The sequence below is a fragment of the Pseudoliparis swirei genome, chromosome 3 (genome assembly GCF_029220125.1).
Source record: "Pseudoliparis swirei isolate HS2019 ecotype Mariana Trench chromosome 3, NWPU_hadal_v1, whole genome shotgun sequence".
Taxonomy (NCBI): Eukaryota; Metazoa; Chordata; class Actinopteri; order Perciformes; family Liparidae; genus Pseudoliparis; species Pseudoliparis swirei.
The window spans coordinates 24946892-25091070 of NC_079390.1; the positions used below are offsets into that span (position 1 = coordinate 24946892).

At 46.4% G+C, this 144179-nt stretch overlaps 8 protein-coding genes, 1 long non-coding RNA gene and 1 pseudogene across 9 annotated transcripts in view; 4 read left to right on the forward strand and 6 right to left on the reverse strand.

Annotated features, from left to right (window-relative positions):
• Window positions 1-787, forward strand: part of LOC130210054 (olfactory receptor 52N2-like) — a 954-nt gene extending 167 nt beyond the window's left edge. Inside the window, exon 1 of the mRNA XM_056440049.1 lies at window positions 1-787. This exon is cut by the window's left edge and continues 167 nt beyond it. Within this exon, the coding sequence (XP_056296024.1) occupies window positions 1-787 (787 nt within the window).
• A 2861-nt stretch (window positions 788-3648) lies between these two features.
• Window positions 3649-13988, reverse strand: LOC130210064 (olfactory receptor 10H4-like). The gene is given in 9 exon segments (XM_056440055.1): window positions 3649-3936; window positions 4354-4530; window positions 10565-10631; window positions 10633-10717; window positions 10720-10849; window positions 10983-10994; window positions 13229-13232; window positions 13455-13928; window positions 13930-13988. Coding segments are annotated over 9 exon segments (1296 nt in total).
• Window positions 13989-16162: 2174 nt separating this feature from the next.
• Window positions 16163-17113, reverse strand: LOC130191268 (olfactory receptor 52N5-like). The gene has a single exon (XM_056410951.1). It carries the CDS (start codon window positions 17099-17101, stop codon window positions 16163-16165), a length of 939 nt encoding a protein of 312 aa, XP_056266926.1. The 5' UTR covers window positions 17102-17113.
• A 4315-nt stretch (window positions 17114-21428) lies between these two features.
• On the reverse strand, window positions 21429-31090 carry LOC130210075 (olfactory receptor 52N5-like; annotated as a pseudogene).
• Window positions 31091-37577: 6487 nt separating this feature from the next.
• LOC130191097 (neuronal acetylcholine receptor subunit alpha-9) lies at window positions 37578-46878 on the reverse strand. Its single transcript, XM_056410771.1, has 6 exons — window positions 46810-46878; window positions 39834-39979; window positions 39606-39760; window positions 39285-39531; window positions 38923-39208; window positions 37578-38284 (listed from the first exon to the last, which is right to left on the reverse strand). Exons 1-6 carry the CDS (start codon window positions 46865-46867, stop codon window positions 37578-37580), a joined length of 1599 nt encoding a protein of 532 aa, XP_056266746.1. The 5' UTR covers window positions 46868-46878.
• Window positions 46879-48349: 1471 nt separating this feature from the next.
• On the forward strand, window positions 48350-59208 carry LOC130210085 (E3 ubiquitin-protein ligase Siah2-like). The gene is made up of 2 exons (XM_056440070.1): window positions 48350-49054; window positions 58660-59208. The coding sequence occupies exons 1-2, from the start codon at window positions 48656-48658 to the stop codon at window positions 59206-59208; spliced, it is 948 nt and encodes a 315-aa protein (XP_056296045.1). The 5' UTR covers window positions 48350-48655.
• A 6335-nt stretch (window positions 59209-65543) lies between these two features.
• Window positions 65544-68071, reverse strand: rbmx2 (RNA binding motif protein X-linked 2). The gene is made up of 6 exons (XM_056410894.1): window positions 67983-68071; window positions 67097-67212; window positions 66970-67021; window positions 66752-66881; window positions 66194-66389; window positions 65544-66114 (listed from the first exon to the last, which is right to left on the reverse strand). The coding sequence occupies exons 1-6, from the start codon at window positions 67985-67987 to the stop codon at window positions 65744-65746; spliced, it is 870 nt and encodes a 289-aa protein (XP_056266869.1). The 5' UTR covers window positions 67988-68071; the 3' UTR covers window positions 65544-65743.
• A 200-nt stretch (window positions 68072-68271) lies between these two features.
• ap4m1 (adaptor related protein complex 4 subunit mu 1) lies at window positions 68272-113540 on the forward strand. Its single transcript, XM_056410989.1, is given in 14 exon segments — window positions 68272-68526; window positions 68812-68873; window positions 81301-81386; window positions 81477-81586; window positions 81671-81767; window positions 83736-83846; window positions 100809-100886; window positions 101205-101267; window positions 101340-101406; window positions 103382-103428; window positions 103920-104028; window positions 110119-110212; window positions 110851-110895; window positions 113171-113540. Coding segments are annotated over 13 exon segments (1020 nt in total). The 5' UTR covers window positions 68272-68526; window positions 68812-68815; the 3' UTR covers window positions 113226-113540.
• Window positions 113541-113936: 396 nt separating this feature from the next.
• On the reverse strand, window positions 113937-114873 carry LOC130191332 (uncharacterized). The gene is made up of 3 exons (XR_008831175.1): window positions 114744-114873; window positions 114351-114702; window positions 113937-114178 (listed from the first exon to the last, which is right to left on the reverse strand). It is a non-coding gene; the product is annotated as an uncharacterized LOC130191332 (long non-coding RNA).
• Window positions 114874-126482: 11609 nt separating this feature from the next.
• Window positions 126483-144179, forward strand: part of LOC130210096 (arrestin red cell) — a 38089-nt gene continuing 20392 nt past the window's right edge. Inside the window, exons 1-5 of the mRNA XM_056440080.1 lie at window positions 126483-126487; window positions 141480-141510; window positions 141977-142037; window positions 142187-142231; window positions 143697-143794. Coding sequence (XP_056296055.1) covers window positions 126483-126487; window positions 141480-141510; window positions 141977-142037; window positions 142187-142231; window positions 143697-143794 — 240 coding nt within the window. The remainder of the gene's footprint in view (window positions 126488-141479; window positions 141511-141976; window positions 142038-142186; window positions 142232-143696; window positions 143795-144179) is intronic.

The following is a 144179-nucleotide window of genomic DNA, read 5'->3' on the forward strand; positions in this document are numbered from 1 at the left end:
CCAGCCCATGTACCTGCTGTTCTGCAACATGAGTATAAACGATGCGTTCGGGGCGACGGTCATGGTGCCTGGCTTGTTAGCTGATGTTTTTACTCCGATCTCAGAGCGCTACATCCACTATTATGAATGTGTCTTTCAGGCCTTCTGCGGTCACTTGCACGCCGGCGTCGCCCACACGGTGCTCATGATCATGGCCTTCGACCGCTATGTGGCCATCTGCAGCCCCCTGAGGTACGCCACCATCATGACCGGCCGGATGGTGGTGGCGCTGTCGGTGGCGGCCTGGATGGTGATTTTCTTCTTGGTGCTGGTCCTGGTGGGCCTGAGCGTCCGGCTGTCGCGCTGCAGGCGGGTCGTTCTCAACCCGTTCTGCGACAACCCCTCCCTGTTCAAGCTGTCCTGTGAGAGCCTCCTCGCCAACCACATCTACGGCCTCGGCTACACGGTGGTGCTGCTGGGCTCCTCCCTCGGCGGCGTGGCGCTCACCTACCTGAAGATCGCCGTCGTGTGTCTGAGCAGCAAAAACAAGTCTGTGAACATCAAAGCGCTGCAGACCTGCGCCTCCCACCTCGCCGCCTACTTCATCCTGATCTTGTCCGGCTTCATTGTCGTTAGTCTCCATCGGTTCCCTCAGCTGGCGGACCACAGGAAGTTGGCGTCCATCTTGATCCATGTGGTTCCTCCTTCCATGAACTCTGTTATCTACGGACTGCAGATTAAAGCAGTCAGGGAAAAGATTATGATCATATTTAAGAAGAATAAACCAAGAGTGTCAATTATAAAATGAGGTTATAAAATGTGAGGATGCGTCAATAAAACAAGCTTGAACGTCAGTATGTGTAGGATTGAAAATCCTTAAGTTAAATCTGGTGGTACAATAAAGAAAGACCTAAACACGTGAGTCTCACTTTTTTTAAATTTTAAAGAAGGTTCCCACAAAGCAGTGAAGAGGCTCGCTTGCAATACCTTTGCCACTGAGCAACAACATTTTATTATAGGAGCGTATATATATATATAGATACTTTATTCATCCCCAGGAATGTTCTCCTGTGTCCATCCTTGTCAAGCGGAGCTGAAGCAGTCTGTTGGAGAACGTCCCCCGCTCTCCCTGCAGTCGATGGTGGACCACCTGTTTAGGATAGTTCTGTTTGCAGCCAATGATGAAGCCGGCCGTCCTCACTAGTTTAGTGAGTCGGTGTCTCCGGATCCAATGCTGCTCCCCCAGCAGACTACGCAGAAGTACAGAGTGGTCTCCAACGTCTTGCTGCACACATCGAAGGATCCAAGTTTCCTCGAGAAAAAGATTTGATTCATCCCCTTCTTGTCCACAGCGTTGATCAAACTTGGACAAATGTATACAACATTCAGCAACAGGGGTTTTGTCTTTAAAAAATTGATATTCAAATGTCCAGCATCAAATTGATTTTCTTTACTTTAATGTTCTTAATGTGCAGCTTTATTATCTTAACATCCGATCGAAACACTGATGGCGACATCATCTGGTTATGTCACATATGTGGACACAATGTGCAAGATTAGCTGGAATAAAGATCAAACTAAAATAAATAACAAGATGCTTTTGATTATTTCATTTCATAGTTTTAATATACAAGTCTAACAAAAACAAGTGTGTAACATTTAAAGAAAACTTTGACATTAAACAATTAAATTTCGTGTGAGTTCTTTACTTCATGGTTCTCACTGGATGAGAACATTCAGAGCAAGGAACATCCATGGTAGTAGAACATATTATTCCATTTGATCACATAAACACCAAACTAAGAGGACAGGAGGAGTGCATGAAATCTTCTTTTTACATGTGATTATTTAAATTAACAGCTTATCTCTTGCATCAAAACAAGTAACATTCCTACTTTTTACAGTTTAAATGGTTACGGTCGGCTCAATTATTGCGATTAAAGTAGTCTTGGATTCACTTTGTTCTTCAGTTCCACAGAGTTCCCTCCAGCATAAAACAACGGTGCTCCTTCTTTCAGGTGCAATATGTAGCGCCCTGCTGGTCTCTTTACCGGCGTTTTGTTGTCACGTCTGTTTAACAAGTTAAAAGAAGTATATGTAGTTTGGAAAAGTGTGCAAGTGTCCTACAGTTTAAAGTTGCCCTTGAACCTCTCGTGTCTCGACCCATTCATTGCTCAGGTTTCAAAATGGTTGGCAGCCAATCAGAACAAGTCTGAAGAACTTTTGGGTAACCTGCCGGTTCTGAGGGAAGAGGGGGAGAGAGGCAGGAAAAGAAAGAGGAGAAGGAGAGAGGAGGACAACAGAGACGTGGAGGGACATCTACAACCAGACGGTGAGCAACTCGGGGTGCTGAGGTCAGTGGTCTGGTTCTAGAGGCTAACAAGCTAGCTACTAACAAGCTAGCGGCTAAAGCGCTAGCGGAAGCTAGTGGCTTACAAGCTAGTGGAAGCTAGCGGCTTACAAGCTAGCGGAAGCTAGTATCTTACAAGCTAGTGGAGGCTAGTGGCTTACAAGCTATCGGAAGCTAGTGGCTTACAAGCTAGTGGAGGCTAGTGGCTTACAAGCTAGTGGAAGCTAGTGGCTTACAAGCTAGCGGAAGCTATCGGCTAACAAGCTAGCGGAAGCTAGCAGCAAACAAGCTAGTGGAGGCTAGTGGCTTACAAGCTAGCGGAAGCTAGTGGCTTACAAGCTAGTGGAAGCTAGTGGCTTACAAGCTAGCGGCTAACAAGCTAGCGGAAGCTATCGGCTAACAAGCTAGCGGAAGCTAGCAGCAAACAAGCTCGCGGTTTCTCTGGACCTGGCAGGAGGGAGTCTCCTGTTGTCCCAGCGCCTCCTGAAGACGACCACTCCCTAAGGATGGATGAGTACCGGCCTCTCTTTTCTGTGTAGGATTTAAACAGTGGCGGGCCGTCAGGGCCAGCAAGGCCTTCTCTGCTGGCCTAAACATCATCAGAATATATATTTGTTTCTAAATATATTTCCCCACAAATATGTATTCAATTATTTCCCAGAGTAAGAGTTATTCTCTTAATTTCATAGCGTTCCTCTTGGTTGCGCTGCTGCCAGCGCCAGGTTGAGATTTGGAGGGCTGGTCTTTATGTTAGATCTTTTATCCAATCATATTCAGCCATCGTGTGTTGCCAGGGGGCTCAAATCTGCCCGTAGGCCTTCAGAATCAACATTGCGGGCGCTGGTAGCTTCAAGTGAATGGGAATGACGATGTTGTGTCAACCAATCTGTTACGACTCCGCGGGGAGAGACACAAAAGGAGAACCCGCTATGCAGAAACACTGGGACGGAGACTTTGGGTGGAGTGTAACCAAAAGAGCTGGATTTATTAAGTCCACAAAAACAGGCAGGAGAAAAAACAAAACTCTGAGCTGAGTAGGAAAAACCCGGGAGCAGCAGCTGAGATGGAGGTTGGCTTGGACGTGGCAGGCAGGATGGAGTGGATGTGGATCTCACTGAGAGTAGACGTAGAACTGGCGAAGTCTGATGGTCGAACCGGGGTCTTAAGCAGCTGTAGGTGAGTGGTGTAATCAGTGATGATGAGAAACAGGAGCGGAGGTGAGTTGATGGAAAAACGGAATGTAGGTCAACCACGCCCATCCAGGAAGACAGACAGATAGACAAACAAACAGAAAAAAGGAGGAGGAGATACTGCAATCCTCACAGTACCCCCCCCTCAATGGGAGCCACCTGGCGACCACCAGGCTTGTTCGGATGGTCCCTGTGAAAGGCCCTGACCATGATTGGGTCCATGATACGGGAACGAGGGACCCAACATCGCTCCTCGATGCCATAACCCTCCCAGTCCACCAGGTACTGGAAACCCCTGCCCCGTCGTCTGACGTCCACAAGGCGGTGCACCGTATAGACAGGGTGATTGTCGAGAATCCGGGCGGGAGGAGGGGGTAGAGCCGGAGGGCTCAATTCACTGGTGTGAACCGGCTTAATCTGGGACACGTGGAAAGTGGGGTGAATTCTCAGAGTTCTAGGAAGCTTCAACCGGACTGCGGAAGGGTTAATGATCCTAACGATGGGAAAAGGACCAATGAAGCGTGGGGAAAGCTTCCGGGACTCTGAGATGAGAGGAATGTTGCGGGAGGACAACCAGACTGACTGGCCTGGGGCGTAAGGAGGAACAGCCCTTCTGTGACGGTTGGCAGACCGCTGGTTCCGTACAGAAGTCTGGAGGAGGGCAGATCGTGTATCTCTCCAGATCTTCTGACAGCGACGCACATGCTGCTGGACTGAGGGGACAGCTAATTCTCGCTCCTCTTCGGGGAACAGGGGTGGCTGGTAACCCAAAGAAGCCTCAAAGGGGGAGAGACCAGTAGCGGAGCAAGTGAGAGCGTTGTGGGAGTACTCTACCCAGGTGAGATGCGAGCTCCAAGTTGAGGGGTTCTTGTCGGTGATGCAGCGGAGAGCTGACTCCATGTCCTGATTGGCTCTCTCTGTTTGGCCGTTTGATTGGGGGTGATATCCCGAAGTCAGACTGACTGAGGCTCCCAGGGACTGACAAAACTCCTTCCAGACTCGAGAGGTGAACTGGGGACCACGGTCAGAGACAATGTCAGAAGGGATACCATGCAACCGGAAAACATGATCCGTGAGGAGTTGGGCGGTCTCCAGAGCTGACGGGAGTTTAGAGAGAGCTATGAAGTGAGCCGACTTGGAAAACCGGTCAGCCACCGTGAGGATAGTGGTGTTGCCCTGGGAGGGGCAGGCGGTAACAAAATCCAGGGCGATGTGAGACCAAGGACGACTAGGGATTGGAAGGGGCTGGAGCAACCCTGCAGGTAACTGGTGGGAGGACTTACTCCTGGAACACGTGGGACAGGCAGAAACGAACTCCAGAGTGTCCCTGCTGATCGTGGGCCACCAGAAATGTCTTTTCAGGAGAGAAAGAGTACGGTTTCCTCCAGGGTGAATTGAGAACCGGGAATTATGGACCCACTGCAGAACCTTGGAGCGGGCAGCATCAGGAACAAACCGACGGTTCGGAGGACCATTACCCGGGTCTGGTTGTTCTCTCAATGCCTCCAGGATGGTGTCATTAATCTCCCAAGAGAGGGCGCCTACAACACAACTCTTGGGAAGGATTGGAGCCTCTGGAGGCTCGGGAGAGTCAGGGGAGTATAGCCTGGACAGCGCATCGGGCTTGACGTTCTTGGACCCAGGACGGAAAGTGAGGCAAAAGTCGAAACGACAGAAAAACAGAGCCCACCTGGCTTGTCGGGAGTTCAGTCGCTTCGCAGACTGGATGTATGAGAGGTTTTGGTGGTCCGTCCAGACCAGGAAGGGCTGCTTGCTGCCTTCGAGCCAGTGTCTCCACTCCTCTAGTGCCAACTTAACGGCAAGAAGCTCCCTGTTACCAACGTCATAGTTGCGCTCCGCTGGAGAGGCGACGTGAAAGAAAAGCAACGGGATGAAGGATGTTATCAGGACCAGCCGTCTGAGACAAAACTGCTCCTACTCCCGTATCAGACGCGTCCACCTCCACAACAAACTGTCTCTCTGTGTCTGGCTGAATGAGGATGGGAGCTGAGGTGAACAGGGACTTGAGTTTGATGAAAGCTCTGTTAGCCTCCGGAGTCCAACAGAACGAGATGTTAATTGAGGTGAGTTTGGAAAGAGGTGCAGCAACCTTACTGAAGTTCCGGATGAAGCGACGGTAAAACTGGCAAAACCCAAAAACCTCTGAAGCTCCCTCCTTGTCGTTGGAACCGGCCACTCCACCACGGCGCTGATCTTCCCAGGGTCTGCCTCCACCCTTCCCTGGCTGATGATATAGCCCAGAAAGGTGATCCGGTCTTGGTGGAACTCACATTTCTCCGCCTTGACGTGAGCTTGTTCTCCAGCAGTCTCTGTAGGACCATACGGACATGGTTCTCGTGTTCCTCCTGACTCCTGGAGAAAATCAGGATGTCGTCTAGGTAGATGAAAACAAAGCGGTTTAAAATGTCACGTAAGACATCATTTATCATAGCCTGGAAAACGGCTGGGGCGTTAGAGAGACCAAAAGGCATGACCAGATACTCAAAATGACCTAATGGAGTGTTAAACGCTGTCTTCCATTCATCCCCCTGTCGGATGCGGACCAGATGGTAGGCGTTTCGAAGGTCTAATTTGGAAAACAGGGTCGCCTCCTGGAGAGGTTCAAAAGCCGAGGTGAGGAGAGGTAAAGGATACTTGTTTTTTACCGTGATATTATTTAACCCCCGAAAGTCTATGCAGGGTCGTAGTGACTTGTCCTTCTTGACTACAAAGAAGAACCCGGCACCGACAGGAGAGGAGGAGGGACGAATAATACCAGCAGCCACAGAGTCCGTGATATAACGCTCCATCACCTCCCTCTCAGGACGGGACAGATTGTAGAGGCGGCTGGAGGGTAGAGGAGCTCAGGAAGCAGATCTATTGGGCAGTCGTAAGGTCGGTGGGGAGGAAGAGAGAGAGCCCTCTCCTTGCTGAAGACCCCACTCAGGTCGTGGTAGATCGCAGGGACACCAGTCAAATCTACAGATGCATCAGAGCAGACAACAGGAACTGGAGAAACTGATGGAGATGGTATAGCAGAACACAGGCAGTTAGCGAGACAGAAATCATCCCACTCAATTATCCTCCCCTTAGCCCAATCTATGTGTGGATTGTGTGTACGTAGCCACGGGTAACCCAAAACCAGAGGTGTGGAAGGAGAGGATATTACCTTAAACTGAATGAGTTCACGGTGGTTTCGGAGGTGATTAAAGTCACCAGGGGTGTCTGTGCTGTGACTGAGGAAATGATTTGGCCATTAAGAGCATAAGCTGTTAGCGGTCTTTCTAGAGGCTCCAGGCATAGTCCCAGCTGCTCAGCTAGCTCACGGTCCAAGAAGCTATCCTCCGCCCCAGAGTCAATGAGAGCCTGGAGAGGCAACGTCATAGAGCTAACACAGAGTTTGGCGGGAATTAGGAAACGAAGTAATGATGGGGAAAGAGAAGGTTCTAGTGGACTCGTCAGGGACCCCAATCTCACTGACGAGCCTCCCAGTTTGGGCGTACTGAGCAGTTGGAAATAACATGCCCAGTCTTTCCACAGTACAGGCATTGGCCTGCATCTATCCGGCGCTGACGTTCCTCCAGAGAAAGTCTAGCTCGACCCAGTTGCATGGGCTCCTCCTGAGAAGAGGTGCGCACGCTGGACGGCGGAGAAAAAGATGGAGGTCTAAACACAGCGTTAGCAGGAGAAAAAGAAACACTAGGCTTACTGTGTGGAGCTGGTGAACCCCTCCGTGTTTGCTCCGCTCGGTGCTCCCGCAGGCGACAGTCCAGGCGAGAAACCAAAGAAATCAGCTCAGTGAGATCCGATGGAATGTCTCGCGCTGCTAATTCGTCCCGAAGCTGGTCACTCAACCTCTCAAAAACACCGCTTTGAGAGGCGCCTCGGTCCAACGAGCCTCTGCAGCGAGTGTGTGGAACTCTATGGAATAGTCCGCCACTGTCCGGCCTCCCTGTCGTAAGCTGAGCAGCTTATTCTCCGCGGAGCCCGAGAAATTGGGGTGGTCAAAAACGGACGAAAACCGGGCAGCAAAGTCCTCAAAAGAAAAAGTGTCGAAGTCCACTGAAGAGTCTAAGGCCTGAGCCCAGGTTAGAGCTCTTCCGCGGAGCAAACCCAAAATAAAATTAATCCTTGTTGCATCGGAAGAAAAAGCAACAGGACGCTGGCGAAACACCTTTCTGCACTGAAAGAAAAAACCTCTACATCTCTCCACCTCTCCGTGGAAAGGCTCAGGGTCGCAGATTGGAAAATCCTGGCGAGGAGAGGGCAAAGGGGGTGAACGGGAAATAGCCCGATCAGCTAGCGTTGATGTGGTAAGAGCGGCGACCTGGCAAGCCAACTCGGAGACGTGGTGAGCCATGGATCGATTGCTCTCCACCAAAATCTGGAAAAGTTTCTCATGCTCACCCAGGAGAGTCCCCTGACTGGAGAGGGCATGTAGTATTGGAGTGGATTCCGTTCCAGATCCTGCGGGGTTCATAGTTGGCCAGTTCTACTGTTACGACTCCGCGGGGAGAGACACAAAAGGAGAACCCGCTATGCAGAAACACTGGGACGGAGACTTTGGGTGGAGTGTAACCAAAAGAGCTGGATTTATTAAGTCCACAAAAACAGGCAGGAGAAAAAACAAAACTCTGAGCTGAGTAGGAAAAACCCGGGAGCAGCAGCTGAGATGGAGGTTGGCTTGGACGTGGCAGGCAGGATGGAGTGGATGTGGATCTCACTGAGAGTAGACGTAGAACTGGCGAAGTCTGATGGTCGAACCGGGGTCTTAAGCAGCTGTAGGTGAGTGGTGTAATCAGTGATGATGAGAAACAGGAGCGGAGGTGAGTTGATGGAAAAACGGAATGTAGGTCAACCACGCCCATCCAGGAAGACAGACAGATAGACAAACAAACAGAAAAAAGGAGGAGGAGATACTGCAATCCTCACACAATCAGCTTTAGAGTTGGCTCCTCTAGGCCTTCTAGAAGGCCCCGGAACCGGCACAGGAGCAGCAAGCAGGCGGAGTGCTGCACGTCTTTTGATTGGATTACCAATATTGAGAGGCGGGTCCTATGGGCAGGTATATGCAGAACCTTAGAACTAGGAAACTGAATTTGATAAAGGAATTAATTCGCGGACTACAAAGCTGTTTTTTCAACCCACAATGGCGGAAGGAGGAGAAGATGTCGATTTGGTCGAGCATATACTTGGAATCTGCTTTGGGAGCGACAATGCCCTGTTTAGTGAACAAACGAGTGCAAGTGACTTTTTTCTTCTTCTTTTTCTCCGTCCCGATGCGCGCATTCTGCAGCGCGAGACGGAGAGCCGAGAGAAATGACATGCTGTTGTGTAGATACGATCAACATCAGACGGCTGTTTAGTTTAATAAATGAACAAAGACGTGCTATAGAGAAAATGACGGGGCGGGCCAATTTTTTTTAATGTCATGCGATCTACCAATACTACGCCGCGATCGACCAGTAGGTCGCGATCGACGTATTGAGCAGCCCTGGTCTAGAGCCATGGCATCATAATGAGAGGAATAAGAGGTGGATTAATTCGGGTGGGACTGTGTAGGACCTCACTGAAGGCCCAGGCCCCAGGCCCACGGCCCGCCACTGGATTTAAATGAGCTCCAACAAGCGTGCTAACGTATGGTACCATCGCACAGACTATTAAATCCCGGATATTATTGTGTTTGTTCTTTTTACAATCTGTGGGTTATTGTTTTGTGTTTTATATGTAGCACCCCAACACTTTGAATTAGAAAGATGGGGTGGTTGGGTTCATGTCTCCATTATTATTGAGCATAATTTTAGTGATCAATTGGATCGACCATATAGGAAATTACCAGACTGACCCCAGATGACCGCTTTTAGTGAACACCATTTGTTTACTGATATAAATGATATATCCAACAATACAAACAAAACAAATCAAACTAAGAAACCGGATTTCTCCAAACAAATTGCTAACATTGATGATGGTGGTTAATGACTCAATGTACCCCCATTGGGCCCACATACACGCGCACACACACTCACGCTCCCCAACACGTGGCAGGCCTGTTGCAGCGCCGCCCTTCCAGCGCCGTCCTTCTTTCGGGTGCAGTGTCTTTCTGCAGCCGTGTCTTTCCGCAGCCTTTTAACTTCTAAACCCCACCCCACCAGGTGAGACCAATTGACACCTGTGTGCCCAGTCAATCAATCAAGACAATATATATATATAAATATATCGATCTTTGTGGCTTATTTTTAGTCTTATTATTATTCTAACAGACTCCAACAGACAGTCAGGTCTGCAGAGAAGATCATCGGTGCCAACCTGCCCACCATCCAAGACCTGTACACCTCCAGAGTCAGGAAACGGGCAGGAAACATCACTGCAGACTCCTCCCACCCCGGACACAGACTATTCAAACTCCTCCCCTCTGGTAGTCGCTACAGATCACTGCTCGCGAAAACCTCCAGACACAAAAACAGTTTCTTCCCCCTCGCCGTCTCACGACTCAACAATAACCCACTGGAGCATATATATTTATCCCTTCTCTTCTCGCACTCTCCACTTCTTCTTGTATATACTTAAGTCACTTTACTTCTTAGACCGTTGCACTGTTTTGCACTGTTTGTTCTGTTCTGCACTACTTGTTTTTGTTTGTTCTGTGTTGTAATGTACATTTTGTGTAAGCACAGAGACACTTTACCGAGACAAATTCCTTGTTGTGCAAACTACTTGGCCAATAAAACTGATTCTGATTCTGATTCTGATTACCCCCCAGGGATACATATACTAAGTGTTGACCGTGTTGTTTTCAATTTGTGGAGTTGAAATTAATGTTTTAAACTAATCCTATTAAATAATAACGGTTTAAACAGGGCTTTGTATTAATGCATGGGCGTTTGAGCTTACACTGACAATATAGCAGCACAATTAAATTGGGCTAGTTTGAGACACATTCTTAAAAACAATATTTTAGTAGGCCCTCTCCATTTAACCGCCCAAGCAACAGGAATATGTTATGAGGACCCTGACTAGAACTGCTATTGAGAAGGTGGGCTACAAATATATTTGATAAACACTTTCCACTTATTTCTCGGGGCTGCAGCCCGTAGATAACCGACTTGAACAACGTTGAAGAGAATGGCTAAACACTTCCTGTACTGGAAGGCGATGAGGATCAAGCCACTGACCAGCACGATGAGATACTGGACAGGTCAGTGCAGGTCTTCAATGTTTTACTGATCAAAGACTTACTCTTGCAGGTCAGGCAGGCGACTGTGATTTTAGAACAGGTGATGATTATGCTGCCGATGGAGGATGAGAGCAGGACAACAGTGAAAGTTAGCTTTATTGTCAATTTCCCGACATATATTCATTTGAATAAATGTGTCTCTAGTCAAACCAGCTTTGCAAATACAAAAGGGCAACATTGAACCTAAGAAATATTATTTTGCCCCTAATATCATAAACAATAAAGCCCCCATAATGTTCTCTAATAATATGATAATTTAATGAACTTTGAAGTTGTCAAACGTTGTGGCCTATATGACCTAGTCCAGTTGCCATATCATGTATTTGATTTTCGCTGTGATGTTGGGTGAAGAACCAAGTGGAGCGCTTCCTGATCAGACCTGTGAGTGTGAGGGGAAATGAAGATCAGCCAACAGTCAGCGTCAGCATCTCGGGTTTAAAAGAAACAATCCACACACCCAGCCACCATCGAAAAAGAAATTGGCTTGAGGTGCAGGAAGACGACGAGGAAAAAAAGACACACATTTTTTGCAAGGCACGTCGATCTTGTGGACAACGAGTTGCCAAAGCTGTTGTCAACCGAACACAGGCCAATTCTGCTGCGGGGAGCGAACACGTCAAGAAATACATCGCCTTTCATCACCAGGCAACATGCCATCGTCGATGGTGAGTCATAACTAGTAAGAATTACTTTTACATTATTAGTTGGCTTCAGCTAGCTAATGTTAGTTAGCTAACATTAGCTAGCTCTGAAAGGCTTGCTTGCATGCTAGCTAACGTTAGACGGAGTGCACTCAGTGAATCATAGAATCTGCTGTGAGAAAGCCAGGCGGCCACATAAAACCCTCTGGGAAAAGGCAGCAGGTCAGACCAGCAACTGCTCCAATGGCTGACATTAACACAGATGATGATGAACTGGTGCTAGTTGACAAATAAGCTACCCATATATGTATATGTACATATTTATCATTTGTCTACACCAGCATCGGAAATACACGAGGGCAAAGGGCAAAACCGTCCCTAAGAAATTTCATTTTGCCAGTGATATCACGAGGAGAGGGGCAAAAAATGCCTCCATAATTTCCTCTAATAGTTTAAATAATTGAATGTCCTTGTCAAAAACATCCTAGCCTATGTGACCCGGTCCCATTGCCATATCATGTCTTGATTTTCACCGTGATGTTGCGTGTGCGTGAAGAACCGAATGAAGCGCTTCTTTATCAGACCTGCGAGTGTGAGGAGGAACTTCAAGGGGAGAGAAACCGTCAAGCAATGCGTGCCTTTTCGTCAGCAGGCGACCAGCAACACGCCATCGCCGACGGTGAGTGATAACTAGTCATTACTTTGACAATACTTAGTCTGCTTTAGTTAGCTAACGTTAGCTAGCTCTGATGGTGCTTTAGCTGCAAGCTAGCTCACGTTAGCCAGAGTGCAGTCAGTGAATCCCCCCCTCCCCATAAGCTAATGACATCTTATGGTTCACAACCAATCCTCTAATTGGGTAAATACAATTAGTTGAGATTGCAGTTGACTGGGGGTTTGAAGTTTTACATGTTTAGATTAAGTCCCTTATCATATGTAACATAACGATGCTTGTGGGATGTACACAACAAGTATAACGTAGAAATAGTCGTTAATTCTTTCGTGGTGGATGTCGTAAATGATAACCGTTTCCATGGAGCAAAGCAAAGGAGATAAGCCACGCCCCCTCACCATCGTGAATGACGCGATTAAACCACAAATACTCAAGTAAACTCCCGCGAGTAAAGCGTTGTCAGTTCTGTTTTTTCTGTTTTTTTAAAATCCCATTCAGCGATTTAATAAAAAAAATAATCGACACATTAATCATGATTAAAATAATCGTTAGTTGCAGCCCTACTGTCCACGAAGGGTCCTCACTGATGTCCACTGCCAGGAATGTTATGCTGCTCACTGTATATCAGCACCATTGATGGTCAGTGTTGGGTGTTCAGTGTGGCCTCTCCGGAAGTCAACAACAATCTCCTGGGTCGAGCTGATATTCAGAAGGAAGGTGTTGTCTCTGCACCATGTGGTCAGAAGGCTCCTTCCTGTCGTGATCCCTAAGATGATGAGACTCACCAAAATTGTGTCGTTTGCAAAGTTGACCATGTGTTTGGTGCTGTAGGTTGAAGAGCAGGGGACTGAGCACGCAGCCTTCATGAGGCATGATGGAACAACAGCGAGCCTCAGAAGTATTAAAGAGATATTTGATGACATCCAACCCGTGCCGCCTAATTGGGGTGAAATTTAGACATTGTGGTTACATTGTAAAACATAATAAACATGATCAAATATATTGATGTTGTACATCAAATTAAAGACCACAACTTGGGCTAGAATTAGTAAAATGGCTTACAATTAGTAAGACATTTCAACTCAACTCAAACGCCAACTAAAAGCGTTTATAAAATATCAAAATCATAATTTTGTCAGGAGTCAGCCCACTCATCACATTTCTAAAACAAGCGACATGTAGCTGGGTGCTATTGAAAAAAACTTGACAGCAAAATGCAAAAGGACTCCACACAGATTCTTAGCATCAAATGCCCTCGTTTTGGGGTTCATAACATCACCCGTAGGCTCACAGAGCCTGGGGAGTTCCACCGACTGTCTGGATAACAGCCGCTTGCTGTGCTACTAGAGTAGCAGCAGCCAGTTAGATTCACCAACGACACAACATCAGTAATGACTGGCAGAGTTTAAACAGTGAGGCATTGTCACAGGAAGGCTTCATGATCAGCAGAGTCCTACATCGGTTCAGCCGTATGGTCAGACTGAGTAGAATCCCCACCAAAACAAGAGCTACTCCCCAGGCAGATACCGTCAGCTTCATCACCATTCCGTTGGTCATTATCGTATTATATCGCAGAGGTTAACTGATGTCCACGTAATTATCAAAGGCCATAATCATGAGTATGGTCTGTGATGCTTGTCGGTGTGTGGTGCTGAGGCGCTCGTAGGAGGTCACCAGGAGGTCTGCCAGCACCCGCGGAACCATGAGAGAATTCCCCATGACGTAATTTATGGAAATGTTATAGAAGAGGAGATGCAGCGGCTGGTGGAGGCTTCTCTCTGTCCATATCAAGACCACAATGCTCACCTTGGTAATTAAGATGAACATGTATCCAAAGAGCAGGAATATGAAGAGAGTACTCAGTGACCCTCAATTCCTCGAGTTGAAAAGTGAGGTTGTTGTACATATAGTTCTCCATGTGAGCAATGGAGAAATCAAATGAGAGAGGAAGGAAACGATTAATAGCAGACGTGTGAACAAAAACAAATCTTACAAGAAAATAAAAAGATACTTCTATGCAGAAAAATACTCTGGAAGGATGACTGCTTTTTAACATGCAACAGGACATAGCCAAAGTAAGCTTTACATAAGTGGAGGCAGTGACCCTAAAATGAAAAAAATTAAAATGAGTCGTAGCTCCACAACACTTTCACTGTGTACATAATTTCCTTTCATCATTGCAATCTTTACATTATATCATTAAAATCCATTTGAGTTGAGCACCATAATAAATGACATGGATGTAAAAGCAACACGAGGGGGGAGTCGACCTCATACAGCGCAAAACACCTGACTCAAGAGGAATACGGAATTCTTTGCTCGGTTCGGCGTGAGCGCAGCCCCGCGAGCAGCGAAATGGGTTGATGAAGAGATTTCTTACGTAAGAACCAGTACGTTTGTTCTTTGATGTCTTCCTTTTGTTAACATAACTTAAATAACAAAGACTAGTTTATAAAACCATAGTATAGACCCTTGTTTATACTATGGTTAAGAAGGACAAATTACACCATTCAAAAACAATGTGCAAACGAACAGAAAATGAAAAAAAGAAATGTCTTTACAGTTTATTTCTGAGTATAAAACTGAAAGGCTTTGATGGTTCTGAAGCAGGTACTAGTGTCTTCTTTTCCACAACTATTGCGTAACCTCCAGCAGAGGGGGCCGGCCGACAGGGTGAAGACGCCAAATGGGAAGAGCTGTCAATCAGGATTACCTCCACTGAGACTGACGCAACAATTTGTTAACTCCGTTGCCTTTTACCATGGCAGTGTTTTGGGTAACTGCATTCTGGCTTAAGTTTGTAGCCAATATATTTTAAAAAGTGTTGTTTTATGCAATAAATAGAGGTGCTTGCTCAGTGCCCCTCATCGACTGACACAAATGTAATGCCATCCAAATCATTATGTCAAGTAACTGCCATGTTAAAGAAAAACAGAAGGTTCGTTGTGTAAAACAAAAGCAGGACTTTTAGCAAGGAGACGGCTGTTTGTGTTCTGTGTGTCACAAAGCCAACGTTGACTTATTTTATCATAGTTTTGTTGAGTAACTTCCAAATGTAATGAACGCCAGTTATGTATTAAACTTCGTTATTTTAACCCAAGCTGTGTTTTTTTCCGAAGCCTTACAAAGCATTTAGTGTTGCCTTAACCAAAGAGAAAAAAAATCATTCCACAGACATAATTGTTGTTCAGCAAAGAAAATTCAAACAACAATGAATATTCTTTCCGTTTAGTTTTGGATTTAACAAATGCTTATAATAACTTATTGTCATTATAGCTGCAAATGAGCTGCTCTCATAATTACTCTGTAATTATGTCATCAAGACAACAAAATACATTTAGATGGATTTATTGGTGTTTGACTTTATTAAAATTTGAGTTTGTAAAATAGTTTAGCTTGCAGTAAGAGTACAACATAAATTGGTCTTATCCAATACATTTTGAATGAACGCTCAACCCTGCTCCTCTGTAATATCAACATGTTGTCTATTTTCTTTCACATGTATAACATATCATCTGTGAAAATAATTTGCATTTGCACAGATTTAGAAGCACTCTGTCAACTGCCTAATTCAAGATGGTATCCTCAGTCATACGGTCTGAACTCAGAACCTTTTAAAACTAATCTGCAAACCAGTTTATTCACCATGGTAGTTTCCCCTTGTTTATTTTGGTTGTTGTTTCCATCCTCAACCTAGTGCTAGTGAGAGATGACAAGATCACTAACGTGGAGCACAAACAACCAGGCTCCCTTTTCTTTGTTTCTGGGGACTTTAAATCATACTCACACAAGTGCCTCATAACTGCGTACATAACATATTTCAGGAAAATAGCATCAGCTCTTTAATGGTCACAAGCGGTCCAGTGTTGCCTCTACATAACATGGCCTGGAGGGCTCCAGCCCTGTGAAGCTGGAAAAGACAAGCTGGTGTAGATAATGGCTGGGTGCAGTGTGCCTAAGATAATTGAATTTCATAGTTTTAGTCAACATTTACATCAAACACCAAAGCTTTGGTTAAATGTGATTTTTTTTTTCTTTTTAAATCTAAACCTATTTTGTCAGGAAGTTTAAATACTATCTTTAGTTTTTAACTCAGAATAACGGCATAACTGGTTTGGATCTAAACAATTTTGACAAGGATTTGCAGATTTCTGCAGACTGCACGCCATAAATAATGGGGTTGAGGCTGCCAGGGATGATATGAAACAGAATGGCAGAAAGTTTCCTGTAGTCTGAGTACTGAGGGAAGCGATGCAGAATTATGACAGTAAACCCACTGATCAGCATGATCAGATACACAACCAGATGAGTGCTGCAGGTTTTTAAGGCTTTACTGTTCAAAGACTTGCTATTACTGGTGAGACAGACGACTGTAATCTTTGTATAAGTGATGACCATGCTGCCGATGGAACATGTGAACAGGACGACTGTAAAAGTGAGGCCATAGACATTATTAATCAACACGCTATCACAGGAGAGTTTAAACAGTGAGGCATTGTCACAGTAAGGGCTTTCAATCAAAGTCCTACATCGGTTCAGTCGTATGGTCAGACCGAGTAGAATCCCCACCAAAACAAGCGCCACTCCCCAGGCAGACGCCGTCAGCTTCATCACCATTTTGTTGGTCATTATGGCAGCATAGCGCAGAGGATAACAGATGGCCACATATCTGTCAAAGGCCATAATCATGAGCACAGTTTGAGCAGCGGTACCAAACATGTGTGAGATGAAAGCTTGGACCACACATTCATAATAACTGATGAAGAGCTCAGAGGAAGGCTTCATCATGTCTAAAAGCAAACGGGGCATCAAAATAGAATTTCCAAGGATGTCGTTAAAGGGCAAGTTGCAGAAAAGGAGATACATGGGCTGGTGAAGGTTCTTGTCAATGAGAATCAGAACAGCAATGCCAACATTCAAAAGCATTATAAAAATGTAGGAGAGAAAGAGAAAGACAGTGAAAACTGAGTCTTTTGAGACCTTCAGTCTCTCGATCTGGAGGGTGAGGCTGTTAAATGTGTAGTTATCCATCAACCTGAAAAGAGAAAAAACACTTTAAAAATACCCACAAGAAATATAAACATTTTTTACTGGAAAAGGCTCTTTAACAAATAAGAAATACAGTTAAAGATAATTGCCTGTTTGTTGTTTCGGAATACCTGCTGGAGTCTTCTGGTTCATCCGCCTGTAGGCTGATCTTTGGTAGCTAACAACAAAGTTCCCCTCCATTGCAGTTTAATAGTCGCAGTTCAATTCTCAGTGTAAAACGTGTTATCGAGTGATGATTAACAAGCAAGCCTTTTTTGGCCATTTGAGAGAACTTTCCAAGACACATATATTTTGACTTTACATTACACCAGCTCGGAGCACTTTTCACCAGTATGTAACATGTAGTTTTTCTGATATATATTAATTATCCTTATATTTTTGTTTTATAAATTCATTCGGGTTGTTTAGGGTCATGTTAGACTGCAGGGCTGGGTAGGTTGGGGTCCAGTTAAACTGCATTGCTAGTTAGGCTACATGATTGGGCTCCATTTAGGAGTGGGTACAACATGGAAAAGAAAGCTAAGCTCTGACATGTTCAGAACAAAAGCTCAAGTCAGTCCAATTTCTTCAGGGGGTATCAGGTTTGCTAAGCCTGACACGTTTTTCAAGTCCTTGATTTCAGACAGCCAATCTACTCTTGTGTGTTTTTTGGAGGGAACATCATCCCGTAACCTTATTGTACGCCTTGTCCTGAGTGTCTGTGAAAAATATGGGATTTCTAAGACTAATAGTTAGGAGATTATGTCCATTTTTGCATTTGTTAAAAAATACAGAAGGATAGAGAATTAGGGTCGAACTTCAGACTTTGGATCTGTTTTTGGAATCCTTAACTTGCAGAAATTGTCCCCATATTTAAAATAATTTATGTTCAAAAGCTCCTCTTTGAATTTGTAAAGGATCCATAAGGGGATTTCACTAACTTTGACCCCAAGAAGGTGCGTTTAGACCTGGGTGTAGTGAGACCTTGACATGCTATGGAAGTTATGTTCCACCCGGTGTCAGTTACTGTCCTCCCGGTGTCCCTGGTACTTTGAGTGGGGGATTTCACTCACTTTTACCCCAAGAAGGTGCAGTGAGCTATGGTACTAAAGCGGTGTGAAGTTTCAAGGAACTTGCATGGATTTAAAAATTCCTCCAGGAAGGAGGTTATTTTGTGGAAAGTTAGTATCCTTATGATTACTACTTTTGATGAACGGTGTACACTCTGGTTGTATAAACTCAAAAGTTATGATGTAATGGTCAGACAGAAAATGGTTTGTATGGCAGGGTTCACATGGCAGTATTGTGGCAGTTCTACAAAAATAACCTTGTCAGTTTTAAGGGCTAAACTTCATAGAAACTGAAAATTCATAAAGAAATTCTGAATATGGACCTGATGGCCAGTACAGTATAACTGCTGAAAACTCGACTCCGACACAGCCCACCAAAAGCCAGACAGGGTCCAACAGAATGGTTCGGGTGCTCAGGAGTCGAGGAAACTCCAGGAGTCCAGATGAGGCAAGAGCAAAACAACCTTTCATAGGCAAAGTCCTAAAAACATGGAAATCCTGGAAATAAAAACTGATACTAGAAAACTACAGCTTAAAGGCGATCTAAACATGGGTTTTTTACAAAGGTTCCAAAGACAATCCCGCACTGACGAGGGAAACAAGGCAGTATATATGAGGGGAAACCACAGATGTAAGGAATGAACTGTCTTAGATATTCTGTTCATTTACTAATTTATTTATTTTATTATGAAATATTTGTTTATTTATAATAAAAGTTCATTTTATTTCTCATTAATGACTCAGCAACATCATGAAAGAAAAAAACAAATGTAGAGATTTTTGCAGATTTATTAAAAAAGTGAAATATCACTTGGTCATAAATATTCAGACCCTTTGCTGTGACGCTCATATTGAACTCACATGCTGTCCATTTCTTCTTATCCTCTTTGAGATGGGTCTACTCCTTCATTGGAGTCCAGCTGTGTTTAAATAAACTGATTTGACTTGATTAGAAAAGGCTCACACCTGTCTCTATAAGACCTGACAGCTCACAGTGCATGTCAGAGCCAATGAGAATAATTAAATAAGAATCATGAGGTGGAAGGAACTGCCCAAGGAGCTCAGAGACAGAATTCTGGCAAGGCACAGATCTGGACCAGTTCACACGAATGTCTGCAGCATTCAAGGTTCCTCAGAGCACAGGACCTCCATCATCTTTACATGGAAGAAGTTTGGGACCACCAGAACTCTTCCGAGACCAGTCCAGCCAAACTAAGCCATGATGGGAGAAGAGCCTTGGTGAGAGGTCCAGAAGAACCAAAGATCCCTGTGGCTGAGCTCCAGAGATGCAGGAGGGAGATGGAGAAAGTTTCACAAAGTCAACTATAACTGCAGCCCTCCACCTGAGGGCTTTATGGCAGAGGGGCCCGACGGAAGCCTCTCCTCAGTGAGACAGATGAAAGCCTCATAGAGTTTGTCAAAAAACACACGAAGGACTCCCAGACTATGAGAAATAAGATTCTCTGGTCTGATGAGACCAAGATGGAACTTTTTGGCATTAATTCTAAGCGGTATGTGTGGAGAAAACCAGGCACTGCTTATCACCTCCCAATACAATCAAACAGTGAAACATGGGGGTGCAGCATCATGTAATAGGGGTGTTCTTCAGCTGCAGGGACAGGACCACTGGTTGTAATTGAAGGAAAGATGAATGCGGCCAAATACAGAGATATCCTGAAGAAAAGCTCTTCCACAGTGCTCTGGACCTCAGACTGGGCCGAAGGTTCACCTCCAACAAGACAATGACCGTAAGCACATTTCAATTCAATTCAGTTTATTTGTATAGCCCATTTTCAAAAATTACAAATTTGTCTCGGAGTGCTTTACAATCTGTACACATAGACATCCGTGTCCCAAAACTTCACATCGGATCAGGAAAAACTCCCAAACAACCCTTCAGGGGGAAAAAAGGGAACCAGAATGTGACCAGAAGGAATCATTACACACAAATTAAAACACAGTAACAACACAATCAATGAATATGACAGTGGATGAATAGTTGGTAGGCATATTCCACGATTCAGACCTCGATGATCCATAAGGCAGATGGAGGTAGAGAGGAGGAGTGGGCACAGCATCAGCAGGGCCATGGCATGACCAGGGCAAACCTGATTCAGCCCTAACTATAAGCTCTGTCAAAGAGGAAAGTATTATGTCTACTCTTAAATGAGGTGACTGTGTCTGTCTACATAGCTCAAAGAACAAAGGAGTGGCTTTGGAACAACTCTGTGACCAATGTGGACTGGCCCAGCCAGAGCCCTGACCTAAACCCAATGGAGCATCTTTGGAGAGACCTGAAAATGTCTTTCCACCAACGTTCACCATCGAACCTAACGGAACAGGAGAGGATCTGCAAGGAAGAATGGCAGAGGGTCCCCAAATCCTGCTGTGAAAAATGCGTTGCATCATTCCCAAGAAGACTCATGGCTACGAGCTCAAAAGGCTTCTACTTAATACTGAGCAAAGGCTCTGAATACTTATGACCATGAGATATTTCTGTTTTTATTTTTTAATACATTTTCAAACATTTCTACCTTTCAGTTTTTTTCTGTCAAGATGGAGTGTACATTAATGAGAAATACAAAATTAGATTTTAGCAAATGGCTGCAATGAAATAAAGAGTGAACATTTTAAAGGGGTCTGAATACTTTCCGTACCCGCTGTATATGAGGCATTGTCCAAGGGTTGTTTTATTGACCCAATAAGGTCTCAGCTGCCGATATTGTTTTCATACATTAATGAGTTATTTTTTACATAGATTACACAAGGTTCTTGTATTTGTAGCTATGTTATAAAACAGTTGTCAGAGAACATCACTTATTGATGAGCTGTCCGGGGAAAATAAAAAGTAATCATAGATTCTCATTACATTTTGTTTTATTCAGTTTTATTTGATTAGCTCAACATCCCAAATTTGCCCCAGAGGGCTTTCCAATCTTTCCAATATACAACATCCTCTGTACTCGCACCCTTGCACAGGAAAATATCCCCAAAAAATAATTAAAAGGGGAAAATGTCAGGGAGAGCAACTGAGGAAAGATATCTCTCCCAGGGTGAGCAGAATGCAATAGATGTGTAGAGAAAAAAACATTATAAAATGACAACACAAGTCAATCCATATAATACAAAATATACATTTAATTAGAGTAGTATTAGCACTAGTAGCATTAATGCATTCACACTAATAAGGGACAAAGCACACAGTGGACAAGATATATGTTGCGGTAAAACATATATATAAAGAAAAGTGGAAATTCTCTTTACAATGATGGCAAAGCTTTCTTTGAGTCAAAGAACTTGGTCAAAAAAATCCGTATTTCTTTAGACTGCACTCCATAAATAATGGGGTTGAGGCTACCAGGAACAACATGAAACAAAATTCGACTGAGCTTTCTGTAGTCTGTGAACTGAGGGAAGCGATGCAGAGTAATGTTTGACATAGCACTGAACATCATGATCAGAAATACAACTAGATGAGTGCTGCAGGTTTTTAAGGCTTTACTGTTCAAAGACTTGCTATTACTGGTGAGACAGACGACTGTAATCTTTGTATAAGTGATGACCATGCTGCCGATGGAACATGTGAACAGGACGACTGTAAAAGTGAGGCCATAGACATTATTAATCAACACGCTATCACAGGAGAGTTTAAACAGTGAGGCATTGTCACAGTAAGGGCTTTCAATCAAAGTCCTACATCGGTTCAGTCGTATGGTCAGACCGAGTAGAATCCCCACCAAAACAAGCGCCACTCCCCAGGCAGACGCCGTCAGCTTCATCACCATTTTGTTGGTCATTATGGCAGCATAGCGCAGAGGATAACAGATGGCCACATATCTGTCAAAGGCCATAATCATGAGCAGTGAGACTAGTTGTACCAAACATGTGTGTGGCGAAAGCTTGGACCACACATTCATAATAAATGATGAAGAGCTCAGAGGAAGGCTTCATCATGTCTAAAAGCAAACGGGGCATCAAAATAGAATTTCCAAGTAAGTCATTTAAGGGCAAGTTGCAGAAAAGGAGATACATGGGCTGGTGAAGGTTCTTGTCAATGAGAATAAGAACAGCAATGCTTGCATTTGCAACCATTAAAAACAGGTAGGAGAATAAAAACAAAAGAAAGACTGGGTAGAAAGACGCCCTTGAGACATTCAAAGCCTCCAGCTGGTGCATGGGGCTGTTATAGGTGTCGTTTTCCATCAACCTGAAATAAGAAAACTGTTAAGGTCACAGATCTTTTTAATCTATACATGCAATACAAGGCTGTGGAAGTAAATTGTCTTCATTTGACATTGATAAGAAATTGAGAATAATTTATGAATATTATGTATAGTTTACCATCAACCTGAAAAAACACCATTATTTTAAAGTCACAGAGAATGTCCGTGTATTCTCAATGTTAGATATGTATTAGTAACATTAAAAGCTACAAAAGTGAATATACTTGATTCAACATTGATCTTAAATCAGGAAGAAACCCTCACTTGGAGATACGTAATGCCACCTTGAAGTGTCTATTGTTTCTTAATCTTTCATCTTCGCCCTCTTCACTCGCTGCTGACACTATCTACCTATGAAGAGCTACCCACCCAAAGCTATTGTAGGGCGGATTATTAATCATTACGTCAGATGATGCAACATTCGGAAATCCCAAAGCAAATGTTAAAAAGCTGGCTGCAAGTTCTGTCAAGAGGAAGAAGTAACCGTTTTCATATTTTCTAAAAACTGAAGCATTCTTCTGACTGTTTCTCAGCTTGAATTAAAACAAAAGATACAGAGAAAATGCCTTTATTAACAATTACATTTGATTGACATTTATATTTTATTAATGAGCACAGCAAACAAAAATCACAAATTGTTGTATTCCTGGTTATCAAACATACAGCCCATAAAAAGACATACAGTTTGTCTTTCACACAGAAAACATTGTCCACCTATTCACTTCACTGTATTTCACATTCCAAATTTACCTGAAATGACAACCTTAATAATCTGTGTATATTGTGTGTACCTAATTAACATATATTGTTGTCATTATATTTGTAAAACTTCTAGAAATTTGAGCTTTATACTTTTTTCTACAATAAGTTACCAGCGATTATTCTGAGAAGTCAAAACCAAGACAGTATTGATAGTAAGAAAAAGAAATGGGGAAACAACTGGACCACTAGGCCACTTGTGTGCCTAAAACCTAAATAATCTCTCGGACTGAAACATGCAAAGTTATTGAAAACTTTACAAGCAGATAAAATGAAATTTAAAAACTATCAGGAATACAAAGACGTTAAGAAGTTAAACCCCTCGAATGTTTCTGATGGACATGTAAACGGATCAAATGCTTGATGATGCTATGACATATCTCTTTACTGACAAGTCCATATATGATGGGGTTGATAGCTGGTGGAATGATGATGAACAGGATGCTGACAAACTTCTTGATATTTGGTGACAGTGAAGGAAATCTGTGACTTACAACAATGACCATTATAGCTATTTGGTAGAGTACAAAAATAATAAGATGGGGTGCGCAGGTCTGAAAGGTCTTACTCCGGACGCCACTGCCAGCTCTGCCTTGTTTCACACAAGTATGCAGGATTCTGAAGGAGGAAAAAGCAATGATGAGGAAGATGCTTCTATTCACAGTCCAGAAAATGGACATACCTAAAGAAAAAGAAATGTACAAGTATTCCGTGAGTCAGGTATCATGAATACAGTGCAACATGTTACATTTGCTGAACACCTCTTGAGGCCCCAGCTTCAACAACATATCTTATACAGGGCTCTCAAGTTTTGAAGACAGGCAAGCGTGAGATTTCCATCAGCACCCGATACAGCTGACCATTGCGCGCGGCGGCATCGAGCCGAAAAGAGTTGTTGACGGGGGGGGGTGCTAATTACTATTTTTTTGCTCCATCCCAATGCGCGCAGACCGGCGTCAGAGCTCTGCAGCGGAACAATCGATCGGCGGATTGAGCACCCCTGCATTCAAGCATTAAATAGCCGAGAGGGTTTTTCAGCGTGAGGAATTCGATGTGTGGCGGGAGTGCGTGAGATAAGACCGAAATGCGTGAGTCTCACGCTCAATGCGTGAGACTTGAGAGCCCTGCTTATATTTGCTCCGTTATTCTCAATGAATGCACCAACCGTCGATATTATTTATGGGGGTGGGACTGCATGCCAGATTCAGGATAGCACGGTTGCTGCAGTAGATGTGTTGGATGGTATTGCCACACAGTGGGGAATTCATGTGTAGGATAAAGAGCACAAAAATAAGCAGCACAGCGATGAACCAGGCCACGGCGCAGCAGGAATGTAGCCGAGCCGATGTCACGATGGCATGATACCTGAGTGGTTCACACACAGCGATGTACCTGCAGAGGGAGAGCACTGTCAACGACATTACATTTAGCTGATGCATTTATCCAAAGCGACTTAAAATCATACACCGTCGACACAGCTACTGGGAGCAGCTTCAGGGTTAAGTGTCTTGCTCAAGAACACATCGACTAGGGCCTTGAGCGGGGATCGGACCGCTGATCCTCTGATTGAAACATAACATCCATATCTTTTTGTTACAGGTTAATTATCTTCAGGGATCTTAGCCAGTCAAATTGTGTGCATCTGTTTCTGTATGATACCGGTGTATAGGCTTTGCTCACATATAAACAAGTAAATACAATAGAGTTTATGGCTGCCAATTCCAGTCTACAAAGAAGCAAAAAATAACCTTCTGCTCCATTTACTACCATAACGCCACCAATGCTTTTCTCGAAAGTTCCGATATTTTCAATATATGGTGTTTGGAGCAGCGGCACAAGAAAGTAAAGGTGGTCAGCGCAGGCATCCTTATTGGTAACAATTAATAAATTACTAGCACTTTTTAGAAACTAAGACCTATCTTATATTGAGATACAGACTGGATAACTGGGAGGAGGGCAAGGTGTGCTCACGTGCAGAAGTCCATGACCAACATGTTATAACTCAAGTAAGAAAACATCATCCTGACATGAAAGTGAACAACTAAAATCATCATCTGAAAGGCTAAAGTCATCAGAGTGAAGCTGCACTATTTGTGTAAAAGAGTTGAGTATTTGACTAATTGTCTTGATGTGCAGATGCGTTTCTATACCTGTCATAGGCCATCCCTCCCAGAAGAGTCTGTACTGCCACGCCGTACACGTGCACAGAGAAGGCCTGGGCGAGTGCCGGGATATAGGCGATCTTCTTCTGGCCCATCAAGAAGTGCATCATAAGGCTCGGCAGCACTGCCGTGGCCCCAGCAGATCACAGACTACAAGGTTACAAACCATTATGAACATGGGCCTGTGCAGGTCCATGACAATAATACACAGCACCACACCATTGGCCAACAGCTTTATTATGAAGTCCAACAGAGCCAGGCAGAAGAAGAAAGCGCCGTAGCCTGGTGGTACAGAGAAACCCTCCAGCTGGAACACGATAGGCTGTTTGAGAGCTGTTACCATCGTTACGTTCTCCATCCAGAAAAGTGTGGTGCTGTAAAAATGTGTTTATTAAAATCGTCCAAACTTTTCACACATCACAAAGTACCTGCAATTAAAACTGACAAGTATCAGAGCAATTCAAAATGGCATCAAATAAATAAAAGTAAAAAAAGTAATGTCTAACGATCAGAGCAATATTCATGTCTTTCCGCCCTCCCATCAGAACTGATGATGCTCCTAGTGTTGAGGAGAGTGGGTTTGCTATGAATGACTTTACTTGGTGTTGTGTATGTCCAATAGGAACGCCAATCCCTCATCTCAACGTTGCCATCGACACATGAACTCCACCCCCTGCATCAAGTTTAGTTTAGTACAAAAAGTATCTCCACAGAAAACTGAGAGTTGGATTTAAAACACAAATCTGAGCAAAAATATTATTTTGGTGTCTCTTTTTCAGAATCTTACAACTTTAGTGATTTTATTGGATTATGTGACAATCTTTATAGTTTTGACCTGGAAATTAGGCCAGGTGTTGGGGTTCATGGTTGAAGTCTAAACCTGTAGACGACCACTACATCGCCATATATCAACTTATATTACTATAATATTAAGAAAAAAGAAAGTCTCTACAGCAGGCCTATTCAACTTAGGGCCCGAGGGCCGGATACGGCCCGTTTGAGTTTAACTACGGGCCGCAAGACTGCCTGCAAATCAGTATAGCTTGGTAAGAAAAAATAAAACTGATGGACACGCCTCTTTTATACATTGAGACATCTAACCCAGAGCCATTGAGTTTCACTGTTGCCTCAACCAAACCTGTATGGTTACATCTTTATGTTACGCACCGTGTTGGTTGCCGGTGTTACACCCCTACTGGTTTTCAGACCTACTGGTTTCCCTGCGCGTGTGTTGTGTTCTCTTCACATCTGCAGCGGGGCTCTGTCTCGCTCACCAGATTCGTCACACATTCACAAACATATTGCTGGAGATCTTCAAGCCACCGTTCATATCCATGTCGGCGATTACGATTGTATAAGTGAGCAGCGCAGCCACGATGAAGAAATACATTTTCTAAAAAATAAAAATAAAAAGATCGCCCGACCTGGTTTCGATCTCTTTCACGCAAAAGGAGACTGCACTCAAAGGCATGCAGTCTGGGCGCTGCGTCACCAGATATTAGATTCTGCTCAAGTAATTTATATATTGATCCATTAAGTCACATTTCTTATGTTTTCATGGGAACAGTTTGGTTGAAGGGATCTGAAACAACTGGTTACCTTGAGCTTTGAAACATGTTTATAGTGATGCTTGTTCGCAACACTTTTGCCACACAATACCGACGCATTTTCGTGTGTGACTGTTTACCTGTGGAAATATACATTACTGTTTTTCATTTTTAGCCATTATTTGATCAATATTCTGTGCGGCCCTCACACCCCCCGTGATTTTCTTATTCGGCCCACTTGCTACTGAAGTTGAATAGCCCTGCTCTACATCTTCCGCCGGAAACTAAAAACACATCTTTTCCAACTATATCTGGAGTAAAACACAGATTAGCACTTTAGTGGCTCTTAAATATCTCTTATTGTGGTACTTTTGTAGATCGACTATGTTGAGGAAATGTTACTTCCTGTATTCTTGTTGTTCTTATAGTTTGTACTCTAGGTTGAAATGCACTTATTGTAAGTCGCTTTGGATAAAAGCGTCTGCTACATGACATGTAGTGTGATGTAATGTAATGTAGCTCACAATTATTTGTTGAGTTTGCTCTCAACTTGTCTCAACAATAAATTTAATAAAATTAATTTAGTTTATAATATGAGATCAATAATGTGTATGTATACATTTATATAAATGCATGTACAATAGTTTTACACTCAAATAAACAATAATCAAATGCAAAGACAGTTATTTAACAATATGCTCCAGAGTAGTTACATTTATACAGCATTACAGTTACAACCCTTTGAGGGCAGCCATGATGGTGATGTGGCCCATGGAGAAAATGAGTTTGACACCCCTGGTGTAGAATCTGACTTGTTTCAGCATAATAAAGAATTGCTGTGTGGAACAAATGTAGATATTGAAATACTATAAGATCAGTCAAATTGAATCAGCAGCACTTCAAAGAGCTTGAAAGTTCTCGAAGAACTTTCCTCAAGTAATATAAAACAGTTTTTTTGCTGTTGCAGCATTGTCAATAATGGGTTCATTAGTGGTTACCATGGAGATGGGAACCCTGAAGGGACCTTTTCTTCAACTTATCACACAAAGTTAAGATGAGGTCACAGATTCAACTTAATTACTCAATACATCTGTAGGTGGTGAACATATTAATATAGATATTGATTTTTCAATCAGTGGACATAATATCTCATCAAACCAATATGGCTTTTTTGATTGTTTTATTTTGTCCAATTTCATTGTTCCATCCAAGAGTTTTATGAGAGAAGTTTCTCTCAAGCGTTTCTTGCTGTAAAACAATTTGCTATTAATATTCATGACTCAGCATCCTGTTTGAATACTTTCTTGCTAGCACTGCACTGTATGCATTTCCTGTATACAGTTGAAGTCAAAACTTCAACTGTATACAGGAAATGCATCAGTCTAATTCTTAGATTGTCATACAAGTTAGACATGATACTGAAATGTCTTTATCTTTCAACCAGAGTGGATTCATCTCAGTTGTTGTATTGTTTGTTGTGGTGTATCTGTGTTATACTTATTGGGCTGTAATGAGTGTCCTGGAGGCCTCTGAGCTCCCAGCTGTCTCAGTGACCAGCAGGTTAATAGAATTAAAAGCTGCAGTGAGGAGTTCAGGCGATGGACAGGGAAAGGCCCTCGAGAGCCTTCAGTCTGCAGACCTTGTTTTCATCTGCAGGAGTGTGAGTTCTGGAAACAACAGCCCTCAATGTTCTGGTTCAGACCTATGGTCAGGGTGTGTCAATTCAGGAACCCCATGTCATTGTGGAACTGCAACAATAATTATTATAATAATAATCATTTATTTTATATAGCGCTTCTCAAGACACCCGAAGTCGCTTTACAGAGTCCAGAGTCCAGTAGTCACACACACAGTCGTCCCGGTGGTGGAGCTACATCAGGAGCCACAGCTGCCCTGGAGCAGACTGACGGAAGCGTGGCAGCCAATCAGCGCCTCCGGCCCCTCCCCCACCACCAACACTCATTCATTCTTATCCATATGATGTGGTGCATGTCTTTGGTGGGGGAAACCGGAGTACCCGGAGTAAACCCACGCAGGAGAACACGAGGAGAACATGCAAACTCCACACAGAAAGGACCTGGAACGACGGGGATTCGACCCCAGAGCCTTCTTGCTGTGAGGCGACAGTGCTAACCACTGAGCCACCGTGCTGCCCAATGCACAATGAGATCAAGACATGTTTTATGTGTAAACAACGGCACTAGAGTACGGGGTTGTTTAGGACTATGAATGTCCCAATTTTTTTAAAACTGCCATTTAAGTGCTTAGTTTTCTTACTATGGACCAACACATTTTGAAGCATCAGCAGCCAAAGGTTAGTGGTGCATTGACAGTAAAGATCGTCCCTGTGGATCCCGGGGGCTTTCATTAGTGCCTGAGTCAGTGTTGTGCTCTGATAGACTTCCATCACTGAGCATCTCAGAGGGCTAATTACATCTGAGGCCGCTCACAGTGGACCTCATTAATGATCACGTTTGTTTCAGAGACATTAACACTCATTACTGCCTGCCGTGGAACATTAAGGGGCAGTGTAGTCCCCAGAGCTCCCCGCATGCAACAGTTGATAGTTGTTGTTGCTGTTCATAACAAAGTTGCAGAACTGTGGAACTTACTATTCATTCCACGTTTGACTGGTTTATAGTGTTGAGCCGGTCCTGAGCCTGACGATCACATGTTTCACGATGTTTATTGGTTAGTATTCTGATGCTTCATACCGTCTACAAGGTAACACGCTGACATATGAGGTCTGATGGTTTCCCAAGTCCATTTCTTCTCTTGCTTATCGAGCCTGGCTTATCTTTATCTATTTATCATTGTAGCCTGAACCAGTACACACAGGGCATGAGGATGAGTACACCTGGACAGTTCACCATGTCATTACCCACAATGCACCTAGAGACCAACCTACCATTAGACAAGATAGGGTCTCCAATTTTTTTAACATTCAGGTTTCAGCTCCTGTAGGGGACCAATTCAACCAGGTCAGTGTGTGAACAGTGCTGTCCAGGTGAACCCTGTCCAAGTAAACCATGTCCAGGTGAACCATGTCCAGGTGAACTATGTCCAGGTGAACCATGCCCAGGTGAACCATACCCAGGTGAACTATGTCCAGGTGAACCATGCCCAGGTGAACCATGTCCAGGTGAACCATGCCCAGGTGAACCATGTCCAGGTGAACCATGTCCAGGTGAACCATGTCCAGGTGAACCATGTCCAGGTGAACCATGTCCAGGTGAACTATGTCCAGGTGAACCATGTCCAGGTGAACCATGTCCAGGTGAACCATGCCCAGGTGAACCATGCCCAGGTGAACCATGCCCAGGTGAACCATGTCCAGGTGAACTATGTCCAGGTGAACCATGTCCAGGTGAACCATGCCCAGGTGAACCATGCCCAGGTGAACCATGTCCAGGTGAACCATGCCCAGGTGAACCATGTCCAGGTGAACCATGCCCAGGTGAACCATGCCCAGGTGAACCATGCCCAGGTGAACCATGTCCAGGTGAACCATGTCCAGGTGAACCATGCCCAGGTGAACCATGTCCAGGTGAACTATGTCCAGGTGAACCATGCCCAGGTGAACTATGTCCAGGTGAACCATGCCCAGGTGAACCATGCCCAGGTGAACCATGTCCAGGTGAACCATGTCCAGGTGAACCATGTCCAGGTGAACCATGTCCAGGTGAACTATGTCCAGGTGAACTATGTCCAGGTGAACCATGCCCAGGTGAACCATGTCCAGGTGAACCATGTCCAGGTGAACTATGTCCAGGTGAACCATGTCCAGGTGAACCATGCCCAGGTGAACTATGTCTAGGTGAACCATGCCCAGGTGAACCATGCCCAGGTGAACTATGTCCAGGTGAACCATGCCCAGGTGAACCATGTCCAGGTGAACCATGTCCAGGTGAACCATGTCCAGGTGAACCATGTCCAGGTGAACTATGTCCAGGTGAACCATGCCCAGGTGAACCATGCCCAGGTGAACCATGTCCAGGTGAACCATGTCCAGGTGAACCATGCCCAGGTGAACCATGCCCAGGTGAACCATGTCCAGGTGAACCATGTCCAGGTGAACCATGCCCAGGTGAACCATGCCCAGGTGAACCATGTCCAGGTGAACCATGTCCAGGTGAACCATGCCCAGGTGAACCATGCCCAGGTGAACCATGTCCAGGTGAACTATGTCCAGGTGAACCATGCCCAGGTGAACTATGTCCAGGTGAACCATGTCCAGGTGAACCATGTCCAGGTGAACCATGTCCAGGTGAACTATGTCCAGGTGAACCATGTCCAGGTGAACCATGTCCAGGTGAACTATGTCCAGGTGAACCATGTCCAGGTGAACCATGTCCAGGTGAACCCTGTCCAGGTGAACACAATGTCAACTGCCCTTGGCTCCATTGCCCTAAATAGGTTAAGCGGTTTGGATGATGTATGACGGATGTTAAATGATTAATTTTTTTTTGGGAGCACCGAAGACCCATTTTGACCCAGGAAAAACCCTGGATGGATGATAAATGGTGGATGATGGATGATAAATGGTGGATGATGGATGATAAATGGTGGATGATAAATGGTCGATGGTGGGTGGTGGATGATGGATGATAAATGGTGGATGATAAATGACGGATGGCGGCTGATGGATGGTGATGGCAGATGATGGTTGACGTATGATGAGTGGTGAATGGTGGATGACGGAAGGCGGGTGACAGATAGTGGATGATGGATGATGGATGACGGATGTTGGATGATTGGTGGTTGATGACGGATGGCGGAAGGCGGGTGACTGATGATGGATGATGGATGACGGATCATGGATGATGGACAGTTGATGACGGATGATGCTCTTATTGTTATGATCACTTTGTATGATTTGTTGGTGAAATGTTCCTCATGTTTTACATAAAGTATAAACAGTCTTTAAATGTTTAAGTGTCAAACACAAAAGATTTCTCAATGTGTTCCCGTGCTCGAGCCCGGTTGGTTGTACTTGGTCACATGATGCAGTGGATACCTGTCATTGTTGACGCTTGCTCTCAACATGTGAACAGGTGATTTTATTATTGCATCACAGTTCTGTAGACTCTCCGCTCCAAAAGTCAGCTGCAGGATAAATAAAGATAAGGGAGGAGGAATGAAGGATCACCCAGGAGACTGGAACTCGTCTTTAATGATGTTTCTGGTGAGTTGTGATTGAAATAGAGCTTGTTGAAAACCAAAAGTCCCGATCAGTAGAACCACAGCAGCCGCCATCACACGTGTAGAGAAGTGCTCTCTAATAGCTGATAGAATAACTTGTTATCTAATCAGCGAGGGTCCAGAACGTCACACTGGAACACTTCATAGAGCAGGAAACATCCATTGAACCATGATGGGACCTTCAGGGCCCCCGCAGCAGTCAATCACGAAACACATGGACACACGAATGTTTTTAATGTTGCGTCATAGACAAAGCAAATAAATGAGACATGTTCACTTGACAGCTCTTTAGCTCCATCTGCTGCAATTGTTGTGCTATTGCAAAGTAAAGTTCCTTCTAGAAAGCGATATTTGACAGTGAAGTGTGTGTTTATGTCTGTGATGACAGTGAAGTGTGTGTTTATGTCCGTGATGACAGTGAAGTGTGTGTTTATGTCTGTGATGACAGTGAAGTGTGTGTTTATGTCCGTGATGACAGTGAAGTGTGTGTTTATGTCTGTGATGACAGTGAAGTGTGTGTTTATGTCTGTGATGAAAGTGAAGTGTGTGTTTATGTCTGTGATGACAGTGAAGTGTGTGTTTATGTCTGTGATGACAGTGAAGTGTGTGTTTATGTCCGTGATGACAGTGAAGTGTGTGTTTATGTCTGTGATGACAGTGAAGTGTGTGTTTATGTCTGTGATGACAGTGAAGTGTGTGTTTATGTCTGTGATGACAGTGAAGTGTGTGTTTATGTCTGTGATGACAGTGAAGTGTGTGTTTATGTCCGTGATGACAGTGAAGTGTGTGTTTATGTCCGTGATGACAGTGAAGTGTGTGTTTATGTCTGTGATGACAGTGAAGTGTGTGTTTATGTCTGTGATGACAGTGAAGTGTGTGTTTATGTCTGTGATGACAGTGAAGTGTGTGTTTATGTCCGTGATGACAGTGAAGTGTGTGTTTATGTCTGTGATGACAGTGAAGTGTGTGTTTATGTCTGTGATGACAGTGAAGTATGTGTTTATGTCCGTGATGACAGTGAAGTGTGTGTTTATGTCTGTGATGACAGTGAAGTGTGTGTTTATGTCCGTGATGACAGTGAAGTGTGTGTTTATGTCCGTGATGACAGTGAAGTGTGTGTTTATGTCCGTGATGACAGTGAAGTGTGTGTTTATGTCCGTGATGACAGTGAAGTGTGTTTATGTCTGTGATGACAGTGAAGTGTGTGTTTATGTCCGTGATGACAGTGAAGTGTGTGTTTATGTCTGTGATGACAGTGAAGTGTGTGTTTATGTCTGTGATGACAGTGAAGTGTGTGTTTATGTCTGTGATGACAGTGAAGTGTGTGTTTATGTCTGTGATGACAGTGAAGTGTGTGTTTATGTCTGTGATGACAGTGAAGTGTGTGTTTATGTCTGTGATGACAGTGAAGTGTGTGTTTATGTCCGTGATGACAGTGAAGTGTGTGTTTATGTCTGTGATGACAGTGAAGTGTGTGTTTATGTCCGTGATGACAGTGAAGTGTGTGTTTATGTCCGTGATGACAGTGAAGTGTGTGTTTATGTCCGTGATGACAGTGAAGTGTGTGTTTATGTCCGTGATGACAGTGAAGTGTGTGTTTATGTCCGTGATGACAGTGAAGTGTGTGTTTATGTCCGTGATGACAGTGAAGTGTGTGTTTATGTCTGTGATGACAGTGAAGTGTGTGTTTATGTCCGTGATGACAGTGAAGTGTGTGTTTATGTCTGTGATGACAGTGAAGTGTGTGTTTATGTCTGTGATGACAGTGAAGTGTGTGTTTATGTCTGTGATGACAGTGAAGTGTGTGTTTATGTCCGTGATGACAGTGAAGTGTGTGTTTATGTCTGTGATGACAGTGAAGTGTGTGTTTATGTCTGTGATGACAGTGAAGTGTGTGTTTATGTCCGTGATGACAGTGAAGTGTGTGTTTATGTCTGTGATGACAGTGAAGTGTGTGTTTATGTCCGTGATGACAGTGAAGTGTGTGTTTATGTCTGTGATGACAGTGAAGTGTGTGTTTATGTCCGTGATGACAGTGAAGTGTGTGTTTATGTCCGTGATGACAGTGAAGTGTGTGTTTATGTCCGTGATGACAGTGAAGTGTGTGTTTATGTCTGTGATGACAGTGAAGTGTGTGTTTATGTCTGTGATGACAGTGAAGTGTGTGTTTATGTCTGTGATGACAGTGAAGTGTGTGTTTATGTCTGTGATGACAGTGAAGTGTGTGTTTATGTCTGTGATGACAGTGAAGTGTGTGTTTATGTCCGTGATGACAGTGAAGTGTGTGTTTATGTCTGTGATGACAGTGAAGTGTGTGTTTATGTCCGTGATGACAGTGAAGTGTGTGTTTATGTCCGTGATGACAGTGAAGTGTGTGTTTATGTCTGTGATGACAGTGAAGTGTGTGTTTATGTCTGTGATGACAGTGAAGTGTGTGTTTATGTCTGTGATGACAGTGAAGTGTGTGTTTATGTCTGTGATGACAGTGAAGTGTGTGTTTATGTCCGTGATGACAGTGAAGTGTGTGTTTATGTCCGTGATGACAGTGAAGTGTGTGTTTATGTCTGTGATGACAGTGAAGTGTGTGTTTATGTCTGTGATGACAGTGAAGTGTGTGTTTATGTCTGTGATGACAGTGAAGTGTGTGTTTATGTCCGTGATGACAGTGAAGTGTGTGTTTATGTCCGTGATGACAGTGAAGTGTGTGTTTATGTCTGTGATGACAGTGAAGTGTGTGTTTATGTCCGTGATGACAGTGAAGTGTGTGTTTATGTCTGTGATGACAGTGAAGTGTGTGTTTATGTCTGTGATGACAGTGAAGTGTGTGTTTATGTCTGTGATGACAGTGAAGTGTGTGTTTATGTCCGTGATGACAGTGAAGTGTGTGTTTATGTCTGTGATGACAGTGAAGTGTGTGTTTATGTCTGTGATGACAGTGAAGTGTGTGTTTATGTCTGTGATGACAGTGAAGTGTGTGTTTATGTCTGTGATGACAGTGAAGTGTGTGTTTATGTCCGTGATGACAGTGAAGTGTGTGTTTATGTCTGTGATGACAGTGAAGTGTGTGTTTATGTCCGTGATGACAGTGAAGTGTGTGTTTATGTCTGTGATGACAGTGAAGTGTGTGTTTATGTCTGTGATGACAGTGAAGTGTGTGTTTATGTCTGTGATGACAGTGAAGTGTGTGTTTATGTCCGTGATGACAGTGAAGTGTGTGTTTATGTCTGTGATGACAGTGAAGTGTGTGTTTATGTCCGTGATGACAGTGAAGTGTGTGTTTATGTCTGTGATGACAGTGAAGTGTGTGTTTATGTCTGTGATGACAGTGAAGTGTGTGTTTATGTCTGTGATGACAGTGAAGTGTGTGTTTATGTCTGTGATGACAGTGAAGTGTGTGTTTATGTCCGTGATGACAGTGAAGTGTGTGTTTATGTCTGTGATGACAGTGAAGTGTGTGTTTATGTCTGTGATGACAGTGAAGTGTGTGTTTATGTCTGTGATGACAGTGAAGTGTGTGTTTATGTCTGTGATGACAGTGAAGTGTGTGTTTATGATACCACAGGGAATTGACCTATCAACATTTTACCTTCATGCCCAAAGGGTCAGAACCGTGGTGGTGGTTCTTGCCCATTTAACCTACTGTGGCCCAACTGGGACCCTTTGTTGTGTTCATGGGGTCAAATGTAGACAAGCCATAAATTCACAACAACAACACAAAAGTGTTTGGAAAGGGAATTTCAGAAGTTACATAATCTCACTTAAGGGGTTTGAAAATGTATCCATCAATTGATCCATTGAATAAACACATTTCCAATTTAAAAATCAATCAATGGAAACAGGTGCAGAGTTTTATACTTTAACACTATTAAATTCCAGGTGAAATCTGTCAGGTTTTACAGTTGAAGGGATTGATGATCCATGAAGAGTTACTGGCACTGGAAGCACCGACCGAGAGGACCGACCCGGAGGACCGAGTAAGAGGACCACCAGGTAGGGACAGACTGAGAGGACCAACTGGAACTGGAAGAACCGACCCGTAGGGACCGACCGAAAGGACCGACTGGGAGCCGGCTCAACCCAGATATCCCCACATTTAGGAGTTTTTACATTTGAGCTGGAAGTATGCTTTTCTTAGCTACACTCATTGGCCTTATATTGTATTAAAGATGATTTAATGAATGGAAAAACAACATTCATAGTGACAATCACACATGTCAATCATATCAATGTGATTGATGAGTTAAAAAGTCAAAAAACACTCTATGTATGTAACAAACGTGTTGCAAACATGTTTTTAGACCAGTGATAGTAATTTCGTGTGTGGGAGAAGCTCTTTAATTAGATGGAGGAAACCTTTAATTAGATGGAGGAACCCTTTAATAAGATGGACAAAGAGGACCAACAGGAAGGACCGACCAGAAGGAGTGACCGAGAGGACCAACTGTGACTGGAAGGACCGACCGGAAGGAAAGATGAATTGATGAAAAGGAGAAACAATATTCAGTGACAATCACACGTCAATCATATCAATGTGATTGATGATTTAAAAAGTCAAAAAAACACTCTATGTATGTAACAAACGTGTTGCAAACATGTTTTTAGACCAGTGATAGTGAGTGTGTGTGTTGGAGGAACCCTTTAATAAGAGGGAGGAACCCTTTAATAAGATGGAGGAACACTTAAATAATAAGATGGAGGAACCCTTTAATAAGAGGGAGGAACCCTTTAATAATAAGATGGAGGAACCCTTTACTAAGAGGGAGGAACCCTTTACTAAGAGGGAGGGACCCTTTAATAAGATGGAGGAACCCTTTAATAAGAGGGAGGAACCCTTTAATAATAAGATGGAGGAACCCTTTACTAAGAGGGAGGAACCCTTTACTAAGAGGGAGGGACCCTTTAATAAGATGGAGGAACCCTTTAATAAGAGGGAGGAACCCTTTACTAAGAGGGAGGAACCCTTTAATAAGATGGAGGAACCCTTTACTAAGAGGGAGGAACCCTTTACTAAGAGGGAGGGACCCTTTACTAAGAGGGAGGAACCCTTTAATAAGATGGAGGAACCCTTTACTAAGAGGGAGGAACCCTTTAATAAGAGGGAGGAACCCTTTAAGCTTTCTTTCCACCCGGAGCCGGTTTGAATGTATTTCGCGTCAGTTCTCCTTACACATGTTGCTTTGTTCACACTTCTGTTCATTGAGGTTTTTATTTCACGCCCTGCCATCCTGCTCCTCACCCGAGTGCTTTAGGGTTGGGCTTAGGGTTACGGTTGGGTATGTGACGGGTTGATAACGTTGGTTCCTGTGGTTTAAAAGCATTTGTTCACTTATAACTCAAATAACACTTTCATAATGTTGATAACGTGCTACCAGATGGAGAATACATTAAACCTTAAACTATAAACCATCTGAAATTCATGACAAAAAACTATGAAAAAAAATAATAATTGTAATTGTATCGGCGTGCCAACTTGCTACCGAGACCCTCTCATATGGATTTTCAAAACCGGATCTCCATCAGATAGCCTTTCCCAGGATTAGGATGCTCATGAAGAAGACCATGATGAAGAAGAGCCACATGAAGAAGCGGTCCATGACCTTGGCGACCTTCCTCCACTCACCGATGCGCAGCTGCCCAGCCCGCTGGTCCTGGTACGAGTTGGCAATGTACTCAACGTCCCTGCGCAGCCCCATGTGCTGACAGACGCACAGGGTCTTCACCAGCATCTCCTTCCTGCTCCCTCTGGCTCCGCCTCCCCACTCTCCTCCGCTGTTGGCCTCCTCTCTTTCCCCCTCACCACCTCCAGCAGCTCCTCCCTCCTCCGAGTGGTCGATGGTCACGAACAGATCCTCTTTCCATTCCGTCTGGGTGGTCAGATCCCGGCCCGGCTTCAGAGGCTCCCCGGCGCCCTCCTCCTCCTCCTCCTCCTCCACCCTCCCCGCCATCACTTGCCCGTTCGCGTCCCAGTTGGTCCTCTTGGTGTTGGCCGGCGAGGCGTCCGACTCCTCCTGCGACGGAGGCTTCTTCCTGGACGGCGTCCTGCCGAGGCAGTTCCCGTCGACCTCGTAGATGAAGCAGATGCGGGCGAGGTAGTTGAGGATGAAGCGCTGGGCCCACCGGGGGACGGGCCGACCCTCGGGGCCACAGTGGTGGATGTTCATGATGAAGATGGTGAGCGCTGTGGATGCAGTGACCATCGTCATGGTGGCAATGTAGTACTTTCCTGTGGAGAAAGATAAATAAAGATCATTTGAAACAGTTAAATGGTTAACGTCTCAAAATGGCTAAATAGTTTCCTGATTCCTGCACCCTGGCCTGGACCTGGCCTCCTTCCCAATGGCCCTGCCACCTCCTTTATGACTCCTGCCACCTCCTTTGTGTTTCCTGCCTCAAAGGCCTGGACTCATTGGTCAGGCCTCTTTCATGATGCCTCCTGCCATGATGTACGTTTGGCTGTTTTTATATTTAAAGCCCATGTCACTTTTTACCAAGTCGTCCAACCACAGTGTAGAAGAGGCGGGACAAGTATCACAAAGACCAACTATCACATTATGATTGAATAGAACTGCTGAATAACGACAACAACAATAGAGGATAAATTGGAAATTACATATAATCGGAATCAGAAACATTTATTTGCTGCGTGTGTTAGACAATCAAAGAATTAGACTTGGCGGCTGGTGTTTACATTAGACAGACAAACAAAACAACAACAATCAACAGTCAACATAACCCCATGATACCCTTCCCCCTGATGTGCGACATTTTTAGATAACAGCAACCGGACGCAACCAAATAATCTCAGTTGAAAATGGTTGCACCTCCCAAGAGCTTAAAAGGTAAGAATCAGAGTGGTCTCACCTATCAGTGGGACGCTCTCCGAGGGCGGCATGCTCTCAGCCACCAGCAGCTGGAACACGGTGAGGGCCAGCAGCACCGTGACACCCAGAGAGACCTTTTCACCAGAGTCTGCCGGCAGGTAGAAGCCCAGCGGAGCCAAAAAGGAGATCATCATGCAGGGAATGAGGAGGTTAAAGATATAGAAGGAGGATCGTCTCTTCAGATTGAGGCTGAAGGTGATGTCTGGGTACGGATCTGAACAGCAACCATACTGGATGACGTTCTTCTTTGCCGGCATGCCCAGAACCTGGACAGAAACACAACTAGAGGTACATTCAGGGATGAGGTCTCGCTTCGAGCACGTGAACCTGGCCAACACTCACCTCCCACTCCACATTGGGGACGAAGTCGGCCAGGTCGGCGCTGTCCAAGGCATTGGACAGGTCCATCTGGTGGCCGTTGTGAGTCCAGGACCCAAAGGTGAGGTGACACTGCTGCAAATCAAAGGGGAAGAAGGCTACATCCACGGAGCAGGAGCTTTTGGTGATGGCCGGCTGGTCCCACATGACCTGGCCATCGTTACGGAGAACCACGTTGGTCTCCATGGAGCTGGAGAACTGGTCGTCGGCACTGCAGGGGAGGAAGTGCAGGAGGTCGCGTGGAGGCCGACAAGGGAAGGAGCACAATGTGTTTGCCACGCCTACCTGTTGTACAGGACGATGTCCGGTCTCCAGACGTAGCTACTGGGGATGCGGATGGTGTCCAGGCCATCGTAGTCCTCCTTCTTCCAGGTGAGGTAGGTGTCCATCCACACCTGGCGGATCCACAGGTAGGTGGTCAGGATTTGGTTCCGCTCGTCCTGGTGAAAGGACACACCCACATCAAGCACGAGCACCGATACACACACCACGAACATCTGGATCGGCGGTCACCATGTCGATGATCTGGGAGAGCGTGATCTGCAGCGTGACGTTGATGATGTGGTTGGTGTCCTCCACCGGGCGCAAGGCGTTGGTGTAGTTGGAGAACAAGTCACTCAACAGCTTCTGGGCGTAGCGACCATGAGCGGCGAGGCAGCCTGCAGGGGGAGGAGCATCTTCATGAAACCAGGACAACTCATGGCCCCATTCCTGCTCCCAGAGGACCTTTGGATGTTAGACAGAGTAAAGCTCCACTAGTGGTAAAACACACACACAATCAGAACACAAACTCAGAAACACATTTCCCAGTACAATGAACCTGCCGATCTCCAGTTTGACACTTTAGTCGTTAGCGTCTGCAGAACAGCGAGGAGGAGGGGGAGGGGGTGCACATGAACCAAGTCCAATACTGTTCTTTTTAAATATCGAAAGCATAAACTGAAACCAAATAAGGTAAAAGGTGTTTATATTAGGGCTGTCAATCGATAAAAAAAAATTAACTAATTAATCGCACAGTTTGAAATTGCGATTAATTAATCGCGATTAATCGCAATTAAAAGTTAAAAGTTAAAAGTTCATTCTTTTTAAAGACAAAACTTCACACAGAGCTGTGTTTTCAAAGAGGCTCCTACCTATAAAGTGCCAGCGAGGTATTTAATATCGTGGATGATAAATTGTTTCTTCAGTGAAACATCAGATTAGTAAAAAAAAAAGAAGTATATTGAGACCCCATTGGTCCTGTCATCTTTAACATTGAACACAGCAGAACCAGTGGCCTTGATAACTGACTGACATTCAAATATGTCACGTTAACCCTCTGGAGGCTGGGCTCATTTTATACATTTTACAAAACAAACAAAAAATTCACCGTTTAACCCTTGTGTTGCCTTCGGGTCATTTTGACCCGAATCAATATTACACCCTCCTGCCGCCTTCGGGTTAATTTGACCCCATTCAATGTTTAATGTCGGTGTTCTTTCGGTAGTCAACAAACAAACATAAAGTGCCTCACACTTAAACTTGGAAAACAATATTAATTCTTATAATTTTCTGGAGGTTTTAATTGCTGGCCTCAAATTGAACCCAAAGGGTAAAATATGTTAGTAAATATAAAGGTAACAGGAGGGTGAAACATTGAATCGGGTCAAAATGACCCAAAGGCAACACAAGGGTTAAAAGTGTTTCCCTTCTTTTTAAACACAAAACTTCACACAGAGCTGTGTTTTCAAAGAGGCTCCTACATATACAGTGCCAGCGAGGTATTTAATATCGTGGATGATAAATTGTTTCTTCAGTGAAACATCAGATTAGTTAAAAAAAAGAAGTATATTGAGACCCCATTGGTCCTGTCATCTTTAACACTGAACAGCAGCAGAACCAGTGGCCTTGATAACTGACTGACATTCAAATATGTCACGTTAACCCTCTGGAGGCTGGGGGCATTTTATACATTTTACAAAATAAATTAAATTCACCGTTTAAAGTTTTTTGCATGTGACACACCCCCACGTGTTATACATCAAACATTCCAGAACAATCTCAGCTCTGAAATGAGCCTCATTGTCCTCGCGCCGTGTTCTCTGCTCTCTGACTGACAGGCTGCTAAATGAGCCTAACCTGTGAGGTGGGAGGTCCTTTGTGATTTACTGAGTGTTCATTGGTTTCTTTTCCCCCGAAATGTTGACAGATAAACGGATTGACCAATCACGGTGAAGGTTTCGTGTGACGAGTTCTTTCCGCGCCGCGTGTCCCGACACGTCGCCCTCCGTTCCTCTGTGGATCAGAGGGGGAGACGGGAGGAAGGAGGAGCAGGAGGAAACCCGACTGATTCATCCACCAGTTAAACTGATTTATGATCCTTATCTTCGCGGAGAAATAATTGTTTTAAAAACGGAAACAGTGTCAAACCGTACTGCTACGGTTAAAAAAAAAAAAAACTTGCGTTAATTGCGTTACAATATTTTAGTGCGTTAACGCGGCCAAATTAATCGCATAGATTAACGCGTTAACGCTGACAGCCCTAGTTTATATAGATGTGTATATATGTGTATATATAGATGTATATATACACATATATGTATATATATGTGTATATATATACATATAAATACACATATATACATATATATAAATACACATATATATACATATATACAGTATAAATACACATATATATACATATATATAAATACACATATAAATACACATATATATACATATATATAAATACACATATATATACATATATATAAATACACATATATATACATATATATGAATACATATATATTTATATACATATATATGTGTACATAAATATATATATGTCTATATATATACAGTATATATAAAACATTCATGCCCCCCTATGTTGAGCTGAGTCCTTCCACAGATTAATTCGATCTTTTTTTAGCAAACTAGTAAATACAATAATAATGTAAATGAATATAGTAAACACAAAGGGGCGTACTCACAATGTGATGGACAGTGTTCATGAAGTGTAAATCATCAACAGTGCTCTTGAGCGTCTCTTTGATCTGAATATGTTCCTATCAGCTGGAGGCAGCAGACCACAGGCTGAGGCCTTATAAGTAAATATGAGCCTGTTTATGAGCCCTGAATCTTCATAGCAGAAGGTCTCGGGAACATCTGAGATTTATGGTGTCAGGGTCTTCTGAGGAGCCACACATTCATCACTGAGACTTCATTCTCATCATTAAGACTTGAAGAGTGATTTCATATATTCAGGTTTCGCTTCAAAGATGCTTTTCACTTTCTTCTTAATAACCGTTTGATCTCTAAATGAAGAGTTATGAGAAGAGGATCATAAGTTCTGCTGCTTCATGTTCTAACTGATGGACTCGAGCCGGAGATGAAGACTCTCGGGTTTCATGATGTGCTTTGCACTAAAAAGGAAGCGCACAAGACCACGCCCACTTACGAGACCACGCCCACTTCTGACCGTCAGAAGTGAGATATATGACTGAACTGTGACATCTGGACTCAAAGTTGGAGCCATCAGAGACCTCACGAGGAGACCTGGTCCTCCTTGTGAGGTCTGATGTTTAAGGCAGATTAAATGTCACAGTTCATGCCTCAATCAGGTCTTCAGACGTCCTCCATTCTGTTGGTTTTATGGTCCATCACGTGAGACGGTCCTCCAGTCCTCTAGTCTCACTAGAGGACTGGAGGGCTGATGGGCTAGAGGACTGGAGCACTAGAGGGCTAGAGGACTGAATGACAGAAGGACTGGAGGACTATAAGACAGGAGGTCTATAGGGCTGGAGGTCTAGAGGACTGGAGCACTAGAGGGCTAGAGAACGGGAGGACGAGAGGACGGGAGGACTAGAAGACAGGAGGTCTATAGGGCTGGAGGTCTAGAGGACTGGAGCACTAGAGGGCTAGAGGATAGGAGGACTAGAAGACAGGAGGTCTATAGGGCTGGAGGTCTAGAGGACTGGAGCACTAGAGAGCTAGAGGATAGGAGGACTAGAAGACAGGAGGTCTATAGGGCTGGAGGTCTAGAGGACTGGAGCACTAGAGGGCTAGAGGATAGGAGGACTAGAAGACAGGAGGTCTATAGGGCTGGAGGTCTAGAGGACTGGAGCACTAGAGAGCTAGAGGATAGGAGGACTAGAAGACAGGAGGTCTATAGGGCTGGAGGTCTAGAGGACTGGGGCACTAGAGGGCTAGAGAACGGGAGGACGAGAGGACGGGAGGACTAGAAGACAGGAGGTCTATAGGGCTGGAGGTCTAGAGGACTGGAGCACTAGAGGGCTAGAGGATAGGAGGACTAGAAGACAGGAGGTATATAGGGCTGGAGGTCTAGAGGACTGGAGCACTAGAGGGCTAGAGGACTGAATGACAGAAGGACTGGAGGACTATAAGACAGGAGGTCTATAGGGCTGGAGGTCTAGAGGACTGGAGCACTAGAGGGCTAGAGAACGGGAGGACGAGAGGACGGGAGGACTAGAAGACAGGAGGTCTATAGGGCTGGAGGTCTAGAGGACTGGAGCACTAGAGGGCTAGAGGATAGGAGGACTAGAAGACAGGAGGTCTATAGGGCTGGAGGTCTAGAGGACTGGAGCACTAGAGAGCTAGAGGATAGGAGGACTAGAAGACAGGAGGTCTATAGGGCTGGAGGTCTAGAGGACTGGAGCACTAGAGGGCTAGAGGATAGGAGGACTAGAAGACAGGAGGTCTATAGGGCTAGAGGACTGGAGCACTAGAGGGCTAGAGGATAGGAGGACTAGAAGACAGGAGGTCTATAGGGCTGGAGGTCTAGAGGACTGGAGCACTAGAGAGCTAGAGGATAGGAGGACTAGAAGACAGGAGGTCTATAGGGCTGGAGGTCTAGAGGACTGGAGCACTAGAGGACTAGAGGATAGGAGGACTAGAAGACAGGAGGTCTATAGGGCTGGAGGTCTAGAGGACTGGAGCACTAGAGGGCTAGAGGATAGGAGGACTAGAAGACAGGAGGTCTATAGGGCTGGAGGTCTAGAGGACTGGAGCACTAGAGGACTAGAGGATAGGAAGACTAGAAGACAGGAGGTCTATAGGGCTGGAGGCAATGAGAAGAGTCCTCATGCCTCCGTGTCCAACACCTTCGTCCTAGGAAGGATCTCCTAACAACTCCGAAGCAGATTACCATTTAAATTGACGCTGTGTATTCGGACTGCTGATGAATGGAGGTTGACCCAGCTCTGAGCGTCTTGGTATCTGTTGAGAAGGACTTCAGTGTTCCTAGTCACAGACCACATGTGGATCTCTGATGGATAGATGAACACCCTCCTTCCACTGGTTTGGTTTTATTCCCTTATTTGGTGTTCATGCTGCACACATGATATGACATGTAACACCGTGTCTCATTATCAGAGCTGCCTCCATAGTTTAGAAAAAGAAACACACAAGCAAAGAAACGTGGACTGAAGCGCAGCAACACATTACAAGTAATACGCATGATACACAAACAAATAAGTTGTGTAAATAATTGCATAACTTGAAACTGCCAAACAACAGCAAACACCCAAAGGACCCATAGAATCATCTAAGGGACCCATTGAACCACCTGTTGGACCTCTAGAATCACCTTCGAAAGGACCCATATAACGACCCAAATGAACCCTAAGACCACTTAGAGGACCCATATAATTCCCAAAGGGACCTCTAGAACCATCTAAAGGATCCAGAGAAACAGTCTAAAGGACCTATAAAACCACCTCAAGAATGTTAATGTCCCAAACACCTGCTTGAACCACTTCAGGACATTTAGAGTCCATCGACTGTCCTGAGTGATGACTTGAAAGAGAGACCCAACTTTCACTAACATATTGATGACACTTTTTGCCACTGAAGAGCTCCTAACAGTAAAGATCTGCGTTATGACGATGTACTTCATCCCATCTACTAAACATGATGACTTTGAGCTCATTTCCTGTCATGGGATCATCTCAGCCCTGAAGTCAATCTGAAGCTCTGCCTCCTATTGTCTCCGTCCATCGTTGAGACGTCTTCATGGTGAGATCATGACTCAGCAGTTTGTAAGATAGTGAAGGACTTAAAGTGTGAGCGCTAACAGCTGAGAGCCAGCTGCACAAACACACACATACACACTCACACTTACAGTCACACACACACACATACGACCTGAGCTGTGTGTGTGTGTGTGTTACAGCTTCCGTCTTCACATTTAGAGTCAGTTTTAACTTAACTAGAAGGACAGCTGGTTTTATGTTTATTTTGGTGATTTTGATTAAATATATACATATATATTTATACATACATATACATATATCTATATATTTTATTGAAGCATCCGGACGCTGTGGGTTGATCGAAGGTTGCATGAGAACCCGTTGGTTTGTGGACCAGAACTCAAGTTCTGCAATGTGGCCGCGCCATCTTGATTTTTGGCTGTTGCCATCTTGATTTTTGCTTGTTACCATTTTGGTTTTTATAAAAATACTTTTTGTGTCTTGGTGTTTAGACCATTTTGACATTTGACATCTCAGTCTCAACATTCTGAAAGGTCACAGCAACAGTCCGCTTTTTCAGATCACTTAAATAGATGTGTTAACAGGAATACAGATTTGTTTTAATATAAAGTGGTCCATAGGGCCCTTAATTAAAATATCCCTTATTTATTCCTTCACAATAAAATCATGCCAGTTGTAACGTGGCAGTAAAGCTCTTCCTGTCCTCATTACTAGACTCAATGAATCAGTTCAATGGAGAGAATGAAAATGACTAAACATTCAGCTGAGATTTACGGGTTTTGAATATTTTAGCAGAAGCACTTTGATGGTGAATTAATAGTTAACATATTTGCAAAAACTCAGTGAACATGAATACAAACTTAAAACCTCTGGTTGGTAAAACATGTTTGTAGACCTGCTTAGATAAACCCAACTATTAATCAAAGTACAATACAATTAATGATTGACAGATTTATTGATTGTGAAAATAACTTTTAGTTACAGCTTTATTGAAAATAAATTATTTTAGTCAATCTTCTGTTGCTGTGATGGAACAACTATTTTTGGTTTATTAGCCGATATTGTGATATAGTAACAATTATTAAAATGTTGTTATTATTCCCTGGATGGACTGGCGGCCTGTCGAGGGTGTCCCCTGCCTTCGCCCTGTGTCAGCTGGGATCGGCTCCAGCGCCCCGCGGCCCTAATGAGGATAAACTGTATTGATAATGGATGTTATTATTGTTCTTATTACTATTATATGATTTTTTATTCACATTATTATTATTATATGATTTTTTATTCACAGGTGAAATGTTCACCCAGCTCAAATGTCGATGACTTTAATCTTTGTCTCCTCTTCATCAGAGCCTTCAATCTCACTTCCTGTCCATCAACTTCTGGAGGAACTTGTTTTCTAAATGAAATAATCTGTAAAAACAAGTCTCCATGAATAAGTTACTCAACAATGATAAACTCTCCACTTCTTCTTCTGAAGATGAACATGTTCTCACCTGGAAGACAGAAGAGGAACAGAAAGTACTCGATCGGTCCACCGCGGAGTAGCTTCATCCTGATCACGGCTATCGATCCAGAAATAATATCAGATTATAATAATCACTGATCAACCAGCGTCCACCGAGCAGAGCGGATGAGACAGACTGAGAGAGAGAGAGAGGGGGGGGGGGGCGGGAGAGAGAGGGAGAGAGAGATGGACTGTGGTTGCTGTCGTAGTCTCTGTGTATGAGGGGTCGTTAGTGCCACGTTGGGGAACCAGGCGTGAAAACTGAGACATAATTCTCTGGAGTTCATATACAAACAGTTCATTGTTGAGCTGTCACACGGAGGAACACACAAAGTCACGGTGGGCGACCTCGAGGTGACTCTGTACAGCTCTAATGTTCTCTACCGGTTCAGGTCAAAGGTCAGAGGGGAACCGGGCTCTGCTCTGGCTGTTCATCAGGGAGTCCTCTGTCAGGCACTGATGTTTGAGCAGCAACGCGTCGTTACAAAGTCACTTCCTGCTTCACAAGACGGGGACCAAAAACAACGTGAGAGCAGATTCTTTCACATTAAACGTTAATAAATCCTAAATAACAGAGTTTGAGACGTGAAGAGGAGATTAACGGATTAGCAGGAACATAACTATCTGAACGACACAAAGTCCAGGAGTCAGACACCTTTATCTCTTCTTCATTGTGTCCTTAATGTGTCAGATCTCAGAGATTAATATCACACAGGAGGCTTTACATGTTCAGTCATGATCTCTCAAACATGGGATGAGGTCATCCTCACTTTGGCTTTCAAATCTTTAAAAAACACAAACAAAATAATATAAAGACAGATGTATAAAAGGCCTCTCTCTCTCTATATCTATATCTATATCTATAGATATAGATATAGATATATGTTTTGTGGAGTGACCTTGACGATGTCTGAAGGTTCATTGAGCCAACCTGCCAACTCCCCTGAAACTCCAGGGAGAGCTTTTCATTGGCCGTGGTCCGGATTGAGCCCGCCAACAGGAACCGGGTCAGGAGCCAAAGTTTTACTTGAGGACTCTATACAAGGGGTCTTCATCGCTATTCAGGCCAAGGACCCCCAAACAGACGGAGAGACAGAGCAGGGCCCCCCTTCTATATATATATAGTTATATTTTATGCAATATATATACTGTAAATGTATATTTTATATACATCTATATATATTTTATATGTTTATTATGTATGTATATATAATATAAATATATATTATAGATGTATATAATATATATAAAGTATGTATATTAGATGTATAACATTTGGGTATATTATATATTTACATATATATAAAACATATTTGTATATAATATGTATATAAATACAAATATATGTATATATATTATATATGTATTATACATATATGTTTTATATATTTTATAATATATATGATTATAACTATGACTTATCTGATAATTACTTTTAAAATATGTACTTTTATGATCTACCTCTTTAATAATAATAATTACTTTATGTCTCATAATTATAATGAATGGCTGATATGGGCAGATTTATATTATATCTCTCTTTATTTATTTTAATAAATGTATGTATTATGAAAGTTTTCGTCTTTCCTGGAAACAAACACCGTCGCTGCCAGCCGTTACGTAAGAACACGACTCCCCTCTCTGATTGGCCGAGCGCCCCTGTCACTCTGCGACGCGCCGTCCAATGGGAGCGCGAGGCAGGCGATACGAACTGGCAGCCGCCATGTTGTATCCCCGGGGTCCAGGAGGAGCGTCGTCCCGGTAGTAAACACGGTCGATGACGTTGACCGCGCGCAGGACTCTTCACGGGGGGAAACGGACCGCAGCTGGAAGCCATGAGCCGCCCGTCCTCAGCCGGGGCCGGAGCCGGAGGTGGAGGACTCGGAGCCGGTAAAGCAGGCGGAGGAAAGCACGGGGGAGCCGGAGGAGCCGCCGCCGCTGCTTGTGCGGCGGCGGCCGGAGGCGGAGGAGTGAGCTCCGGGTCCGCCGCCGCTCCCGTGTCCCTGGCCCTCGGCCTGCCCGGGCAATCACCGGAGCTCACGGCGCTGTTCGAGTGCCCGGTGTGCTTCGACTACGTGCTGCCGCCCATCCTGCAGTGCCAGGCGGGCCACCTGGTCTGCAACCAGTGCCGCCAGAAGCTGAGCTGCTGCCCGACCTGCCGAGGCCCGCTGACCCCCAGCATCCGGAACCTGGCCATGGAGAAGGTGGCGTCCACGCTGCCGTTCCCCTGCAAGGTACGCGCGCCGCGGGCACGCGCTCACAGCGACACGCGCACTTTCCACTCGACTTCCTCGTTCTGCGACACAGCGGTGTGTGTGTGCGCGTGCGTGCGTGTGTTTGTCAACATCCTGCTGGTTCATGAGTTTTATAATTAATAACTTTATTTAACCGAAGTACACGTTCTTTCACGTTGTACTTTCTACTGTACTACATGTAGAGGAACATGTACTCTTTATTATACTACATGTAGAGGTACATGTACTCTTTATTATACTACATGTAGAGGAACATGTACTCTTTATTATACTACATGTAGAGGTACATGTACTCTTTATTATACTACATGTAGAGGAACATGTGCTCTTTATTATACTACATGTAGAGGAACATGTACTCTTTATTATACTACATGTAGAGGTACATGTACTCTTTATTATACTACATGTAGAGGTACATGTACTCTTTATTATACGACATGTAGAGGAACATGTACTCTTTATTATACTACATGTAGAGGAACATGTACTCTTTATTATACTACATGTAGAGGTACATGTACTCTTTATTATACGACATGTAGAGGAACATGTACTCTTTATTATACTACATGTAGAGGTACATGTGCTCTTTATTATACTACATGTAGAGGTACATGTACTCTTTATTATACTACATGTAGAGGAACATGTGCTCTTTATTATACTACATGTAGAGGAACATGTACTCTTTATTATACTACATGTAGAGGTACATGTACTCTTTATTATACGACATGTAGAGGAACATGTACTCTTTATTATACTACATGTAGAGGTACATGTACTATTTATTATACTACATGTAGAGGTACATGTAATCTTTATTTACTCTTCAGAGGTACATGTACTCTTTATTATACTACATGTAGAGGTACATGTACTCTTTATTATACGACATGTAGAGGAACATGTACTCTTTATTATACGACATGTAGAGGTACATGTGCTCTTTATTATACAACATGTAGAGGTACATGTACTCTTTATTATACGACATGTAGAGGTACATGTACTCTTTATTATACGACATGTAGAGGTACATGTACTCTTTATTATACTACATGTAGAGGTACATGTGCTCTTTATTATACTACATGTAGAGGTACATGTACTCTTTATTATACTACATGTAGAGGTACATGTACTCTTTATTATACTACATGTAGAGGTACATGTACTATTTATTATACTACATGTAGAGGTACATGTACTCTTTATTATACGACATGTAGAGGAACATGTGCTCTTTATTATACTACATGTAGAGGAACATGTACTCTTTATTATACGACATGTAGAGGTACATGTACTCTTTATTATACAACATGTAGAGGTACATGTACTCTTTATTTACTCTTCAGAGGAACATGTACTCTTTATTATACGACATGTAGAGGTACATGTGCTCTTTATTATACTACATGTAGAGGTACATGTACTCTTTATTATACTACATGTAGAGGTACATGTACTCTTTATTATACAAAATGTAGAGGTACATGTAATCTTTATTATACGACATGTAGAGGTACATGTACTCTTTATTATACAACATGTAGAGGTACATGTACTCTTTATTTACTCTTCAGAGGAACATGTACTCTTTATTATACGACATGTAGAGGTACATGTACTCTTTATTATACAACATGTAGAGGTACATGTAATCTTTATTATACGACATGTAGAGGTACATGTACTCTTTATTATACAACATGTAGAGGTACATGTACTCTTTATTTACTCTTCAGAGGTACATGTACTCTTTATTATACGACATGTAGAGGTACATGTACTCTTTATTATACAACATGTAGAGGTACATGTACTCTTTATTTACTCTTCAGAGGTACATGTACTCTTTATTATACTACATGTAGAGGTACATGTAATCTTTATTATACGACATGTAGAGGTACATGTACTCTTTATTATACTACATGTAGAGGAACATGTACTCTTTATTTACTCTTCAGAGGTACATGTGCTCTTTATTATACGACATGTAGAGGTACATGTGCTCTTTATTATACGACATGTAGAGGAACATGTACTCTTTATTATACGACATGTAGAGGTACATGTGCTCTTTATTATACGACATGTAGAGGAACATGTACTCTTTATTATACGACATGTAGAGGTACATGTGCTCTTTATTATACTACATGTAGAGGTACATGTACTCTTTATTATATGACATGTAGAGGTACATGTGCTCTTTATTATACAACATGTAGAGGTACATGTGCTCTTTATTATACGACATGTAGAGGAACATGTACTCTTTATTATACGACATGTAGAGGTACATGTGCTCTTTATTATACAACATGTAGAGGTACATGTACTCTTTATTATACGACATGTAGAGGTACATGTACTCTTTATTATACTACATGTACTCTTTATTTACTCTTCAGAGGTACATGTACTCTTTATTATACGACATGTAGAGGTACATGTACTCTTTATTATACAACATGTAGAGGTACATGTACTCTTTATTTACTCTTCAGAGGTACATGTACTCTTTATTATACTACATGTAGAGGTACATGTAATCTTTATTATACGACATGTAGAGGTACATGTACTCTTTATTATACTACATGTAGAGGTACATGTACTCTTTATTATACTACATGTAGAGGTACATGTACTCTTTATTATACGACATGTAGAGGTACATGTGCTCTTTATTATACTACATGTAGAGGTACATGTACTCTTTATTATACTACATGTAGAGGTACATGTACTCTTTATTATACTACATGTAGAGGTACATGTGCTCTTTATTATACGACATGTAGAGGTACATGTACTCTTTATTATACGACATGTAGAGGAACATGTACTCTTTATTATACGACATGTAGAGGAACATGTGCTCTTTATTATACGACATGTAGAGGAACATGTACTCTTTATTATACGACATGTAGAGGAACATGTACTCTTTATTATACTACATGTAGAGGTACATGTGCTCTTTATTATACTACATGTAGAGGTACATGTGCTCTTTATTATACTACATGTAGAGGTACATGTGCTCTTTATTATACAACATGTAGAGGAACATGTACTCTTTATTATACGACATGTAGAGGAACATGTGCTCTTTATTATACGACATGTAGAGGAACATGTGCTCTTTATTATACGACATGTAGAGGAACATGTACTCTTTATTATACTACATGTAGAGGTACATGTGCTCTTTATTATACGACATGTAGAGGTACATGTGCTCTTTATTATACTACATGTAGAGGTACATGTACTCTTTATTATACTACATGTAGAGGTACATGTGCTCTTTATTATACGACATGTAGAGGTACATGTACTCTTTATTATACTACATGTAGAGGTACATGTGCTCTTTATTATACGACATGTAGAGGTACATGTGCTCTTTATTATACTACATGTAGAGGTACATGTGCTCTTTATTATACTACATGTAGAGGTACATGTGATCTTTATTATACTACATGTAGAGGTACATGTGCTCTTTATTATACTACATGTAGAGGTACATGTACTCTTTATTATACTACATGTAGAGGTACATGTACTCTTTATTATACTACATGTAGAGGTACATGTGCTCTTTATTATACTACATGTAGAGGTACATGTACTCTTTATTATACTACATGTAGAGGTACATGTAATCTTTATTATACGACATGTAGAGGTACATGTGCTCTTTATTATACAACATGTAGAGGTACATGTGCTCTTTATTATACAACATGTAGAGGTACATGTACTCTTTATTATACAACATGTAGAGTTACATGTACTCTTTATTTACTCTTCAGAGGTACATGTACTCTTTATTATACTACATGTAGAGGTACATGTACTCTTTATTATACAACATGTAGAGGTACATGTGCTCTTTATTATACTACATGTAGAGGTACATGTGCTCTTTATTATACGACATGTAGAGGTACATGTGCTCTTTATTATACGACATGTAGAGGTACATGTGTCTTTATTATACTACATGTAGAGGTACATGTGCTCTTTATTATACGACATGTAGAGGTACATGTGCTCTTTATTATACGACATGTAGAGGTACATGTGCTCTTTATTATACGACATGTAGAGGTACATGTGCTCTTTATTATACGACATGTATAGGTACATGTACTCTTTATTATACAACATGTAGAGTTACATGTACTCTTTATTTACTCTTCAGAGGTACATGTACTCTTTATTATACTACATGTAGAGGTACATGTACTCTTTATTATACAACATGTAGAGGTACATGTGCTCTTTATTATACTACATGTAGAGGTACATGTGCTCTTTATTATACGACATGTAGAGGTACATGTGCTCTTTATTATACGACATGTAGAGGTACATGTGCTCTTTATTATACGACATGTAGAGGTACATGTGCTCTTTATTATACGACATGTAGAGGTACATGTACTCTTTATTATACTACATGTAGAGGTACATGTAATCTTTATTATACGACATGTAGAGGAACATGTACTCTTTATTATACGACATGTAGAGGAACATGTACTCTTTATTATACTACATGTAGAGGTACATGTACTCTTTATTATACTACATGTAGAGGTACATGTGCTCTTTATTATACGACATGTAGAGGTACATGTGCTCTTTATTATACTACATGTAGAGGTACATGTGCTCTTTATTATACTACATGTAGAGGTACATGTGCTCTTTATTATACTACATGTAGAGGTACATGTGCTCTTTATTATACGACATGTAGAGGTACATGTGCTCTTTATTATACGACATGTAGAGGTACATGTGCTCTTTATTATACTACATGTAGAGGTACATGTGCTCTTTATTATACTACATGTAGAGGTACATGTGCTCTTTATTATACTACATGTAGAGGTACATGTAATCTTTATTATACGACATGTAGAGGTACATGTGCTCTTTATTATACGACATGTAGAGGTACATGTGCTCTTTATTATACGACATGTAGAGGTACATGTGCTCTTTATTATACAACATGTAGAGATACATGTACTCTTTATTATACAACATGTAGAGGTACATGTGCTCTTTATTATACGACATGTAGAGGAACATGTACTCTTTATTATACGACATGTAGAGGTACATGTACTCTTTATTTACTCTTCAGAGGTACATGTACTCTTTATTATACTACATGTAGAGGTACATGTACTCTTTATTATACAACATGTAGAGGTACATGTGCTCTTTATTATACAACATGTAGAGGTACATGTGCTCTTTATTATACGACATGTAGAGGAACATGTACTCTTTATTATACGACATGTAGAGGTACATGTGCTCTTTATTATACGACATGTAGAGGTACATGTGCTCTTTATTATACGACATGTAGAGGTACATGTACTCTTTATTTACTCTTCAGAGGTACATGATGTACTGCAGTCGTTAGTGTCTAGTTTCGTGGTAGTTCAGTGACCGTGTTTACATGCATTTGAATAACTGGCTTAGTCGGACTGAAATCTAATGATCCGTTTCATGTCAACATGTTCGACTGTGCGGTCCGACTACGATCCGATTAACACCCTGGATAACTCGATCCGATCCGGTTGATAATTCGACTATCGCGGCATGTAACGGTGAATTGGATTAGGAACTGGACTTTGCGTCTTTGCGCATGCTTGAGATCCCGCCGCCCTCCTCCCTCCCTCCCTCCCTCCCTCCCATGTCGTGACCCGGAAGTCGAAAGAGACGATAAGTTGTCACTGCCGGGAGCCTGGCCGGCAGAAAACAAACAAACAACGCTCTGGAGAACACAAGAGCCACCACACATGTCTGGACCGAAGAGCAGACAGAATAGTAGAGGGATGTAGCTTCGCCTTGCTCTCTGTTCGCCATTTTTCTCTAAATGTTGATGTTGTTGTTGTTGGTAGTGGTGAAGAGGTCAAGCGGAAATGGCTATCACCACGAGTTGTAATGAAAACAGCGCCACCTATCGTATCGGATATGACATGCTTTCGGCCAATGATTCTAATCACTCACTGCATGTATATTGGGATAACAGCAGATCCCCCAAAAGATAGCAGAGTCCGACTAAAGCAAGATTAGAATGATACCATCATGTAAATGCACTGAGTGTGTACTAGTACCTCTCCCACAGTGATGAGCTCATTGATCAGCTGCTGGTGTTTCTGTTCAGGTCGTCATGGTGACGGCTTCCTGTGTGAAACAGTTAAGAAGCTAAATATTATAATATATTCTTCAATAAAACAGATTTCATATTCATCATTGAAAGGATTTAAAATCAGATAAATGAGTAAATCATTTAATGAGCTGCATTATCTTTTAACGTTCACCTTTAATACCAACAGGAAGTGACAACAACACGCTCTACTAGAATAACGTTTATTGATATATCAATTTGTTTTACAAGGTAATGTGCTTTGCACCTAAACACTAAATATATACACATATATATTAGGGCTGCAACTAATGATTATTTTGATAATCGATTAATCTGTTGATTATTTTTTCGATTAATCGGATAAAAAAACAAAAACACTGTAATTTTCAACCCTTTATTCAAAACAGGGTCCGTACGGTCATGGAAAACCTGGAAAAGACATGGCATTTTAAATGGCTATTAGCCGGCCTAGAAAAGTAATTGAAAAAAATAAAATCCCAAAATGTTTGGAAAAGTAATGCAAATGTGTTTTATTCAAATGTTAATTTACACGGAATATATACGGTATGCTTTGGAATTCTCATTGTTAGTTTAAATACTCCATCTTCTCACTTTGTCACGTATAGACAGAGTTTTCACAAAATGTTTAATCATGGAAATTTGGTTTAAAGTTCTGGAAAGGTCCTGGAGACCCACTGGTCACCATGGTGATGAACCTGTTCATTGGTCATGAGGATGAACCTGTTCATTGGTCATGTGGATGAACCTGTTCATTGGTCATGAGGATGAACCTGTTCATTGGTCATGTGGATGAACCTGTTCATTGGTCATGAGGATGAACCTGTTCATTGGTCATGAGGATGAACCTGTTCATTGGTCATGAGGATGAACCTGTTCATTGGTCATGAGGATGAACCTGTTCATTGGTCATGTGATGAACCTGTTCATTGGTCATGAGGATGAACCTGTTCATTGGTCATGAGGATGAACCTGTTCATTGGTCATGTGGATGAACCTGTTCATTGGTCATGAGGATGAACCTGTTCATTGGTCATGTGGATGAACCTGTTCATTGGTCATGAGGATGAACCTGTTCATTGGTCATGTGGATGAACCTGTTCATTGGTCATGTGGATGAACCTGTTCATTGGTCATGTGGATGAACCTGTTCATTGGTCATGTAGATGAACCTGTTCATTGGTCATGAGGATGAACCTGTTCATTGGTCATGAGGATGAACCTGTTCATTGGTCATGTGGATGAACCTGTTCATTGGTCATGTGGATGAAGAGCCAATTAGATTCACTAACGGAGGAGCAGCTCAGAGCTGATTGGCTCTCACAAGGCAGCATTATGGTCTGTCCTCTCTCCGCTCTGGTTTCTCCTGCTCCGCTCTGCTCTCAACTCAACTTTTATCGATTTTATCGATTCGTTGTTGCAGCCCTAATATATATGTGTATATATATTAGGGCTGCAACAACGAATCGATAAAAATCGATTATTAAAATAGTTGGCAACGAATTTCATTATCGATTCGTTGTGTTGCGCGATTATTACGGCGCTCAATAAGTCACGGAGTATAAACAAAGTTGAGTTGAGCGCAGAGCGGCGCTGGAGAAACCAGAGCGGAGAGATAGACGGAACACTGCGTTGTGAGAGCCAATCAGCGCTGAGCTGCTCCTCTGTTGATGAATCTAATTGGCTGCTGCTGCTCACGTGGCGCTGGATGCGGAAGTCCTTCACGTAGTCGGAGACATTCACGGAGCTGAGTGCGCCTCCGGGTGACGACATGACTCCAGACACCAGGGCGCTACATGTCACCACGTGTGTGGCATTTCCACAAGAGGATAATGTAGAAAACGTGGTTATTTATTCCATGGCGGATAGCGGGAAATATTTTTCCACGGAGAAAGGCAACGGAGATAAGCCACGCCCCCACTCGCTGTGAGCGCTGCGCGTGCAGACAACATTTAACGGAGCGGAGCAGCGCGTGCGCTCTGATCGCTCTTTTAATGAAGTATCGACACTAAAAATATGCTAAATCACATCGTGTTTAACGTACGGGTACTTTGTTAGCATCGCTACACCGTGCAGCGTGACAGCAGCAGATGTAGCGGACTAACATTCAAGCTAACCTAACTTCCCAAACGCTGTGGACATCTGAACGCTGATTGGCCGAGACGCGACACGTCCCATCAAAGATGTTTTATTGCGAAGAGCACCACTTCACATTTTTTCCGCGTCTCACTGCAATCTCAACGGCAGCGGGCCAGGTGAACACAAGAATAAATCGGAACACGTCTCTGATATTGTTCAGGGGGCGGAGCCACATGGGGACCACTGCTCAGGAGAGGAGAGCTGTCAGTCTGTTTGTGACGGTTCATCACCATGGTGACCAATGAACAGGTTCATCCACATGCTGACCAGTGGGTCTCCAGGACCTTTCCATGACTTTCCATGATTAAACATTTTGTGAACTTTCTATACGTGACAAAGTGAGAAGATGTAGTATTTAAAATAACAATGAGAATTCCAAAGCATACCGTATATATACCGTGTAAATTAACATTTGAATAAAACAAATTTACATTACTTTTCCAAATATTTTGGGATTTTATTTTTTTCTATTACTTCTCTAGACCTGCTAATAGCCATTTAAAAATTCCATGACTTTTCCAGGTTTTCCATGACTGTACGGACCCTGTTTTGAATAAAGGGTTGAAAATTAAAGTTTTTTTGTTTTTTTATCCGATTAATCGATAAAATAATCAACCGATTAATCGATTATCAAAATAATCGTTAGTTGCAGCCCTAATATATATATATATATATATATATGTGTATTTCTCTCATCAGAAGAACTCTGTCCCTAATTATACTATTATATTATAAACATTAAGCTTTGATATACTTTGAAATATATTATATATACATATAATATATGTATATTATGTGTGTGTATATATATATATATACACATGTTAATGCATATTGTTTATTTTATATAAATATACTGTGTATATATAGTATATGTATATTTTATATATATATGTGTAGTAACATCCTTCGACCACGAGGGGGAGCTCCTCTCGTTTTATCACTGCCGTTAAATCCTTAGAAGAGACATCACAACAGGAGGAGGTGTGTGATGGGAGGAGGAGGTGTGTGATGGGGGGAGGAGGAGGTGTGTGATGGAGGAGGGGGGCGATACTCTCCTTTTATTCTATCTCAGCTTTCTCCCAACCGTGTGTGTCTTAACACATGAAGCATAGACTTCTATACAACCAGAGGAGTCGCCCCCTGGTGGTCAGGAGGGAGAATGCAGCTGTAACACGTGAAGCAGAGACTTCTATACAACCAGTCCTCGTCTCGTCCCCAGTACTCGTCGGCCGGCTGCCTGCTGTCGCTGCACCACAGTGAGAAGCCGGAGCACGAGGAGGTGTGTGAGTTCCGTCCGTACACCTGTCCGTGTCCCGGGGCCACCTGCAAGTGGCACGGAGCCCTGGAGGCCGTGATGCCTCACCTGATGCACGCCCACAAGTCCATCACCACGCTGCAGGTACTGACGACTCTCCTTCAACGACTCACCTTCAACGACTCACTTTCAACGACTCACCTTCAACGACTCACCTTCAACGACTCACCTGTAATGACTCACCTTCAACGACTCACTTTCAACGACTCACCTTCAACGAGTATCCTTCAACGACTCAACTGTAATGACTCACCTTCAACGACTCACTTTCAACGAGTCTCCTTCAACGACTCACCTTCAACGACTCACCTTCAACGACTCACTTTCAACGACTCCTTCAACGACTCACTTTCAACGACTCACCTTCAACGACTCACTTTCAACGACTCACCTTCAACGACTCACTTTCAACGACTCACCTTCAACTGGTCTCTTTCAACGACACACCTGTAATGACTCACCTTCAACGACTCACCTTCAACGACTCACTTTCAACGACTCACTTTCAACGACTCACCTTCAACGAGTCTCCTTCAACGACTCACCTGTAATGACTCACCTTCAATGACTCACCTGTAATGACTCACCTTCAATGACTCACCTTCAACGACTCACCTGTAATGACTCACCTGTAATGACTCACCTTCAACGACTCTCCTTCAATGACTCACTTTCAATGACTCACTTTCAACGACTCAACTTCAACGACTCACTTTCAATGACTCTCCTTCAACGACTCACCTGTAATGACTCACCTTCAATGACTCACCTTCAATGACTCACTTTCAACGACTCACTTAAATTACTCGCTTCGATGACTCGCCTGTAATGACTCACTGATGACTCACTGTGATGACTCACTTCAATGACTCACCTGTGATGACTCACTTTAATGATTCGCTTCAATGACTCACCTTCAATGACTCACTTTCAATGACTCTCCTTCAATGACTCACTTTCAACGACTCAACTTCAACGACTCACTTTCAATGACTCTCCTTCAACGACTCACCTGTAATGACTCACCTTCAATGACTCACTTTCAACGACTCACTTAAATTACTCGCTTCGATGACTCGCCTGTAATGACTCACTGATGACTCACTGTGATGACTCACTTCAATGACTCACTGTAATGACTCACTGTGATGACTCGCTGTACTGACTCACCTTCAATGACTCACTGTGATGACTCACCTTTAATGACTCACTGATGACTCACTGTAATGACTCAACTGGAATGACTCACTTCGATGACTGACCTTTAATGACTCACTGTGATGACTCACTGTAATGACTCACTGTGATGACTCACTGGAATGACTCAGTGATGACTCACCTGTAATGACTCAGTGATGACTCACCTGTAATGACTCACCTTGAATGACTCACTTTGATGACTAACCTTTGATGACTCACTGTAATGACTCACTTCGATGACTCACTTCGATGACTGTGATGACTCACTGTAATGACTCACCTTTAATGACTCAGTGATGACTCACTTCGATGACTGACCTTTAATGACTCACTTCGATGACTGACCTTTAATGACTCACTGTAATGACTGACCTTTAATGACTCACTGTAATGACTCACTGTGATGACTGACCTTTAATGACTCACTGTGATGACTCACTAATGACTCACTGTGATGACTGACCTTTAATGACTCACTGTGATGACTCACTAATGACTCACTGATGACTCACTTCGATGACTGACCTGTAATGACTCACTGTGATTACTGACCTTTCATGACTCACTTCGATGACTCACTTTAATGACTCACTGTGATGACTCACTTTAATGACTCACTGTGATGACTCACTGTGATGACTGACCTTTAATGACTCACTGTGATGACTCACTGTAATGACTCACTGTGATGACTGACCTTTAATGACTCACTGTGATGACTGACCTTTAATGACTCACTGTAATGACTGACCTGTAATGACTCACTGTAATGACTGACCTGTAATGACTCACTGTGATGACTCACTGTGATGACTGACCTTTAATGACTCACTGTGATGACTCACTGTGATGACTGACCTTTCATGACTCACTTCGATGACTCACTGTGATGACTCACTGTGATGACTCGCTGTAATGACTCACCTGTAATGACTCACTGTGATGACTGACCTTTAATGACTCACTTCGATGACTCACTTTAATGACTCACTGTGATGACTCACTTTAATGACTCACTGTGATGACTCACTGTGATGACTGACCTTTAATGACTCACTGTGATGACTCACTGTAATGACTCACTGTGATGACTGACCTTTAATGACTCACTGTGATGACTGACCTTTAATGACTCACTGTGATGACTCACTTTAATGACTCACTGTGATGACTCATGACTGACCTTTAATGACTCACTGTGATGACTCACTTTGATGACTCACTGTGATGACTCACTGTGATGACTCACTGTGATGACTGACCTGTAATGACTGACCTGTAATGACTCACTGTGATGACTGACCTGTGATGACTCACTGTGATGACTCACTGTGATGACTCACTGTGATGACTGACCTGTGATGACTCACTGTGATGACTCACTGTAATGACTCACTGTAATGACTCACTGTAATGACTCACTGTGATGACTGACCTGTAATGACTCACTGTGATGACTGACCTGTAATGACTCACCTGTGATGACTCACCTGTAATGACTCACCTTGAATGACTCACTGTAATGACTCACTTCGATGACTCACTTCGATGACTGTGATGACTCACTGTAATGACTCACCTTTAATGACTCAGTGATGACTCACTTCGATGACTGACCTTTAATGACTCACTTCGATGACTGACCTTTAATGACTCACTGTAATGACTGACCTTTAATGACTCACTGTGATGACTGACCTTTAATGACTCACTGTGATGACTCACTAATGACTCACTGTGATGACTCACTAATGACTCACTGATGACTCACTTCGATGACTGACCTTTAATGACTCACTGTAATGACTGACCTGTAATGACTCACTGTGATTACTGACCTTTCATGACTCAACTGTAATGACTCACTGTGATGACTCGCTGTAATGACTCACCTGTAATGACTCACTGTGATGACTGACCTTTAATGACTCACTTTAATGACTCACTGTGATGACTCACTTTAATGACTCACTGTGATGACTCACTGTGATGACTGACCTTTAATGACTCACTGTGATGACTCACTGTGATGACTCACTTTGATGACTCACTGTAATGACTCACTGTGATGACTGACCTTTAATGACTCACTGTGATGACTGACCTTTAATGACTCACTGTGATGACTCACTTTAATGACTCACTGTGATGACTCATGACTGACCTTTAATGACTCACTGTGATGACTCACTTTAATGACTCACTGTGATGACTCACTTTGATGACTCACTGTGATGACTCACTGTGATGACTCACTGTGATGACTGACCTGTAATGACTGACCTGTAATGACTCACTGTGATGACTGACCTGTGATGACTCACTGTGATGACTCACTGTGATGACTCACTGTGATGACTCACTGTGATGACTGACCTGTGATGACTCACTGTGATGACTCACTGTGATGACTGACCTGTGATGACTCACTGTAATGACTCACTGTAATGACTCACTGTGATGACTGACCTGTAATGACTGACCTGTGATGACTCACTGTGATGACTCACTGTAATGACTCACTGTAATGACTGACCTGTAATGACTCACTGCGATGACTCACTGTGATGACTCACTGTAATGACTCACTGTGATGACTCACTGTAATGACTCACTGTGATGACTCACTGTAATGACTCACTGTAATGACTCACTGTGATGACTGACCTTTAATGACTCACTGTAATGACTCACTGTGATGACTCACTGTGATGACTCACTGTGATGACTCACTGTGATGACTCACTGTGATGACTCACTGTAATGACTGACCTGTAATGACTCACTGTAATGACTCACTGTAATGACTCACTGTGATGACTCACTGTGATGACTCACTGTAATGACTCACTGTGATGACTCACTGTAATGACTCACTGTGATGACTCACTGTGATGACTCACTGTGATGACTCACTGTAATGACTGACCTGTAATGACTCACTGTGATTACTGACCTTTCATGACTCAACTGTAATGACTCACTGTGATGACTCGCTGTAATGACTCACCTGTAATGACTCACTGTGATGACTGACCTTTAATGACTCACTGTGATGACTCACTTTAATGACTCACTGTGATGACTCACTGTGATGACTGACCTTTAATGACTCACTGTGATGACTCACTGTGATGACTCACTTTGATGACTCACTGTAATGACTCACTGTGATGACTGACCTTTAATGACTCACTGTGATGACTGACCTTTAATGACTCACTGTGATGACTCACTTTAATGACTCACTGTGATGACTCGCCTTTAATGACTCACTGTGATGACTCACTTTAATGACTCACTGTGATGACTCACTTTGATGACTCACTGTGATGACTCACTGTGATGACTCACTGTGATGACTGACCTGTAATGACTGACCTCACTGTGACTCTATGACTCACTGTGACTCACTGTGACTCTATGGCTCACTGTGACTCACTGTGTGACTCACTGTGATGACTCACTGTGACTCACTGTGATGACTCACTGTAATGACTCACTGTAATGACTGACCTGTAATGACTCACTGTGATGACTCACTGTGATGACTCACTGTAATGACTCACTGTAATGACTCACTGTAATGACTGACCTGTAATGACTCACTGCGATGACTCACTGTGATGACTCACTGTAATGACTCACTGTGATGACTCACTGTAATGACTCACTGTAATGACTCACTGTGATGACTGACCTTTAATGACTCACTGTAATGACTCACTGTGATGACTCACTGTGATGACTCACTGTGATGACTCACTGTGATGACTCACTGTAATGACTGACCTGTAATGACTCACTGTAATGACTCACTGTAATGACTCACTGTGATGACTCACTGTAATGACTCACTGTAATGACTGACTCACTGTAATGACGGCCTGGTGCTGGAGAAGCAGGAGAAGTACGAGGGCCACCAGCAGTTCTTCGCCGTGGTTCTGCTCACCCGCCGCAAGCAGAAACCCGCCAGCACCGCCTGAGCTCAACGGCGCCGCCTCACCTGGGCTGCCCCGCCGCCCATCCACGGCCAGGCGGCGGCCGCCATCATGAACAGCGACTGCCTGGTGTTCGACACCTCCATCGCGCACCTGTTCGCCGACAACGGCAACCTGGGCATCAACGTCACCATCTCCATGTGCTGAGGCGAGGAAACGCCACGGCGCCCCCTGCTGGGCCGGAGGACCAACACACCCACTATGTGTGAACATATATATACATATATAGTGAGGATCACTATCGATCCTAAACCACCACGATGTGATTAGACAACAACAACAACGCAGTAATTGAAGATGCTCAGACACAATCAGCTGCTGGCAGTGAAGTCCAGCGAGTCATGTGACCTGTTCACAGCAGGTTGCTGGTTCGAATCCCTCGTGGATCCACTTTGATCTTTAATCTCGGATGAAAGCAGGAAACGTCCGTTCAGCCGCCAGCGCCTTAACTTTTTATACCGCCGACCTGCTCCTCCTCTCCTTCTCCTCCCCTTCCTGCTCCTCCTCTCCTCCTCCTGCTCCCCTTCCTCCTCCCCTTCCTGCTCCTCCTGCTCCTCCTCCCCTTCCTGCTCCTCCTCCTCCCCTTCCTCCGCTCCTGCTCCTCCTCCTCCCCTCCTACTCCGCGCCTCCTCTTCCTGCTCCTCCTCCCCCTCTCCGCTCCTCCTCTTGTTGGAGCGCTCTCGGACTCTTGCTCCTGGAGGAGAAAGGTATTTCAGAACAACCCTTGGTAGCAGCTGAAAGGAGCAACCGACTTCCCAGATACCTCTGAGCACAGACACGCCTGTGACCTTTGACCTCCACCAGTTTCCTCCGTGTTTGTTTCACTTTCTGCTGAAAACGACGACAAGCGGTACGAAGAAGACGAAACGTTGAATGAAACCACCGGACGTCCATGAAGTCATTTTGATTATTAAGAAATGGAAATAATTTAATTTGGTCACAATAGTTACAGGTGAATCTCATTAACAGATCAAACACGCAGAAAAAGGAAGAAAACGTGATTTATTGTCTCAAAATCCTTGAATGTAAATAAAAACTAAAGTCGTGTAAATTGTTGTTAAAGTAGAACGATGATGCTAACGTGCTAACAGCTCGCTAACAAAGTGAGAAGTCAGCGGCTCAGCTAACGTTTGCGATGAAGCTAACGCGTGCTCCTGTTTTATATTCATCTCTGATTCATAGCTAACGTAGCTTAGCCCAGAAGGCCATTAGCTCGCTAGCGACGGTTTTCCGTTAGCTAGCGAGCTACAGATGACGGAACATTCATGAGTTCAGCTTTTATGTCACCAGACTTGGTGTAAATAGATTGTCTTTATTGTTGTTTACTGATGTCAACAAATCTTTAAAGCTTCATTTCTTGGTATTATTTATGGTTTTAATGCGTTTCACTTGTTTTAATGTAAATGTTGTGGAAGAATTGTGTAATGTGATGAAGAGCGGATAATAAACACGGAGGAAACGTCACTTTCTACCAGATGATTTCTGATGTAAATAAAGTTACAACTTTATTTTATAAAAACGGCTCATTCATTGTAGTTGTTGGTTTTCTGACATTTTGTTGTTGATTTTGATGGAAAAAGAAAGAAATCAGAGTTCACTTTCATTTTATTGTTTACAAGAAACTACGACTCCCAGGATGCATCTCATCAAACCAGTCGGACATTTAGAACTTATATTACAAAACTACAAACACGTTTCTCTTGGGCGGCCATCTTGTTTTGTTTTTACTGACCGAGACGTAACGAGTGTCTCTCTCTCTCTCTCTCTCTCTCTCTCTCCTTCTGTCGTCATCTGTCTTGGTTCCTCCTCTCTGTTTCTCTTCTATCGTCGTCTCGATCAAACTCTCTTTTCCTCTCCTTCCTCCTGTTCCTCCTCTCCTCGTCTGTTTCCTTCCTCCTCCCATCTTCCTCTCCCTCCCTCTGTGTCTCCTTCCTCCCGTCTGTCTCCCTGCTCCTCCTCTCCTCCTCCTCTCTCACCCCGTCTCCCTCCCTCCTCCTCCTCCTCTCGTCCCCCGTCTGTCCTCCTCTCTGGTGGTACTTGTCGTAGTCGGCGTCCTCCTTCTCCTCTTTGACTCTGATGGGAGGAGGTGAGGGAGAGGAGCGACCCGCTCTCTCCTTCTTTTTCTTCTCCTTCTTCTTTCTCTTCTTTTCTTTTTTGTCTTAAGATGAGAGAGAGAGCAGAAGTAAAAATCCATCCCATAATGCTCCTCGCACAAGAGATCGAGGAAGTGACATCACCTTTTTTGGGCTTCTTCAGGGGGATAATGTACTGCTCCTCCTCCTCTTCCTCAGAGGAGGAGCAGGAGGAGGGGGGCTGGGCTGTGGGGGCGCAGCCCTGCTCCCTCAACTGCTTGGTGATGTCATCCATGTCCTCCGAGTCTTTGGGAGGCCGGTAGTCTTTAACGTGGTCCACTCGAATGGTCCGACCCTTAATCTGGACAGCGAACGCAACACGGGGCAAAAATACAATAAAAAAAATAATAATATTGAGATATATTTATATATCTATATCGATATATATGTAAATATATATTGATATATATATTTATTTCTATCAATATATATTTAGAAATATTGTTATTTTATTTATATATACATATCAATATATATTTCTAAATATATATATATTCATATATTTCTAAATATATCATATATATATATATATAGAAATATAAATATATATTTATTATATATCAATATATAAATCAATATATCTATTGAGATATATATATATATAAATATACCATTACATATTGATAGATATATATAAATACATATATTTGCCACAGCCGTCACCTTGATGCCGTTCAGGTTGTCCACCACCAGGATGGTGCTGCGCTGGTCCTCGAAGCAGATAAAGCAGAAACCTTTGGACTTCCCCGTCTTCTTGTCCCGCACCAGGTTGATGTTGACGATCTCTCCGTACCTGTCAACATGAAGTCTTACACAATAAGTATATATATATATATATATATATATATATATACACTCGTATCACAGACGGAGGGACGTACTGAGAGAAGACGCAGATGATGTCTCCCTCCGACAGCTCGTATGGAAACCCTCCTGCGGGGAACAAACACACGGTTCAGACCGGATCGTCATGGAAACGGGACGCGACCCGAAGACCCGCCGGCTCACCCACGAACACCCAGGCGCTGTCCCGGTACTCGCTGTGCCAGGAGGCCGAGTCCTTCACCCCGAGGTGAGCCTCGCGCTCGTTCAGCTCGTTGATCAGCTTCACCTTCGTCAGCGGACTGAAACACACCGGTCACCACTTTTAATCTGCACCTGAACGCACCACGCTGGCAGGTAGCAGTCAGGGCCGTCTACAACGTGAGCTCCACCTCCTCACGAGGGCACACAATAATAAGACTTCTAATTTATATAGCGCTTTTCTAGACGCTCAAAGAAGATTTGAGTTTATAAATAGTATACATATACATATATATATATTACTTATAAACTTGCATATAACTTATACAATCGAGACATAAAATAAAATACAAAATAATAAACAGACAGAATAAAACAATAACAATAATAGAAAACAAGTAATCATTGAGACATAATATAATAATATAGACAAATACGGAAAACAACAACAACCATATAACAGTACTTTAAAATAAGTATGTGAAAATAAAAGCGGCATGTGTATATGATAAACGCGTATGCGCGTGCACGTGATCGTGTATCATGTAGTTCGTGCACGTCGTATGTTTCTCCCAGAATGCATCACAACAATAGGAAGTTGCTCCATTCGTTCTAGATTTCACACTCGAGGAGAAAGTGATGAACGTTTCTTTTCTCCACACACGAACTGCTTCAATCATCCTCCAGTATGATCACAACGTTAAATAACGCGGATTAAAACTGTTCTGCGATGTTCCGACCGGGTTCTTTGTTTCCGGGAGGAGGCTCGAGGCTGCCGGTGAACACCGGGGGAGTGACGTCACTAACCATGCAATACACGTTGACTATAAACCCAAATAACTGCAACAGCGTGATGAATATGTGGACTTACTTCATGGTGGAGGACTCAGTCGGCTGCACGGGAAGGGAACCGGAAGTAAGGATTCGTCCCCCTCACTGTGGCACTTCCGGGTGAATTCCCGCCTCTTCGGCCGACGTCAATGTGACTAAATATATATATTATTGTTATAAACATTTATTAAAAGTGTATTATTCGTGGGTCATTCTGATTATTTTATGAGCTGGTTACTTAATAAGACCGTGCATATATAAACATATTTGATCTGGCAGTTCGCCGCCCGGACAGCAGGTGGCGCTGTGACGTCATCCGCCGCCGACTGACTCGGTTTGTAAACGCAGGTCGAGCTCAGCAGCTGGAACATGTTTTAATTGTGTGACGGTGGAGCTTTTAATGCTTTACTTTGCTTCTTTTATTTGTATATTTGCGTTGACCAGTTTTATTATAGACGGGTTTGTGTTAGAAAGGAACCGGAAGTGGGCTGTAATATCCCCGTTATCAGCATAAACACAGCTCTATTGACATGTCTTCATAACAACGAGCTAAAGTGAGTAGGCCTACCGGAAGTGTTCTGCAGGTAAGTAAAGCTGTCACGTGAGTGTGAGAGTAGCTGCTCTAGTTAATTACTCGTTTCTCCTAAACACGAGAATGTTACACTAACTACCAGGAGCCTGTTTGAGCTTTGAGAACGTTTGATGACGTGTGCGCATCGAATACATCCCATAATAGTGTCGTTTCCTGTGCTCGTTGCTGGTTCTAGTGATTATAAGTGTGTAATAACTAATCATAGTTTGTCAGATATCACCAGCAGGGGGCGCTACCGGCCTCTACTGAATCCTGCCTGTCTTCTTCTCTGTCTCAGCAGGATGATCTCTCAGGTCTTCATCTTGTCCTCTCAGGGAGACCACCTCATCTACAAGGACTGTATCCTCACACCTGAGACCACCACACACCTGAGACCACTACACACCTGAGACCACCACACACCTGAGACCACCACACACCTGAGACCACTACACACCTGAGACCACTACACACATGAGACCACTACACACCTGAGACCACTACACACCTGAGACCACTACATGAGACCACTACACACTGAGACCACTACACCTGAGACCACTACACACCTGAGACCACTACACCTGAGACCACACACCTGAGACCACCACACACCTGAGACCACTACACACCTGAGACCACTACACCTGAGACTACTACACATGAGACCACCACACATGAGACCACTACACACCTGAGACCACTACACCTGAGACCACTACACCTGAGACCACTACACACCTGAGACCACCACACCTGAGACCACCACACAGAGACCACTACACCACTACACCTGAGACCACTACACACCTGAGACCACTACACACCTGAGACCTACACACCTGAGACCACCACACACCTGAGACCACTACACACCTGAGACCACTACACACCTGAGACCACTACACACCTGAGACCACTACACACCTGAGACCACTACACATGAGACCACTACACACCTGAGACCACTACACACCTGAGACCACTACACACCTGAGACCACTACACACCTGAGACCACCACACACCTGAGACCACCACACACCTGAGACCACCACACACCTGAGACCACTACACACCTGAGACCACTACACACCTGAGACCACTACACCTGAGACCACTACACACCTGAGACCACTACACACCTGAGACCACTACACACCTGAGACCACTACACACCTGAGACCACTACACACCTGAGACCACTACACACCTGAGACCACTACACACCTGAGACCACCACACACAGAGACCACCACACCTGAGACCACCACACACCTGAGACCACTACACACCTGAGACCACTACACACCTGAGACCACCACACACCTGAGACCACTACACACCTGAGACCACTACACACCTGAGACCACTACACACCTGAGACCACTACACACCTGAGACCACTACACACACACACACCTGAGACCACTACACCTGAGACCACTACACACATGAGACCACTACACACATGAGACCACTACACACCTGAGACCACTACACAAATGAGACCACTACACACCTGAGACCACTACACACACCTGAGACCACCACACCTGAGACCACTACACATGAGACCTACACAACCACTACACTGAGACCACTACACCTGAGACCACTACACACCTGAGACCACTACACACCTGAGACCACCACACCTGAGACCACCACACACCTGAGACCACCACACCTGAGACCACACACAAGACCACACACACTGAGACCACCACACACCTGAGACCACCACACACCTGAGACCACCACACACCTGAGACCACTACACATGAGACCACTACACCTGAGACCACACCTGAGACCACCACACACCTGAGACCACCACACCCCACTACACCTGAGACCTCTACTCTCATGAGACCACTACACACCTGTGACCACTACACACCTGAGACCACTACACATGAGACTGAGACCACCACACCTGAGACCACTACACACACCTGAGACCACCACACACCTGAGACCACCACACCTGAGACCACCACACACATGAGTCCACCACACACCTGAGACCACTACACACATGGGACCACCACACCTGAGACCACCACACCTGAGACCACCACACACCACACACCTGAGACCACCACCTGAGACCACCACACACATGAGACCACTACACACCTGAGACCGACACACCTGAGACCACTACACCTGAGACCACTACACACCTGAGACCACTACACACCTGAGACCACTACACACCTGAGACCACTACACACATGAGACCACTACACACCTGAGACCACTACACACCTGAGACCACTACACACATGAGACCACTACACCTGAGACCACCACATGAGACCACTACACACCTGAGACCTACACATGAGACCACTACACACTGAGACCACTACACACCTGAGACCACCACATGAGACCACTACACACATGAGACCACTACACACCTGAGACCACCACACACCTGAGACCACTACACACCTGAGACCACCACACACCTGAGACCACCACACACCTGAGACCACTACACACATGAGACCACCACACACCTGAGACCACTACACACATGAGACCACTACACACATGAGACCACTACACACCTGAGACCACCACACACCTGAGACCACCACACACCTGAGACCACTACACACATGAGACCACTACACACACCTGGAGACCACACACCTGAGACCACTACACACATGAGACCACCACACACCTGAGACCACTACACACACCTGAGACCACTACACACACACACACCTGAGACCACTACACACCTGAGACCACCACACACCTGAGACCACCACACACCTGAGACCACCACACACCTGAGACCACCACACACATGAGACCACTACACACCTGAGACCACGACACACCTGAGACCACTACACACCTGAGACTACACACCTGAGACCACTACACACCTGAGACCACACACATGAGACCACTACACCTGAGACCACTACACACAAGACCACCACACACCTGAGACCACCACACACCTGGGACCACTACACACCTGAGACCACTACACATGAGACCACTACACCTGAGACCACTACACCTGAGACCACTACACACATGAGACCACTACACATGAGACCACTACACCTGAGACCACTACACATGAGACCACTACACACCTGAGACCACCACACCTGAGACCACTACACATGAGACCACTACACATGAGACCACTACACACCTGAGACCACTACACACCTGAGACCTACACACCTGAGACCACCACACACCTGAGACCACTACACATGAGACCACCACACACATGAGACCACTACACACATGTGACCACTACACACATGAGACCACTACACACCTGAGACCACCACACACCTGAGACCACCACACACCTGAGACCACTACACACATCTACACACCTGAGACCACCACACACTGAGACCACTACACACATGAGACCACTACACCTGAGACCTACACACACAGACCACACACACACACACACACCTGAGACCACTACACCTGAGACCACCACACCTGAGACCACTACACCTGAGACCACCACACACCTGAGACCACTACACCTGAGACCACCACACCTGAGACCACCACACACCTGAGACCACTACACACATGAGACCACTACACACATGAGACCACTACACACATGAGACCACTACACACCTGAGACCACTACACACATGAGACCACTACACACCTGAGACCACACACACCTGAGACCACTACACACACACACACCTGAGACCACTACACACCTGAGACCACCACACACCTGAGACCACTACACACCTGAGACCACTACACACCTGAGACCACCACACCTGAGACCACTACACCTGAGACCACTACACACCTGAGACCACTACACACATGAGACCACTACACACATGAGACCACTACACACATGAGACCACTACACACCTGAGACCACCACACACCTGAGACCACTACACACCTGAGACCACTACACCTGAGACCACCACACATGAGACCACCACACACCTGAGACCACTACACACATGAGACCACCACACACCTGAGACCACCACACACCTGAGACCACTACACACATGAGACCACTACACACCTGAGACCACTACACACCTGAGACCACTACACACCTGAGACCACCACACACACACCTGAGACCACCACACACCTGAGACCACTACACATGAGACCACTACACACACATGAGACCACCACACACCTGAGACCACCACACCTGAGACCTACACACCTGAGACCACTACACACGACCACTACACATGAGACCACCACACACATGAGACCACCACACACATGAGACCACCACACACCTGAGACCCTACACACCTGAGACCACTACACACGACCACTACACACACAGACCACCACACCTGAGACCACTACACACCTGAGACCACTACACACATGAGACCACTACACACCTGAGACCACCACACACACCTGAGACCACTACACACATGAGACCACTACACATGAGACACTACACCTGAGACCACCACACACCTGAGACCACCACACATGAGACCACTACACATGAGACCACTACACACCTGAGACCACCACACACCTGAGACCACCACACACCTGAGACCACTACACACCTGAGACCACTACACACCTGAGACCACTACACACCTGAGACCACCACACACCTGAGACCACTGAGACCACACACACTGAGACCACTACATGAGACCACTACACACATGAGACCACTACACACATGAGACCACTACACACATGAGACCACCACACACCTGAGACCACCACACACCTGAGACCACTACACACCTGAGACCACCACACACCTGAGACCACCACACACCTGAGACCACTACACACCTGAGACCACTACACCTGAGACCACACACCTGAGACCACCACACACCTGAGACCACTACACACCTGAGACCACCACACACATGAGACCACGAGACACCTGAGACCACTACACCTGAGACCACCACACCTGAGACCACTACACTGAGACCACTACACATGAGACACACACACACACAGAGACCACCACACACCTGAGACCACTACACCTGAGACCACCACACACCTGAGACCACTACACACCTGAGACCACTACACCTGAGACCACTACACACATGAGAGACCACTACACACATGAGACCACTACACACCTGAGACCACCACACACCTGAGACCACCACACACCTGAGACCACTACACACATGAGACCACTACACATGAGACCACTACACCTGAGACCACCACACACAGACCACTACACACCTGAGACCACTACACACATGAGACCTACACCTGAGACCACTACACACCTGAGACCACTACACACCTGAGACCACACACACACCTGAGACCACCACCACCACACCTGAGACCACTACACATGAGACCACTACACACACCTGAGACCACCACACACCTGAGACCACTACACACATGAGACCACTACACACATGAGACCACCACACACCTGAGACCACCACACACCTGAGACCACTACACACACATGAGACCACCACACACCTGAGACCACTACACACCTGAGACCACCACACACCTGAGACCACTACACACACATGAGACCACTACACACACATGAGACCACTACACACATGACCACTACACACATGGAACCACCACACCTGAGACCACTACACACCTGAGACCACTACACACATGAGACCACTACACACCTGAGACCACCACACACACCTGAGACCACTACACACATGAGACCACTACACACCTGAGACCACCACACACCTGAGACCACTACACACCTGAGACCACTACACACCTGAGACCACTACACACCTGAGACCACTACACACATGAGACCACTACACACCTGAGACCACTACACACCTGAGACCACTACACACCTGAGACCACTACACACCTGAGACCACTACACATGAGACCACTACACCTGAGACCACTACACACCTGAGACCACTACACACCTGAGACCACTACACATGAGACCTACACACCTGAGACCACTACACACCTGAGACCACTACACACCTGAGACCACTACACACATGAGACCACTACACACATGAGACCTACCTGAGACCACTACACACACACACCTGAGACCACTACACACATGAGACCACTACACACATGAGACCACTACACACATGAGACCACTACACACCTGAGACCACTACACACATGAGACCACACACCTGAGACCACCACACACCTGAGACCACTACACACATGAGACCACTACACACATGAGACCACTACACACCTGAGACCACCACACACCTGAGACCACTACACACCTGAGACCACTACACACCTGAGACCACTACACACATGAGACCACTACACACCTGAGACCACTACACACATGAGACCACTACACACATGAGACCACCACACACCTGAGACCACCACACACCTGAGACCACTACACACATGAGACCACTACACACATGAGACCACCACACACCTGAGACCACTACACACCTGAGACCACCACACACCTGAGACCACTACACACCTGAGACCACTACACACATGAGACCACCACATGAGACCACTACACACCTGAGACCACCACACACCTGAGACCACTACACATGAGACCACTACACACCTGAGACCACCACACACCTGAGACCACCACACACCTGAGACCACTACACACATGAGACCACTACACACCTGAGACCACCACACACCTGAGACCACCACACACACCTGAGACCACTACACACCTGAGACCACTACACACCTGAGACCACTACACACATGAGACCACCACACACCTGAGACCACTACACATGAGACCACTACACACCTGAGACCACTACACATGAGACCACCACACACCTGAGACCACTACACCTGAGACCACCACACCTGAGACCACACACACAGAGACCACTACACACCTGAGACCACCACACACCTGAGACCACCACACCTGGGACCACTACACCTGAGACCACTACACCTGAGACCACCACACACCTGAGACCACTACACATGAGACCACTACACACCTGAGACCACTACACACCTGAGACCACCACACACCTGAGACCACTACACATGAGACCACTACATGAGACCACACACCTGAGACCACTACACACATGGACCACTACACACCTGAGACCTACACACTGAGACCACTACACATGAGACCACCACACATGAGACCACTACACATGAGACCACCACACACTGAGACCACCACACACCTGGGACCACTACACATGAGACCACCACACACCTGAGACCACTACACCTGAGACCACCACACACACACACATGAGACCACTACACACACTACACATGAGACCACCACACATGAGACCACCACACCTGAGACCACTACACACAGAGACCACCACACACCACACATGAGACACTACACATGAGACCACTACACACCTGAGACCACCACACACCTGAGACCACCACACACCTGAGACCACTACACACATGAGACCACTACACACATGAGACCACCACACACCTGAGACCACTACACATGAGACCACCACACACCTGAGACCACTACACACATGAGACCACTACACACATGAGACCACTACACATGAGACCACTACACATGAGACCACCACACACAGACCTACACACCTGAGACCACCACACCTGAGACCACCACACACATGAGACCACTACACACATGAGACCACCACACACCTGAGACCACCACACACCTGAGACCACTACACACCTGAGACCACCACACACCTGAGACCACCACACACCTGAGACCACCACACACCTGAGACCACTACACATGAGACCACCACACACCTGAGACCACTACACCTGAGACCACTACACACCTGAGACCACTACACACATGAGACCACTACACACACCTGAGACCACTACACACCTGAGACCACTACACACCTGAGACCACCACACACCTGAGACCACTACACACATGAGACCACTACACACCTGAGACCACTACACACATGAGACCACTACACACACCTGAGACCACTACACACCTGAGACCACCACACACCTGAGACCACTACACACATGAGACCACTACACATGAGACCACTACACACCTGAGACCACCACACCTGAGACCTACACCTGAGACCACCACACACCTGAGACCACTACACATGAGACCACCACACACCTGAGACCACCACACCTGAGACCACTACACCTGAGACCACTACACCTGAGACCCACACACGAGACCACTACACACATGAGACCACTACACATGAGACCACTACACACATGAGACCACCACACCTGAGACCACCACACACAGACCACCACACACAGACCACCACACCTGAGACCACCACACACCTGAGACCACTACACACCTGAGACCACCACACACCTGAGACCACCACACACCTGAGACCACCACACACCTGAGACCACCACACACCTGAGACCACCACACACCTGAGACCACTACACACCTGAGACCACTACACATGAGACCACTACACCTGAGACCACCACACACCTGAGACCACCACACACCTGAGACCACTACACACCTGAGACCACTACACACACACACCTGAGACCACCACACACATGAGACCACTACACACACACACCTGAGACCACTACACACACATGAGACCACTACACACCTGAGACCACTACACACCTGAGACCACTACACACCTGAGACCACTACACACATGAGACCACTACACACATGAGACCACTACACACAGACCACTACACATGAGACCACCACACACACCTGAGACCACCACACACCTCACTACACACATGAGACCACTACACATGAGACCACCACACACCTGAGACCACACACAAGACCACCACACACATGAGACCACTACACACCTGAGACCACACCACACCTGAGACCACCACACATGAGACCACTACACCTGAGACCACCACACACCTGAGACCACTACACCTGAGACACTACACACATGAGACCACTACACCTGAGACCACTACACACATGAGACCACTACACACATGAGACCACTACACACATGAGACCACTACACACCTGAGACCACTACACACATGAGACCACTACACACATGAGACCACTACACACATGAGACCACTACACACCTGAGACCACCACACACCTGAGACCACTACACATGAGACCACTACACACACACAGGAGACCACCACACCTGAGACCACTACACACATGAGACCACTACACACCTGAGACCACTACACACCTGAGACCACTACACACATGAGACCACTACACACCTGAGACCACTACACACCTGAGACCACTACACACCTGAGACCACTACACACCTGAGACCACCACACACCTGAGACCACTACACATGAGACCACTACACATGAGACCACACACCTGAGACCACACACCTGAGACCACTACACATGAGACCACTGCACACCTGAGACCACCACACCTGGAGACCACTACACACATGAGACCACTACACACCTGAGACCACTACACACCTGAGACCACTACACACCTGAGACCACTACACACATGAGACCACTACACACCTGAGACCACTACACACATGAGACCACTACACACCTGAAACCACCACACACACCTGAGACCACTACACACATGAGACCACCACACACCTGAGACCACTACACACCTGAGACCACCACACACCTGAGACCACTACACACCTGAGACCTACACACATGAGACCACTACACACCTGAGACCACTACACATGAGACCACTACACCTGAGACCACCACACACATGAGACCACTACACCTGAGACCACTACACATGAGACCACTACACATGAGACCTACACACGAGACCACTACACACCTGAGACCACTACACACATGAGACCACTACACATGAGACCACACACATGAGACCACCACCACACCTGAGACCACTACACACCTGAGACCACCACACACCTGAGACCACCACACACCTGAGACCACTACACACCTGAAACCACCACACACACCTGAGACCACTACACACATGAGACCACCACACACCTGAGACCACTACACACCTGAGACCACCACACACCTGAGACCACTACACACCTGAGACCACTACACACATGAGACCACTACACACCTGAGACCACTACACACCACACACCTGAGACCACTACACACATGAGACCACTACACACCTGAGACCACTACACACATGAGACCACTACACACCTGAGACCACCACACACCTGAGACCACTACACACACATGAGACCACTACACACATGAGACCACTACACACATGAGACCACCACACACCTGAGACCACTACACACCTGAGACCACTACACACCTGAGACCACCACACACCTGAGACCACCACACACCTGAGACCACTACACACACCTGAGACCACCACACACCTGAGACCACCACACACCTGAGACCACCACACACCTGAGACCACTACACACCTGAGACCACTACACATGAGACCACCACACCTGAGACCACCACACACCTGAGACCACTACACACATGAGACCACTACACACCTGAGACCACCACACACCTGAGACCACTACACACCTGAGACCACTACACACATGAGACCACTACACACCTGAGACCACTACACACATGAGACCACTACACCTGAGACCACTACACACCTGAGACCACTACACACATGAGACCACTACACACATGAGACCACTACACACCTGAGACCACTACACACCTGAGACCACTACACACATGAGACCACTACCACACACCTGAGACCACCACACACCTGAGACCACTACACACCTGAGACCACTACACACATGAGACCACTACACACATGAGACCACCACACACAAGACCTACACCTGAGACCACTACACCTGAGACCACTACACACATGAGACCACTACACACCTGAGACCACTACACACCTGAGACCACCACACACACCTGAGACCACCACACACCTGAGACCACTACACACATGAGACCACCACATGAGACCACCACACCTGAGACCACCACACACCTGAGACCACCACACACACCTGAGACCACCACACACACCTGAGACCACCACACACCTGGAGACCACTACACACCTGAGACACCACACATGAGACCACTACACACATGAGACCACTACACACATGAGACCACTACACACGAGACCACTACACACCTGAGACCACTACACACATGAGACCACTACACACATGAGACCACTACACACCTGAGACCACTACACACCTGAGACCACCACACACCTGAGACCACCACTGAGACCACCACACATGAGACCACTACACATGAGACCACTACATGAGACCACTACACACCTGAGACCACTACACACATGAGACCACTACACACCTGAGACCACTACACACCTGAGACCACTACACACCTGAGACCACTACACACATGAGACCACTACACACATGAGACCACTACACACATGAGACCACCACACACCTGAGACCACTACACACCTGAGACCACCACACACACCTGAGACCACTACACACCTGAGACCACTACACACATGAGACCACCACACACCTGAGACCACTACACACATGAGACCACCACACACCTGAGACCACCACACACCTGAGACCACCACATGAGACCACTACACACATGAGACCACCACACACCTGAGACCACCACACACCTGAGACCACTACACACCTGAGACCACCACACACACCTGAGACCACCACACACCTGAGACCACTACACACATGAGACCACTACACATGAAACCACTACCTGAGACCACACACACCTGAGACCACCACACCTGAGACCACTACACACACCTGAGACCACTACACACCTGAGACCTACACACCTGAGACCACCTCACAGACCACTACACAGACCACTACACACACCTGAGACCACTACACACCTGAGACCACTACACACACCTGAGACCACTACACACACCTGAGACCACCACACACCTGAGACCACTACACACCTGAGACCACGACACACCTGAGACCACGACACACCTGAGACCACTACACACACTGAGACCACACACACCTGAGACCACCACACACCTGAGACCACTACACACCTGAGACCACGACACACCTGAGACCACGACACACCTGAGACCACTACACACCTGAGACCACTACACACCTGAGACCACTACACACACACACCTGAGACCACTACACACACCTGAGACCACTACACACACCTGAGACCACTACACACCTGAGACCACTACACACACACACCTGAGACCACTACACACCTGAGACCACTACACACACCTGAGACCACTACACACACACACACCTGAGACCACCACACACCTGAGACCACCACACACCTGAGACCACTACACACACATGAGACCACTACACACCTGAGACCACCACACACACCTGAGACCACTACACACACACACACCTGAGACCACTACACACACATGAGACCACTACACACACACTAGAACCTACACACACACACACACACACACCTGAGACCACTACACACACCTGAGACCACTACACACACACACACCTGAGACCACTACACACACACACACACCTGAGACCACTACACACACCTGAGACCACTACACACACACACACACCTGAGACCACTACACACATGAGACCACTACACACACACACACCTGAGACCACTACACACACCTGAGACCACTACACACACACACACACCTGAGACCACTACACACACACACACACACACCTGAGACCACTACACACACACACACCTGAGACCACTACACACACAGGTGTGTTTCTGTTGTGAACTCACCTGAACGTCTCCGTCAGTCCGAGGAGAAGCAGGAAGTGATGTTGTCAGTATTTTCTACGAGAAGGTCACAGCGCTGCCTGGAGACCAGCCTCCGGTCGTCATGGTAACAATTAAATATATATATATGAAATCACATGAGGCCGTTGTCCGCGCGGGCCCTGAACGCAGCATCAGTCCTGTGTTCTGCCCTCAGAGTCATGGAGGTCTTCACTTCGTCCACGTCAGACAGGGAGGACTGTACTGGGTCGCCACGACGACCAGCGCTGGCTCCTCCCCCTTCACCATCATCGAGTTCCTCAACAGGTAGGGCTCTACACCATCATGGGGCTCCTCAGGTGGGGTCCAGCTGGTCTTAGCCGTGCTCTTCCTCCTCCTCTTCTTCCTCAGGTTCTCCGCCCTGGTGAAGGATTACTGCGGCAGCCTGACGGAGAAGTCGGTGCAGATGAACTTTGCCCTAATTTATGAGCTGCTGGACGAGGTCGTGGTGAGTAGAGAGGAAGTAAACAACAAACAACAACCATGTAGAGAGGAAGTAAACAACAAACATGTAGAGGAAGTAAACAACAACCATGTAGAGAGGAAGTAAACAACAAACATATAGAGGAAGTAAACAACAACCATGTAGAGAGGAAGTAAACAACAAACATGTAGAGGAAGTAAACAACAAACATGTAGAGAGGAAGTAAACAACAAACATGTAGAGGAAGTAAACAACAAACAACAACCATGTAGAGAGGAAGTAAACAACAAACATGTAGAGGAAGTAAACAACAACCATGTAGAGAGGAAGTAAACAACAAACATATAGAGGAAGTAAACAACAACCATGTAGAGAGGAAGTAAACAACAAACATGTAGAGGAAGTAAACAACAAACATGTAGAGAGGAAGTAAACAACAAACATGTAGAGGAAGTAAACAAACATGTAGAGAGTAAACAACAAACATGTAGAGGTAAACAACAACCATGTAGAGAGGAAGTAAACAACAAACATGTAGAGGAAGTAAACAAACATGTAGAGAGGAAGTAAACAACAAACATGTAGAGGAAGTAAACAACAACCATATAAAGAGGAAGTAAACAACAAACAACAACCATGTAGAGGAAGTAAACAACAACCATGTAGAGAGGAAGTAAACAACAACCATGTAGAGGAAGTAAACAACAACCATGTAGAGAGGAAGTAAACAACAAACATGCAGAGGAAGTAAACAACAACCATTTAGAGAGGAAGTAAACAACAAACATGTAGAGGAAGTAAACAACAAACATGTAGAGAGGAAGTAAACAACAAACATGTAGAGGAAGTAAACAACAAACATGTAGAGGAAGTAAACAACAAACATGTAGAGGAAGTAAACAACAACCATGTAGAGGAAGTAAACAACAAACATGTAAAGAGGAAGTAAACAACAAACATGTAGAGGAAGTAAACAACAACCATGTAGAGAGGAAGTAAACAACAACCATGTAGAGAGGAAGTAAACAACAAACATGTAGAGGAAGTAAACAACAAACATGTAGAGAGGAAGTAAACAACAAACATGTAGAGGAAGTAAACTACAACCATGTAGAGAGGAAGTAAACAACAAACATGTAGAGGAAGTAAACAACCATGTAGAGAGGAAGTAAACGACAAACATGTAGAGGAAGTAAACGACAACCATGTAGAGAGGAAGTAAACGACAAACATGTAGAGGAAGTAAACGACAACCATGTAGAGAGGAAGTAAACGACAAACATGTAGAGAGGAAGTAAACAACCATGTAGAGAGGAAGTAAACAACAAACATGTAGAGGAAGTAAACAACAAACATGTAGAGAGGAAGTAAACAACAACCATGTAGAGAGGAAGTAAACAACAACCATGTAGAGGAAGTAAACAACAACCATGTAGAGAGGAAGTAAACAACAAACATGTAGAGGAAGTAAACAACAAACATGTAGAGAGGAAGTAAACAACAACCATGTAGAGGAAGTAAACAACAAACATGTAGAGAGGAAGTAAACAACAAACATGTAGAGAGGAAGTAAACAACAAACATGTAGAGGAAGTAAACAACAACCATGTAGAGAGGAAGTAAACAACAAACATGTAGAGAGGAAGTAAACAACAACCATGTAGAGAGGAAGTAAACAACAAACATGTAGAGGAAGTAAACAACAACCATGTAGAGGAAGTAAACAACAAACATGTAGAGAGGAAGTAAACAACAACCATGTAGAGAGGAAGTAAACAACAAACATGTAGAGGAAGTAAACAACAACCATGTAGAGGAAGTAAACAACAACCATGTAGAGGAAGTAAACAACAACCATGTAGAGGAAGTAAACAACAACCATGTAGAGAGGAAGTAAACAACAAACATGTAGAGGAAGTAAACAACAAACATGTAGAGAGGAAGTAAACAACTGTATGTCTGTTAATTCAATTGACCCCCCCCCCCCCTCAGGACTTTGGCTACATCCAGACGACGTCCTCTGACGTCCTGAAGAACTTCATCCAGACTGAAGCCGTGTCCTCCAGACCCTTCAGTCTGTTTGACCTCAGTAATGTCGGCTTGGTACGTCAACAACAACAACAACCACAACAACACCAATATCATCAACACCCGTGGCGTGCCGTGGGCCTGGGCCTTCAGGGAGGTCCTACAGTCCCACCCGAATTAATCCACCTCTCATTCCATCATTATGAGGCCATGGCTCTAGACACCATACAGGTAGACAGAGACGCAGGAGAACCAGGCGTTACGTCACCTTGAAATTGACATTTCTCTTCAGAGAATTGCAGGGGAAGAGTACAATACAGTTCAACTAATAGGCAAGAACATAGTGGAGTGCAACAGAGTTATATTAAAATTCTTCTTCTATCCATTCTTTGTTTCCGGGAGGAGGCTCGAGGCTGCCAGTGAACTTACCAGGGTGACGTCACTAACCAGCCGTACACGTTGACTATAAGCCAAATAACTGCAACAGCGTGATGAATGTGGACTACTTGGTGGAGGACTCAGTCCAGCTGCACAGGAAAGGAACCGGAAGTAGGTTCGTCCCCTCACTGTGGCACTTCAGGGTGGTCCCTTGACCGACGTCAGTGACTAAATATATATATTATTATAAACATTTATTAAAGTGTATTATTCGTGGGTCATTCTGATTGTTTATGAGCTGGTTACTTAATAAAGACCGTGCATATATAAACATGTGATCTGGCAGTTCCTTACTTGGACAGCAGGTAGCGCTGACACATCATCCGCCGCCGACGGCTCAGTTTATGAAGCATAGTCCGGCGACTCAGCAGCTGGACATGTTTTAATTGTGTGACGGTGGGCTTTAATAACTGCCTTCTTTTGTTGTATATTGACCAGTTTTGTATAGACGGGTTTGTGTTAGAAGGGAGACCGGAAGTGGGCTGTAATATCGTTATCAGCATAAACACAGCTCTATTGACATGTCTTGTAACAACGAGCTAAAGTGGGTAGGCCTACCGAGAGTGTTCTGCAGTCACAAACAGCTGTCGTGAAGCTTTAAGTCCAACTTTTAGTGTGTTCACTAATGGCGCCTTGTCTGGAGCAGCTTCACTGGGATGATGAAGATGAAATTTCCTGTTCTCTATTGCAGAATGTTACACTAACTACCGAGGAGCCTGTTTGAGGCTGGGAACGTTTGATGACGTGTGCATCAGATACATCCCATAATAGTGTCGTTTCCTGTGCTCGTTGCTGGTTCTGAAGTGATTATAAGTGTGTACCCAAACACTGACACAATAATGAGTCTTTTCAAGATATGTACCAGCAGGGGCGCTACGGCCTCTACTGAATCCTACTGTCTTCTTCTCTGTCTCAGCAGGATGATCTCTCAGGTCTTTATCTTGTCCTCTTCTCAGAGACACACCTCATCTACAAGGACTGTATCCTCACCTGAGACCACCACCTGAGACCACCACACCTGGGACCACTACACACCTGGGACACTACACTGGGGCCACCACACACCTGAGACCACCACACCTGACCACTACACCTGGGGCCACCCTGGGACCACTACACACTAGGCCACTACACACCTGAGACCACTACACGAGACCACTGCACATGGGACTTTACACATGAGACCACCACACTGAGACCACTGCCACCTGGGACCACTGCACACTGAGACCTGCCTGGGACACCACACACCTGGGACACTACACACCTGAGAGACCACTACCTGAGACCACCACATGAGACCACTGCCACTACACACACAGGACCACTACACCTGAGACCACCACCTGGAACCACTACACACTGGGACCACCACACCTGGGACCACCACACCTGGGACTACACACATAGGACCACTGCACACCTGGGGCCACCACACACAAGGGCCACTACACTGAGACCACCACATGAGACCACTGCACACACACAGACCTACACACACACAGAGACCACTACACACACAGAACCACCACACAGAGCCACTACACACCTGGGGCCACTACACACATGAGACCCTACACGATTTTCACACTGGGCCACACACCTAGAACCACTACACACTGGGGCCTACACACACAGACACCACACAAGACCACCACACACACCTGGGGCCACCACACCTGAGACCCTACACACCTGAGGGCCACTACACTGAGACCTACACACACCAAGACCACTGCACCTGAGACCTACACATGGAACCTACACATGAGACCACCACTGAGTTACTACACACCTAGAACCACTACACACCTGAGACCACCACACACACAGGACACCCACACACCTGAACCACTACATGGGAACCACTACACACCTGAGACCACTACACACTGGGGCCACCACACACACAAGACCCTACACACCTAGAACCACCTGAGACCACCACACCTGAGACCACTACACACCTGAGACCACACACAGAGCCACCACACACCTGGGGCCACTACACACTAGAACCACTACACATGAGACCTACACACCTGAGACCCGACACACCTGGGTTCACTACACATGAACCTACACACCTGGGGCCACTACACACCTGAACCACACACACCTGAGACCTACACACATGAGACCACTACACATGAGACCACTACACCTAGAACCACTACACACCTAGACCACCCACACACCTGAGACCACCACACTGGAGCCACACACACCTGAGACACCACCACACCTGAGACCACCACATGAGACCACCCTGAGACACCACACACCTGGGAGCCTACACACCTGAGACCACCACATAGAGACCCGACCACCTGAGACCGCTACACATGAGACCACCACACAGACCACTACACACACAGACACACACACCTGAGACCACCACACACAAGACCCTACACATGGAACCACTACACATGAGACCTACACCTGGAACCACTACACATGAGACCACTACACACAAGACCACCACACACCTAGAACCACACACACATGAGACCACTACACAGACCCACCACACACACCTGGGGCCACTGCACACCTGAGACCCTAGGGCCACACCCACACACTGGGAGCCACTACACATGAGACCACCACACACCTGAGACCACCACACATGAGACCTACACACCTGGGAACCACTACACACAAGACCACCACACACACAGACACACACACCTGAGCCACCACACCTGAGACCACCACACACACTTGAGACCACTACACACAGAACCCACGACACACACAGACCACCACCTGGGGCCACTACACACCAGAGCCACCACACACAAGGGCCACCACACACAAGACCACTGCACACCTGGGGCCACCCACCTGAGACCTACACGCAGAACCACACACACAGACCACTACACCTGAGACCACTACATGAGACCACTACACACCTGAGACCACTACACACATGGGGCCACACACACCTGAGACCACCACACACAGAGACCACTACACATGAGACCTACACACATGAGACCACCACACAGGACACCACACTGAGACCACCTACACACCTGAGACCACCACCTGGGAGCCACCACACCTAGGAACCCTACACACAGACCACCACACACCTGCAAACCACTACATGAGACCACTACACATGAGACCACTACACTGAGACCACCACACACACAGAGACCACCACACACCTGAGACCTACATAGGACCACTACACTAGAACCACCACCTGAGACCACCACACACCTGGGACTTTTCACACATAGACCACTACACACCTGAGACCACTACACACCTGGAACCACTACACACACACAGAACCTACAGACCCACCCCTGAGACCACCACACACCTGGGGCCACTACACACACGGACCACCACACACAGAACCACAGAGACCACCACACAGAGACCACTACACACATGAGACCACCCACACAGAGACCACTACACACACAGACCGACACACACAGAGCCACTACACATGAGATTTTTCACACCTGGAACCACTACACACCTGGAACCACCCACACACCTGAGAGACACTACACACCTGAGACCACTACACCTGAGACCCACTACACACATGAGACCCTACACCTGGGGTCCCTACACTGAGACACTACACACATGGAGACCACTACACATGAACCACTACACACACAGAGACCACTACACTTGGGAACCACTACACACCTGAGACCACCCACACCTAGGACCACTACACATAGAGCCTACATGAGACCACTACACACAGAGACACACACCTGAGACCACTACACACCTGAGACCACCACACCTGAGACCACTACACACATGAGACCACCACACATGAGACCTACACACATGAGCCTACACATGAGACCACTACACACCTAGGAACCACACACCTAGAAGCCACCACACACCTGGGCACTACACACATAGAGCCTACACCTAGGGCCACCACACTAGGGCCTACACACATGAGACCACTACACACAGGACCACTACACACACCTGAGACCACTACACACACACACACAGACCACTACACACCTGGGACACCACACACACCTGAGACCACTACACACCTGAGACCACCACACATAGAACCACCACACACAAGACCACTACCTAGAGACACCACACACACAGAGACCACTACACACACCTGGGGCCACTACACATGGGGCCACACATGGGGCCACTACACACACTGAGACCACACAAGTAGAGCCACTACACACCTGAACCACTACCTGAGACCCTACACACACACACCTGAGGCACCACCTGAGACCACCACACACCTGGGGCCACTACACACCTGGAGACCACCACACCTGAGACCACCACACACCTGAGACCACTACACCTGAGACCACTACACACCTAGAACCACTACACCTGAGACCACTACACACATGAGACCACTACACACATAGAACCACTACACACATGAGCCACTACACACAGAGACCACCACACCTGAGCCTACACACCTGAGACCTACACACAAGACCACTACACCTGAGACCACCACACACCTGAGACCACCACACAAGACCACTACACATGAGGCCACCACACACCTGGGGCCACCCACACCTGAGACCACTACACATGGACCACTACACACCTGGAGCCACTACACACACAAACCCTACACCTAGGACACCACACACACCTGAGACCACCACCTAGGCCACCATGAGACCACTACACATGAGACACACACACATGAGACCACCACACCTGAGACCACACACACACCTGAGACCACTACACACAGAGACCCTACACTGAGACCACTACCCTTGAGACCACTACACACATGAGACCACTACACATGGGGCCACCCACATAAGTTTACACACAGGGCCACTACACACCTGGGAACCACCACACCAGGCCACACACTAGAACCCGCCCACACACAGAGACCACTACACACAGAACCACTACACACATGAGACCACTACACTGGAGCCTACACACCTGAGACCACTACACACATAGGACACTACACACACAGAGCCACACACACACAGACCACACACAAGACCACCACATGAGCCTACACACATGAGACCACTACACTGAAGACACACACACAGAGACCACCACACACCTGAGACCACACACCTGAGACCTACACACCTGAGACCACTACATGAGACCACTACACACACATGAGACCACCACACACCTGAGACCACCACACACAGGGCCACTACACATGGGAGCCTACACATGGAACCACTACACATGAGACCACTACACATGGGGAGCCACCACACAGAACCACCACACACCTGGAACCTACACACCTGAGACACTACACGACCACCCACACCTGGGAACCTACACCTGAGATTTTTACACCTGAGACCACTACACACCTGGGGCCACCACACTGAGACCACCACACCTGAGACACGACACCTGAGACCACACACACCTAGAACCTACACACTGAACCACTACACACCAGACCTACACCTGAGACCTACACATGAGACCACTACACACACACACACACAGAGACCACCACACACCTAGACCACTACACTGGGACACCACACACAGAGACCTACACACCTGAGACCACTACACACATGAGACACTACACCTGAGACACTACATGGGACCACTACACACACCTGGGGCCACTACACCTGGGGCACCACACCTGAGACACTACACATGGGGCCACTACACACATGGGACCACTACACACCTAGAGACCACCACACACCTGAAGCCACTACACACACCTGAAATTTTACACACATGAGACCACTACACACACAGAACCACTACACACATGAGACCACTACACCTGGAACCACCACACCTGGAACCCTACACACCTGGGACCACTACACATGAGACCACCACACCTGGGAACCACCACACCTAGAGGCCACTACATGAGACCACTACACATGAGACCACCACACACCTGAGACACCACACCTGGAACCACTACACACACAGAACCACTACCTGAGACCACTACACACAGAGACCACCACATGGAGCCACTACACACATGAGACACTACACACCTGGGCATACACACAGAACCCTACACAGAACCACTACACACCTGAGACCACCACACACACCTGGGAACCACTACACATGAGACCTACACACCTGAGACCACCCACACACACAAGTTACACACAGGACCACTGCACACATGGACACTACACACACAGAGACCTACACCTGGGGCCACTGCACACCTGGAACCCACTGCACACCTGAAACCACTACACACCTGAGACCACTACATGAGACCACTACACCTGAGACCACTACACACCTGGTCCACACACACACAGACCACACACACACACAGGGCCACTACACATGAAGTTTTCACACAGGACACTACACACCTGAGACCACTACACCTGAGACCACTACACATGAGACCTACACCTGGAGACCACTACACACCTGGGGCCTACACACACACAAGTTACTACACACATGAGGCCACTACATGAGACCACCACACACCTGAGACCCTACACCTGAGACCTACACACAAGACCACTACACACAAATTCCCCTACACACACATGAGACCACTACACACCTGAGACCACTACATAGGGCCACTACACACCTGGGGCACTACACACATGAGACACACACACACAAACCACCACACTGGAACCACTACACACATGAGACCACTACACACACATGAGACCACCACACCTGAGACCACCACCTGAGACTTTTCACACTGAGACCACTACACCTGAGGCCACCTCATGAGACCCTACACACCTGAGCCACTACATGAGACCACTACACATGAGACCACCACACCTGAGACCATACACAGACCACTACACATGAGACACCTACACACACTTGAGACCACCACACCTGAGACCACTACACCTGAGACCACCACACTGGGGCCACCACCTGAGACCTACACAGGGGCCACTGCAGTTCAGTTCTGGGGCCACCACACACCTGGAGACCACTACACACCTGAGACCACTACACATGAGACCACCACACACACCTGAGACCTACACATGAGACCTCTACACATGGACCACTACACATGAGACCACCACACACCAGAGCCACTACACACCTGAGACCACCACACACACAGAGACCTGCACACCTGGGAACCACTACACCTGAGACCACACACACACACAAGACCACCACACCTGAGACCACCACCTGAGACCACTACACACCTGAAACCACCACACACACAGACCACTACACATAGACCACCACTGGAACCACTACACACCTAGAGCCACCACACTGGAACCCACTACACACATGGGGCCACACCACATGAGCCACTACACACCTGAGACCACCATGACCACCACACCTGGGGCCACTACACACCTGAGATACACACACATGGGAGCCACCACATGAACCACTACACATAGAGACCACCACACAAGACCACCACACACAGAACCACTACATGAGACCACCACACCTGAGACCACTACACACCTGAGATTACCACACACCTAGAACCACTACACATAGAGACCTACACATGAGACCACTACACATGAGACCACCACATGAGACCACCACACACCTGAGACCACTACACACAAGACCACCTGAGACCACCCACACACACCTGGAACCCCACCACATGAGACCACCACACTGAGACCACTACACAGGACCACCACACCTGGGACCACTACACACCTTGAGACCTACACACATGAGACCACCACACATGAGACCACTACACACATGGGACCACCACACACCTGGGAGACCTACACACACATGAGACCACTACACACAGGACCCACTACACATGAGACCACTACACATGGGACCACCACACACACCTGGGGCCCTGCACACCTGGGACCACCACACACCTGGGACCACCACACACACAGGACCACACACATGAGACCACTACACATAGGACCACCACACACCTGGGACCACCACACCTGGGACCACTGCACCTGGGGCCACCACACACCTGGGACCACCACACACCTGGGGCCACCACACACATGAGACCACCATGGGACACCACACACCTGGGACCACCACACCTGGGAACCACCACACCTGGGACCACACATGGACCACTACACACACCTGAGACCACTACACACCTGGGGCCACTACACACAGGCCACCCACACACCTGGGACCACTGCACATGGGACCACTACTGGGAACCTACACAGGACCACTACACACACCTGAGACCACACACACACCTGGGGCCACCACTGGGGCCACTACACATGGAACCACTACACGCCCAAGAGCCACCACACACACACAGAACCACACACCTGAGACCACCACACACCTAGAGACCACCACTGGGAACCACTGCACATGCCAGCCACACAAGAGACCACCACACCTGAGGCACTACACCTGGGAACCACTACACACAAGACCACTACACACATAGAACCACTACACATGGAGACACACCACATGAGAGATACTACACTTAGAACCACCACACACAGGACCACCACACACTGGAACCACTACACACCTGGGAACCTACACACACAAGACCACCCACACACCTGAGACCCTACACACACACAGAGACCACGGCACACCTGAGACCACCACACACACAGAACCTACACCTGGGGAGCACCACACCTGGAACCACCACACACCTGAGACCACCACACCTGGGGCCACTACACCTGGAACCTACACACAGGACCTGCACACCTGAGACCTACACACATGAACCACTGCACACCTAGAACCACTACACACCTGAGACCACCACACACTAGAGACACTACACATGAGACCACTACACATGAGACCACTACACACCTGAGACCACTACACATGGGGCCACTACACACATGAGACCACTACTGCACACAGAGCCACTACACACACAAACACTCCACACCTGGGAACCACTACACACACACAGACCACTACACACATGGACCACTACACACCTGAGACCACTACACACATGAGACACCACACACCTGGTACCACACACCTGAGACCACTACACATGAGACCATACACATGAGACCACCACCACACACTAGGACCACCACACCTGAGACCACCACACCTGAGACCACTACACCTGAGACCACACACCTGAGACCTACACATGAGGCCACTACACACCTAGACCACCCACACACACCAGACCCTACCTGAGACCACACACACATGAGACCACTACACACAGAACCCTACACACATGAGAGACCACTACACATGAGACCACTACAGCAGAGACCACTACACCTAGAGCCACTACACATGAGACCACTACACACATGAGACCACTACACATGAGACCACTACACACCTGGGAATACCACACACACAGAGACCACCACACACATGAGACCACCACACCTAGAGCCACTACACACCTGAGACCACTACGCGGAACCTACACTAGAACCTACACACAGAGACCACTACACACAGGGCCACTACTAGAACCCTACACACTGGACCACTACACACACACAAATTTTCACACCTGAGACACACCTAGAACCTACACACATAGAACCTACACACCTAGAACCACCACACACACAGAACCACCACACACCTGAGAACCACTACACATGAGCCACACACAGGGCACACACACACAAGACCACTACACACATGAGAACCCACCACACACACAGAACCTACACACCTGAACCACTACACCTGAGACCTACACCTGAGACCACACCATGAGACCACTACACACCACAGAACCACTACATGAGAACCACTACACACAAACCACCACACACACACAGAACCACTACACACATAGAGACCACACACCTGGGAACCACTACACACCTGGACCACCACACCAGACCACTACACACAAGAGACACTACACATGGGGACCACTACACACCTGGGGCCACTACACATGAGCCACTACACACCTGGGGAACCACTACACACATGGGGCCACTACACACCTAGGCCACTACACATGAGACCACTACACCATGAGACCACTACACGAGACCACTACACTGGGAACCACCACACATGAGACCACTACACATGAGATTTTCACACACATGAGAGACCACTGCACCTGGAACCCTACACACAAGACCACCACCTGAGACCTGCCCACACCTGAGACCTACACACAGAAACACCACACACACCTGAGACCACTACACATGAGACCACCACACCTGAGACCACTACACACCTGGGAACCACCACACCTGGGAACCACCTAGGACCACCACACATGAGACCACTACACACACAGACCACTACACACATGAGACCTACACACAGGGCCACTACACACTTAGGGCCACTACACACACAGACACCACTGGGGCCACACTACACCTGAGACCACCCACACACAAGACCCTACATGAGACCACTACACACATAGGCCACTACATGAGACACCACACCTGAGACCACTACACACTAGAGCCACTACACACACAGGACCACACACACACAAGGACCACACTGAGACCTACACACACAGAGACCACCCACACACCTGAGACCACCACACACCTGAGACCACCACACCTGGAGACCACCACACACCTAGAACCACTACACATGAGACCACTACACCTGGGACCACCACACACACACAGAACCCTGCACACATGAGACCACCACACACCTGGGGCCACCACACACCTGGAGCCACTACACACACCTGAGACCACTACACACATGAGACCACTACACACCTGAGACCACTACACACAGCCACTACACACCTGGAACCTACACACCTGAGAACCACCACTGAGACCACTACATGGGAACCACTACAAACATGAGACCACTACACACCTGAAACCACTACACACCTGGGCCACTACACACATGGGGGCCACTACACACCTGAGACACCACAGAACACCACACACACCTGAGACCACTACACACCTGAGACCACTACACATGAGACCCTACACATGGAGCCACACACACCTGAGACCACCACACACCTGAGACCACTACACACCTGAGACCACCACATGAGACTACACCTGAGACCACTACACATAGAATACTTTTCGACCACCACACACAGAGACCCTGCACATGAGACCACTACACACATGAGGCCACCACACACACCTGGGGGCCACTACACACACACACCTGGGGCCACCACACTGAGACCACCACACACAGAACCACCACACACCTGAGACCACTACACCTGGGACACATGAGACCTACACACATGAGACCACCACACATGAGCCACCACACATGAGACCACTACACACCTGAACCACTACACATGAACCACTACATGAGACCTACACCTGAGACCTACATGACACCACTACCACACACCTGGAGACCACTACCTGGGACCACTACACACATGAGACCACTACACATGGAACCTACACACATGAGACCACTACACACCTGGGAGCCACTACACACATAGGAGCCACTACACACACAGAACCGCTACACACACAGAGACCACTACACCTGAGACCACTACATGGGGCCACTACACACATGAGACCACTACACATGAGACCTACACACAGAGACCCACTACCTGAGACCACCACACACCTGAGACCTACACCTAGAGACCACCACACATAGAACCACCACAGGGAGCCTACACATGAGACCACCACACCTGAGACCACCACACACAGAACCACTACACATGAACCGCTACACACACAGAGACCTACACACAGAACCCTACACATGAGACCACTACTGAGACCACTACACACACACCTGAGACCACTACACACACCTGAGACCACCACACCTGAGACCACTACACATGAGACCACCACACACATGAGACCTACACCTGAGACCACTACACCTAGACACTACACACACACACAGAACCACTACACACCTGAGACACTACACACATGAGACCACCACCTGAGACCACACACTGAGACCACTACACACCTGGGGCCACTACACACACAGAACCCTACACCTGAATTTTCACACCTAGAACCACCACACACACCTGAGGCCACTACACACCTGAGACCACTACACACTAGAGACCACTACACACCTGAGACCTACACACACACAGAACCTACACACACCTGGGGCCACCACACACCTGGGGCCACTACACACCTGAGACCGGCACACCTGAGAACCCAGCACACACACAGACTACACACCTGAGACCACTACACACACAAGCCACTACACACCTGGGGCCACTACACACACACACAGACCTACACACACCTGAGACACTACACACCTGAGACCACTACACACCTGGAACCACTACACACACACACTGAGACCACCACACACATGAGACCTACACACACCTGAGACCACCACACACATGGACTACACACCTGAGACACACCACACACCTGAGACCACTACACACACACCTGAGACACTACACATGAGACCACTACACACATGAGACCACCACACCTGAGACCACTACACACACACACCTGGGCCACTACACACACACACCTGAGACCTACACACACACACACACACCTGGGACCACCACACAGGACACACACACACACACACACACCTGGGGAGCCACACACACACACAGACCTGCACACACACACCTGAGACCACCACACACACACACCTGAGACCACTACACACTGAGACCACTGCACACACACACACACAGAGACCTACACACACATGGGGCCACCACACACACACACCTGAGACCACTACACACCTGAGACCACTACACACACACACACACCTGGGGCCACCACACACACACACCTGAGACCACTACACACACACACACCTGAGACCACTACACACACAGGTGTGTTTCTGTGTAATTCCTGAACGTCTCCGTCAGTCCGAGGAGAGCAGGAAGTGATGTTGTGTCAGTATTTTCTCTGAGAAGGTCTGCAGGCGCTGCCTGGAGACTGGCCTCCGGTGCGTCATGGTAACAATTAAATATATGTATGAAATCACATGAGGCGGTTGTCATGGCAGACCCTGAGCATGACATCGATCCTATGTTCTGCCCTCCAGAGTCATGGAGGTCTTCGCCCGTCCACGTCAGACAGGGAGGACTGTACTGATCGCCCCGGCGACCAGCGCTGGCTCCTCCTTCACCATCATGTCGGTTCCTCCAGCAGGTAGACTCTACCATCATGGGGCTCCTCAGGTGGGAGTCCAGCTTGTTCTGTCACCTGCTTCCATTGTAGCCTCCGTTGCCGCTTGTTGATCTAGATCAACTCGATAATACAAAAAGTTTTTCAGCACCGATGTGCTGACGGACTTTGGTGTCTAGTTGCTGCACCAGTTGAACAACTCAAGTTTCAAAGCCGGTATGGCTCCCAACACCAAATCATCCTTGCAGCTTGGGCATTCCCATCAGTCGGTGTGCAGAGCTACCGGAGCCTGAGCGTTGATATGCATTTCGTAGTTGGAACTTTGAAAGAGTGGCTGGCGAGCCCCTATACGCCTGTGGCCAGACTTTGTAGCGTCGGCGTCGATGCAGAGTACCGTTAAGAATGGCCTTATAATTATATCCTCGACCAAATCGATATCTTCTCCTCCTTCCGCCATTGTGGGTTGAACAAACAACGTAATCGCGAATTATTTCGTTTATCAATTCAGTTTCCTAGTTACTCAGGGTATACCTGCCCATAATACATGGTCTCAATAAGGGTAATCAATCAAAGGCGTGCAGCACTCCGCTGACGGAGAAGCTGGGGTGCAGATGAACTTTGCTCCTGTTGCGAGTTGCTGGGCCGAGGTAGGGCCTAGAAGGGTGAGTAGAGGAGTAACCAACAAACAACAACCATGTGAGAGAGTTGACACAACATCGACAAACATGTGAGGAAGTAAACAACCCATGTAGAGGAAGTAGGCAACAGGCATAGGGGGAGTAAACCCAGCAGCCATGTGGGGAGGTAGGCAACAGGCGCTGGCAGAGTAGGCAACAGGCATGTGGGAGTGAGCAACAGGCATGTGGGGGAGTAGGCAAGCAGGCAGCAACCGTAGCAGGAGAGTAGAGCAAGCAGGCATGTGGAGGTAAGCAGCAGCCATGGGAGAGTGGAAGCAGCAAACATATGGAGGTAAGCAACAGCCATGTGGGGAGAGTAGGCAACCAAACATGTGGAGAGTAGGCAACAGAGCATGTGGGGGAAGTGAGCAACAGGCATGTGAGAGTGACAGCAACCATGTAAGGGGTAGAGCAACGACATGTGAGAGGTAAACTAGCAACAACCATGTAGAGAGAGTAAGAGCAACAAGCATGTAAGGAAGTAAACAAACATAACAGAGTGACACAACAAACATGCAGGGGGAGTAAACAACAGCCATATAGGAAGTAAGCAATGAGCAACAACCATGTAGAGTGAAACAACAACCATGTGGGGAGAGTAAACAACAACCATAGCAGAAATGACGCCATGTAGAAGTAAACAACAAACATGCAGGGAAGTAAACAACAACCATTTAGAGAGGTAAACAACAACAAACATGTAGAGAAATGAAACAACAAACATGTAGAGAGAGAAATGATAACAAACATATGATAAACAACAAACATGTGAAGTAAACAACAAACATGTAGAGAGTAAACAGCAACCATGTAGAGAGTAAACAGCAAACATGTAAAGAGGAAGTAAACAACAAACATGTAGAGGAAGTAAGCAACAACCATGAGAGGAAGTAAACAACAACCATGTAGAGAGGAAGTAAACATAAACATATGAGAAGTAAACAGCAAACATGTACAGAGAGGTAAACAACAAACATGTAGAGGAAGTAAACTACAACCATGTAGAGAGAGAGTAAACAACAAACATGAGGAAGTAAACAGCCATGTAGGAAATGAAGCAACAAACATGTAGAGAAATGGCAACAACCATGTAGAGAGGAAGTAAGCGACAAACATGTAGAGGAAGTAAGCGACAACCATGTGAGAGAGTAAACGACAAACATGTAGAGGAAGTTAAACAACCATGTAGAGAATGAAGCAACAAACATGTGAAGTAAACAACAAACATGTAGGAAGTAAGCAAACAACCATGTAGAGAGAGTAAGCTTAACAACCATGTAGAGAGTAAGCAACAACCATAGCAGAGAGAGTAAACAACAAACATATGAGAGGTAAAACAACGAACATGCTTCAGAGAGTAAACAACAACCATGTAGAGGAAAGTAAAACATGGAAAACATGTAGAGAGGAAGTAAACAACAAACATGTAGAGAGTAAACAACAAACATGTAGAAGTAAACAACAACCATACAGAGAGAGTAAACAACAAACATGTAGAGGAGTAAACAGCAGCATATGAGAGAGTAAACACAACAAACATGAGAGGTAACTAGCTAGCCATGAAGTAAACAACAAAACATGTAGAGAGAGAAGTAAACAACAACGCATGTAGGAGAAATAGGCAAGCAAACTTAACAGAAGTAAGCAACAACCATGTAGAGGTAAACAACAGCCATGTAGAGGTAAACAACAACCATATGAAGGTAAGCAACAACCATGTGGAGGTTAACAAACATGTAGAAGCAACAAACGTAACGAGGGAAGTAAACAACTGTGTCTGTTAATTCGGTGACCCCCCCCTCAGGACTTTGGCCACATCAGGCGGCGTCTCTGGCGTCCTGAAGAACTTCATCGGGCGCAAGGCCGTGTCCTCCAGACCCTTCAGTCTGCTGGCCTCCAATGTGTATAAGCCAGTAAATCCTTATATAACATACAACAACACCAATACTCATCAACACCCGTAGTACGTGGGCCTGGGCCTCGGGGAGGTCCTACAGTCCACGATTAATCCTCTCATTCCATCATTGTGAGGCTACTGCTCTAGACACGTAATGTTCCCTGAGAGAGCCTCACGGGCAGATAGGCGTTGAAATGCCCCTGGCCTTGCGTGTTTGATATGATTTCTCTTGATAAAGATCTAACAAGGAAGAGTACAATACAGTTCAGCTATTAGGCAAGAACATAGTGAGATTCAGTCTCTGGTGTGATTTCTCTGGGTGTATCTGATCACTCAGTCACTCTGAGGGCTGGGTGTCATTCAGTGGGCAACCTAAATTTCATCAAGTAAAACCAGCACAAATGTCCCTTGCAGCAGGCATTCCCATCAGTCGGTGTGCAGGCTTCTCGGAGCCTGGGCGATGTCTTTCAAGTAGTTGGAACTTTACTTGAAAGTAGCGGCGAGCAGCCTCAAATCTCAACTGTGGCCAGGCTTTGGCGCTGCGCTTATATAATCAAGGAAAGGCAGCTATGAGTTCGTTGAAGAGAACCAGCATATAACTCTATACTCTGGGGACCAAATCGATATTGAATCTCCTCCTTCGCCATGTTGGAGGGGAAATAAACAGCTTAGTGAAACCTTGAATTATTTGATTTATCAAATTCAGTTTAGGGTTCTGAGCCTTGCTGGCCTAAGGCCCGCCGCAATCAACACAAAGTTTTTCGGGTGTTTTGCGCCCGTATCACATGTGTGTACTTAATGTACATCAGTGACTCTGTGGTAAAGCTTGTGTTTCCGGTCAGGTTTGAGACGCGTTGTTGTTGTTGTTGTTGTCGTCGTGTGTCTGCAGTTCGGAGCTGAGACTCAGCAGAGTAAAGTGGCTCCGAGCTCTGCAGCCAGCAGACCCATCCAGTCCAGCCGAGAGCAGGTAGACGTCAGAGACAAACACACCTCCAGATGGAGAGGAGCCGTCCTCTTCCTTCCCTCTCCTTCCCTTTTCCTGTCCCCTTTACATTTACTTCCTTTCCTCTTTCCTTTCCTCTACCCCTTACCTTCCCTCTCCTCTCTTTTCCTTCCTTACTTCTCTCTGTTCCTTCATCCCTCTTCCCTTTGCCCTTCACATTTCCTTTCCTTCCCTTTGCCCTTTACCTCCCCTCTCCTCTCCTCTCCTTTCCTCTCCTCTCCTTCCCTTTGCTCTTTACCTTTCCTTTCCCTTCCTTCCTGAAGTGTCTCCTGTGTCCTCTAGGGAGGGAGGAGTGAGGTCTTCCTGGACGTGGTGGAGAGGCTGTCGGTCGTCATCGGCTCCAACGTGAGTACGAGGAGGCGAGAGCGTCCTAAGTGTCCTAAGGGGTGTGTGTGAATGTGTGTGTGTGTGCTGCAGGGCGTGGTGATGAAGGCCGACGTGGAGGGAGAGATCCGGGTCAAGTGCTTCATGCCGAGCTGCTCGGGTCAGTACCGCACAACGTCCTCACAAGTACACAAACATGACACACACACACACACATACACACACACACACACACTCATGATGTCTCCACAGATGAGATCGGCCTGAATGAAATTCCAGCATGGAAGACCAAGAAGTACACACACACACACACACACACACACACACACACACACACACACACACACACACACACACACACACACAGGCCACACACTGAGACACACACACACACACAGACACACAGACACACACACACAGACACAGACACACACACACACACAGACACACACAGACACACACACACACAGACACACACACACAGACACACACACACACACAGACACACACACAGACTGGACACACACACACACTGAGGACACAGACACACACAGAGCCTCAATATTGCACAGTAACACAATCAGAAAGACGTGCAGCACACAGCCTGCCCCAGACACAGACACACACACATTCACACACACACAGACACACATGTTTATGTCATTTACATGTGTATTGTTGTGTTGTTTACATGTTTATATCCTGTTTACATGTTTTTGTCCTGTCGTTTACATGTGTATTGTTGTGTTGTTTACATCCTGTTTACTTGTGTACTCCTCTTATCGCCTCCTCTCCGATTCTGATTCGGCGAGTCCCGTGTTGACAGTGCGGTTCACAAACGTCCAGCGGCTCCTGTTCCAGTTTCAGAGGGCCTTCTAGAAGGTCCTCAGGCTCTGTCCCAGCCAGGGAGAGCTGATTGGTTGACTTTGTATAAATCATTCCCATTCACTTGAAGGACAGGAGGCACAGGCAGGGAGACAGGGAGGGATTTGACAGGCCTCACAGGCAGTTTGAGCCCCCCTCAGGGGAGACAGGAGGGCTAGAGACAGGGAGGGAGATCAACATAAAGGGAAGCCCTCCAAATCTCAACCTTTAGGCGGGAGGAGACAAGCGAGGAGGAGGACAGGAGGAGACAGGGAGACAGGAGGGAGACAGGGAGGCACTCTTACTCAGGGAATACAGGAGGAAACATATTTGGAGAAATATATTTAGACAGGGAATATATATTCTGATGATATTTAGGCCAGCAGAAAATGCTTGCAGCCCTAATATTCATATGATCCTTACACACTGAGTTACACACTCGAACTGTTTCTTCCGTATCACAGCCTCTGTTAGCAATAGCATCAGTGACTCTGTGGTAAAACGTGTTTTCGGTCTCAGGTTGAGACGCGTTGTTGTTGTTGTTGTTATTAAATGCGTGTGTCTTACTGGATTCGGAGACAGGAGACAGCAGAGTAAAGTGGCTCCGAGCTCTGCAGCCAGCAGACCCATCCAGTCCAGCCGAGAGCAGGTAGACGTCAGAGACAAACACACCTCCAGATGGAGAGGAGCCGTCCTCTTCCTTCCCTCTCCTTCCCTTTTCCTGTCCCCTTTACATTTACTTCCTTTCCTCTTTCCTTTCCTCTACCCCTTACCTTCCCTCTCCTCTCTTTTCCTTCCCTTGCCTTTACTCTCTACATTTCCTTCCTTCCCTCTCCTTCCCTTTGCCCTTCACATTTCCTTTCCTTCCCTTTGCCCTTTACCTCCCCTCTCCTCTCCTCTCCTCTCCTCTCCTTCCCTTTGCTCTTTACCTTTCCTTTCCCTTCCTTCCTGAAGTGTCTCCTGTGTCCTCTAGGGAGGGAGGAGTGAGGTCTTCCTGGACGTGGTGGAGAGGCTGTCGGTCGTCATCGGCTCCAGCAATAGTCTGAGGAGGCGAGGCGTCTAAGTGTCTAAGGGTGTGTGTGAATGTGTATTATGTGTGCTGCAGGCAGTGGAGACAGGAGGAGACAGGAGGAGACAGGAGAGGAGATCAGGAGGAGTGCTTCATGCCGAGCTGCTCGGGTCAGTACCGCACAACGTCCTCACAAGTACACAAACATGACACACACACACACACATACACACACACACACACACTCATGATGTCTCCACAGAGATGAGGATCGGCCTGAATGAGGAGTTCAGCATCGGGAAGACCAAGAGAGGTACACACACACACACACACACACACACACACACACACACACACACACACACACACACACACACACACAGACACACACACACAGAGACACACACACACACACACACACACAGACACACAGAGACACACACAGACACACACACACACAGACACAGAGACACACACACACACACACAGACACACACACACAGGGACACACACACACAGGTACACACACAGACACACACACACACACACACACAGACACACACACACACACAGACACAGACACACACACAGACACACAGACAGACACACACAGACACACAGACACACACACACAGACACACACACATTCACACACACACAGACACACATGTTTATGTCATTTACATGTGTATTGTTGTGTTGTTTACATGTTTATATCCTGTTTACATGTTTTTGTCCTGTCGTTTGTATGTATTATTGTATTTTATCCTGTTGCTGTGCCTCCCTCTGCTCCGCCTCCTCTCCAGGATTCTGATTCGTGATCCCGTGTTGTGATGCGGTTCCACCAGAACGTCCAGCTGGACGAGTTCCACAGCAACCGGGTCCTCAGGCTCTGTCCCAGCCAGGAGGAGACCTGAGGAGACACCAGGGAGGGGAGACAGGAGGAGGAGACAGGAGGGGAGACAGGCAGGGAGACAGGGAGGGAGACAGGGAGGGAGACAGGAGGGGAGACAGGAGGAGAGACAGGGAGAGACAGGAGGAGCAGGAGGGAGACAAGCTTGGAGGAGACAGGGAGGAGAGACAGGGGACAGGAGGGAGACAGGGAGGAGACAGGGAGACGGGAGCAGGGAGACAGGAGGGGAGACAGGAGGAGACAGAGACAGGGAGACAGGGAGGAGGACAGGGGAGGAGACAGGGAGGAGACAGGCAGGGAGACAGGAGGAGACAGGAGGAGGACAGGCAGACAGGGAGGAGACAGGAGGAGACAGGAGGAGACAGGAGGAGTGACAGGAGGGGAAACAGACAGACAGGAGACAGGGAGGGGAGCAGGGACAGGGAGGAGACAGGAGGAGAGACAGGAGGGAGACAGGAGGAGAGACACAGGGAGGAGACAGGAGGAGACAGGAGGGGAGAGACAGGAGGGGGAGACAGGGAGGAGACAGGCAGGGAGACACAGGAGGGGAGACAGGAGAGGAGACAGGGAGGAGACGGGAGGAGACAAGGAGGAGACGGGAGGAGACGGGAGGAGACAGGGAGGGAGACAGGGAGGGAGACAGGAGGAGAGACAGGAGGGGAGACAGGAGGGGAGACAGGAGGAGAGACAGGAGGAGAGACAGGAGGAGACAGGGAGGAGACAGGCAGGGGAGACAGGAGGGAGACGGAGGGGGGAGACAGGGAGGAGACAGGAGGGAGACAGGAAGGAGACAGGCAGGGGGAGACAGGGAGGAGACAGGGCAGGAGACAGGAGGGAGACAGGAGGAGACGACAGGGGAGACAGGAGGGAGACAGGGAGGAGACAGGGAGGAGACAGGAGGAGACAGGCAGGGAGACAGGAGGGGAGACAGGAGGGACAGGGAGGACAGGAGAGGAGACAGGAGACAGGAGACAGGAGGAGAGACAGGGAGGGAGACAGGGAGACAGGCAGGGAGACAGGGAGGGAGACAGGGAGACAGGGAGACAGGAGGGGAGACAGGAGGAGAGACAGGGAGGGAGACAGGCAGGGAGACAGGAGGAGAGACAGGCAGGGAGACAGGAGGGGAGACAGGAGGAGAGACAGGGAGGGAGACAGGAGGAGAGACAGGGAGGGAGACAGGCAGGGAGACAGGAGGGGAGACAGGGAGGAGAGACAGGGAGGGAGACAGGCAGGGAGACAGGAGGAGAGACAGGGAGGGAGACAGGCAGGGAGACAGGAGGGGAGACAGGAGGAGACAGGAGGAGAAACAGGGAGACAGGGAGGAGACAGGGACAGGTGGGCAGGGAGACAGGGAGGGGAGACAGGAGGAGAGACAGAAGGAGAGGAGACAGGCAGGGAGACAGGGGGAGACAGGAGGAGACAGGAGGAGACAGGAGGAGGAGACAGGGAGGAGACAGGGAGGGAGAGACAGGGAGGAGACAGGCAGAGAGAGACAGACAGGGAGGGAGACAGGGAGACAGGAGGGAGACAGGGAGGGAGACAGGGAGACAGGGAGGGAGACAGGAGGGGAGACAGGGAGGGAGAAACAGGGAGACAGGAGACAGGAGGGAGGAGCACAGGGGAGACAGGGAGGAGACAGGAGGAGAGACAGGCAGGAGACGGGGAGGGAGACGGGGAGGGAGAGACAGGGAGGACAGGAGACAGGGGAGGAGACAGGCCAGGAGAGACAGGGAGGAGCACAGGAGGAGGAGAGGAGGAGGGGCAGGGAGGGAGAGAGACGGAGGAGGAGACAGGGAGGGGGAGACAGGAGGAGACAGGGAGGGGAGACAGGAGGTGAGACAGGTAGGGGAGACAGGAGGAGAGACAGGAGGGGAGACAGGAGGGGAGACAGGAGGAGAGACAGGAGGAGAGACAGGAGGGGAGACAGGAGGAGAGACAGGGAGAGACAGGGAGACAGAGAGACAGGCAGGAGACAGGCAGGGAGACAGGCAGGGAGACAGACAGGGAGACAGGCAGAGACAGGGAGAGACAGGGAGACAGGCAGGGAGACAGGAGGAGAGACAGGAGGAGAGACAGGGAGGGAGACAGGCAGGGAGACAGGAGGAGAGACAGGGAGGGAGACAGGGAGGGAGACAGGAGGGGAGACAGGAGGAGAGACAGGAGGAGAGACAGGGAGGGAGACAGGCAGGGAGCAGGAGGAGACAGGAGGAGAGCAGGAGGGGAGGGAGACAGGAGGAGACAGGAGGAGACAGGGAGACAGGAGACAGGAGAGACAGGGAGGGGAGACAGGGAGACAGGAGGGGAGACAGGAGGAGAGACAGGGAGGGAGACAGGCAGGGAGACAGGAGGGGAGACAGGGAGGGAGACAGGAGGAGAGACAGGGAGGGAAACAGGGAGACAGGGAGACAGGAGGAGAGACAGGGAGACAGGGAGGGAGACAGGAACCGGGGAGACAGGGAGGAGACGAGGCAGGGAGACAGGAGGGAGACACAGGAGGAGACAGGAGGAGAGACAGGAGTGGGAGAGACAGGAGGAGACAGGAGGAGACAGGAGGAGAGCAGGAGGAGACAGAGGGGAGACAGGAGGGAGGACAGGAGGAGAGGAGGGAGACAGGAGATGAGACAGGAGGAGACAGGGGAGGAGGAGGAGACAGAGGAGACAGGCAGGAGACAGGGAGACAGGAGGGAGACAGGGAGGGAGACAGGGAGACAGGGAGGGAAACAGGGAGACAGGAGGGGAGACAGGGAGGGAAACAGGGAGACAGGGAGACAGGAGGAGACAGGAGACAGGAGGAGACAGAGGAGAGACAGGAGGGGAGATAGGCAGGAGACAGGAGGGAGACAGGGAGGAGATGGTGGATAGACAGAGGGAGACAGGGAGGGGAGACAGGAGGTGAGACAGGGAGGGGAGACAGGAGGAGAGACAGGAGGGGAGACACAGGAGGGGAGACAGGGAGGGAGACAGGAGGAGACAGGAGGAAGCAGGAGGAGAGACAGGGAGGAGACAGGCAGGAGACAGGAGGAGAGACAGGGAGGGAGACAGGAGGAGAGACAGGAGGAGAGACAGGAGGGGAGACAGGGAGGGAGACAGGGAGGGAGACAGGCAGGGAGACAGGAGGAGAGACAGGGAGGGAGACAGGCAGGGAGACAGGAGGGGAGACAGGAGGAGAGACAGGGAGGGAGACAGGCAGGGAGACAGGAGGGGAGACAGGAGGAGAGACAGGGAGGGAGACAGGCAGGGAGACAGGAGGAGAGACAGGGAGGGAGACAGGCAGGGAGACAGGAGGGGAGACAGGAGGAGAGACAGGGAGGGAGACAGGGAGGGAGACAGGCAGGGAGACAGGAGGGGAGACAGGGAGGGAGACAGGAGGAGAGACAGGGAGGGAGACAGGGAGACAGGAGGGAGACAGGGAGGGAGACAGGGAGGAAACAGGGAGATGAGGGCAGGAGACAGAGGAGAGACAGGAGGGGAGACAGGGAGGGAGACAGGAGGAGACAGAGGAAACAGGAGACAGGAGACAGGAGGAGACAGGAGACAGGAGGGAGACAGGGAGGAGAGGAGGAGACAGTAGGGACAGGGAGGGAGACAGGAGGGAGACAGGAGGAGAGACAGGAGGAGAGACAGGAGGGGAGACAGGCAGGGAGACAGGAGGAGAGGACAGGATGGAGACAGGAGGGTATGGGATGAGAGACAGGAGGAGAGATTGAGGGAGACAGGGAGTGACAGGAGGAGGGAGACAGAGGAGATTGGTGGAGGAGACAGCAGGAGACAGGAGGAGAGACAGGAGGGGACAGGAGGAGACAGGAGGGAGACAGGAGGGAGACAGGAGGGAGACGGGGAGGAGACAGGAGGGAGACAGGAGGAGACAGGAGGAGACAGGCAGGAGACAGGAGGAGAGACAGGAGACAGGAGGTGCGACAGGAGGAGAGACAGGAGGAGAGAGACAGAGGAAGGGAGACAGGAGGAGACAGGGAGACAGGAGAGATAGAGACAGGAGGGAGATGAGGCAGGAGACAGGAGGGGAGACAGGAGGAGAGACAGGAGGGGAGACAGGGAGGGGACACAGGCAGGGAGACAGGAGGAGAGACAGGGAGGGAGACAGGAGGAGAGACAGGAGGAGAGACAGGAGGGAGACAGGGAGGGAGGGGACAGGGAGACAGGGGACAGGGAGGGGACAGGGAGGGAGGGGACAGGGAGGGAGACAGGGAGGAGGAGAGACAGGAGGAGAGACAGGAGGGGAGACAGGAGGGGAGACAGGGAGGGGAGACAGGAGGGGAGACAGGGAGGGAGACAGGAGGAGAGACAGGGAGGGAGACAGGGAGGAGACAATCGATGAGAGACAGGAGGAGACAGGAGGGGAGACAGGAGGAGGAGGAGACAGAGGAGAGACAGGAGGAGAGACAGGGAGGAGACAGGAGGAGACAGGAGGAGACAGGAGGAGAGACAGGAGGAGACAGGAGGGGAGATGTGAGAGACAGGGAGACAGGAGGAGACAGGAGGGAGACAGGAGGAGAGACAGAGGAGACAGGCAGGAGACAGGCGAAGACAGGAGGGAGACAGGAGGAGAGAGCAGGGAGGAGACAGGGAGGGAGACAGGAGGAGAGACAGAGGGAGACAGAGGGGAGACAGGAGGAGACAGGAGAGGAGACATGGAGAGAGACAGGAGAGGGGGAGGAAACAGGGAGGGAGAGGCAGGAGAGGAGATGGAGGAGGAGACAGGAGGAGAGAGACAGAGGAAATAGGAGACAGGGAGACAGGGAGACAGGGAGGGAGACAGGAGGGGAGACAGTTTGACGGCCAAATCCTTCATGTCAAGTGAGGAGCCTCCCCAGCTTCAGGGACGTTTGGGGAGTCTGCAGCTCACAGGCCCCAGCTCAGTGGGACGTCAGTTTGGGAGTCTCCGTGGTGCTCAGGCCCCAGCTTCAGTGTGGGACGGTTGGGGAGTCTCTCCGCGGCCCACAGGTCTCAGCTTCAGTGGGACGCTGGGGTTTGGGAGCTCACAGGCTCCCAGCTTCAGTGGACGGCGTCTACAGGCCCCAGTTTCAGTTTGGGTTTGGGAGTCTCCAGGCACAGGCCCCAGCTTCAGTGGGAGTCTCCGTGGTGCGTTCACAGGCCCCAGCTTCAGTGGGACGTTTGGGTTTGGGGAGTCTCTCCGTGGTGCGTTCACAGGCCCCAGCTTCAGTGGGACGTTTGGGTTTGGGGAGTCTCCTCAGTGCGTCGAGTTCAGCTTCAGGGATGCCGGTTTGGGGAGCCTGCAGGTACCAGGCCCCAGCTTCAGTGGGACGTTTGGGTTTGGGGAGTCTCTCCGTGGTGCGTTCACAGGCCCCAGCTTCAGTGGGACGTTTGGGTTTGGGGAGTCTCCGTGGTGCCCACAGGCTGCCCAGCTTCGTGGGACGCTTGGGCTTGGGAGCCCTCCGCAGTGCTCACAGGCCCCAGCTTCAGGGACCACAGGCCCTGAAGCTGGGTTTGGGGGAGTCTCCTGGTGCCCAGGCCCCAGCTTCAGGGACGCTTGGCTTGTGGGAGTCCTCCGTAGCGCCTACAGGCCCCAGCTTCCAGTGGGACGTTTGCTTCCACAGGCCCTGGGCTTCAGTGGGGAGTCTCTCCGTGGTGCGTTCACAGGCCCCAGCTTGCTGGGTTTGGGGGAGTCTGGTGCGCTCACAGGCCTGCAGCTTCAGTGGGACGCTTGGGCTCTGGGGAGTCTCTCCGCGGTGCCTACTCTCCGTGGAAAGTGGGGAGTCTCTCCGTGGTGCGTTCACAGGCCCCAGCTTCAGTGGGACGTTTGGGGAGTCGTGGAAGTGCTCACAGGCCCCAGCTTTCCAGTGGGAATGCTTGCTTGGGGAGTCTCTCCGCAGTGCCCACAGGCCCCAGCTTCAGTGTGGGACGCTTTGTCAGCCTGCAGACACACACAGAGCCTAGCGGAGCGTCACCGGCTCACGGACCTCTCAGTCCACCAGGTTCAGGTTTCAGATGTTAAATATACGTATTTGGATAAATTCAAAGCTTGTTTGTCAGCCTATGAAAACTCTTCTTGTTGGTGAGTTCAAGGACACTCAGACATCTGAGACTCGACTCCTTCTGCTCCCTGCAGCAAACGGTGATGCAGTACCAGCTGAGTGACGAGCTGCCCTCAGCGCCCCCCTTCCGCCTCTTCCCAACCATCGAGAGGGACAGCGGGGGCAGGTACAGTCCCAGAGTCCTAGACTCCTAGTCCCAGAGTCCTAGACTCCTAGTCCCAGAGTCCTAGACTCCTAGTCCTAGACTCCTAGTCCTAGAGTCCTAGTCCCAGGGTCCTAGAGTCCTAGACTCCTAGTCCCAGAGTCCTAGACTCCGAGTCCTAGAGTCCTAGTCCCAGGGTCCTAGTCCCAGAGTCCTAGTCCCAGGGTCCTAGAGTCCTAGTCCCAGAGTCCTAGACTCCTAGTCCTAGACTCCTAGTCCCAGAGTCCTAGTCCCAGAGTCCTAGAGTCCTAGAGTCCTAGTCCTAGAGTCCTAGTCCCAGAGTCCTAGACTCCTAGTCCCAGAGTCCTAGTCCCAGAGTCCTAGAGTCCTAGAGTCCTAGTCCCAGAGTCCTAGACTCCTAGTCCCAGAGTCCTAGACTCCGAGTCCTAGAGTCCTAGTCCCAGGGTCCTAGTCCCAGAGTCCTAGTCCCAGACTCCTAGTCCCAGGGTCCTAGAGTCCTAGTCCCAGAGTATTACTGTATACATATATATATATGTATTTATTCATAGGGACTTTGTATGAAGACTTGTTCCTGAACTAAATGAGGGACATTAGAAGGTGTTGTAAAGCGTGTTGTTGTTGTTGTTGTTGTTGCTCTGCAGGCTGCTGATGTACCTGAAGCTTCGCTGTGATCTGCCACCAAAGAGGTTTGTTGTTATAAAAAAGCGTCAACAAGTACTAGCACAACATCGTGGTCTACCATGTTACTGTTAGTCCAGTCTAGGGGGTCCACACCTCGGGTCGGGTCCCTCCAGGGGGTCACCAGATCCACCTGGTGGTCCTGAGATGAGTCATGGAGAGACAAAGAAGAGTGAACAACTAATAAGAGGACCAGAGGGTGGAGAACCACTCACTACATCTAGGGTTCAAAGCAGTCCCAGAGTCCCAGAGTCCGGTCCCAGAGTCCGGTCCCAGAGTCCAGTCCCAGAGTCCAGTCCCAGAGTCCGGTCCCAGAGTCCAGTCCCAGAGTCCAGTCCCAGAGTCCGGTCCCAGAGTCCGGTCCCAGAGTCCGGTCCCAGAGTCCGGTCCCAGGGTCCCAGAGTCCGGTCCCAGAGTCCCAGAGTCCAGTCCCAGAGTCCAGTCCCAGGGTCCCAGAGTCCGGTCCCAGAGTCCAGAGTCTGCCCCAGAGTCTGTAGTCCCAGGGTCCCAGAGTCCGGTCCCAGAGTCTGTCCGAGTTCGGGTTCCCAGAGTCTGCCCTAGAGTTTAGCCCAGTTCTAGGGTCTAGAGTTCGCCCCTAGAGTCTGCCCTGTCAGCCCCAGAGTTCAGTCTGGTCTGTCTCTGAGTTCTGAGTCTGCCCCGAGTTGCCCCAGAGTCTGCCCCAGAGTCTCAGAGTCTGCCCCAGAGTTCCCAGAGTTCCAGTCTTGTGAGTCTCAGAGTTCCCAGTCGCAGTCTCAGAGTCTCAGAGCCCAGCTCCCAGAGTCTGCCCTAGGGTCTCAGAGTCCGGGTCTCTAGAGTTCAGTCTCTAGAGTCTGCCCCAGAGTCCGGTCCCAGAGTCCAGTCCCAGAGTCCAGTCCCAGAGTCCGGTCCCAGAGTCCGGTCCCAGAGTCCGGTCCCAGAGTCCAGTCCCAGAGTCCCAGAGTCCAGTCCCAGAGTCCAGTCCCAGAGTCCAGTCCCAGAGTCCAGTCCCAGAGTCCGGTCCCAGAGTCCAGTCCCAGAGTCCAGTCCCAGAGTCCCAGAGTCCGGTCCCAGGGTCCGGTCCCAGAGACCCAGAGTCCAGTCCCAGGGTCCCAGAGACCAGTCCCGGAGTACCAAAAGCCAGAACCACATCTAGAACCATAGCTAGCAGCCAGTTAGCTTAGCTTAGCTTAGCATCATGACTGGAAACGGGTATGTTTCGAAAACGAGATCCATTACAATCTATTTTTTATGTTCAACCTTCATCTGAGAACCCCCAGAGAGAAGTACTGCAGCACAGTACTTCTCTCTGGGGGGTTGTGTCGTAGAAGTACATCAAGTACCCCGAAATGTTCAATACTGAAGTGCTTAAAGCAACACTATGTAACAATTGTACCTTAAAATAATAGCTTGAAAAAAATTGTGCCGCTACAATGACTTTTAATATGGCAATTTGCGTCTCCGCCATCAGGGGTCTGGGGAACAACCCGCCCAGGGAGTCTGGGAGCGCCTGGGCCCGGGCGGATGGACTTCGGACCTGCTTTCCGCATTGATTACGAATGTCACATAGTGCCACCCACACTGCACCCAGCATGCTGAGGATGATGGACCCTGGTGTTAATTTCTGCTCAAATGGTCGCAGAAAACACATGTCGATATGGAAACCCAAATGTTATTATATTAAATCAACCAATGTATCTGAAGCTCTCAAAATGAAATACATACACAAAAAATCAAACCCACTCAAAACGAAGTATAATCCCCTGATCCGATAGTCCCAAAAGTCTTTGGCCTCAAAACAAAAGTAATGACTAGCGCACGCCCCTGCAAAAGCTGGCAAACAGCTGACCGATCAGGCGGAAACGGGCGGAGGCGCCGCGCTCACTCTATGCTATCACCCTAGTCCGTCGGTGCTGGGCCCAGTTCAGTGTTCCTGTGCAGTCTTCGCTTAGTGATCCCATCATAAATCCAAAATAGAAACAGTCGCCGATTGCCGTCGAGTCCGCTTCCAATAAAAAAAAACTTGCGTCACTTCTCGCTACCTTATAACCCGTGACACGCATAAATAATAAATAATAATAAAAATAATAATTATACAGGACAAATACATGATCTCAACTCAATACAAGTGTATGCGAGGTTGCCCATCGTAACCGGGTATTTACGACACTGAAGTAAACGTTAAATACCTCAAAACTGAAGGGGCGCGAAAAGGGAAAAATTACATAGTGGGCTTGAAGGTTGTGCTTAGGCATGGTGGTGATGGTGATGATGATGATGATGATGACGACGTCATTGTTTTTGCAGCGCTGCCATCAACATCTGTGCCACCATCCCCGTTCCCAAAGGCTCTGTGAGGTGAGACGCTCATGTTTGTTTTTGGAAATCCGTCAGGGAGTCGTCTCTGTGAGAGGACGTCATAAAAATGATAACGATTTACATTCAAACAACATTAACAAAGTGGGAGGAGGAGGAGGAGGAGAGGAGAGGAGAGGAGAGGAGGAGGAGGAGCTCCTCATCTGTTATTCAAAGGAATGCAAATGTAACCTATGACGATGGAAGAGACGAGTTTACTGAAGCGTTTATCTTCAAAGTAGAGTTAGTGAATGGAGACAGGAAGAGACAAAGATCTCCTGACCACCAGGGGGCTCCTCTGGTTGTATAGAAGTCTATATAGTGACTTCTTGATGGCCTTCAGCAACATGTAAACATGAGTTCATGTCTCAGTCTCTAGTTTCAAGTCTTCTATACAGCATGATGTCATCATTTATACTTCATGGTCTGTAGAGTCAGAGACGTTTAGAATGGAGATGGAGACGTTTAGAAACCAAGATGGAGACGATTAGAAACCAAGATGGAGACGTTTAGACACCAAGATGGAGACGTTTAGACACCAAGATGGAGACGTTTAGACACCAAGATGGAGACGTTTAGACACCAAGATGGAGACGTTTAGAAACCAAGATGGAGACGTTTAGAAACCAAGATGGAGACGTTTAGACACCAAGATGGAGACGCTAGAGACCGTAAGATGGAGATCGCTTAGACACCAAGATGGGAGACGCTGAGAAACCAAGATGGAGACGTTTAGAAACCGAGATGGAGAAGTTTAGACACCGAGATGGAGACGTTTAGACACCTAGATGGAGACGTTTAGAAACCGAGATGGAGAAGTTTAGACACCGAGATGGAGAAGTTTAGACACCAAGATGGAGACGATTAGAAACCAAGATGGAGACGATTAGAAACCAAGATGGAGACGATTAGAAACCAAGATGGAGACGATTAGAAACCAAGATGGAGACGTTTAGACACCTGTAGATGGGAGGGACGCTTAGACACCAAGATGGAGACGCGAGACACCAAGCTGGGAGACGCGACACCAAGATGGAGACGCGTAGAAACCAAGATGGAGAAGTAGGAAACCAAGATGGAGACGCTAGGACACCCAAGATGGAGACTAGACCAAGATGGAGACGCTAGACACCAAGATGGAGACGTTTAGAAACCAAGATGGAGACGTTTAGAAACCGAGATGGAGAAGTTTAGACACCGAGATGGAGACGTTTAGACACCAAGATGGAGACGTTTAGACACCAAGATGGAGACGTTTAGACACCAAGATGGAGACGTTTAGACACCAAGATGGAGACGTTTAGACACCAAGATGGAGACGTTTAGAAACCAAGATGGAGACGTTTAGACACCAAGATGGAGACGTTTAGACACCGAGATGGAGAAGTTTAGACACCGAGATGGAGACGTTTAGAAACCAAGATGGAGACGTTTAGACACCAAGATGGAGACGTTTAGAAACCAAGATGGAGACGTTTAGACACCTAGATGGAGACGCGAATTGAAGATGGAGACGTTTAGACACCAAGATGGAGACGTTTAGAAACCAAGATGGAGACGTTTAGAAACCAAGATGGAGACGTTTAGACACCAAGATGGAGACGTTTAGACACCAAGATGGAGACGTTTAGACACCAAGATGGAGACGTTTAGACACCAAGATGGAAACTTTGGCCCCCAAGTAGATTTGCCCCAAGTGGAATTTTAACCGATGGGGCGTTTGGCCCCGTGGGCCCTTTCACCTGGAACGGGGTTTTGAAACCCAAAATAACTTAAAACCAAAAAGCCTTTTTTAAAACCAAGATTGGGGACGTTTGGGCAACCAAAATGGGGTTTGGTGGGGTTTGGTGTTTTTGGTTTTGGGGGTTTTTTGGGGTGGGTTTTGGGGTGGTGGTTGTGGTTTTCCCCCTTTAACCTGGCCCAACAGGTGTTCTGCAGAACAAGCCATCCTAAATTTTCTTAGGAAAAGGGTTCCTTTAATTAAAAACCCACAAACCGAGACGATGGGCCAAACCCCCCGCTGGGAAGGGGTTGGTTGGGTTGTTGGGGTGGGTGTGGTTTGGTTTTGGTTGTGTGTGGTTTGTGGTTTGGTTTTTGGTGCAGGTCCTCTCAGGGGGCTCGTACCCCCCCGATCCAATGCCCCTGAAGGAGCCGGCCTTTGAATAAGATCCCCGGCCTTTTTTTTTGGAAGGGAAAACACAGGGTGTTTTTTCTCTTTTTTTTTAATGAAAAAACCCACAACAACGTTTGGGTCCCCCTAATTCCCTTTTTTCCCCCCGGAGGTTTTAATTTTCAAACCCCCCTTGTTGGGGGTGGGGGCCTGGTTTTTCTTTATCCCCCGCCCCCCCTTTTTAAATGGGTTCCTGGTTTTTCTCCGTTTTAGGATTTTAAGCGTTTTTAGTAAATCCATTAAAACCTGCCTTTACCAATTTTTTTCCCTTTAGAAAAGGAAACTCCCTGACCCTTTATTTGGTTTAAAAGGGGATTTTTAAACAAAAATTATTTATGGTTTTTTTTGTTAATAAAAAATTTATTTTCCCATTCCATCACGTTTTTTCCCCCCAATTATGGTCTTTTCCTGGGGTTTAAATTTAAAACAAAACTGCATAATTTAAAAGGGCTAAACAAATCAACCCACCACCCCGGTTTACCCAAAATTAAAATTGTTAAATAAAAGTTCCCTGTTTTATCCCTGGGTTTTAGGAAATGGGGGGGGTTTTTAGGGGGAAAAGAGGAAAAACCCGGGAAAACATTTGCCCCCACTTTAGGGAAAAGGATCCCCACAAAATGTTACCCAGAATACTTAAAATTAAAGGGGGTTTTTTAGGCGAAAAATAATAAAAGTGTTAATATTTGTGATATGTTCACCTAAGGGGGAATTTTTAAATTTTTTGGGCACCCCAAATTTTTAGCTTTTTAAAAGGGAAGGTTCCCCCACAATTTTTTATAAACCCCCCCTAACCCGGGTGTAAACCCCCCGGGATATTAAAACCACCCAACAGGGGAAATGGGTTTTAACACCAAGGCCCAGGGGGTTTTTTGCGGTTGGAACCTGACCGCAGCACAACCCAGTTCCCGGAAAGCCATTTCCTGCCGCCCCCATACCAGAAAAAGGAAACTCCTCCTTCCGGGCCCACAGGGGGAGGGGGTTTTCCCAGGTTAGAACTAAACCCCCCTTTTAGGGCCCGAAAACCCCCAGGTCCTGTTCCAGGTCCCAAACACCCTCCCTTTTACCGGTCGGACTCCGCCGGGTCCCCCCGGGATTTTAGGTCGGGAAAACCCCTTTCTGGCCCAAGGGGTCAAGGGGGCCCCCCCCTTGGACCACGCTTACCCTTTTCCTTTTCCCCGCCTTCCCTAGGCCGCCGCCCTTTGTTAGGGGGCCCCTTTTGGGCAAGGGGCCTCTTTAGGCAAGACCCCCCTTACGGGAGGCCAAACCCCGCTTTTTGGGTTGGGACCCCCAACCCCCAAAGGTCCCGAACACTGGCCCTCCCCAAAAAACCCAAAACCTCCATCGCAACGGCCTTTGGGGCGCCCCAGTTAAACCCGGGGCCGGGGGGAAACCCCGGGGAACCCGGCGGGAAAACAGGCCCCATGGGCCAAACCCCTTTTGGGAAAAATTTTTCCTTAGAAGAACCCAACCCAGGGGCTCTTGTTGTTGTTTCCCTTTGGCCCTTTAAAGCTTTCCCCCCTTTCCCAAAGGGAAAAAGGGTCCCCCCCTTTCCCAGGTCCTTAAACAAAAGTTTTTTAGGTTCCTTAGAAGGCCCGCTTCCCCCTTTTCCTAGGTCCTTTTAAAATTTTTCCTAAGGGTTCCCTTAAACACCCCCCCCAACCAAACACCCCCCCCCACCCAAAACACGCCCTCCCTTTCCTAGGTCCCTTAAAAGGGTTTCCTTTCCTAAGGCCCAGGGAACAAGCTCCCCTCCTTTCCTAGGTCCTTAGAACACGCTCCCCTCCTTTCCTAGGTCCTTAGAACACGCTCCCCTCCTTTCCTAGGTCCTTAGAACACGCTCCTCTCCTTTCCTAGGTCCTTAGAACCAAACCCCCCTTTTCCCAAAGGGCCGGCCCCTCCTTTCCCAGGCCCCCTTGAACAAGTCCCCCCTTTTAGGTCCGGGACCTCCTTTTCCCAGGTCCTTTTAAAAAACCCCTCCCTTTTTAGGCCCAAAAACAAAATCCCCCCTTTCCCAGGTCCTTAAAAGGGAAGTTCCTTTCCTAGGTCCAGAAAGCCCCCTCTCCTTTCCTAGGTCCTTAGAACACGTTTCCCTTTTCCCGGTCCTTGGGAAAATTCCCTTTTCCCAGGTTTAGAAAGGTTCCCTCCTTTCCTTTGGTCCCCCGAAAAAGCCCCTTTTTAGGTTTAGAACAAGCTTTCCCTTTTTAAGGGTTTTTAAAAAAAGTTTTTTCCAAGGCCAAAACGCCCTCTCTTTTAGGGGCCTTTGAAAAAGTTCCCCCTTTAAAATTTTTAGAACAAAAGCTCCCTTTTTTCCTTTTGGTTTAACCGTTCTTTTCCTATTGTTTAAAACGTTTTTTCCAGGTTTTTAGAACACCGGTTTTCCCTTTTTCCTTAAATTTAGAAAGTTTCCCCTTTTTTCCAGGTCCTTTGGAGAAACCCTTTCCCTCCCTTTTAGGGTCCTTGGAAAAAGCTCCCTCCTTTTCCTTAGGCCCCAAAAAAGAACGCTTCCTTTCCTGGTCCCAGGGCAAATCCCCCTTTCCTTAAGGGGCCAAAAGCCACGGTCCTTCCTTTTCCCAGGGCCCTTAGAACCGTTTCCTTCCCCTTTCCCGGCCCGAAAAGGTTTTCTTTTCCTAAAAGGGAAAAAACGTTCCCCTTTCCTGGTTTGAACCGTTCCTTCCCTGGTTTAACACGCCCCCCTTTCCTGGTCCCCAGGGGAAAAATTTTTCCTGGTCCTTGGGATGCCCTTCCCCTTTCCAGGTCCCAGAACCGTTCTCTTTCCCAGGTTTAAACAAATTATTCCCCTGGGTCCTGAAAAAAGTTTCCCTTTCCCGGTTTTAAACAAGGTTTCCCCTTTTCCCGGTTTTAAGAAAAACCTTTTGAATTTTTTTTATTGCCAAAAAGGTGTTTTAAAAGGAAATTTTTTGGTTTTTTTGTTAAATTTTGGGCAAAAATTCCCAAAGGGGGGTTGGTCCCCGGGGGGAGGAAAAGGGTGTCTTAAAAAGGGGGGGAAGGCAAAAGAATTGGGGGGTCAATGGGGTAATTTTTTTAAAATTTTTTAAACAAATTTCATTTAAAAAAATTTTTTGATTTAAATGAGATCAAAAGCATTTTTTAAAACCCCAAAGGGGCCTTTTCCGGGGGGCCCCAAAAACTTTTCCCACGCCCTGAAAAACCTGGAAAAGTTTTAATCCTTGGGGGCCCAAAACTCCATGAGCTCGGGGCCGGTTTTTTTGGCATCGGCCGGGGCCAAGGGGAAAAAAAAACTCAAAAACCCCCCATAAAACCTCGGACAAAGAAAAAGTCACCCCAGGTGGTGGGGGATTGGGGCTAAACCTTTAAAGGAAGGGGTGCGTTTGGGGCGCTGGGGTGATGGGGGAACCTGGGTTTACGGCCCCCGGGTGAGAACCCCGTTAGGGTCACCTTGAAAAAAACCTTTCCCCTGGGCCCAGGGTAACCGGGGTTTTCCGGTCAGGGTGGGATGAACCTGGGGGCACGGGTCACCCGGGTGAAAGAAACCGTTCAAAATTTGGGTTACCATGGTGATGGGAATGGGGGTTCAGGGTTTAACCCTGGGAAAGGGAAAACCTTTTTCCCAACCCGGTTTTAGCAAAAAAATTTTTTTGGGAAATTGTTTTAATTTTTCACCAATTTTAAAGAAACCTTTTTTTGGTCCCAAAGGTGATAATTGTTAAAGGGCACCATGGTGATGAACCTGTTAATGGTTAAAACCCTGGTGTCCTTTCATTTTTTGCATTTAAGAACCTGTTCACTGGTCACCATGGTGATGAACCTGTTCACTGGTCACCATGGTGATGAACCACTGTTCACTGGTCACCATGTGATGAACCTGTTCACTGGTCACTATGGTGATGAACCTGTTCACTGGTCACCATGGTGATGAACCTGTTCACTGGTCACCATGGTGATGAACCTGTTCACTGGTCACTATGGTGATGAACCTGTTCACTGGTCACTATGGTGATGGAACCTGTTCACTGGTCACCATGGTGATGAACCTGTTCACTGGTCACCATGGTGGGTGAACCTGACTGCTGGCATTCACCATGGTGATGAACCTGTTCACTGGTCACCATGGTGATGAACCTGGTCCGGCATGGTGATGAACCCTGTTCACTGGTCACTGTGATGAACCTGTTCACTGGTCAGCATGGTGATGAACACAACTCACTGGTCGCCATGGTGATGAACCTGTTCACTGGACACCATGGTGATGAACCTGTTCACTGGTCACCATGGTGATGAACCTGTTCACTGGTGGTGATTATAGCATGGTGATGAACCTGTTCACTGGTCAGCATGGTGATGAACCTGTTCACTGGTCACATGGTGATGAACCTGTTCACTGGTCAGCATGTGATGAACCTGTTCACTGGTCACCATGGTGATGAACCTGTTCACTGGTCAGCATGGTGATGAACCTGTTCACTGGTCACCATGTGATGAACCTGTTCACTGGTCAGCATGTGATGAACCTGTTCACTGGTCACCATGGTGATGAACCTGTTCACTGGTCAGCATGGTGATGAACCTGTTCACTGGTCACCATGGTGATGAACCTGTTCACTGGTCACCATGGTGATGAACCTGTTCACTGGTCACCATGGTGATGAACCTGTTCACTGGTCAGCATGTGATGAACCTGTTCACTGGTCACCATGGTGATGAACCTGTTCACTGGTCACCATGGTGATGAACCTGTTCACTGGTCAGCATGTGATGAACCTGTTCACTGGTCACCATGGTGATGACACTGTTCACTGGTCAGCATGGTGATGAACCTGTTCACTGGTCACCATGGTGATGAACCTGTTCACTGGTCAGCATGGTGATGAACCTGTTCACTGGTCACCATGGTGATGAACCTGTTCACTGGTCAGCATGGTGATGAACCTGTTCACTGGTCACCATGGTGATGAACCTGTTCACTGGTCACCATGGTGATGAACCTGTTCACTGGTCAGCATGTGATGAACCTGTTCACTGGTCACCATGGTGATGAACCCTGTCCACTGGTCACCATGGTGATGAACCTGTTCACTGGTCAGCATGTGATGAACCTGTTCACTGGTCACCATGGTGATGAACCTGTCCACTGGTCACCATGGTGATGAACCTGTTCACTGGTCAGCATGGTGATGAACCTGTTCACTGGTCACCATGGTGATGAACCTGTTCACTGGTCAGCATGGTGATGAACCTGTTCACTGGTCAGCATGGTGATGAACCTGTTCACTGGTCAGCATGGTGATGAACCTGTTCACTGGTCAGCATGTGATGAACCTGTTCACTGGTCACCATGGTGATGAACCTGTTCACTGGTCACCATGGTGATGAACCTGTTAACTGGTCAGCATGGTGATGAACCTGTTCACTGGTCACCATGGTGATGAACCGTCACAAACAGACTGACAGCTCTCCTCTCCTGAGCAGTGGTCCCCATGTGGCCCGCCCCTGAACAATACAGAGCGTTACGTTTATTATTGTTTTCACCTGGCCGCTGCCGTTGAGATTGCAGTGAGGCTTGAGAAAAAGTGTGAAGTGGTGCTCTTCGCAATAAAACATCTTTGATGGGATGTCGGCGTCTCGGCCAATCAGCGTTCAGATGTCCACAGCGTTTGGGAAGTTAGGTTAGCTTGAATGTTAGTCCGCTACATCTGCTGCTGTCACGCTGCGGTGTGCGATGCTAACAAAGTACCCGTACGTTAAACACGATGTGATTTAGCATATTTTTAGTATCGATACTTCATGAAAAGAGCGATCAGAGCTCACGTCGTGGCTTATCTCCGTTGCCTTTCTCCGTGGAAAAATATTTTCCGCTATCCGCCACGGAATAAATAACCACGTTTTCTACGTTATCCTCTTGTGGAAATGCCACACACGTGGTGACATGTAGCGCCCTGGTGTCTGGAGTCATGTCGTCACCCGGAGGCGCACTCAGCTCCGTGAATGTCTCCGACGACGTGAAGGACTTCCGCATCCAGCGCCACGTGAGCAGCAGCCAATTAGATTCATCAACAGAGGAGCAGCTCAGCGCTGATTGGCTCTCTAGCGCAGTGTTCCGTCTCGCTCGCTCTGGTTTCTCCAGCGCTGCGCTCAACTCAACTTTGTTTATACTCCGTGGCTGTGTCTACTACGCGCGCTTGAGCACTTGAGCACTGACTTTCAGTGTTGAAGTGTGCCAAAAACCAGCAGAATTCAGTGCACTGAAAGTACCCGGATGGTGCACTGCAAGCGGGCAAAAATGTAGTGTAAAGCGATGGACACTACTCCCTAAGCGGCCGCCATCTTGGCGGCGTGGCGGAAGGAGGAGCCCTTTGCCAGCTTTTCATTTTATTTCAAAAACAATGGCGGACAGCACAAGCGGTGAACCACGGCTACAGACCGTAAATGTAGTATCAGCGGTAATTACATTGTACTGGTATTAAAGACATGAGTATTTGGTGGCGTTAACGATGTATATGATATATACGACAGTTAGCATACCTAGGTAGCATTAGATGCCATTGGATCTGCATGGCAGTTATGATAAGCTAGCTGGGTAATCCACCACCCGGTCCTCTTGCCAGTCCGACGAAGGTGCACTTTATCGGACACTTTCTGCTTGTGAGGGCGGGGCAGGTGGCGGGCTCCAGCAGCAAGTCCGGCGACAGATAGCTATGTCAATCATCGGACAGTGTTAAACAGCGGCTGTTCTGATAACCAATCGAAATAGCAATTTTAATAATGGATTAACAATGGATATGCTCAGTTTAATAGCGGGTTAACATGACACATAACGTTTACCCCGCGCCCGATAATTAATACCGTTACGATAGCTATCTAAGCTTGTCCTTCTAGAAATAATTGTAGCTTTCAATCATCGTGTGTTGTTTTTTAATGTACGTGTATGTATTAATTTAAATGTAATCGTGGTCTGGGACAGAGCACTGAATGGCTATCCTATTTCTGTTTCCTGCCCCAGAGACGTTTCCTGGAGGTGCTGGTGCTGGTCCTCTGCTGCCCTCGACATCTGGCTCCAATGACCTCTGGCACCTCACATCCACCTCCAGGGCCTTTAAGAAGATGGACCCGCCATCGCGTCTTCAGTATCCCGAAGGACCTCTCCACAACACAGCTGGCCTTTGACAGGCAGCAGTTGTAGCTTGGAGGTGGTTGTGGACAGGCTGCCTGAAGGGGGTCATGAGGCAGATGGGTTGGGACAGGGGGAGCCACCATCCCCAAGGATACAGTATCCTGGTGGAGGGGATGACTGCTCATAGAAGATGGGGCTGTTATTCAGGACCCTGGCATCATGCTCTGAGCCTGGGTAGCCCACACACATCTATGGTTGCACTTATCATCACAGATGGCCTGCAGCTGGATGGAATGAAAAAGCTTCCTGTTAAAATAGCAGGCAGCATCCTCCGCTGGGGGCTTTACTCTGACGTGGCAGCCATCAATAGCCCCCACCACTCTGCTGAAGGCTGCCCACCCAGCTAGACGGGCGAAGCGGGCAGGGGAAGGGAAGATTATATTAATATGCAAGTCATTTTATCAATAAAATGTTGTCATTGAGGTTTTGTAGTCTTTTATTGCGTTTTCTGATTTATATTAGAATTGATGCATGTTTGTAACAATTAATATGCCTGTGTGTTCAATTGCTCATTGATTCCTGTATCAGGGTAAACTTCACTACAACAGAGATGTGTATAAAAGTACAGTCAGTCAAAGTAGGCCTATTACTGTGTGAATTAAACCAGATTATGCCTATCATTTCAGTGGATAATTCTTAAAACTAATTGGAATCTAGGGACAAACATGTCCAGATTTGTCATGTTTTATATGTGGATTGCAAAGAAGGCTACTTCTGACAAAGATAATTTAGCATACCTAGCTAGGAGAATTTAATTGCAACTACTACATGAAGCAATGCTGTGAAGGTAAGGCAAAATCACACAATTAAATTTACATATACCATCTCGACTTCAGCCAGAAGGCGGAGGCTCCTGCCGCGATTGTGGAGGTATCGCAGTTTCCACATGGGGTGGAGAAAGGTAAACAAGGGACACCAAGAGGGCAAGAAGTGCTTCATTTGGTCACTTTAAGGGTTTGGGTATCGCAAGCAGATTTGCATACGTCACTCCCGGCTTAATTTGCGGGTGCCGTGAACAGATTTAAATCCGTCACTTCCGCCAAGTGGTGAGCAGTTAAGTGTTCCATTTGAGACAGCACTTATCAGCCCATGCACTGCAATGCAGTGCTCTGAATTGCAGTGCACTGCATTGCAGTGTACTTCGTAAAGTGTGCGGTAGTAGACACAGCCCGTGACTTATTGAGCGCCGTAATGATCGCGCGACACAACGAATCGATAATGAAATTCGTTGCCAACTATTTTAATCGATTTTTATCGATTCGTTGTTGTAGCCCTAGTGTATTGATCAGGGTATTGATGAGGGTATTGAGCAGGGTATTGGTTAGGGTATTGATCAGGGTATTGATCAGGATATTGATTAGTGTATTGATCAGGGTATTGATTAGGGTATTGATCAGGGTATTGATTAGTGTATTGATCAGGGTATTGATCTGTTGCTTCACCACCAAACCGTTGAGGATAAATCCTCTAACGGCCAGAGCTGCTGTGATAGTGAATATTGATCATTGATTAATATCAACAGATGTAGATCTTTGTTTCACAAGGATCCAGATTATTTCACTATTTGTACTGAATGTTTTACTTTGACTTAAAGTAGTTTTTAGTGTTTCTTCCTCATAAAAACACAGAATTCAAATGATAATTAAAGCTGCAAGCAGCGTCGAACGGGTCCTCGCTCACCCGCGCCGGTCGGGGGAGCCGGCGCCGAGGAGCCGGCGCCGAGGCAGACCAGTCGGACTCTACTCGGGCCGTGACTTGTAGCAGGCGCGACAAGTTTGGGGGATTGACAAAGTCAGTTCAGCCACTGGGTGGCGCTTTAACTACGTGAACATATTCATCGTCATGTGTCCGTGAGTATAGACCACGTCATGGAAGAGAGAGAAAAGAGAGAGGAGAGAGAGAGAGTTCTTATTCCATTCTAAATAACGGGCTTGTCTAGGATTTGTGTGGCCAGACTGAAAAAAAATCATAATGCCTCTGGTATTGTTCAGAGGGCCGGGCCAAATGTGGAGGCGGGCCTTAGTTTGAGACCACTGCTCTTGGCTGTCTATCAATATAGCTCATTTTGAAAATGGCGTAAGAGGGCAATACGGATCCGTATCAGACCCAGGAGGAGAGAGGAGAGAGGAGACAGAGAGGAGACAGAGAGAAGAGAGAAAAAAGAGAGGAGAGAGAGAAGAGAAGGAAAAAGAGAGAGAGAGAGTTCTTATTCCATTCTAAATAACGGGCTAGTCAAACAAATTTGGGGCGGACTGAAGGAAGTCCAGTTGAGCCACTAGGTGGCGCTTTAACTAAGTGAACATATTCATGCGTCGTGTGTGTCAATGTAAACAACAAAAGTGATGAAAAAAGCTGCCTTGTCTTGGAATCGAACACGCATCTCCAGGTGTCCAGACCAACACTTATCATGGTGAGCTATGAGCCAGCTGGTTTACAGGCAGCTGTAGGAGCTCACATTATTTTGGGCAGAGAAATTTGGTTATTTTACTTCTCAATAGGTGATCAATAGGTGTTCCTCCAAGAAATGTGCTTGTTTCTTCGTGTGAATGTGTTCAGGCCTTGACTGGCATCACACATGATTTTTGGGAAGTATTGGATGAGTTTAAGCAATAGTTTTTAACATAAAGAAATCACAGAAAGTAAAAAATTATTGGCAGTAAAAAAACGTACATTTTCTACCGACGAAAAGTCCGTTTTTTTTCACAGTGTTCATTATTCAAGTCTTGAGATTCTATAAAACTGATTTTGCTTGATTCTGTTGGCGTTTGTGGGAGAAATAATCGATGGGGAAAAAGTGGAAAAGGGCCAATTCAAGCAAAAAACGCCAAAAACGGCCAACTTTGGTGAATTATTGTAGCGCCCCCTATTGTTCAAATTGCACGAAATTCGCTGTGAATGTTTCAGGCTCCCTTCTGCACATAACCTGAAAGTCTTTTTTTTTCTTTTTCCCAATAGTGTTGAAGTTATGAGCATTACAAAACAGGACACGCCCCTAAAATGTTCGTTGGGCCATAGATCCTTACCACAATGATATATTTGAAATAAGATGATATATCTTAGATGATATAGCTTCCATGATCATTATCTCCAATAGGTTTGGTTTGAATTGGACCCCGTATGTCGGAGAAAACGCCTCTGATGTGTTTTTCACACAAAAAAATATGGCGGAAAATTTAAGTAGGCGGAGCTTAGGGTCCTGAGAGGCTTTTTTGTAGAGCAGGTCCAAGTGGACTTGGGAAAAAAAAGCTAGTCATTTGAACAAACTGGGTGAGGCGTACTGATCAAACTTCAGGTGGCGCTAGAGAGCAATTTTAGCCAATTTCTAAGTCGGTGTCATCCGTCTATTTTCACCAAGCCTGACAAGCTTGCCAAATTTGGTGAGTTTTGAGAAATGATACATATCCCCAATATGCCCCCAATGTTCTAAAATAAAAATCCAGAAGAATAATTAAAGCTGCAAGCAGCGTCGAGCAGATCTCGCTCACCCAGCGGCGGCGGGAGCGCCGCCCGCCCGGCCGAGGCGGCGCGCCCGGTCGGACTCGACTCGGGCGCGACTTATAGCCGCGGCAAGTTTGGGGGCGGAATCGAAAGTCCAGTTTCGCCACTAGGTGGCGCTTTAACTTCGTGAACATATTTATGCATTATGCATTGCCTATAAAACAAAAATCAAAATCCGTGATTTAAAAGCCTCGTCCAGCTGTTTACTGACGTTAGTTATGTTAGAGTAGAGAGAGAGGAGAAAAGAGAGAGAGAGAGAGAGAAAAAGAGAGAGAGAGAGTTCTTATTCCATTCTAAAAACGGGCTAGTCTAGGAATTGCGTGGCCAGACTGAAAAAAATCATAATGCCTCTCTGGTATTGTTCAGAGGCGGGCCAAATATGGAGGTGGGCCTTAGTTTGAGGACCACTGCTCTTAGCTGTCTATCAATATAGCTCATTTTGAAAAATGACGTAAGAGACATCTGGATCCATATCAGACCAGCGAGGAGGCAGAAGAGGAGGTAGAGAAGAGAGAGGAGAGAGAGAGGAGAGAGAGAGAGAGAGACAGAAAAGAGAGAGATGAGGAGAGAGAGAGAGAGGAAAAAGAGAGATGAGAGAAAAAGAGAGAGAGTTCTTATTCCATTCTAAATAGCAGACTAGTCAAACAAATTTGAAGGGACTGAAGGGAAGTCAGTTGAGCCACTAAGGTGGCGCTTTAACTAAGTGAACATATTCGTAAATGCATTGTAATGTCAATGTAAACAACAAAGTGATGAAAAAAGCTGTTGTCTTGGAATCGAACACACGCATCTCCAGGTGTCAGACCAACACTTATCATGGTGAGCTAAGGCCAGCTGGTTTACAGGCAGCTTAGGAGCTCACATTATTTCAGACAGAAGAGGGTGATTTATTTACTTCTCAATAGGTGATCAATAGGTGTTCCTCAGAAATGTGCTTGTTTCTTGATGTAGATGTTTCAGGCCTTGACTGGCATCACACATGATTTTTTTTAAGGGAAGTATTGGATGAGTTTAAGCAATAGTTTTTAACAAAAAGAAATCACAGAAAGTAAAAATTGTTGGCAGTAAAAAAGCGTACATTTCTACCCGGCCGAAAGTCCGTTTTTCACAGTGTTCATTATTCAAGTCTTGAATTCTATAAAACTGATTTTAGCCGATTCTGTTGGCGTTTTGTGGGAGGAAATAATCGATGGGGAAAAAGTGGAAAAGGGCCAATTCAAGCAAAACAGCATAGCGCCAAAACAGCCAACTTTGGTGAATTATTGTAGCGCCCCCTATTGTGTTCAAATTGCGAAATTCGCTGTGCAAGGCTCCCTTCTGCACATAACCTGAGCGTCTTTTTTCTTTTTCCCAATAGTGTTGAAGTTATAGGCATTACAAAACAGGACCGCCCTAAAAATGTTCGGTGGGCCATAGATCCTTACAATGATATATTTGAAATAAGATGATATATCTTAGATGATAAGCTTCCATGATCCATTATCTCTCCAATAGGTTTGGTTTGAATTGGACCCCATTATTAATGGAGAAAAGCCTCTGATGTGTTTTTCACCCAAAAAAATATGGCGGAAAATTTAAGTAGGCGGAGCTTAGGGTCCTGAGAGGCTTTTTGTAGAAGCAGGTCCAAGTGGACTTGGGGAAAATATAAAGCTAGTCATTTGAACAAACTGGGTGAGGCGTCGCGGTCCAAACTTCAGGTGGCGCTAGAGAGCAATTTTGAAAGCGAATTTGAAGTGATCGTGTCATCCGTCTATTTTCACCAAACAACAAACTTGCCAAATTTGGTGAGTTTTGAGAAATGATACATATCCCCAATATACCCCAATGTTCAAAATAAAAATCCAGAAGAATAATTAAAAGCTGCAAACTTGGCGTCAGCAGATCCTCGCTCACCGCGCGCGGTGGGGAGGCAGCGCGGGGCCCGGACCCGCGCCGGAAGGCAGCGGAAACGCGGTCGAACTCGACTCGGGGACGCGACTTATGCCTTGGCCGCGACAAGTTTGGGCGGATTCGACAAAGTCCAGTTTCGCCACTAGGTGGCGACTTTCGTGAACATATTCATGCATCATGTGTCCTAAAAGCAAAACTCACGAAATCCGTGATTTAAAAACCCCGCCCAGCTGTTTTCTGACGTTTGTTATGTTAGAGTAGAGAGAGGGAGAGAAAGAGAGAGAGAGGAGAGAGAAGAGAGAGAGAGTTCTTATTCCATTCTAAATAACGGGCTAGTCAAACAAATTTGCGTGGCCGGACTGAAAAGGAAAATCATAAAATACCTCTCTAGTATTGTTCAGAGGGCCGGGCCAAATATGAGGTGGGCCTTAGTTTGTTGAGCCACTAGCTCTTGGCTGTCTATCAATATAGCTCATTTGAACTCGTGAACATATTCATGACGTGCTGAAGACAATGTCATTAGTGATCCCTATGTCAGACCAGGGAGGCAGAAGAGAGGTAGAGAGAGAGGAGACAGAGAGAGACAGATAGAGAGAAAAAGAGAGAGAGGAATTCAGAGAGAGAAAAGGAAAAGAGAAAAGCTGCCTTGTCTTGGAATTGAAGAGCAGAGAAAGTTCTTAGGTGTCAGACCAACATTTCTAAATATATGGTGAGCTGTAAGGTCAAACAAATTTGGGGCGGACTGAAGGAAGTCCCGTAGTTGAGCCACATTAGGTGGCGCTTTGGGCTAATTGAAGAATATTCATCGTCGGTGTGTCCCTACGTGAGTAGAAGATCACGTCATGTAAATTCAATGTAAAAAAAAAGTGATGAAAAAAAGCTGCCTTGTCTTGAATCGAACACATCTCAGGTGTTCCTCCAAAATAACCTTGGTGAGCTATGAGCCAGCTGGTTCTTCAGGCAGCCGTGATGTGGCTCAGGCCATTGATTTTAAATTAGAATCAAATTTGGTTATTTTACTTCTCAATAGGTGATCAGCGGTGTTCCTCCAAGAAATGTACTAGTTTCTTGGTGAATCATGGTTCAGGCCTTGACTGTGGCATCACACATGATTTTAAGGAAGTATTGGATGAGTTTAAGCAATAGTTTTTTAACATAAAGAAATCACAGAAATTTCAGGAAATTATTGGCAGTAAAAAATTGAAGGTACTACCGGCGAAAGTCCGTTTCTTTTCACAGTGTTCATTATTCAAGTCTTGAGATTCTATAAAACTGATTTTTAGCCGATTCTATTTGGCGTTTTTGTGGGAGAAAATAATCGATGAGGAAAAAGTGGAAAGGGCCAAATCAAGCAAAAAAACGCCAAAAAACAGCCAACTTTGGTAATTTCTGTAGCGCCCCCTCACGGTTCAAATTACCTGAAATAACATTGCTGTAGATATTTCAGGCTCCTCATGCCATATCCTGAAGCAGTCTGTTTTTTCCCCAATAGTGTTGAAGTTATGAGCATTACAAAACAGGACCCGCCCCTAAAATGTTCGTTGGGTATACCCATGAATCCTTATCACAATGATACTTTGATGGATGATAGATCTTCTTAGATGATATAAGCTTCCATGATCCATTATCTCAATAGGTTGTGGTTTGAGATTGGACCCAATATGTAGAATAAGCATACTCTGATGTTTTCACCAAAAAATATGGCGGAGATGAGAATATTTAAGTGAATGCAGAGCCAGGCGGTCCTAGGGAAACTTTGGTCAAGTGGACAGGAAGAAAATAAAAGCTAGTCATTTATTGCCTGGTGAGAAACATGAATTAAAACTTCAAATTAATGAAACGAATTTTTTAAGCCGAATTTGTGACAGTGTCATCCGGCTATTTTCACCAAGCCTGACAAAGCTTACCAAATTTGTTGAGTTTTGGGATTAAAATCATACACACAATATGTATGTTCAAAATAAAAGCGGAATTAAAGAAGCTGCGGCAGCGTCGACGGGTCCTGCAGCTCACCAGCGCGGGTTCAGAGCCGGCGGGCGCCCGCCCGTAAGGCGAGCCGCCGAAGCGCATGAGGCGGACTACGACTCGGGCCACATGACTTTCGCCAATGCGACAAGTTTGGTGGATTGACAAAGTCGGTTCGCCACAAATTGGCGCTTTAACTTCAACAATGAACATATTCATGCATCTGTGTCACAGAAGCAAAACTCAGAATCCATTGATTCAAAACTGATCAGCTGTTTTATGGCGTTAGTTATGACCCCAGAGTAGAGGAGGGGAGAGAAGAGTTCTGACCATTCTGATAACGGGCTAGTCAAACAAATTTGATTGGAAATTGGCTAGGTGGTAACTCGTGAACATATTAATCATTGTGTACTATAGTGAGATCCGTCATGTAGTTTGATATAGTGAAGTAGAAAAAAGCTGCCTTGTCTTGGGATTGAACCGCATCTCCAGGTGTCAGACCAACACTTCTATCATGGTGAGCTGAGTCTTTGGTTTGCAGGCATGGGAGCTCACATTATTTTGGGCAGAAAAATTTGCGTTTATTTGCTTCTCATGCATTGATCAATAGGTGATCAATAGGGTGTTCCTCGAATGTGTTTCTTCATGCAGCAGATGTGTTCCAGGCCTTGACTGTCCATAATTTTGCAGGAAGTAGCCGGATGAGTTAAGCAATAGTTTAGCATAAAGTACAGGCTAAAGTGTGGCAATACGCGTAAATTTTCCGGCGAAAGTCGTTTCTTTTCACATGTTGTTCAAGTCTTGAGATTCTCAAAACTGATTTTTACTTGATTCTGTTGGCGTTTTTGTAAAATATTGATGGGAAAAAGTGGAAAAGACCAAATCAAAACGTAAAAGCGTAAAAGCAGCCAACTTTGGTGGTGAATTATTGTAGCGTCCTCTGGTTCAAATTGCCTGAAATTTGCTGTATGAATGTTTCAGGCTCCCTTCACATATCCGGCAGTCTATTATATTTTTTTCAAATAGATATTGAGATTCTCATTTCAAACAGGACCGCCCTAAAATGTTCGATTGGGCCGTATCCTTATCACAATGATATATTTGAAACCAGATGATAGATCTTAGATGATCTTGGCCAGATCATTATCTCCAATAGGTTTGGTTCAGATTGGACCCCGTATGTCCAGACAGCATACTAATTAGTTTCACCGAAAAAAATATGGCAGAAAATTTAAATAAAATAGACTTAGGGTCCTGAGAGGCTTTCTCGTGAGTAGAGCAGGTCCAAGTGGACTTGGGGAAAATATAAAAGCTAGTCATTTGACCATACTACACTGGGTGAGGGGTGAGGCGTCGCCAGTCATTAAGCTTTCAGGTGGCGCTAGAGGAAATTTTTGCAAGCCGGGCTTAAAATTAGAATTGTCCATCACCAGTCTATTTTCCACCAAGCCACAACAAACATGCCAAATTTGGTGAGTTTTGGGATGCTGATACATACCCCCAATATGCGTACCGCCCAATGTTCCAAAAATAAAAAAGCGAATTAAAAGCTGCAAACAGCGTCAAAAAGCAGCATCGCTCACCGCGCCCGGTCACAGGGGTCGAAACCCGGCATTCAGGACCAGGCGTGATCGGACTTCGACTAAGGCGCGCGACTTATAGCAGCGCTGACAAGTTTAGGCGGATTCGACAAAAGTCAGTTCAGCCACTAGAGTGGCGCTTTAACCTCTGTGAATTATATTCGTAAATAAATCGTGTATCCCGGCGTGCAAGTATATGGGCACCGTCATGTAAATTCGATGTAAAATGCATAAATAGCAGCAAATCTTGAGTTGTGCACTGTAAATCTCAATTCAATTCAGATTTATTTGTATGGCCCATTTTCACAATTTACAAATTTGTCTCGGTGCTTTACAAATCCTGAGACTGCTAGACATCTGACATGACCTCACATCGGATCAGGAAAGCACAGAGGTACTCACAATCAGCTGACCCGACCTCTCAAGGCATCACATTGTATAGCAGTTAGTTGGCATTGATGCACAGTGCATCATCAACCTCAGTTGCAGCATGAGCCATTGTCAACCTCTTTGCCGGCGCAGACCAGGCAGTCTTGAAGACACCAGCGGAAGGCGATCGAAGAGGCCCTCCGTATGGTGTTGCTACCTCAGTGAAATTGAAAAGAAGAGAAAGGCAAAAGCAGCAACTAGACAAACAATAACAATGCTGTAGATCGCTTTCACAATAGTGTCACAATTATTAGTACTGCCATTGGGTCATTGCTGCTCACTCGCTGTACAGCAGCAACATTTTCAAACCAAGTCCTTGTGAATGATTTCCAAAATTTCAGGCTACCTGGTGTTTCGTAGTTATCTTGGAGGAGGAGCAGCAGGCGTCTGTCAGCCCACGTTCAGTGGTTTCGTTCAGTCGGTTTTCATGCAAGAAAAAATAAATACAACTATTTGGTAGTACAGCATTTAATTTGAAAAAACCCACTTTGACCCACTTTTAAGATAAGGCCTCCACCCATCAAGGCCTCCACCATCAAATACCTTTGTGACACACCTTTGTGACAGAACAGCTGGTTTTGGGTCCTTGGGGCTAGAGATGATGGGATGGAGAACACAAGTTCTCTCCACATTTCAACCAAACTTAGCAAACAGACTGGTGTGTTACATGTAGCGGTTCTTCAGCGACATATGGAGTTCTTCAAACATCGATAAGATTGCAGAAATAATAATGGTGTCCATTGGTCTCTTCAAAAAAAGCAAATACTGGTATGATTCATAAACTTCGGCTTCAAAGCACAATAACACATAAACCTGCGGCTGGACCCATCCTCCTCCTCCTAATTGCCCACGTGCCACGTCCTATAAGAAACAGAATAAACTTGAAAATTCACAGTTGGTTGCTAAATAAAAATTCAAATATTGTCATAATATTATTATATAATATTTATTTTTAAGCTAACTTAACAATTGAATTCATTCGAAGTCCGCATGGTCATATGTCATGAAAATAATTCTAGGCCTAGCTCAGGTCACCAATAGCAAGACTGCAGTGTAATTTTTTAAAGAGATTTTAGACGAATTTAAGATTGCTGGCAAAATAAAATTCAAATAGTCAAAATATTAATAATTAATACTGAGCATTACTGAGCACAAAAGCATGCTTACAAATTCAATCTCAGCCAGGAGGATGGATGGGAGGATGGACTGTACAAATGTTAAATTGGAAAACCTTAATTAAACTGAGTAAATTATTTTTGTTTTGTAACCTCTGGTGATGTGATAGTATTTGTCTTCAGCAGACAGCAGACACTCAAAAGCATTAGTGAAAATGTTTCTGAATCATTTCCCTTCTAACAACACGTGAAGACCACCAAGCCAAAACATTGACACATTAAAAGCTTATGAAAGCATGTGCATCCTTGGCAAGCCATGAGCTTATGGCTCGCCAACATGTACATAAGCGTGTGTCCTCGTGGAGCGAGCTCCCACAAGCTCCCACACGTGACCGGCATTCTAAACATCTCCCACCGCAAACACCAAGCCCCATCTCTTCCGAGTATAGCAAGATTATGTAGCTTTACTAACTAAGCTCAGCCTGTAGCTTAACAAGCGTCAATCAAGGCGTTAACCTAGCCTAGCCCGTTAGCCTAGCCTGTTTGTATTACCGCCTCACTTCTCACTTTAGCTTGGAACTGAAATCAGTGGCGCGCCGTGTACCAGCGCCCGTGTACAGCGGGCCCGTGTCTCAAGCGGGCGTGCCCGTGTCATAAACAAGCCCGTGTGTCTAACACCATACCTCCCCAGCGTCTACCTTACCGTGAGCTTGACGAGGCCTGAGCCAGCTAGCGTAGCTTTCAATGAAACCCGTGCTGGCGTGTCTAACACCATACATACGGGCGTCTGCGTGAGCGTGAGGCCTGCTGAGGCCGCTAGCATTAGCTTTTCAACATCAGTGGGACAATGCAAGTCGTCAGGCACACTTACTGTTCTCTTAATGTCTCTCTGCGCAAGTGTATTATTGTTGACTCTTTCTGCCAGGGGTGAGTGTGTGTATTGTGTGTGTGTGTGTGTGTAATGTATGCGACGCGACCATCACAGTTCACGATCTTGCCAAGAAAGTGCCAGTGCAGTCTCTTAACTTCTTCTGCTTCTTTAAATTTGAATGGCGGATGCCAACCAGCACCCTTGCCTAGGTGCATACACGCCACCTACTGTCTGGTGTGCAGATTCATTTTATTCAACATGAATGTGGAATGGACACAGGTCTCTGGGTCTGGGATAGATAGATGAATGAATGATGTATATGCTATAGGGGTCTGATTACAGGTCTCTGGGTCACAGGATAGATAGATAGATAGATATAACTGTTATTAATCCCGAGGGGAAATTTGCTTCGTGACAGTAGCAGCACCAATAAACCAAACACACAAGAATAATCCCCAAGGGAAATTTTAGCGTGACAGTGCTTGGCACCATCATTAAACACACAAGAATAAAAACAACAGGCACAACTTTCAAAATATAAAACAGGCATACAAAGATATGAAGTAAAGTAAAAGTAAAAAAAAACAAAAGAGCTATATGAAATACAACAGATTACTCTTTCTGGCATATACAACTGATTCTCCCCCTTCATCACCGGCTCACAGCCCCCCTCCCCTGCTCCGCAGCGCTCACGACCCCCCCTCTGTCCCAATATCAATATAAACAAAACTCACGAAATCCGTGTCGTTTAAGCCTCGTCGTCAACTGTTTACAGCCGTGTTGCAGCGTTCGTTATGTTAGATATTAGAGTAGAGAGGGAGAAGGAAGAAGTACACAGCAGCTGCAGTCCTTCTGCGGTCTCTTCTTCAACTGATGCACTCTGATGCCTCTGTGGTTTGCATCCATATATTTGGTCCATTACCGCCACCTGCTGGCCTGGAGTATGAAACGCAGGTGGATGCCTGGAGGTGGAACTGACTAAATGTGACACAGTGACACAGAAATCAATATTGGCGACATCCGGTACAGTTTAGAGCATGGTGCCAAGAGACTTTTCTTTCCGTCTATATGTGTTACATATACCTACCCAGCGTTATACATGTAGGTCAAACGTAGCACCGGGGCTGCCTAATTGAATATTGTAGGTGGCGCTATTGAGCAAATTACCATTTTTGAAGAATAAAAATCCTATCTGGTAACTACATCTTTGATTCTTAATATGTTTGCCAAGGGTATTTTCACAGGGAGCATGTTTAGTCCTCAAAAGCCCCTTCGTTGTTTGATGAAGAATGGGTTGTATGGCAATAGTGTAACAGACGTAAAATGCTTTGTGGGCTGACATCATGACAATGTTTGGATTGTGTGTTACAAATTTGAAGCGATCTGATTGACCGACTAAGAGAAGAAACAGAAGCCTATCATGAAAGTGAATAAATTATGGTTATTTTACTTTTCAATAGGTGATCAATAGGTGTTCCTGGAAGAAATGTGCTTGTTTCTTCATGTGAATGTGTTCAGGCCTTGACTGGCATCACACATGATTTTTTGGGGAAGTATTGGATGAGATTAAGCAATAGTTTTTCACATAAAGAAATCACAGAAAGTAAAAATTATTGGCAAAAAACGTAAATTTTCTACCGACGAAAAGTCCGTTTTTTTTCACAGTGTTCATTATTCAAGTCTTGAGATTCTATGAAACTGATTTTTAGCCGATTCTGTTGGCGTTTTGTGGGAGAAATAATCGATGGGGAAAAAGTGGAAAAGGGCCAAATCGTTTAAACGCCAAAAACGGGCAACTTTGGTGAATTATTGTAGCGCCCCCTACGGTTCAAATTGCACGACATTTTCTGTGAATGTTTCAGGCTCCCTTCTGCACATATCCTGACAGTCTGTTATTTTTTTCTCCCAATAGTGTTGAAGTTATGAGCATTACAAAACAGGACACGCCCCTAAAATGTTCGTTCGGCCATAGATGCTTACCACAATAATATATTTGAAAAAAGATGATAGATCTTAGATAATATAGCTTCCATGATCATTATCTCCAATAGGTTTGGTATGAATTGGACACCGTCTGTCGGAGCAAACGCCTCTGATGTGTTTTTCACCAAAAAAAATATGGCGGAAAATTTAAGTAGGCGAGCTTAGGGTCCTGAGAGGCTTTTGTAGAGCAGGTCCAGGTGGACTTGTGAAAAAAAAGCTAGTCATTTGAACATACTGGGTGAGGCGGCGGTCAAATTTACAGGTGGCGCTAGAGAGCAATTTTTTAAAGCCGAATTTCGACGTCGTTGTCATCTGGCTATTTTCACCAAGCCTGACAAGCTTGCCAAATTTGGTGAGTTTTGGGATATGATACATACCCCCAATATGCGCCCAATGTTCAAAAATAAGAAGCGGAATAAGAATAATAATAATACCCCTAACAATTTCAATAGGTTCCTCTCGGTCAGACTTCGTCTGTCGCTCGGACCCTAATAAGAAGAATAATAAGAATTCTAACAATTTCAATAGGTTCCTCTCGGTCAGACTTCGTCTGTCGCTCGGACCCTAATTAAAGCTGCAAGCAGCGTCGAACGGGTCCTCGCTTTCCCGCGCCGGTCGGGGAGCCGGCCGAGGAGCAGCGCCGAGGCCGGGCGCCGGTCGGACTCGACTCGGGCCGTGACTTGTAATGAGCGCGACAAGTTTGGGGCGGATTCGACAAAGTCCAGTTCAGCCACTAGGTGGCGCTTTAACTACGTGAACATGTTCATGCATCATGTGTCCCTACGTGAAGTATAGACCATGTCATGGAAGAGAGAGGAGAGAGAGAGAGAGAAGAGAGAGAAGAGAGAGAGAGGAGAGAGAAAGAGAGAGAGAGAGAGTTCTTATTCCATTGTAAATAACGGGCTAGTCAAGGATTTGCGTGGCCAGACTGAAAAAAAAATCATAATGCCTCTCTGGTATTGTTCAGAGGGCCAGGCCAAATGTGGAGGCGGGCCTTAGTTTGAGGACCACTGCTCTTGGCTATCTATTTTGAAAATGACGTAAGAGGGCAATACGGATCCGTATCAGACCAGCGAGGAGGGCAGTAGAGAGGGAGAGAGAGGAGAGAGAAGAGAGGAGACAGAGAGAAGAGAGAGAAAAAGAGAGGAGAGAGAGAGAAGAGAAGGAAAAAGAGAGAGAGAGAGAGTTCTTATTCCATTCTAAATAACGGGCTAGTCAAACAAATTTGGGGCGGACTGAAGGAAGTCCAGTTGAGCCACTAGGTGGCGCTTTAACTACGTGAACATATTCATGCGTCGTGTGTCCCTACGTGAAGTAGAGATCACGTCATGTAAATTCAATGTAAAAAAAAAAAGTGATGAAAAAAAGCTGCCTCGTCTTGGAATCGAACACGCATCTCCAGGTGCCCAGACCAACACTTAACATGGTGAGCTAAGAGCCAGCTGGTTTACAGGCAGCCGTAGGAGCTCACATTATTTTGGGCAGAAAAATTTGGTTATTTTACTTCTCAATAGGTGATCAATAGGTGTTCCTCCAAGAAATGTGCTTGTTTCTTCGTGTGAATGTGTTCAGGCCTTGACTGGCATCACACATGATTTTTTGGGGAAGTATTGGATGAGATTAAGCAATAGTTTTTAACATAAAGAAATCACAGAAAGTAAAAAATTATTGGCAGTAAAAAAACGTAAATTTTCTGGGCCAGGAGCATTTGGACATGCAATGTAATTTATTAAACCTGGAGATTGCGTCTTTTTTATACATTTCAATTTAAGGTGCAAAGTTAAAGTAATCAACATTTACTGGAAAGAGATCAATGGAATCACTTTCAACATTCAAAACAAATTATTACCCAACGAAATACTCAAGCTCAATAATTTCTAATTGTTTTAAACCCCGCAAAATAATGGACGGAATGTCTTGAGAGATAGACTGTATTAAATATCCTGCCTGCAGCAGAAACTAGAAAGGGGTCTTTAAATTGAGGCGATGTCTTGGGCGTCATCTGGTCAGCATGTGTATGAACCCGTCACAAACAGACTGACAGCTTTACTAGAAAATATGACCCTAAAGCTGACAATTGAAGTTCGATTTTTAAAAATTATTCATATCTCTTCTGAAAACACACCTTTACTCATGTGGACCAACTATTTTGGTGTTTGAAATTGGTTTACCAAAGGTCATAGGTTCACAAAAGAAGTGAAATATCTGAATACAATGCTAGATACATGTAATTGCACCTGTCCATCCTGGAGAGGGATCCTCCTGTTGTTCCTGATCCGATGTGAGTTCAAAGGTCAGGGATGTCTATATGCACAGATTGTAAAGCACTCCGAGACAAATTTGTGAAATTGGGCTCTACAAATAAACTGAATTGAATAAATGAGGGAAAAAAAACAAATTTTGTATCAACGTTTTTTTAGTAAAAATGATGTGGTCTGTCACACATTCACCAAAATGATAAAGATGGGACTGAGAAATGACTTCATATTGCAGATAAAGTTTCATGGGGTGTGTGCAAATAAAAAATGACCATTACATTTTTTTTTTTATAAATATGTATTGTACATTAAAAAAATAATTATACATTATATACATGTTGAGAAATAGAAAACAGAACACAACTATTGACAGACTATTTACAATATGGCTTCACTATAATAACATCATGTCATCGTGTCACGAGAGCTCTCTGCTGGCTGGGCAGGTGGAGCTGCAGGCGCTGGTGAATCCTCTCTGTAAAATACAAGACTAGTCAGCACCACAAGTTCTGGACACCGGACGGACACCGTAACGTGTAGTAAAGACTCTACCCGTCCAAGTGGATCTCTTCTGGCTGTGTGTTCCTCGTGGCTCTGCAGCTCCTCCAGGCTGCTCGCCAAAATCACTGCGACTGTTTCTAAATGAGCCCCACCTGTGTGGTGGGCGGGTCCCTTGTGATTTACTGAGTGTTCATTGGTTGTTTTTTTCGCAAAATGTTGACAGACAAACGGATTGACAAATCACGGTGAAGGTTTTGTGTGTGAGTTCTTTCCGTAGCACACCGGAAGTAAACAAAGTCGCGATTTGGACAAGTTTGGCGGGCCGGATTTAAAAGCCTAATGGGCCGGATGTGGCCCGCGGGCCGTAGTTTGCCCATCAACATCAACAGTATGACCGACTGCATCACGGAATACATCAAGTTCTGTGAACACACCACCATCCCATCACGGACTGTGCGCTGCTTCCCCAACAACAAGCCCTGGATCACCAGGGACCTGAAGGCGCTTCTTAACATGAAGAAAGCTGCTTTCAGGTCTGGAGACAGGGATGAGCTGAGAAAGCCAGCGCAACCTAAAGTGAAGCTCAGGGAGGCAAGGACTCCTACAGGAGGAAGCTGGAGGCCAAACTCCAGCTGAACAACACAAGGGAGGTGTGGTCTGGCATGAAGCAGATAACTGGCTTCAAGGTGGGAGGAGACAGCCAGGGGCTCCTGGAGAGGGCCAACGAGCTGAACTGTTTTCAATAGGTTCAGTTCACAGCCCTCCCGTCTCCTCCACACATCACACCTCCCAAACACCTCCTCCCTCTGTCCCCTGCTGAGCTGCACATCCACCGAGCCCTCAACAATGGGCTCCTCCACCCTCCCCCCTCTCTCTGTGACGACTGACCAGGTGAGAAGACAGCTGGAGAAACTACACCAGCGCAGAGCTGAAGGTCCTGATGGCATCAGCCCCAGGGTCCTAAAGACCCTGCCACCCAGCTGTCTGGTGTCCTGCAGCCTCTTCAACCTCAGCCTGAGGCTGGGGGAAGTCCCGGTGCTGTGGAAGACGCCGTGCCTGGTCCCTGTCCCAAAGAAGTCAGCACCATCTGGCCTCAACGACTACCGGCCGTCGCCTCACCTCCCATGTGATGAAGGTGCTGGAGAGGCTGGTCTTGGCCACCTCCGGCCGCGGTGAAATCATCGTTGGACCCTCTGCAATTTGCTTACCAGCCTCATGTGGGAGTGGACGACGCCATCATCTACCTGCCTGCGAGCTCAGTCGCACCTGGATGGAACCCGAGTCTCTGTGCCACTCACTTTCTTTGACTTCTCCAGTGCATTTAACACCATCCAGCCACTGCTGCTGAGTGAGAAGCTGCGGTGGCAGTGTGGACGTCCACCAACACCTGGATCACTGACTACCTCACAGGCAGACCACAGTTTGTCAGAATGGGGCGTGTGCTGTCTGGAGCGGTGGTCAGTGATGTTGAGCCCCACAGGGAACTGTTCTGTCTCCTTCCTCTTCACCCTGTACACCAGTGACTTCCAGTACAACACGGAGTCATGCCATCTGCAGAAGTACTCTGATGATTCTGCAGTGGTCGGGTGTATTAGGGATGGGCGGGAGGAGGAGTAGAGGGCAGTGGTGACTTTGTAAAGTGGGCGATGAGAACCACCTGCGGCTGAACGTGGCCAAGACCAGAGAGATGGTGGTGGACTTCAGGAGGAAAGCGACAGCTCCTACACCTCTGAGTGTCCTGGGAGTGGGCGTGGACATGGTGGAGGAGTACAAGTACTGGCGTCTCCATCGACAGCCGACTGAACTGGAAGGCCAACATCAACGCTGTGTACAAGAGGGGATGAGTCGTCTTTTTCCTGAGAAAGCTTCTTGATCCTTCAACGTGTGCAGCAAGATGCTGGAGTTATTCTACCAGTCGGTTGTCGCCAGTGTGCTGCACTTTGCCATTGTCTGCTGGGGAGCAGCATCGGGCGGTGACACCAGCCGTCTTAACAAACTGGTTAGGAAGGCTGGCTCCATCATCGGCTGCCAGCTGGAGCACCTGGAACAGGTGGTGGAGAGGAGGTCGTTGAAGAAACTGGTGTCCATATTGGACAACCCGGACCACCCTCTCCACCTCCTCCTACAGGGTCAGAGGAGTACTTTCTCCAGACGTCTCCTCACGCTCCGCTGCCACAAGGAGAGATACAGGAGAACATTCCTGCCGACGGCTATGAGGCTCTACAACAGTTCACCTCTTGCCAGATCACCCTAACCCTTCTTATATTTTGTGTTTTGTTTTTTTTATTCTTGTGTTGCTGCTACTGACTCGACAAATTTCCCCTTGGGGATTAATAAAGTATATATCTATCTATCTATCTATCTATGACATATGTGTCAGTTACCAAGGCCACTGGTTCTGCTGTTCAGTGTTAAAGATGACAGGACCAATGGGGTCTCTAATACACTTTTTCTTACTAATCTGGATGTTTCACTGAAGAAACAATTTATCATCCACGATATTAAATACCTCGCTGGCACTTTATAGGTAGGAGCCTCTTTGAAAACACAGCTCTGTGTGAAGTTTGGTCTTTAAAAAGAATACAATTAAACAAGTGTCTAAAATACACGCCGTCTGAAGGGATTACTCGTTCATTTAGAAGATTTAGTCTTTAGAAGAAAAAAAAACTTTTAATCGCGATTAATGAATTTCAAAATGTGCGATTAATTAGTTAATTTTTTTTAATCGATTGACAGCCCTAATATATATATACACACACACATGTATATATAATGTGTATGTGTATATATATATGTATGTGTGTATATATATAATGTGACAAACCGTCTCTTCCTCTTTTTAACCTCTCAGAGTTTTCAAGAAGTCGAGCCCCAACTGTAAGGTGAGTTTACTGGTGAAGAAACGTGTACTAATACCACAAGGAAATACTACTACTGTGTACTAATACCACAAGGAAATACTACTGTGGTACTACTTTGTTACATATATAAATATATATTTATACATGTAAAATATATATATGTATATATTTATTTTAATCTACAAACATTTATACATAAATAAATAAACATTTTTATATTTATATATATAATTGTTTATATATATATGTAATGTAATGTGTGTTCATGGAGGCATGTCCATAATGATATTCATACTTTATGCTCATACATTCTTCACATTGAATAATCTCGTGGTGATTCTGTGTCGTCATAGCGATAAATCTTGCTCTGACCGTAGATTCATTGATCCGAGTTGTTCCATGACGACGTGTTTGAGGATTAATCCTTTAATTAACCGGCCGTGAGTTTAGAGGAGCCGGATTGTGAAGCTGTGATTGGTCGCTGCAGGTGACGGTGTACCTGGGAAAGAGGGACTTCGTGGACCACCTGGACCACGTGGACCCAGTAGGTGAGTCCGTGAACCGGCTCGGGACCCCGGAGCCTCTGAGCACTCGTAGTTTTTGAGCTCAAAGTACATTTCACAGCAGGTATTTAAAACCCTCACCAACGCCGGCCTGTGGTTAGCCGACAGGCTCTGAAGGTGTGTTGTGTTGACAGATGGCGTGATCCTGGTCGACCCCGAGTACCTGAAGGACCGGAAAGGTAGGCGCGCCTCCTGCCGGGGTTCCCCCCCCTCAGGAGAACCCGTGTTTACAGAACTACAGATTGTTTGTGGTCCAACTCAGAACTACAAAGTACAGGACTAATGGATACAAGTGCCCTTGAGCAAGGCACTGAACCCCCAGTTGCTCCTTAATAAATACGGATGCATTTTATATATATATATAATATGACAATACACGTCTTTCTTTCTATACAGATATGACATTCATAAATACATATAAATAAATAATACTCTGGTAGACGTGTAACTGTAATGTATGTAAAGTATAGAACTTGCATTTAATATTTAACACGTGATGGCCACTAAAAATACATTATACCTTTAATTTATTTGTAAATTTAATATACCGTATTTTTTGCACTATAGGGCGCACTTAAAAGCCTTTAATTTTCTCAAAAAACGACAGTGCGCCTTATAATCCGAAGCGCCGTATATATGGATTAATTCTGGTTTTGTTTACTGACCTCTAAGCGATTTTGTGTGATGCGGCGCTAAGTCAAAATGTTTTAATCGACTTTGGTAAACTCACAAAGCCGCACCGCTTGCAGCATTACGGCTACCGTAGCCAGGAGCGTGAAGTAATACATACTGTAGCGACCCTGGGTCAGGAACCTACGAGACGTAGATGGCTTATAGGGTGTTTATTCAAGGAACATAGAACAAGCTACTGTTGGCGTAGCCTCGCCAACGACAACAAACGCCGTGAAACCTCAAACCAGCTTCACGTCTGCTCGGGTCATAGCTCCGCCCGAACCCGGAACACAACAACACACACACAACAACAACATCTCGCTGTCAATCACGAACCGCCTCACAGCTACCAGCTCGTGAGACGTTCACTTACATCCGGACATAACATTTCCTTCAGTCCGTTACAATACTGTGCTTCACCATAATATTACAGTGTGTGTAAAAGGATCCCAAAATACAACTGAATAAGGTTGGTAGTTATTGTGAACGCGTTTAATAAAGTTTGATCGACTGACTTATCTGACTGGTTTTTTCCGCTTAATGCGCCTTATAGTCCGGTGCGCTTTATATATGAAAAAAGATCGAAAATAGACCATTCATTGACAGTGCGCCTTATAATCTAGTGCGCCCTATAGTGCAAAAAATACGGTATATCAAATAAATTAAAACATTAAACTGCTGCATACATGTGTTTACGTGTGATATATATTTATATATATATATCTATAATTTGTTATTTATATATACTTACAATGCTATGGTAGATGTGTTTTCTGACATAAATACAATATAAATACAGAATACACATGCCTGCAGGTATTAACTAGTAGAAGTATTCTTAGTATTTGTAAATGTATAACAAACAAATGGACTGAAACTGATTCCAGATCAGAACTAGTTGACTGGCTCTGAAACCACATTCCTCCTCCTCTTCCTCCTCTTCTTATCGTTCTCCTCCTCTTCCTCCCGTAGTCTTCGTCACGCTCACCTGTGCGTTTCGATATGGCCGAGAAGACCTGGACGTCCTGGGTCTGTCCTTCAGGAAGGACCTGTACATCTCCACCTTCCAGGTGAGCCGCTCCTCCTCCATACACCATATATATATATATATATGTGTGTGTGTGTATATATTTATATATATATACATATATATGTATATACATATATCTGTATATATATGTGTGTATGTATATATGTGTGTGTGTATATATGTATATATATATACATACACACACACACATATATATGTGTGTGTATATATGTATATGTACATATATATATATATATATTCGGGCTGTCAATCAATTAAAAAAAATGAACTAAATAATCGCACATTTTGAAATTCATTAATCGCGATTAAAAGTTTTTTTTTCTTCTAAAGACTAAATCTTCTAAATGAACCAGTAATCCCTTCAGACGGCGTGTATTTTAGACACTTGTTTAATTGTATTCTTT

Excerpts from the sequence above, each read along its gene's own strand:
- LOC130191268 (XM_056410951.1), bottom strand. The coding sequence starts at position 17,101 with ATGGATAACTACACATTTAACAGCCTCACCCTCCAGATCGAGAGACTG.
- LOC130191097 (XM_056410771.1), bottom strand. The coding sequence starts at position 46,867 with ATGAAGCTACTCCGCGGTGGACCGATCGAGTACTTTCTGTTCCTCTTC. Across the intron at positions 39,980-46,809 it reads GTTCCTCTTCTGTCTTCCAG|GCTGCCTCGCCGCTCATGGT; the intron begins GTGAGAACATGT and ends CTCCCCCTGCAG. Across the intron at positions 38,285-38,922 it reads GGAGAGCGTCCCACTGATAG|GAAAGTACTACATTGCCACC; the intron begins GTGAGACCACTC and ends CTTTCTCCACAG.
- LOC130210085 (XM_056440070.1), top strand. The coding sequence starts at position 48,656 with ATGAGCCGCCCGTCCTCAGCCGGGGCCGGAGCCGGAGGTGGAGGACTC. Across the intron at positions 49,055-58,659 it reads CGCTGCCGTTCCCCTGCAAG|TACTCGTCGGCCGGCTGCCT; the intron begins GTACGCGCGCCG and ends TCTCGTCCCCAG.
- rbmx2 (XM_056410894.1), bottom strand. Across the intron at positions 67,022-67,096 it reads CAGCGCCTGGGTGTTCGTGG|GAGGGTTTCCATACGAGCTG; the intron begins GTGAGCCGGCGG and ends TGTTCCCCGCAG. Across the intron at positions 66,882-66,969 it reads ATCATCTGCGTCTTCTCTCA|GTACGGAGAGATCGTCAACA; the intron begins GTACGTCCCTCC and ends TCATGTTGACAG.